The sequence below is a fragment of the Canis lupus genome, chromosome 32 (assembly GCF_011100685.1).
Source record: "Canis lupus familiaris isolate Mischka breed German Shepherd chromosome 32, alternate assembly UU_Cfam_GSD_1.0, whole genome shotgun sequence".
Lineage (NCBI taxonomy): Eukaryota > Metazoa > Chordata > Mammalia > Carnivora > Canidae > Canis > Canis lupus.
This window is the reverse complement of record NC_049253.1, coordinates 32,527,689-32,654,303: the sequence shown is the minus strand read 5'-3', so window position 1 is coordinate 32,654,303 and position 126,615 is coordinate 32,527,689. Positions and strand designations below refer to the sequence as shown.

Here is a 126,615-nt window from a genome sequence, read left to right as displayed (position 1 = left end):
CCCGGGATCACACCCTGAGCTGAAGGCAGATGTTGAACTGCTGAGCCACCAAGATGTCCCGGTCCACTAATCTTTGACAAAGCAGGAAAGAATATCCAATGGAGAAAAACAGTCTCCTCAACCAATGGCGTTGGGACATTTGGACAGCCACATGCAGAGAATGAAACTGGACCATTTTCTTATACCACTCACAGACATCGACTCAAACTGGATGAAAGACCTAAATATGAGACAGGAATCCATCAAAATCCATCACAGCCTTTGTGACCTTGGCCACAGCAACTTCTTATTAGACACATCTCAAAGGCAAGGGAAACAGAGGCAGAAATGAACTACCGGGACTTCATTTTGCACAGCAAGGGAAACAGTCGACCAAACCAAAAGACAATCGATAGAGTGGGAGATATTTTCAAATGTCTTATCAGATAAATGGCTAGTATCCAAGATCTATAAAGAACTTATCAAACTCAACAGCCTAAGGACAAATAATCCAATCCAGAAATGGGCAGAAGCCATGAACAGACCTTTCTCCAAGGAAGTCATACAAATGGCCAACAGAGACATGAAAAAATGCTCCACGTCACTTGGCATCAGGGGAATACAATTCAAAATCGCGATGAGCTACCACCTCATCCCAGTCAGAATGGCTAAAATGAACAAGTCAGGAAATGACAGATGTTGAGAAGGATGCAGAGAAAGCGGACCCTCCTTGCACTCTTGGTGGGAATGCAAACTGGTGTAGGCACTCTGGAAAACAGTATGGAGGTTCCTCAAAAAATTGAAAACAGGGGCACCTGGGTGGGTCAGTTAGTTAAACATCTGTCTTTGGCTCAGGTCATGGTCCCACGGTCCTGGGATTTAGCCCCACATTGGACTCCCTGCTCTGTAGGGAGCCTGCTTCTCCCTCTCTGCTGCCACTCCCCCAGTTGTGTTCTCTCTTGGGTAAATAAATAAATAAATAAATAAATACATTTTTTTTTAAAGTTGAAAACAGACCTACCCTACATTCAGCAATTGCACTACTGGGTATTTACCCCAAAATGTAGTGATCCAAAGGGGCACCTCCACCCCAGTATTTATAGTAGCAATTTCCACAATAGCCAAAGTATGAAAAGAGCCTAGATGTCCATTGACAGATGAATGGATAAAGAAGATGTGGGAGATACATATATATATAAATCACACCAGCCATCAAGAAGGGAAATCTTGCGATTTGCAATGTCGTGGATGGAAGTAGAGGATATTATGCTAAGAATATAAGCCAATCGAAGGAAGACAGTTATACGACCTCAGTCATATGTGGAATTTAAGAAACAAACAGAGGATCAGAAGGGGAGGGAAGAAAAAATAAAATGAGATGAAATCAGAGAGGGAGACAAACCATAAGAGACTCTTAAGCATAGGAAACAAACTGAGAGTTGCTGCCAGGGGAGGGCAGTGGAAGGATGGGGTAGCTGGGAGATGGGCATTAAGGAGGGCATGTGATGTAATGAGCACTGGGTGTTATAGGAGGTTGATGAATCACTGACCTCTACCTCTCAAACTAATAATACATCATATGTTGATTAATCAAATTTAAATACAAAATATTTGGGCAGCCTGGGTGGCTCAGTGTTTAGTTCCGCCTTCAGCCCAGGGTGTGATCCTGGAGAACAGGGATCGAGTCCCATGTTGGGAGCCTTCTTCTCCCTCTGCCTGTATCTCTGCCTCTCTCTCTCTCTCTCTCTCTCTCTCCCTCTCTCTCTCTGTCTCATGAATAAGTAAACAAAATCTTAAAAAAAAAAACCAAAATAATTGCCAATAAAAAAAGAAAACAAACAAACACATCAGTGCCATAATGATGGCTAAAGACCACGAGAGGGATGAAGATGGAGAGGTTTATCCTATAGGAAGCAAACTCAGTGTTGTCTGATTGTAAGATAGTCTGAAAATTTTAATTTTAGTGTGGAGATTTTAAAATGTATGCAGTCAATTCAAATTTTCTAAACAACATTGGATGGGTCCTTATAAAGACCCTCTAGTTTCTGACTGCTCACTTACATAAAATTAGTGAATAAATGGACTGGGGACAAGCGAGCTTGGGCTTTCTGATCAGAGGCTTCCCTTCTCCCTGTACGTACTCCTTGAACCTGCATTCTTGCTCTTTTGGGACATTCTGTTCCAATTTAGAAAATGTGCATTGAGTATATCACTATGTCATAACAGTTTGCTATGGCATGAAAAATTTTTTAACTACTAGCTCTCACTCCTACATTTGGAGACCAGATAGAGTAGGTTCAGCTATCAGGTCCTATGATAGTGCTTCCCAGTCAGACTGTAGATTAGAATCTGTGAGGTCATATTTTTAAAAAAGGTCTATCTATCTATCTATCTATCTATCTATCTATCTATCTATCATCTATCTATCTATCGAAAATGAGCAGCAGGGACAGAAAGAATTCCAGGCAGACTCTGTGGAGCCTGAAGTGGAGCTCAATCTCATGACCTCCAGATACTGGCCTGAGCTGAAACCAAGAGTCTGAAGCACCACCAATTGCATCATCCAGGCACCCCTATGGATCACATTCTAGATCCAAAAGTGTCAAAATCATCCTCGAAGAGCTCCCTAGGCATGCTCCATTATGGATGCCAATAGACTATCTCTTACCGTGCCAGTTTTCCTTCCAATATCGGGATAGATTCATTGCTCCTTGGACTGGGCACAACTGAAGCAAATGCTTGGCTTTTAGGGTTGAGCAGTTTGAAAATATGTACTCTAGCTTTTAATGCTAGATTCACATCTGGAAAGGGAAATGTTCACACTTTGAGAAACCCCTTCTTACCCCAGAAACTGACACCTTGACAAGGAAGAGAAGATTTATGTTCCTCATCTCAAAATGCTACCTGAGTGGAATGACCACTATTTCATTTTTGCTCTTTTCATTTTTTAGTCATACGATTTAATTCATATAAGTTAAAAATGAGGTATGAGGCATGAGGTATTAGACAACTCCGTCATAAATAATGTGCCTCCATGCACTATTATTTTTTTTGTTGGCGAAATGCTTTTATTTAGGTCAGTGGTTTTCAAAATACAGCCAGGGACTCTTGGAGGTCCCTGAGACATTTTGAAGGTTCATGAAGTCACAAATATTCTTATAGTAATACTTTATTTTTAATATTTAATATTAAATAGTTAGATGTAATTTTAATTAATAGTTAGATGTAATTTTCTCTTTTTGCCCTCATTCTCACACATGTGTGATTGATGGTATTTAAATTTTCTTTTTAGATTTTTAAAAAATGTATTTATTCATCACACACACACACACACACACACACACACAGAAGCAGAGACACAGGCAGAAGGAAAAGCAGGCTCCATGCAGGGAACCCGATGTGGGACTCGATCCCGGGACTCCAGGATCATGCCCTAGGCCAGAGGCAGGTGCTAAATCACTGAGCCACCCAGGGATCCCCTAAATTTTTTTTTTTTTTTGAGTAGAGTTGACACACAATGTCAAATTAGTGGGATCCCTGGGTGGCGCAACGGTTTAGCTCCTGCCTTTGGCCCAGGGCGTGATCCTGGAGACCCAGGATCGAGTCCCACATCGGGCTCCTGGTGCATGGAGCCTGCTTCTCCCTCTGCTTGTGTCTCTGCCTCTCTCTCTCTCTCTCTGTGTGACTATCATAAATAAATAAAATTAAAAAAAAAACAATGTCAAATTAGTTTCAGATGTACAACATAGTGATTTGACAAGTTTATACATTATGCTATGTTCACCACAAGTATAGATATCATCTGTCACCATACAAGGTTATTAAAATATCAATGACTATATTCCTATGTTGTGCCTCTTATTCCCATGACTTATGCATTCAGAATCTAAAGGATGAGTTTTCCAGAGTTGTCTTTTTAATCTGATTCGATTTAAATGCGACAATGCCTCTATTTTCAGTGATAAGGACGGCACTAGTAGTCCACAGCATGATTTGGTAAGAGACATGCGAAATATGGCCATTGGATATCCCTAATCAATATTAATAGAAGGCAAGATTCTAGTTAACCATATATTTGCTACTTTAGATCATTTTAGTTAAACAAGGGAATATAATGAAATTGGCTATTTGTTCCTAACTACACTCCATTAGTAGGGAAAAAAAAAGGATGAACTCAAGGTTACAAATTCTTGGGTTGCACTCCAAATGAATGATCTGAAAGCTTCTGTATATATCCTGAAAAAAACCCTAATCTTCTGTAGTCATGGGCCAATATTTCTGATAAGCATACCTAGAGTCTCACCCTGGAGTGACTGGATTACAACACAAAAGTGATGGTGTTGATTGGAAAGAAACTGGATCCTGAAAACTGACAAGAGGAATCTGAGTAAATCTTGACAGAACAAGGGGTTATCCAACCCTTAAATTCTGCTGAGTCATCTTTGCCAGTGGAAGCAGCTTTCTGTCTCTGCCTGAAGAACTTAGTCCTCCTTTGCCTGAAGAACTTGTAATGGCCTCCCCTGAGGCACTTGCTTGAAAGACTATGATGATTCTTTTCTGGACTTGCCTCCACCACTCATAGCTTCTGGACCTGTAACTAAAGTCAAGCAGGCCCTGAAAGGTGAAATACAAAGTATAATCCATGGGGAGGTGTACTATACTCCAGAAGAACTGCATGATTTAAAAAATTCATACAGGCAGAAATCTGCAGAATTTCTGTGGAAATGGATATTAAGGGTGTGAGAGCATGGTGGAAGGAATATAGCATTAGATCAGGTGAAATCTATTGAGATGGGCCCACTAAACAGAAATTCCAGATTTGGTGTTCAGCTCCAGGGGTTACAAAGGACTCTAACGGTACGACTTGTGGTCTGAAACCAAAGGTGGTCTACATGAAAGAAGTTGAGAAGGCAACACTACCTTGGTATACGGTAGAGGAAAGTATCCAAAGGCTTAGAGAGATTGGAATGTTGAAGTGGATTTATCATGTAAGGCCTGATCACTCATTTTAGGAAGATCCAAAGACATACCTCTTACTTCATCTGTGAGAAAGAAATTTGTGAAAGGGAGCTCTGGCATCCTTGAAGAGCTCTACGGTTGCTTTTCTATGAAGGTCAGAATTCACAATGGGAACTGCTAACCATTGAATTGGGGTCCTTAAATGTTAATGGGAATAATGGGACTGTAGGAAGGGGTTGAGTGGCTGCACTTAACTGCCACAGACAAGGTGAGTATGATGACTGTAATGGAGAGCAGAGTGAGAGTAGTAACCAGAATAGTTTGACTCCAAGAAACTTCTGGCATTGACCAGTTGATCAAAAGAAATAGACGGGCTGTGTACTATATTCTCACATATATAAATGGAAAACTTCTAGGTTTAGTCAACAGAAGTCTATTTTGAATCACAACACAGATAGTCTTGGTCCTTCAATCAATTTCCAAACTTGAAATAGTTTACAGACCCAGGACCACTTAAAAGAAGGGGAAGCTGGGTCCCCTTGAGACTTCCTCAAGTATTATACTGTTAATCTTTTGGTCTTCCACCAAAAGACTTAAGGCCATTTATCAGAGTGACTGTGCATTGAAGAAAGGGAAATAATCAGACTTTCAGGGAATACTGGAGGCTATTTCTGCACTGACACTGACTTCTAAAGACCCAAAATATCACTTCGGTTTATCAGTAAAAATAGGAGCATATGGAGGTCAGGCGAATGATGGAGTTTTAGCTCGGGTCCATTGAGTGGTGAGCCCAATAAATTCTCAAATCCATCCTGTGGCTATTTCCCCAGTTCTGCAATGCATAATCGCAATAGACATACTCAGCAACTGGCAGGATCCTCATGTTGGATCCCTACCCTGTGGAGTGAGAGATTTTTGGATGAGAGATCAGGAGAGGGATGTGGGGTATTGGAGGGGATGTTGAGGGGAATGTGTGGAGGGGGAACTGGGATGTGATCAAAGACCTCAGAGAAGAAGAAACTGCAGGAACTGGAAAAAGATGAGAAAGGCTTTGTTGGAAGGTGATGGGACTTAAAGTTGGAGTGCTTCAAGAACTAGCCTAAGATATTTGGACTTTACTTTGTGACCATTAGGGTCACATTGCTGACCTTGAATAACAGTGTGGAGTGAAGTAAAATTCTGTGCAGGTGAAGGAGTGGATAATGGGCAGGGAGTTACAGATGAATGAAAAGATTTCTGATAGTAAGCAGTTTACAGTGATTTTTGTCAAAAAATGTAATATTTTAGACTCATACATTATATACATAGAAGAGAATCATGTGATCTACCGTTCAAACCAGGATATTTTCGACAGTGAAAGGAAGCATTATTGAAATAGGCAGTAGGAGAAAAGGTGAAAAACAGGATTGTCCTGAACAACGTCATTATTGAGCACTTTACCATCAGCTAAATTTGTAAAATATAATCTCAAAATCCCAATAACCATCTCACCAAGTGGGTTATTATCCCAGTTAACAGAGATGATCAGTGTAGTGAATTAAATTGCAGCCTTCCAAAAGCCATACCCAAATCCTAACCTGTGAATGTGACTTTATTTGGAAAAAAGGTCTTTACAGATTTAGGATAGTTAAGTGAAGGATTTTGAGATGAGATCACCCCGATGAGTGTGGGTCCTCAGTCTGGGATGACGAGTGTCTTTATCAGAGGAGAGAAGAGAAGAAGAGACGGAGGAAGGCTGAGACAATGAGTGGAGTGATGCTGCCACCAGCCAGCGGATGCTGGGAGCCACTGGGAGCCACTAGGAGTGAGAGGAAGCAAGGAGAGCTTGTTCCCTGCCCTGGCCCCCTCCTGGAGCTTTTGGAAGGAGCTTGGCCCTGCAGACACCTCAACTTCAGACTTCTGGCTGCAAGAATTGAGAAAATAAATATTTGTTGTTTTAAGTCACTAAGTCTGTGGTCATTTGTAAGGCAGCCCTAGGAAGCTAGCGGAGTAAGTGAAGGGAATCTTAACTGCATGAAAGGAAACCTAAGGATCCTACTTGGGTTTAATTGAAAGAACCTCAAGGGCTGCAGGAGGGGGAGAGGTGATGTGAGTGCAGGGAACATTGGGATCACCCACCCTTTCACTCCTTCCCTCCCTCACCCTCATCATCTGCAAAGGTGCACCTATCTTGGCTCTTCTGCATTTTAGGCAAGAAAAAGAGGGAGAGCTTTTGCACTTGCACCAACTCGCCTTCTGATCTCTGTGCAGAGCTTTGTTGTTAACAAAGGAGTTTCAGACTCACAACCACATCTGACTGCAAAAGGAATCCATTTTACTGATGAGAAAGCTCAGACTTTTACTTTTCCATGCTGCAGTGAACCTGAGACCACAAATTCCTGGTTATTACCATTCTACTTTTCTAGTGTGGAACAATAATTCTTCCACAATAGTGAAAAAAAAAAAAAAAAACCAGCAAACCAAAACCAGTTCATGGAGTTCGGTCATGAGCATCAGAAATTACTAGGGATTGTGGGCACCCAGCACCTGTGTCTGGCTGGGTAGAAAAAACCATCCTTATAACTGAGTGGCCTGCACTGGGTGTCTGTTGGGTAAACTTTGGTACAATCATTTAGCTTTCCTCAGTCACCTTCCTTTGAGGAAAGATAAGGACAGTAAGAATTTTGTCCGAAGTGTTAAATGATTCAATATAATCTTTGAGGTTTTATGCTGAATGTGTTTGTTTTCAGCAAGGACTTTGGACAGATTTTGGCAATTGCGTCCTCCTTCTTTTTGTAAACTGGCAGAGAGAGGCACAGAGCAACCAAAGCCCTGAAACGTCTTCATCCCATGACTTGGTTCTTATGACCAAGTCATAATTATTTTCTTTCCTGGCGGCTGCGGAGGTTTGTGATACACACCTGGCAAGAGTGTGCGGAGCACAAACATTTACATTCTTTGCCCTGGGGCTTCTCTCCTCCTTCCTGCGCCCCATTTCCTCCACACCCTGGGCATGGGCAGCTTTCTACGTAGTGTTTGCTCTCAACACTGCTTCAATTCATTTTGCTGGCCCTCCCAGTTTTTCCAGCTTGAAATAGCACCCGAAGGAGAGCCGCGTGTGTGAGATTTTGCTCTCATTCTGTAATGGGTTTGGAAGCTCTGGGCAGCCTGTTTCCAGCTCCTAGGGTCCCGACATCCCTTCTTAGGTTCATTCTAGGACAGAGCAGGTCTCCCAGAGACACGAACTGCAGCGAAGCAAATAGCCAGAGAGGGTTTTGCCCTTCATCTTCTAGGAAGAGCTGGCAAGGCTGCAGGGCCGGGGGTGGGGCGGGGCGGGGCGCGGGGTGGCAGGCGGGTGCGGGGAGCGGTGCTGCACGCCCGGGAGGAGCGCGGCGCCGGTGGAGCCTGGAGCCCGCCCGGCATCTCCCGGCAGCTTCTGTGCGCGCAGGGTGTTGGGTGGACGGCAGGGCGACCGTGGCTGGAATCTTTCCCCAGGACGAGAGCGGGTCGCAGCCGGAGGACTCCGGTGCAGGTGCGGTAGGCGCTGGAGCCCCGGGAGACCGCCCGAGCCGACCGCGTGAGGGGAGGCGTGGGGGACCCGGGAGCGGCGCCGACGGCAGCTCGGCCTTTCCCTCTGCCTGAAAGCCCCTCTGAAGAGGCTGCTTGGCACCCCCACAAACGCGACCTTCTCAAACGTCCCGGATGCGTCAACAGTTCGCTTTGGGGGTGCGAACATTTTGCAGAAAGCGCTGCTCCCCGCAGGACCTCGGTTGGGCGAGTTGGGGAGGCGGGGCCGGGGGAGGCAGGGCCGGCGCGGCTGGGGCGCGGGCAGGGCGCATCCAGCCTGCGCGCCCCGGGTTGGGTGGCGGGGGACGGGGGGCAAGGGCCAGCGCAGGAAGCAGCGCGGAGACTGGGCGCCGGGTCCGCCCGCGGCGGGTGTGCGGTGTGCGGGGCGGTGAGTCAGCCGTTGGGTCGTCGCGGTCGCCACCCAGAGGAAGTCAGGCACCGGGGTGGGGCGCGCTCCCGGCCGCGGTGTCACCCCAGCTGCGGGCGCGCCTAGGTCTGCGCCCGCTGCGGGGTTTGGCGAGGCTTGGGCTCCGGCGGCGAAGGAGTTAACCGGCCGGGCCGGGAGGAGCCCGAAGGGGAGGGAAGGAAGGAAATTGCCACCGTCCCGAAAGCTTTTTCCTCCCTCCCTTCTTTCCCTGCAGAGGCGAGTGGCCGGCGGCGGCGGCGCGGACTCCCCGGAGCCCGGCTCCGCGCCTCTGCTCCGGAGCTGCTGCCCCACCGGCTGCGGGGGCAGGGACAGCTGTCGCGCCCGGACCCCGCCCGCGGACCCCCCCACCCCCACCCCACCCACCCAGAGGCTGCGCCCAGCCATGGAGGGCGCGGAGCTGGCCGGGAAGATCCTTTCCACCTGGCTGACGCTGGTGCTCGGCCTCATCCTCCTGCCCTCGGCCTTCGGGGTGTCTTTGGGCATCTCCGAGATCTACATGAAGATCTTGGTGAAAACTTTAGAGGTGAGTGCCCGGTGGGATGCGGCGCCCCAGCACCTTTGAGGGCTTTAGGGAGAGAGAACCCAGCGCGGTGGTGGGTGGTGGCGGCGAGTGGAACTGTTGAGAGCCGAGTGGAGGCGAGGGGACCAGCTTGGAAGGTCAGCGCTCTCCAAGGGGGTGCGTTTCAGTTCATCCCCCGCAGCGGCGCGGAGACCGCCTCTTGGCTACTCCCGCAGGTGGAGAGATCCGGGCTGAGACCGAGGGACCTTGTGGTTCCTCTACTTGAATGCAGAGCCACCCCCACCCACAGCTTTATTATTATTATTATTATTATTATTATTATTAATCATCATCATTATTATTACTGATTAGAACAACACATACGTCTTTTATATTATAGATTTCTTTTTTTTATTTTTTATTATTTTTTTATATAGATTTCTTTATATCCATCATGTAGTGCAGCTGTCCCTTCACTCTCCTTAGTTTTTTTATAGCCGCAGGTTTCAGAGGTCCTTTCGTGTACTAAGGCATGCTGTCCAGAAAGGCATCATGTTCTACTTTATGCTCAAGATAAGAAACCCAATTGCTGGGCGGTAGACAGAAATCCGATTATATTTTAATGGAGTCATGGAAATTTTATCTAGTCCAAAGCACTTGAAATGTCATTGAAATGTATATTCTTTGACCTCTGTTCTCCCTACACTCCTGCTTCCAAATTCTACAAAGAAAGGCGTTAGATAGAAGTGAGCCTGGTGGGGCACAACAGCAGCTCACTCTTCTGCAAAGCCTAATTAAATTACAGAGGGCTTTCCCTTTTGCTCCTTCAGCAGATGCTCCCTCCCCAAAGCCTGAGAAGGTAAGGGAGGGCCAGCCTTATCCTCGTGTGCCAGGCAAGGATACAGAGACTTGGAGAAGATCAGTGGTTTGCTTGAGTTAAATGGAGACAGGAGTCTTACTTGAGGAGAGGACTAGGACTAGTGACTAGGAGTACAGAGTCTGGATACAGATGTGCTTCGATTTGGTTCTGAAATCAGCTCTGCTTCTCACTGTGTGAGCTTAGGGAAGTCACCTACTATCTTCTTCTTCTTCTTCTTCTTCTTCTTCTTCTTCTTCTTCTTCTTCTTCTTCTTCTTCTTCTTCTTCTTCAAGTCTCCTACTTCTTATGCTTCATTTTCCTCACTTTATAAAATAGGAATAACAATATAACACCAGTTCCCATAGGGTTGTTTACATGAGTTAACATCTCAAGCATTTTAAAAGGGTGCCTGTAGGTGGTAGGTGCTATATCAGTGTTTGCGGCTATTAATTAAATGAATAATATTATTATTACTTAGACTCTAGCACCCAGGTTTCTCTAACTTCGTATAGGATCTTCTAGTATGGGTTCACATTTTTCTGCCCTTATCTTTGGTCTACCCCTGGGACTTGGATTTCTTCTCCCTCAGGGAGGGGGGTGGCTCCCAGATACACATCTCAAACTCCTAATCTCCCACGTGGAGATTACCTGCTAATCTCTCACCTACTGACCTCTTGCAACTCTCTTCTATTTGCTAATCTCCTGTTTTGCCCCAGATTTTTGTTGCACTTTCTTTTTGTGGCTATTTTTCTGTCTAGTTTTTGAAGTTATATTTGTTTCTTCATCTTCAGCTGTCATGTTTTCAAAGTTATGTTGTTTCTGCCCGGAGATACTGTACAGTTTTGAACTTTTTGGGTTGACTTCACACGGTGAACTTGGCCATTCCGTGCTGTGGATATTTTAGGCTGCTTCTTACGGCTAGGTCTTCTTCAAATACTCTCCCCATAGCAGATGATCCTCTTTGGCTGGGGTTCAGAACTCTTTCTCAGAATTCTGAAACGATTGAGTTGTTCTCCTGGACGGCTGTGTCTTTTGGAATTTATACCCTATGTGAGATTGGAGTGAAGGTAGTTTGTACACACTGACTTCCAGTGGCTGACTCCCGTCTTGCTTCAATAATTCAAGGTGCAACCAAAGAGATGTTAAGGAGAGAGACCAGCTTGTTGCTGTCAGCCTGGCAAATAATCACCATACTTGGAAGGTATATATCCAGTTCAGGATCTGGTCTTCAATTAGATAGGGCCTGAAGTATTCATTTTTGTCCCACTAGCGTTGCAGAGACTTTCAGAGATGCGCTGCCTGTTAGTGGGAGACAGGCCTCTTAGCTTGGCAACCCGGTAGATGGCAGCCTGAGTAAGGAACTACCCTCTTAGCTTAGAGTAAGTAATGGGGTCAGAGTGATGCTTGGCATATATGCAATTAGAATTGGGATTCATTTTGTGGGCCAACTCTTACTTGTAGTTTGGGAGCAGCTGGGCTCCTTAGGAGGGAGCTGTGATCCCATAGTGATGTCTGCTTTAGGCGCAGGAGAGGGAAATGATGACCTAGGGTTTCTTTTCCTTCAGCTAGAGGAGCTTTAGATGTTTCACAGATATTTCTGTTAGGCGGTGGGTAGTAGAGTGGATTGCTTTTTCTGACTATAGGGACAATTCCCTTAAAAATCGTGCTGTTTGTTTAGTGTTAGGACATCTTTAGTTCTGGACAAATATCCTGCCTTTTTGTCGATTCTATGCAAGGCGCAGTTCTTCTGTTACTCATCATTCTTTCGCACTTAGTTCTCAATGGATTTGGTTGTTTCTTTCTCTAAACTGGTGATTTTCCAGGGGGTATCATCATTTCTGAGGAGTATATACAGCATTATTACAACTTTATATTGGGAAAGTTTTAGGAATTCAAAGTATGAAAAGTAACTAACACTCTGGGGTGGGGATAAGTAGAGGATACTGTGTTTGGGTATTGGAGTATATGTATCGGAATCTCTGGGAGGGGGTGTGTACATGTGAATTTTTCATGTTAATCAAATAGGAGCATGGATTTAAGATTTTAAAATGCCGTTTTCAACTGCGCAGAAGTTGATGGGGGTGAGGGTGGTGAAGGATTGCTATGTGTTGGCCTAAGGCTCATGATTAGAGGCAAGGAGATGAAGAATGGGAAGAGAATATAGGGTTGGTGGAGAAGGTATGGCAGTGGTACGTAAATTATCTAACCTAACCAGATAATAAAGGCAATGGACAGATCATGAATGTTAATGGACTAATTTTTCCCTTAGCTCTCGAGAAATAAGCTGGGAGCATGAACAGTTTCCTCTGAATTTCTAGCCCTGTGACCTTGGGCAGGTCACTTAAGTTTTGACATGGGTATAGAGGAGTATGCCTCAGAGACTTATTGCACAGGTCAATGAGAAGTCAATGAAAGCACTAATACATAGGAGGTGCTCCAGTCTCATTGGAGCTCGAATTGGAACACTCTTTGGTCTTGTTTTTTGTTGTTTTGCTTTTGCTCCTATGTGGCTATGATTTAACCTACCTTCAGATCTTTAATGAGTTAGCATACATACACACATACTCAGAGCAGACAGTTCTTGTCTTTAATTTAATTTATTAAAGATTTTTATTTATTTATTTGAGAGAGAGAGGGAGAGTGCAAGCATAGGGAGGGCAGAGGAAGAGAAGCAGGCTCCCCACTGAGCAGGGAGCCTGACTTGGGGACGTGATCCCAGGACCCCGCATCACGACCTGAGCTGAAGGCAGATGCTTAACAGACTGAACCACCCAGGCACCCGATCTTGTCTTTTATTTCAACTATTATTATTTCCCTTTGCACTTTTCTCCATCCACCAATTAGTTTTTCATCTTTTTTAAAAGGCACATCACTAAGTGTCATATTATAACCAGTGGTTATAACATCTCTGTTAAGATAGTCTTCAGGTATTATTTCTGGTATTGGAAATACAATAAACGTGCTAGAAGGCCATGGCTGTTTATAACAGAAAGTAATAATAAAGAGAAGCTACCCAGGGAGAGTGCTTAATTGCACAACTCTCTGACAGAGGCTATCTATTCCCACTGGTGGGTTGGGGAATGGAGATTGAGAGAGGTAATCTGCCTAGATAGTGACTTACAGCTGTTAGTGGTAAAATTGGGATTTTTAATTTGAATCTAGAACCTGAGGACTTCTTATTCTGCCAACATGACAGGTCTGTCAAGAAACTGTTTTATTATGCTACTGATGGTGGCCTGCTTTTATTTGGATGAATCTAATATTTGAATTTTTATATAATTTTATACTTTTTCATCCTTTCCTTTTCTCTTTTTAGTTAATTTTTAAATGTCTTTTTAGCATAAAACTGAATGTTGTAATTGTCTAGGTGACCGTGTCAATTTTTGTAAGCTTTTGATCTAAACTTTAAAACTCAGACTGAGGGACACCTAGGTGGCTCAGTTAGTTAATAAGCCTTTGAATCTTGATCGCAGCTCAGGTCTTGATCTCAGCTCGGGTCTTGATCTCAGGGTCATGATTTCAAGCCACGATTTGGGCTCCACACTGGGTGTGCAGCCCATTTAAAGAATAAATAAATGAATAAAAGGAAGATACTTGAAACTCAGACTTAACCCCTTTTTTTGTGAATTAGAAACAGCTGCTTTTTGCTTCTCAAGAGGATTTTTAAAATAGAGTGAGAACCTGATGGGAAGTATCTTTCAACTTTTCTTTGTAGGGGAAGTGAGATGAGAGTAACAATGGGGATTGTTAGAAGCCACTGTCCTACTTCAAGATCATCTTGTGGACAGAACTGCATTTTTTGTGGTTCCTGGAGGCAGATGTTTTCTGAGATAACCTCTAGAAGAGGTTTAGAACTTCTGAAGAGATATTCCCCATCTCTGTCTTGGGGGTTCCCTAATCCGCTGGTGTGGTAGAAGAGAAATAGCTATGTATTGGAAGTTTCACTGGTGGCCTGGAAAAAAGTGATCATTTTGGAAGCTAAATAAATAGTGGGGTGTGAGGGAGGAGGAAGCCAATATTTTCTACTTTGTAACCTATTGTGTGGCAGTCATTGGATAGATTATCTTCTTTAATCTTTTATCTTGGTATTGTCCTTGGTTTAGCGATGATGAAACTCTGATCCCAAGGGGTGAAGCATCCTTTGTCTCAGATGAGCTCAGCCAGAAGTGAGGAGCTGCAATTCATATGCATATGAATCAGGCTTCAAAGCACAGGTGCTTTTCACTTTCCCTGGAAAGAAGAAACCACAGAAGAAAATGGTTTCCTAGTTCAAATTTCCTTTGGCATTAAATGACTTCTCCTCCAACCTGAAACTTTGCTAGTCTTGAGCACTGTCACTGTATTTTGTAGGACAGATCTCTGGAGTTACCATTTCAGGAGGTTATGCATTCTGACACTCGTCTGGTGACAGAACATGGAGCTCTTTGTAGCATATCGTGCCATATGAGCATGCCCTTGTGTTAGCTTGGTAGGGCTGCCATAACAAAATGCCACAGACTGGGTGGCTTAGACAACAGAAATTTATTTTCTCACAGCTCTGGAGGTGAGAAGTCTCAAATGAAAAATGTTGGCAGGTTTGGTTTCTTCTGAGGCCTCTCTCCTTGGCTTGCAGATGGCTGCTTCCTTGTCGTGTCCTCATCTGGTCTTTTCCTCTTTGTGCAAATACCTGGTGTTTCTGTGTGTTAAATTTCCTCTTCTTAGAAGTCATATTGGATTAGAGCCCACTCTAAAAGCCTCATTTTAACTTTGTCACCCTTTAAAAAAAGGCCCTATCTCCAAATACGGTCATATTACGAAATACTGGGGAGCTAGAGCTTCAACATATGAATTTTGGGGGAAACCCAATTCAGCCCATAGCAGCCTCAAAATATCAGTATTTTCCATCGTATGAGCATGGGATAATTGTGCCTAATCTCAGGTAATTGCCATTTATATAAAATATAAGGTCACATGGCCACAAGAAAAGAAGTGAACTCTAAGATAGCAAATGTTCAGTTATTTACAAAATTTTATCTTAATTATATCTTTGGTCTAATGATAATAGGTACTAATGCTTTAAAGAGAAAAACTATGTAAATAAGCCTTGACTTCTATTGAGAAGAGATGAGAGGTATGTCTAGAGTTTGAGAATTCCTGCATTAAATCAGTAAGGAAGGAAAAAGCCTCAATCAGATTAAGATTGAATCTTATTATCATTTGTGACTTGCCTCTTGGAGCCAGGAAGATTAAGTCTCTATTTATAGGCTGTTCTCTAAGCACAAACAGCATGTTCCTACTTGGCTCTTTGGGATGTTGTGCAGGGGTCCTGATGTAGTCAGATCATGTCCTGATCCTTGACCTTCAGGTATAGGATCATTTATCCTTCATTGTCTTACTTATTTGAATTTTTAAAAATTGTTTTAATTCCTTGTGAGCCTAGCAATACCTGTTTTTGGCCACTACATTTTCGATAATTTTTTTGTTTCTTCAAGGGTGCTTAAATCATAATTATAATAATCACAATGCCTTTTTCCTCTAGTATCTCACTTCTCCAATCAGTTTATTTTATTTTATTTTTTTAAGATTTTATTTATTTATTCATGAGAGACACAGAGAGAGAGAGGCAGAGACACAGGCAGAGGGAGAAGCAGGCTCCATGCAGGGAGCCTGATGTGGGACTCGATCCTGGGACTTGAGGATCACGCCCTGGGCCGAAGACAGGCACTAAACCCCTGAGCCACCCAAGGATCCCCAATCAGTCAGTTTAGACAATGTTAGCTTCTGGGATTGTAATCATATAAATAATATTTTCATTTTTCCTTTTCTAAACTGGAAAAATAGTCATTGGGATTTTTCCGGGGTGCTGTCAACAAAGTTCACTTGTGGTTTTTTGAACTCCGATTTTTAATGGTAAATAATTTTGGAAATGCATGAAGAAAACATAAAGAAGAAAATAACAAATTACATCTTGGTATATTTCTTTATGCTCCTATGTCCTTTATAAACAAGAATGGGAATTGATTTTTCCTGTTCTTAAATTCTCGCAAACCTGTGGTTTCTCATAATCATAGTATTTTCCCTCTGCATCTCAATAGAGGCAAGTGACCAGGTGGCCAGTGGTTTCCTTAGGTAGCGATTTCAACAGTGTAGACTGCCTCCTTCTGCAAGCCTATTTCTGATGCAGGCAATTAGGTCTTCTTGAGTGTATCTGGCCCCTGAATGCCTAATCTGTTATGAAAACAATAGTTATTCTTCGGGTTCTGTGTTTAGGTCTTTATATATGTTGATCTCATTTAATCCTCATAGTGACCCTAGGGGACAGGAACTATTATCCTCATTTTACAGATAAGGAAACTGAGGCCTGGAAGGGTTAAGTAAGTGACTCAGTCTTGATGTCATAACCTGTGCTTTTGCGTGACCTGCTTCATGACCTTTTCAAGGAGTCTTTTATGGGGCTACCAGGTGAACATGAGGGGTTTAAAAAAGGTGAATGCTCTCTTGTCCTCATTTATTAGGGCACGATAAGTGACTAATGTTAAGAGTGTATTTGAGCCTTGGAATGAATACTGCTATCTCAAAGATTTACTAGGGGCATCTCTTTAATTTGAAGAATGCCAGGGCTTAATGTTTAATTTCACTTTCGTATAAGTAAGGTTTGAGTATTTTTACATCGTGTCTGTGGAACAGTTTACTTTAACAACACTACTTGTTTTTGAACAGTGGGCCACAATACGAATTGAAAAAGGAGTCCCAAAGGAGTCGGTTCTTAAAAACTCCGCTTCTGTTGGTAAGTCTTCTTTTTCATTTATGATGGTTAAGATACCCAAATTGGATAAATCTACATCTACCCAGTTTGAACTTGAAATATGCAGAAGCAGTGCATTCTATAGGCATTGGATCATTCATAATTTTGTTCTTTATGCAAAATAGCAGCTGCCTGAGTTTTGAATGAGTTTTCACTGGAGAGGTGGTAGTAATAACGCTAGCTCATCCATGCGTTCTTACAGGGTGTTTCCAAAGGCATACATTTAAAAGTGGTTGCCTCTAGTTTTAAAGATGTAGTTAATGGCTTAAGAAAATAATGCTAATTGGACTACCTTGGAGTTAAACCTATTTTTGAGATTTTATTAGTACCTTATTCTAATTTGCAGGTCTGAAAGATGTTCCTCAAAGTAACCCTTTCCTACTAAAGGCTGATTGGTAATACATGAAATAAGTAATAACTCCTGTATGAAAGAGCTTAGGAATCATCACATGCCACACCTTGCTTTTGGAAAGTAGTATTATATAGTAACAAAGGCTCAGAAAAGTTGTGCAGTAAAGATGCCTGTTAATTTTTGTTAGAAGTGAGTTAAGTCAAACTGAGCTCACTAGTGCCTGTGTCTGTTAGTGCTTTATTGTTCCAATAAACTCTTTGACTTGGGGTAAGAATTTTAAGAATTGTTTAAGATGCTGGCTTCATAGGAGAGTAGAATTCTATAGAATTCTATGGAATTTACTCCCTATGAAATTAGGGAGTTAATAAGTCGCTTGACTTAATGAAAAGACTAAGCCATTGTGTGTTTTTTTTTAAAATAATGTACAATTTTGTGCTTATCGAATTTAAGATTAAAAATAATCAAAATGTCAAGCATTTCACTAAGAGGAATTAATCTTCTGGAGGCTTGTGGAAGAGGAATTATAGAGATTGTATCCCACGGTGCATTCTGGAAATAAAGTATTTGAGTGAAAACATCTGCTCATTTTGTGTAGTTGGATTGTTACATCCAAAAGATTGAAAAAATACGTAGATCTTTATGGTATATCCTTAAACATCAAGTGTTATCACCAGTAACATTTTACCAAGATTGGAGATTTCTGGCTATCCACAATCCTATTTTTATTGTCAGATACCTTCTCTTCGACAGAGCAGATCTACTGTTTTTTAATTTTCTGGGTACATCTTAAAATGTGTATCCTTATGATATAAGGAGACAACAAACTTTATTCCTGGTTTTCTGTTGTACTTAGACTTTGGGACTGTCACTGATTTTGAGTAAAATTCTATGGAGCCTTGTAGTTTGGGGTGGTGGCAGTGCATGTCTTGGGACACAAAATGTTTCAATTTGGTAGGTTAGGGATTAAGAATCACTATGTGAGGATGTCCTTAGCACTAGTTTAGATTTTTTTAGTCTATACTGAAGTGAATATTGTCACTTGTTGGTTTTTTTTTTTTTTTTGGCCATGCATTTGTCTTTTCCATGGTACCTCCGGGAAAGAGTGGAAATGAACAAGAGGAGAAAAATATAAATCATGATGGTTTAGAATAAGGCTAAAGCCTACCAAGTTTGTCTTCTTTCATTCAGAGTAGCTGTCTTTCCATTTATTTATTTATTTATTTATTTATTTATTTATTTATTTATTTATGATTTTATTTATTCACGAGAGACACACAGAGAAAGGCAGAGACGTAGACAGAGGGAGAAGCAGGCTCCTTGCGGGGAGCCCGATGCAGGACTTGATCCCAGGACGCCAGGATCACGACCTGAGCCAAAGGCAGGTACTCAACCACTGAGACATCCAGATATCCCACTGTCTTTCCTTTTAGCCATGAGATTGGCAATGACTGTTGCAATTACTGAGCATTTGCTACCTGTAAAGTTGTTGAGGGATCCAGGGAAGATTAAGATATGGTTCCTGTGAGGCGACAGGTATTGGACAGGTCACTGTGATAAATGCTAGACTAGGTGCATAAGCAAAGGACAGCGTGAGATCTAATTTAGTATCTGATATATGCTGCTTTCACCTCTGTTAATCCCACAACTGTGTGTGGTATGCACCTCCACTCCCATCCTGATTTCCATCCTTCTTGGGTAGCCCTGGGACGGGGTGTGTTCCCTGTTGGTACTATCCTGGTGTTTGGAGTCAGCGGAGAAGGAGGATCTTCCTCCTACACAGACTGGCCAAGGGTGACGAGACACCGAAACACACTGAGGGTATGTGCGCAGCCACTGCAATCATCTGCCTCCAGAACCTCAGGTCTCTATGCCACAGCCAACAACGGCTCCAGTTAGCACTGAGCCCATCAAAGTTGAGGCAAGGGTCACAGGCAGGCCAAGGGCCCTGGGGGTACGGGTGTGATCTGGGTATGCCTGAGTGGTATAGCGCTGATGATAGGTTCAGGAAATGGACAGGGAGAGATTGGCTAAACAGGGGAAATAGTTATGTCTATTTTCCGCACCAAAAATTTCTTCTGCTGCTTTTCCTTGATGAAGCATATTTTTGGAAACACTTTTGAGTCTCTCTTTTGCCAGTTCAATCCCTCTTGCATTATATTTCTCCTGTGCTTTCATTAATAAGCCAAATGAAAGCTGAACCTAGGGAGATATTATCTTTGTGGTTAAATCGTTCTCTCCTGTCTTTAATAAACCATCTCATTTATTGACTGAGCTTCAGATATAATCACAAACAAGATCTCTCTCTCTCTTTAAGGTTTTATGATAAACACACTAAGAGAGAGGCAGAGACATAGGTAAAGGGGCTCCCTGAGGGGAGCTTGATGTGGGACTATCTCAGGACCCTGGGATCATGACCTGAGCCAAAGGCGGATGCTCAAACACTGAGCCACTCAGGTGCCCCAAGCAAGATCTCTTTAAGAAGCTCTGTTATTTCACCTTCTTCCAATTTTTGAGGACGTTTCCTCATTGTCACTAAATCATTGAAGACAAATCTTTCTCCCCTTCTTCAAGTAACTATGTTATTATACTCAACATTCAACATAGTTACTCTCTTTCCTAGTTTTTGTTTCCTGAAGGCTGATGGGTTCACCACTCCAGCCATTGGACAAGTGCACCTCCAGACCCAGGAACATGGTCTGATTAAGATTTTATCAACTTTTATCTTACTCTGTTGTCAACAGTGCAAGGGACCATTAAGAGCCGTGAACCTCTTCCTTGGGTACCTGACTGATTTTGAGGATTTATTGTGCGATAAACTTCAGTTAGTTTGTAATTAGGATTGTATTCATAATGAATATAATTCATTATGCCATTTTCATAACTTGAGATTAATTCCACTAGAAATTGCATTATATTACTAGGACATTGTGAATGATTACCAATCAAAAGTCAACAGGCAGGAAGAAAGGCCCAACTTTGCCCTTGTTCTGGAGGTGTCACAAACAATACAAATAAATAGAAACCATGGCTCAGTCATTTTGGCACTGTCCTCTAGAATGTGCTGCTTGCCTGACACAGCATTATCTGCATGGGCAATGCATACCACCTCCTCAGGTCCTCCCCTTTGCCACACTTCAGTAGGCACTGCACATAGGGATTTGGGGTCATGTGGCCTATGGCTAATTAAGTGCCCCCCACCTCTCCCCTGCTAAACTTCTCTTCTGCACTGTATGTGTTACCCCTAGCCCCCAGCGATTCCTCCACCCAAACTCGCACAAAGGATAAAATACTACAGTGAAACTTCTGATGTCATACCTATTCAGAGAGAATTTAGGCTGCTTAACATTTCCTTCTGATTTTACTTTTGAAATTCATTGTGAGACTTGAGTGACCATGTTGATACTGGTACAACATTGGTTGCATCAATATTAAATCTCTTGCATTTATATAAAATGTGGGATAGTATTTTGTGACAGAAGTTTGCATATCATTTTCTATACTTGTTTTGTTTGAGGCAGGCTGGTTTTTTTAAAAAAAGATTTTTATTTATTTATTTGAGAAAGAAAGAAAGCAAGGGGAGAGGCAGAGGGAGAAGCAGACTCCCCACTGAGCAGGAGCCCAATGCAGGGCATCATGATCTGAGCTTCAGGCAGCCATAAGGCAGATCCTTAAGGGACTGAGGCACCCAGGCACCCCACTGGGCAGGCCAGGGTTGGGGAGAGGTTGTTTGATAGTCTGCCTAAATCAACTAAGATGATTTATTGTCTTGGTGTAAACTCCCTGAATACAAGTCAGTATCGCTATCCACTTGGATATGGAGTATAATGAATCTAATGGGGTTATCTTGCTGATAAAATGTTGGAACTTGTCTAGCTGCTTGCAGAGAGAAAAATAATACAGTTATGAGATATGGAAGGATTATAGAGTGAGAGTTTCCTTATCATTGCCAAATGTCTACTTGCTTTTATTAGTCTGCTTCTGATTATAAATCTTGTGCTTGATGGTGGTGATGATGATGATGACAATTTTCAAACATACACAAAGTAGAGAAGTAGTATAATGAGCCTGATATGGGCGATATTTGTCAAGATTTTGCCACACTTGATTCATCTGTGCCTTCTTATTTTTTGCTGAAATAGTTGATGCAATATAAGATTTCATATCTTTTCATGCATTTTTTAAAGAAAAGGATTTTAAAAAAATAACCACAGTACTATACTCAAACTTAATTTTTTTTAATATCATCTAATATATAGTCCATATGTAAATTCCCCTAACAGTTTAAAAAGGTTTTGTAATTGATTTGTTTGAATCAAGATTCAGTCATGGCTCACAGATATGTTTATTTACTTTTTGATACTGCTTTATTGGACATATGGAGTACTGGTTTTGTTCCTGGAACAAAAATTGCTTAAATGGCAGGTGATTCTGAAAATTCACTAGTGTACCATACATTTTTATCTTCACAGTTTAATATAGCTCTGTGCCAGACAAAATTTTGATTATTTTGCTTTTGTTTGTTTTTAAACCATAAGATTAGTAATCTGTATTTCTAATATTATGATATTTATTACATGAACTTTTCATATTATATAAAATTTAGTCCATAGCCCCTCAATTCCACTTCTAAGTAAGATATCAAACCTACCAACCAAACTCTCAGCATGTATGTATTAGGAGACACGCTACAAGTGGATAAATAGTGAAAATGTGCAGACAATGCAGTCACTCGTCAGGAGGAAAATAAATATGTGAACTGGTTCAAATGAATTAACTGGATTTACATGAAGAGAACAAAGTACGCAAATCTTAATGTTGAGTGAAAAGGAAATGTATCGTATAACAACATTTATTTAAAATTACTACTAAGGGATCCCTGGTTAGCTCAGCAGTTTAGTGCCTGCCTTCAGCCCAGGGCGTGATCCTGGAGTCCCAGGATTGAGTCCCACATCGGGCTCCTTGCATGGAGCCTGCTTCTCCCTCTGCCTGTGTCTCTGCCTCTCTCTCTCTCTCTTTCTCTCGTGTCTCTCATGAATAAATAAATAAGATCTTAAAAAAATTACTACTATAAACAGAACTATATAATTATGTAGATAAGCATAAAATATATGTGGAAATGATATATACCACAGGTTAGTGGTTATCTTCTAGGAAGGAGGAGAAAGGATGGGAAGATGGCCTTTAACTGTATCTCTAATTTTTTTCTCTCTTTTTTAAGATTTTATTTATTTATTCATGAGAGACACACAGAGAGAGGTAGAAACATAGGCAGAGGGAGAGGCATGCTCCCTGTGGGGAGCCTGATTCAGGACTCGATCCCAGGACGTTGGGATCACAACCTGAACCAAAGGTGTCTAGACACTCAACCACTGAACCACCTAGGTGTTCCTCTAATTTTTTCTTTAAAGAGTATCTATAGTAAATATGACAATGGTTATCTTTTTTCTTTGTTGAACTCATTTTTTGGGTTAAACGTGTATTTTAAGCATAAAAAAAGAACCCTCCAACTAAGTAAAATATAAAGAATTGCCCAGCTAGAGTCTTTAGTCTGATGCATAGAACTTGTTTTATATGAATAGAAAATACGTACTTGTCTCAGGAGTGTGATTGATGGTTACCTGCTCCAAAACACATCTCTGTTGAGTCTGACCAGTGCCTGGAATTGAAACTTAAATTTATGGAACAAAAGAGTTATTAATCTAAGTCTATTACCTCTTAGAGGCAGGATTCTCAATTTCAGTGCTACTGACATTTTGGGTTGAATAATCTTTTTTTGTCATGGAGAGTGGTGCTATATGTTGTAAGATGTTTAGCAATATCCCACTAGATGATAGTAGCACACTCTTAATATGACAACCAATGGTGTCTCCACACATTGCCAAATGTTCCCTGGGGGCAAAATTTTTTCTCTTCTCCTCACTTCTGTCCACTCCTTTGTGAACCACCACTCTTAGAGAATAACATGTTAACCTTTGGTACCCAATATTGTTAGCATAATTTTTTGTAGTTTTCTAATAAATAGGCCCTTGGAAGAGTAGAATTTGATTTTCAGTCTTTGGTGCTGGTGTGGGGAAGGATGGAATATGAGGTGAGGCTTGTGAACAACAGTTAGTAGACAACTCTGTATGGTAGGAGAGAAGGCATGTTCTTTAAGAAAAGGAGGAGTGAGACAAGGGAATCTTCCTTCAAACTTTGCCTCATAATCTGAGGAAAATATACTGTTTTGGAGGGAGCTTTACTTAAGACTGGACTGGAGACTCGTGTATAACTATGTACTCTAACCTCTGAAAGGAGATGACTCAGTATTTAATTCCGGCCAGCAATGAGTAAGCAGGAAGGAGTGGTTCTGGCAGGGAAGAAGGTAAAAGGTCAGATCAGACTAATGGTATTTGCTGCGTTGTGAAGTGATTGTAGAAGGAGAGTGATGTAAGCCCTAAATCACAGAAAGGAAGGCTCCCATCTTAAAAAAGCAGTTAGGGGGCTCATAAAGCATACTGTTATCTTTCAGATCATTTTTCTTGTCACATAGCAGCAACAAAATAGGTGACATGACTTGTCCCTTATCCCCATTTCCCAAGAAATTCATTTTGCTTTCAAATGTAAGTGATAAAAGCAGGTTTTAGATCATTCTGTCCCCAGTACTATGTAGTTGTTGGAGATCTTGATGGTGCTTTAGCTCTCTTAGTCTTAAACTCCTCAGCACATTAGGAGAGTACTGGCATCACAGAATTGTGGAGGTTGAAAAAGCCAGATGAGAACAGAGACTCAGGGATTCTTTGAGAGTGAGAAGATAACTGGATCAGGTGATAGGATAGTCAACTTGAGAATACATTCTCTTTTAGAAAAGTGTTCTGTACCCGCCATTGGGAGGAATAGACCTTTCAGCAGATACCCATCAAATCCAAAATCCATCTTGTCATTCATTTTTTAAAAAGATTTTATTTATTTATTTGATATAGAGAGAGCGAGAAAGAGAGAACAAGCAGGGGGAGCAGCAGAGGGAGAGGGAGAAGCAGACTCCCTGAGGAACCAGGGAATCCGATGCAGGGCTCCATCCCAGGAGCTGAAGGCAGGCGCTTAACTGACTGAGCCACCCAGGTTCCCTACTTTGTAATTTTAGAAGTGTTCCCCAAACCAGTCTCCTCACCTAACACACCCCTCTAGCTATTCTACCCCTCAGAGAAAACCCCAGTCAAAAGTACAAAGCTTCTCCATTTTGTTTCTACCTTATAGACAAAAACCTATCAATAATAACAATAATCACTGCCACCTGTTAAACAATGGCTCCCTTGTGCAAAATTTATTTACATGAGGAAGGTCTTGTGAATTCTCACATAACTGATGAGAAAACTATAGGTGAAGGAGATCAGGTAACTTGCTTCAGATTCAATATGAAGTGGAAGGCAGACTGAAAAGAAATCCCAATCCAATTTGTCTTTCCTATTCCAAATCCCTTTGTTGCCACCCCCTTCCTATACTATACCTTACCTGCTCCTATGGTCAATCTGTGCCTTCTCAATTCTCCCTTTGAAGGTTGAGGTAACTCTTCCACAAATGGAAACTCCTCTGCTGAATGTTGGCTTTGTCACATACTAGGGAACTTGTAACATCTCTATCTCAAATCATCAATGCAACTTTTCAAGAAATGAATCTACTGAGAATATTTAATATTTAGGATGATACTAAAAGAGATTAAATATCAATGCCAAACATTAAGGTTGACATTTATAGTTAATTTGAGGCTTCTCTGTTGTGGGGTTTCTTGTTTAATCAAATTAGGCATGTCTGGTTCAACAAAGTTAATGTGGGCTGTCAGCCAAGAAATGGGTCCACAGTGTGGCGAATGGGATGTTAAAATGAAATGCTGCCTGTTAATTCCAAATGCCTATTAGTTTCTCTGCAGTGTTGACTGACAACTGATGACACTGTCCATACTTCTGCTCCGTTTATGCTTCAAAATAGGTATAAACACATGGTTAATATTATGATTAGTATTCATATCCGGGGTTAAAATCTTCCTCTTCTATAATCAGCATTGCTTATTTTGTAAGTTTTGGGGGAATATTTAATGATTAAAGGGGGAGTTGATTTTCTCATCTGCTTTTCTCAGGAGAACAAGTGCACCTCCAGGGCTGCTAGTTCAGTACTTCTAGTCTTGATAACTGAGAGACACTAACAGAAAATTACTCAAAATTTAAAAAGGGGCAAATTACTCTATTACAGGTATATTAACCATATAGAAAACAGGAAAATAGAATGTAGCTTTATTTCAGTAAGGCTTGACTGTATCCTATTCCAAATAGCAGGTGGACAAGTGTCCACTCTGTTACCCCTCCCACAACCCTGGCAGCCATCACTGGTTGATGAGTCCTTGCCACCCAACCACAATGTAGCATCCTTAACACAAACCTGCAGACAGCTTCTCACTACTGCTTTGAAATCTTGTCACCACTCTTGATCAGGAGAATAGAATTTCTCACACTGTGTGCCAAAGGATCACTAACTAAAACGAGGAGAATCTTTTGAGTAATTGGATTTTGGCATAGATTTGGTTGTATTGTTTGAGATTGTACTGATGACTGATGCAATTGGAAGTGCAGTATCACTGAATGAATGGTCTTAGCTGGGTTTTTAATAACCTGGGAATTGGAATAGAATTTAAGGTAATCTCGATTGTTTTGATGAATGAACCATCAGAGAGAGAAGTGACATTCGAGATCCTTTACTCAAGGAGGATGCTCTGAAATGGATAGAAAAGCCAGCCTTGGTTACGTGGTAGGAAAAGGCTTGCCACCTCAGAAGGCAGAGTTTTAGGCCATCAGGCCGGGAAAGCCAGGGAAAACACAGAACCTAAAATGATGCCGCAGTTTGTGGCAGAACCAGCATGTTTAACTACACAGTGACAAGCTGCTCTGCATCACTAACCCTGATCTCTGCGTGAATGACACTTACCAAGCATTTTCTGTGTACCTAGGTTATATTCTGAACTATGCCCCCAGGCAACCCTTAGCCTACTTTAGGAGATATCACCAATCTCTGCATATCTATATGACAATCAGAAGCCAGCTAGTGCTGATGGTATTGAACTTCACAAAAATAAATATAATTAACTTGAGCAGGAAAATTCATAACCATAACACAAAAAGAGATTATTTTGGATGGGGGACGTCAAAGAGGGTGTTTTGGTGGACGTGTTAGTGTTGAACCAGTCATGTAGAGGTGGTTTGGGATTAACTGAGGTGACAGGGCTTTCTAAACTCGAGGAATGAGGGAATAGCTTGGATAGCAGTGAGAGTGAGCTTAGTTCATAGAAGGCAACAGACATAGAAGTATGATTGGCTAAGAGGGTAAGGTTGTGAAGGACTCGAATGCAAAGTGGTTTAGATGTGATGTAAAGACAGAGAATCTCAGGTTTCCTGTTTATATTAGGGATTATAAGAGGAAATTCTGAAGCCCTCAAAAAGGATGACTATGGTGGCCACCCAGACCTGTGGAGGTTGATGATTGAATTTGAAAAAAAAAAAAAAAGTGCAAGATGATTCATATGACAGTTGGTTAATTATTAGAAGGAAGAAGCCATCTCTCTTTCCCTCTGGATCTCTACAAGATGGAACAAAAAGGCTGGCTTAAAGTGTTGCATGTAAGAAAGAGCTTCTTAGCAAAAAATGATTGTAAACCTGGACCAGACTACTAGGTAGATTACACAGAGAAGTTTTAGAAATGGAGGACAGTTGAGAATCTGGGGAAAGGTCCGAATTATATAACACAGCTTTTTTTTTTTTTTCAGTTTTTAGCAGGGCCTTGTTATCTTGGTTGTAATAAATTCCGTATAAGTTTTAGATTAAAAATTTTTTAATGTCTTCATGTAATATTTGTCTCTGTAATATTGGTATCTGTTTGTGGGTCATTGGCTCCATAAGCAGAGAAAGCAAAAAAGCTCTTCATCACTTTTTTATTCTGTCAGCAAGTAGCAGCAACCCTTGAAGCCCTCTTCACCTTTTCTCCTCTCTAGGAGGTTTTATAATGGCATTTCCCAATTTTCTCTGTTTTCTTACTGAAGCTCCTGGGGCAGCATAAGTTTGTGAATGAAGAAAAGGTGAGGGGCCAGGGTGCCAAAGCATGCTTGGTGCCAAGACCCCTGGGGAGATGAGGAGCAGATAGTGGTGGTTCTGTGTTTGTTGAGGATTAGCTCTTGGGGCTCAGGGGAAGGGAGACAGCCTGTTGGACTTGTGATTAGAAAGAGTCCTTTTCTTGGATTGGAGTAGGAGGAAACTATTGATGTTTGGATGCCCTGGGAATGCACAAAACTCTTAGGGACCTTCTCTTTGAGTGCCAGCGTCAGTGTTTTGTTATAAAGATTTTATTTATTCGTTAATGAGAGACACATGGAGAGAGGGAGAGACACATGGAGAGAGGCAGAGACATAGGCAGACTCGATCCCAGGATGCCAGAGTCATGACCTGAGCCAAAGGCAAATGCTCAACCACTGAGCCACCCAGGTGCCCCAACCTCAAGTGTTTTGAAAGGTCTTCCCTGAACCTCCTTCACTGACTTTTCTAGGTCAGATGCCTGGTTTTCCTGCATCACTTCCTCAGAGTGCTGTTTCTCTCAAAGCTCAGGCTGGCTAGGGAAGGACATTCATTCCCTGGAGTCCTATTTCGTTTTTTGAATATTCCTTAGAGAGTAAAACCCACAGAGCCCTTACGTCTCCTATAACTTCTGGGGACCCTGGGTGGAACAAAGGAAAAGAGTGGGGCATGATCTGCTTTTCTGTTAGGGTCCCAGAGCCTTCACCCTGTCTTGCCTCACTGTTTCTGGAATTGATGGGCTTGCCTCTGTGCTTCTCTGGTGTTGCGTACTGGGTAGCCTGCACTTGCTCCTTTCACCTGGGGAATGGAGTGGACCTAAAAGCCCAAGCAGGTAGGAGAGACACCATGGACACACCTTGTGGGTAGGATAATTTGCCCTTTTACCTTTGAATATCTGGAAAAATGCACTGTATACAGAGGACAGTGACTTGAAGGAACATTGACTTTGGCCTTCACAAAAAGTTAAAAGTACTTAGGAGACTGTGCATATACACACCAAGGGACACTCTTCTTCACGTTATTAGAGAAAACAGCATTGTGATTTCTGGTATTCCTTTGTAAATTCTCTTGGCTCACACAGAGAGGAAATTGATAATGAATTCCAGAGGCCATTTCTTTAGAAAAAGAAATAAGAAAAAAGGAGATTAAGACTGGACAGGGAGTATGAGTTTTGGCTATGAGTAGGTGATAACATTCTCAAACACCTGCTTGGTAGACTAGGTAGTGGATGTAAAGTCTTTGCAAAGAGTAAGTGTATATTCCTTTTTCCCAAGCGTGGTAAGCTTTTTGTTTAAGTTGGTATCTGTTAGTGTATATCACATATATGTCACTTCCTCTTCTGCCTCTGCAATGACGTTGATACAAATCTACTCAGATAAATGAACATCCTCATTTTCAATGACTCATATGTTCATGTCGGTGACTTTACTTGCCAGTCACTGGCTAATGCATGTGACCTATTTGCAACAGATCTCAAGTATGTGATGCCAGCAGGTGTTATGAAATCCCAGCGTGTGATGGTGTTCAGCCTTTGGTGCTCATCTGACATTCTATACAACGAGCACATGCCTAAGATTGCTAGTCAGTAGAGAAGCTTGCGTACTGGGGTATATATGCAAGGAGAGAGAAAGACAGTCATTTTGTAATCAGCAAAAAGAACTAACATCCTTTTTTTTCTTAAGAGAAGCCATGTCTTGCCATTGTACCCTTACTCCCATGCCTTATGTCCTTTAGTACAAATTTGTTTTAGAAATTTAGAAATAACGTTTCATCAGTTTGATGTAACTTGGGTCTTTTTTGGGTCTTTGCTTATAATCAGTTAGCACAATGTCTGCATCATGTAACGGATGGAGTTGGTGGTTCATGGGCTCAAAGAAAACAAAAACATGGAGAAAATTGGGTTCTGCTGATGTGAAGAGTTTTGAATGATTTTAGGAATAGGGGTATTAGGTGGAAGAAATTGTGAGCGAAAGCAGGAAGGTAAGAGAGGAAACATTAGGGGCCCAAGGACCAATTTAGTTTGGCTGGAGCTAGAATGGGTGAAAATTAGTTGGAAGTAGAGTTAAGATTGGATAAATATTTAGGTTTAAGTCCTAAAAGGCCTTAACTGCTAGGCTAAGACATTACTTCCTTAGATGAGAGGATCTCAAAGTTTTGGAAAGATGAATCTGGTAGCTTTGCAAAAGTGGGATTAGATGGGAAGAGGGAGAGGAAAATGGAGAAAGGAGAGATAGTAGATGGCAAGCCCTCCTAGAAAGTAATGGGACTGTGATTGCAAATATTGAACTACCCTTGCATCCCAGGCATAAATCCTACTTGATCCTGGTGAATGATTTTTTAAAAAATGTATTATTGGATTTGGTTTGCTACTGTTTTGTTGAGGATTTTTGTATCTATGTTCATCAGAGATACTGGCCTGTAGTTCTCTATTTTTGTGGTGACTTTCTCTGGTTTTGGTAACAGGCTGATGTTGGCCTCCTAGAATGAATTCAGTATTTTTTCTTCCTCTTCTATGTTTTGGAATAGTTTGAGAAGAATAGGTATTAACTCTTCTTTAAATGTTTGGTAGAATTCACCTATGAAGCTGTCTGGTCCTCAACTTCTCTTTATTGGGAGATTTTTGAATACTGGTTCAATTTCATTGTTGGTAATCTGTTCAAGCTTTCTATTTCTTCCTGTTTCACTTTTAGTAGTTTATATGTTTCTAGGAATTTATCTATTTCTTCTAGGTTGTCCTATTTGTTGGCATATAATTCTTCATAATATTGTCTTGCCATCTTTTGTATTTTTCTGTGGTGTTGGTTTTATTTTTCCTCTTTCATTTGTGACTTTAAGTCTTTTTTTTTTTTTTGGATGAATTTGGCTAGAAGTTTATCAATTTTTAAAAACATTTATTTATTTATTTTTGAGTAGAGAGAGAAAGAGCAAGCATGATTGAGGCTGGGGCAAAGGGAGAGGAAGAGAGAGAATCTTAAGCAGGCTCCACATCTAGTGCAGATCATGACCTGAGCCGAAATCAAGAATTGGACACTTAACCTACTCAGCCACACAGGCGCCCCTAGACACTTATCAATTTTGTTGATCCTTTGAAAGAAACAGCTCCTGGTTTCATTAATCTGTTCTACTGTTTGTTTGTTTTTTTTTTTAAGTTTCCCTTTCATTTTGTTTAAATGAAAATAATCTTTATTATTTTCTTCCTTCTGCTGGTTTTGGGTTTTGTTTGTTCTTTTTCTAGCTCCTTTAGGTACAAGGTTAGATTGTTTGAGATTTTTCTTGCTTCTTGAGGTAGGCTCTTATTGCTATATACTTCCCTCTTAGAACCACTTTGCTGTATTCTAAAGGTTTTGAACCATTGTGTTTTCATTTTCATTTGTTTCCATGTACTTTTTTATTTCCTTTTTAAATTTCCTGTTGACCCATTAATTGTTTAGTAGCATGTTATTTAACCTCCATGTATTTGTGGTCTTTCCAGATTTTTTTCTTGTGGTTGACTCCTGGTTTCATAGCTTTGTGGTCAGAAAGGATGCATCATATGACTTTGATCTTTTTATATTTATTGAGGCTTGTTTTATGGCATAATATGTGATGTATTCTGGAGAATGTTCCAAGTACACTTGAAAAGAATATGCATTCTGCTGTATTAGGATGGAATGTTCTGAATATATCTGTTAAATCCATCCAAATGTGTCATTCAAAGCCACTTTATTCCTTGTTGATTTTCTATTTGGATGATCTGACCATTGACATAAGTGGAGTATTAAAGTACCCTACTATTATTGTATAACTGATTAGTTCTTTTTTTGTTTTTTTTTTATATTAACTGTTTTATGTATTTGGGTGCTTCCATGTTGAGTGCATAAATATTCACAATTCTTCATCTTCTTGTTGGATTGTCTCATTTATTATCCTGTAGTGTCCTTCTTTGTCTCTTGTTACAGCCTTTCTTTTAAAATCTATTTCATCTGATATAAATATTGCTATCTATGCTTTGTTTTGACATCCATTTGCTTGATAAATCTTTCTCCAGGTCATGGGGCCTTGAACCAGAGCAGTGGGTTGGTGGAGAAATGGAATGTCTTGGCAACCATATAGTGTGAGCCTTGGGGAAGAAATCAGGCTATAGGTTCACGTTTGGGAGTTATTTAGAGAGGGCAAAAGCTGAAATGGTGGACTTAGTGAACTTACAGAGTGAAAAACATTTGCAAATTCTAGAGAAAAATTTATAGAAAAGGGATAAGTAAACATAAATGAATGAAACAGGATCAACCAGGGAAGAAGAGAGCAGAGGAATGGAAACTAAGTGAATGGTGAATTCTAACTTTATATTTTCTCTCTCCTTGTTCCTTTGCCCATTGATACTCCTTTGTGCTATATTTTTCTCCTAAGAATAATAGATGTTCACCAACTCCTTTTCAGAAATAAAACCTTTTAATGCTTTACCTATAAACTGTGCTTTTCCATGAGTGTATACACATGTGAGGTCAGGGATTATCAGGAACTTCTAAAGCCAGCATAGAAATGAAGTCTTTTTAGGTAAGTTTTGAAATGTAAGGGTGACACTGGTTATTTGGAAAGTGGTCATAGTCAAGTTTCACTTTATCTGTACAATTTGGAGGACATGCTGAGCCATCAGGCTGATGTGATTCTGAGATAGCAGATGAACACACGGGATATGTGTATGCAAGTTCTTGTGTGAATGTTTTGAATTTGGATTTATACATCTTTTAAAAATATTTTTATTTTTTGTGTAATACACTCACATGGTACAAAAATCATAGTTATTTAAAAATATGTGCTTTGGTAAGTAGAGCCCAAGCACTTAAGCATCTGTCTGCGGCTCAGGTCATGATCCCAGAGATGGAGTCCCAGCTGGGTGAAGCCTCTAGTCAGTTCTGACGCTTAACTGATTGAGCCACCCATGAGCCCCATGTTTCTCCTAGATTTCTGTTTCACTTTGACTTCTAGGACCCTCTCATATATTTAAGGTGATAAACTTTTGTCTGTGAGGAGATAAAAATATTTCTTTCAGTTTGTGATTGTATTTTTTTCTTTGCTTATCATACTTTTTACTATGCAGATATTTTTCATTTTTATGTCATCAAATTTATGAATATTTTCTTTTTATAGTGTCTGGATTTTGAGGTTTTTAATAGTTAGATTCTTCTTCTGCCAAGTTTTAGGGAATTCTCCAATGTTCTCTTTGATTAGTTTTATGTTTAAAAAAAATATTTAAATCTTTGTTTCTTTTATTCTCGTGTCTTTGTCCAGATGACTATCCAGCTGTGGAAAAACTGAGTTAAAAAGTTCAGCTCTATGTAACTGATTTGTAGTGCATCCTTAATTTCCTGTGTTTGTTTGGATCTGTTTCTGTACTTTCAATTTTGGGCTCTTTCCATAGTTTGGCAATTGTTGATAATGCTGCTATAAACATTGGGGTGCGTGTACCCATTCGAATCTGTATTTTTATATCCTTTGGGTAAATATCTAGATCATAGGGTAGGTCTATTTTTAACTTTTTGAGGAAACTCCATACTGTTTTCCGGAGTAGTTGTACAGTTTGCATTCCCACCAAGTGCAAAACGGTTCCCCTTTCTCCATATGCTCACCAACATTTGTTGTTTGTTGTGTTGTTAACTTTAGCCATTCTGATAGGGGTGAGGTGATATCTCATTGTGGTTTTGATTTGTATTTGCCTGATGATGAGTGATGTTGAGCATCTTTTCATGTGTCTGTTGGCCATCTGGATGTCTTTGGAAAAATATTTATGTCTTCTGCCCATTTTTTAACTGGATTATTTGTTTTTTGGGTGCTGAGTTTGATAAGTTTTGTATAGATTTTGGAGATTAATCCTTTACCAGATATGTCATTTGCAAATATCTTCTCCCATTCCTGAGGCTACCTTTTAGTTTTGTTGATTGTTTCTTTTGCTGTGCAGAAGCTTTTTATCTTGATGAAGTCTCAATAGTTCATTTTTGTATTTCTGTGGTATCTGTTGTTATTTCTCTCTCTTGTTTGTGGTTTTATTTATTTAGATCTTTTCTCTTTTCTGTTTGATTAGTCTGGCTAGGGGTTTATCAATTTTATTAATTTTTTCAAAGAACCAGCTCCTGGTTTCATCGATCTGTTCTATTGCTTTTTATGCTTTAATCTTTATTACTTCCCTACTTCTGTTGGCTTTAGACTTCATTTGTTGTTCTTTTTCTAGCTCCTATATGTGTAAGGTAAGGTTGTGTATTTGAGATTTTTCTTGCTTCTTGAGGAATGCCTGAATTGCTATATACTTCCCTCTTAGGACCGCCCTTGCTGCATCCCAATGGTTCTGAACTGTCATGTTTTCATTTTCATTTGCTTCCATGAATTTTTAATTTCTTCTTTAATTTTCTGGTTGACGCATTCATTCTTTAGTAGGATGTTCTTTAACCTCCATGTATTTAGGGTCTTTCCAAATTTTTTCTTGCATTGACTTCTAGTTTCATAGTGCTGTGGTTAGAAAATATGCAAGGTATGATCTCAGTCTTCTGGTACTTGTTGAGACCTGATTTGTGACCCGGTATGTGATTGTTCTGGAGAATGTTCCATGTGCATTTGATTTTTTAAAAAAATTTTTATTTATTTATGATAGTCACACACACACACACACACACACAGAGAGAGGCAGAGACACAGGCAGAGGGAGAAGCAGGCTCCATGCACCGGGAGCCCGACGTGGGATTCGATCCCGGGTCTCCAGGATCGCACCCTGGGCCAAAGGCAGGCGCCAAACCGCGCCACCCAGGAATCCCTCCATGTGCATTTGAAAAGAATGTGTATTCTGCTGATTTAAGATGAAATGTTCTATGTCTGTTAAGACCATCTGGTCCAGTGTGTTATTCAGTGCTGGAGAGTTTTTGATTTTAGTAGGGACAAAGGTTATAAAAGTAAGAATTTTCACAGTGTATGTAGGTTTTCAGATTTCTTATTTCTTTTTTTTCCCCCCCAGGGAAGTAATTATTTTAACTTCAAATATTGATGGTTTAATAATTTCTTAGCCAACTTTATGTTTTATTTCTTTTCCAGTTTATACTTTATTTCTTTCACTTGTCTAATTGTGTTGGCTGCTACTCTGGTCCAGTGCAGAATAGCAGTGATGCTAGTTGCCATTCTGGTTGGCGACAGGCTGTAGTGCCTTCAGGGTCTTTCCAGTAAACACCATGCTGGTTTTGATCCGGCTCTCCATCTTAGGTTAAGTACTTGTTGATTCTTGTTATTTTAAATCAAGAATGAAAGTAGAAATTTTCATGCTGCTTTCTGCAGCATCTTTGGTGATGAATATATTTTTTCTCCTTAGGTGTGTTATGGTGAATTTCATTAATAGCTTCATATTTGAGTCACCTTTGCATTTATGCACTAAACATTACCTGGTCATAATGTGGTGCTGAAAACTGCCAAAGTTGAGGTTAGGCTTCTTGCAATTGATCCTTGAGATCAGTGTATTAGCTACCTACTTACTTCCTCCTTCCCTTCCTCCCTTCCTCCCTTCCTTCTTAGATTTAAATATTTGGTAGAATTTCTAGTAAAACAGTATGGGTCTGGTGCTTATTGGGGGGGTAGGTAAAGTTTTTTTTACTCCCCACACATTATTTCATTTGTACAAATGATTCTTTTTAGAGCATTCATCTCTTGGTGTATTAGCAAGGGTTTGGGTTTTGTTGTTGTTGTTATTGTTTAGAAAACTATTCATTTTGCCCAGGTTTTTATTAAAGTCATTTGTGTAGAACTTTGTGCAAAGTTGTTTCTTATGATTTTTTTTGTTTCTTATGATTTTTATAATTTTCTGTTTATGTTATTCTCCTTTGTAAATTATTATTTTATATTACATGTGGGTTTCTCCTCTGCCCCTATTTTACTTTTCTTAATTGGATTAATTGGTGGGATATATAGGTGCTTAAAATAAACTTTATCCTTTTTATGAAAAAAATTAAAATGAAATAAAAAGTTGAATGTCACTCTTAAATGTGCCAACTGGGGAAACATTACCAGGGGAGAGCATGAGTAGTTTCATAACGAATGCTTTTTTTCGAAATGAGGCCATCATGATGGAGTACCTCTTAGGAAACCAAAGGAAATGCTAAGACAGCATTTATTTTGAGCACATTTCAGATATGCTCAGGTCATGATAGATGTGCTAATATTGCTCCCTTTTCTTTGTCTGGACCTGTTACATGGCATATAATAATCTAAAGTTTTTCTAAAACAGTTTTGCTGCTACAGGGACACATAAGAAATTTTTATGTAGTGAGGTATTTTTATTTTTTTCATTTTGCTTGTATTCGCATTTTTTTGGTTCGTTTTTCTCTTCAATGTCTCCACTTTCAAAATAAGAGAAACTTCAGACCTTAAAACAACAACCAAATGACGACCTAGCCAACAGCAACCCCTCTAAGAAGTATATTGCTGATTTGATCATCATATAGATAATATGCTATCAATAATAGGTGGAAGTATGCAGAAAGGTGTTAATGTGTGTCTGAATTCTCGATGTTCTAATATTTATTAGTAATAACTGAGTTCTCTCATCTTAAGTATTTCTCCTTCTAAATCAATTTACTTGGCAAGGTGAATGGTTTACCACAGATCTTGCTGCTTGTAGCAACAAAATGACAATACGACTAAGAGGTCAGGGCACAGGCAAGTTTCGTGGGCACCTGAAGCTTATACTATTTGGAGATCCTCTTTAGGTAATACCTAAAGAATGTACAAAATTAGGTGTGGGACCTTAAAAAGAGCCGTGCAAGGTGAGGAGATTGAAGATGAACCTTATTGGCTTCTTGGTCAATCTATCTTTGGCTCAGCGACCTTGAAGTCAAACCTAGAGTCATGGGTGAGGGTATAACTGGCTATTGGGACTGTTAGTTATAGAAGTCACAGAGTCATAATCAGATAGGACAGGCTCCTCCAACAACTTGGACCTGGCTGAACTACAGAACTGGGGGAGGAGCATCGAGTGGGCCACTGCCCAGGGGCTGTTTTTTGTTCGGCTTATCATGGGAAGGCACAGAGACCTCATCAGATGTGTTCCTGGCTCTGAAAGAGTCCTGCCCTGGTTTTTTTTTTTTTTTTAAAGGTGGCTTGCTTTACAATTATCTGGGAAGGATGAATAAGTGTGAGTCAATTAGCGACAACTGCATATCCAGATTAATGGAGGCCTGCATCAAAATTCCATTCCTTCCCTCAAAGGCAGGAGAGACACTAGTAAGGATTGTTACTCAGGGCTTTCTACTTAGCAAGGTGAACTGGGGGTGACATGGAGTCGATGGGAAAGGTCTTACATATTTGGGGCTTGTCAAAAAAGCAGGTGTTGGACAGAGGATGTGCAAATTGAAGCTTTAGGATCTGAGGAAGCAATTAGTTTTGGAGTCACAGAGTTGGCTTCAAATCCTGGTTCTCTTCCTTGTTGTCTTGTGGCCTCAGGCAAGTACCTCACCCTCACCAAGCCTTGGTTTCATCATCTGTAAAATATGGGTGATAAACATCATAGGATTATGGGGATTGTGTAAGTGTAGGTGTCAAAGGTTCAGCCATAGTCTGCCATCAGAAGACATTCAATAAATGTCTGTTGTCTTCTAGTTTAGAATGGGAAATTTAAAAATATTTATGGAAAAAGGTATGATTTCCTAGAGCCTCTAACTGGGATTATAGCTACAAATTGTGGAAACTTCTTACATTTTTAAACAACGGAGGCACAATTAACATATATTAAAAGGCACAAATATCAAGTGTTCCGCTAGATGAAGTTTTGGGTATTTATAGACCTATCGAAGAACCTGTGATAGTCCCTCTATAAAGCATACCCCACATCTCAAAAGCTCTCTCAAGCCCCTGCCCGTATGTAGTGCTTACCCCTCAATCCCTATTGTAACCTCTTTTCTGATTTCTGTCATCCATTAATTTTTCCTATTTTTGAAACTCACATGAATGGAATCATATAGTATGTGCTCTTTTGTACCTATTTTTCTACAAAGTATTGTATTTATGAGATTTTTCCATGTTGTTGCATGACTCAGTGAATTTTTTTAATTGCTTAATTGCTTTGGAATTTCCTTATTCAAATACATAATTTGTTTATTCACAGTTATGTTTTTTAAATGATTTTATTTATTTATTCATGAGAGACACAGAGAGAAAGGCAGAGACATAGGCAGAGGGAGAAGCAGGCTCCTGTGAGGAACCCAATGCAGGACTTGATCCCAGGACCCTGGGATCACTACCTGAGCCAAAGGCAGATGCTTAACCACTGAGCCACCCAGGAGTCCTTATTTGTTATTATGTTGATTGACATTTGGGTTGTTTTCAGTTTTAGCCATTAGGAATAAAGCTGCTTTGAACATTTTTGTGAACCTATTTGCTTATTTTGCTAGAGTACATACCTCAAGAGGAATTGAAAGTCATAGGGTAAGTGAGTGTCTACTTACCTGTGTTAGAAACTGCTGACTGGTATTCCAGGATGGTTGTACACTCAGCGTGATGTGTGAGTTCCATCCAGCTGCTCCATAGTTTCTTCAACATTTGGCATTTTGGGCCTTTCCCATTATGGTCATTTTGGTGGATATGTAGTAGTATCTCATTTCGGTTTTTAAAAAATGGCACCTTGAAGTGCTTTTCTTTCACTATGTAAAATAATACATGTACTTGACTGAAAAATTAGACATTCTACATGTATAAATAAGAACATTAAAACTCACCCCATGAAATCTTGTTACACAGAAAAGACCTATTTTTTTTTTCTGAGTGTCTTTAGGTTAAAAGTGTTTTTGAAATTACGTGTATAACTACAGGGAAAAAGCATTGTGCTTATCTTCTTGAAACTACTCTATGCTTAAGAACTAATATTTTGATGTATTTCCTTATAGTTTTTTTTATCCATTCGTGTATATTTTTAAAAATGTAGTTGACATTTTAGCTTAGTGGGTCTGGGATTGGACCCTGACATCTGTATTTTTGTAGGTTCCAAAGATACTTTTGATGTGCAGCCGTGCTTAAGAGCTGTTGAGTCAGTTTAGCTCCTTTTCCTTTTCCTTTATATTTAGTGTCTGGCCCTCTCTCTATAGTGGCTGACTGACCCACTAAATGAATGAATATTTTTGATTTAGATGAGGAAATTGACTTCCAGTTAAATCAACTTTTTTTTTTTAAAGATTTTATTTGTTTGAGAGAGAGAAAGAAAATGAGTGAGTGAGAGCACAAGAGCAGGGGGAGGGAGAAGCAGACTCCTCACTAAGCAAGGAGCCCAAGGTGGGGCTTGATCCCCAGGACCTTGGGATCATGACCTAAGTTGAAGGCAGATGCTTAACTGATTGAGTCACCCAGGTGCCCTTAAATTTACTTTTCTTTTTTTAAAAAAATTATTTATTCATGAGACACACAGAAAGAGAAGCAGAAACATAGGCAGAGGGAGAAGCAGGATCCTCTAGGGGAGCCTGATGTGGGACTCAATCCCCAGACTCTGGGACTTCCCCCTGAGCCGACAGCAGATGCTCAACCACTGAGCTACCCAGGCATCCCTACTTTTCAAATAAGTTTCTAAAATAGATTTTTTAAAAATACAGCATTCATTTTAAAGATGTAAATAGTACAATTAATCTCTTTATACCCTTCACCCAAATTCAACAAGAATTTACATCATCTCTTTTTCTTTTTCCGTTTTTCCTTTGTGGAAGTAGTTTTGTTTTGTTTTGTTTTTTTAAAGATTTTATTTATTTACTCATGAGAGACACACAGAGAGAGAGGCAGAAACACAGGCAGAGGGAGAAGCAGGATCCACGCAGGGAGCCCAACGCGGGACCCTATCCGGGGTCTCCAGGATCACACTCTGGATCAAAGGCAGCCCCAAACTGCTGAGCCACCCGGGCTGCCCTGTGGAAGTAGTTTCTAATTAACATTTTAATTACAGATGGAGTATGTGAGCAATGTAGTAAATGAGAGATTAGAGATGAGTGATCAGAAACACCATATTCTCACCTTAATGTGTGTCTTTTTACAGAAGCTTTGAAAGACTAATCCTTGATAGTATGCCATTTTACCATCAAGTGCCTCAGTGTATACATCTCAAAAAATTGACTTTTTAAAAAACATAACCCTGACATCATTGTTACATTTAACTAATAACAATAAATTGGATTTTTAAAAAGTACTTAGGAAGGAAAGTAGTGTTAATCAGGAACACACACAGAAAACCTCTGTGAAATAAGCATAGTCAGATCAGCTAATTTATGTGCTAGAAATTATGACTTGACTAATGGCCCAGGAATTTTTTTTCACATAGTATATCTAGAGCTTAGCCTTGTGGTGTTACAGCTAAATTTTTGTGAAAAAAGGTGATAAACTGAGGACTGGAAGCCTGTGCAGTTAAGTGACTGTGTAGTTGATGCGTTGTTGAAAAAAAGGTGATAAAAAGAGGACTGGAAGCCTGTGCAGTTAGGTGACTGTGTATTAATATGTGTGATGATTGATGGAGAAGAATGAGGACAGAGTCTGGTGGTCTGAGGGATCTGCCCTATGCCCTTAGTTGTGAGAACAGTAAAGACTTTTCAGTCTTTAATTACATCTAAGTGATTGCTTGAATATGGGTCTTGTTTCCCACAAACTTGACATGAATATTTCTGTTCTTTAAAACCGGCATCAGTGGTTCCCACTCCCACCTCAACCAAGTGCAGTTAATATTTACAATTACTTGGCCTTGGCCTCTTTAATCACATTGATGGGCCAAGAAGGATATTGGGGCATGGTAGGGGTAGAATGTAGGCCTGGCTTTTTTGCCAAGGACGAGAGCCCCTCAGAGGAGCTCCTCATACCAGGAAAAGAACTTCGCTTCCAGTGGTTGGTGCCCAGACAGGTAAACTCCTCCCAGCCCACTTGTTTAAGGGGATATGAACTTTCTTTTTTTTTGATAATGAAGGTAGGATTAATTTAATCTTGTAGTGGATTAATCACTGAAACTGGATTCACAGATACTGCCTCTGGTTCTTTTTTTTTTTTTTTTTAATTGTGGTAAGAACACTGAACATGAGATTTATCCTTTTAACAAATTTTTAAGTGGTTAATACAATGTTAACTATAAACAATGTTGGACAACAGATCACAAGTAAATTTTTTAAAAAATTGAAATGTAACACACACAGGCAAGAGCGTAAAATTAAAAATGTACAACTTAATGATTTTCCCGAAGTGAACTTAACTAATGTATCTCTCATTTAGATCAAGAAATAGAATGTTACCAGTACCCCCTGAAAATTCCTGTATCTCCTCTAAGTCACTACAGGGCAAAGGAGTGTATATTTGTTAATTCCAAACCAGATTTAATTTAAAAATTTCTGGTAGAAACAGTGCTAATGGAGATTTCTATTTCATGTGCTACTACTGTATGATCACCTATGTTTTTGGGTTAGTTGGGCTTATGACTGGATAGGATTCTAGCTGAAACAGATAATTCTAAAAGAATTATCACCCAGAGTTTCCAAGAGAGAGTGTGTTTGAACTCTGAGCTTCTAACTTTTGGATTATAGCCCATTGGCAGATTAAGGATCAGCTCCTCTTTATAAAGCCTATTGTATACGCTTTGGTCTGTAGTGGACTCTAATTTTCCCTAACTGCTGACCTAGAAAACATGCTTTACATCTGGAGGATGGCAAAACTACTGTGATTTATAAATGGGCAGTCATTCCAAGAGTTCACTTAGCTAATTTAGAGTTAATTATAATTGAAATGGTTTTAACTTCAGGTCCATTTCTTTTAACAGGCTTTTCATAGCTGGTATTATTTATGTACCATGCCTTGCTAACGGCATAGGGCACAGGGCAGCTTGTGCAATTAATCTCTCATATTAGAAAGAGATAGTTTTTCTTATTTTATCTTCATCCAAGCATCGGCCTTGTCAGGTTTGCCAGAGCATTTGGTATGAGGACAAAGTTCAAATGTTTATGGCTTTACTATTTTGAAGCTGACTTATGAAACAAAAGGAAGTCAGGGTTTTATCAATTTAAGAAATGTAGGTTGCTCTAAAGGAACAGTACTGACTTGTTAGTTATAAAACTAGGTTTCCATAATGACAATAAAAACTAATATCAAAATTGTGTCTGTGCTAGTTAAATCTGATATGTCTATATCTAGATTTGGAAGACTTTAGTCTACTTATGAACATTTCTTGATGCCAAAAGAAGTATTTCCTCTTTTTCCTTCTAATCTGTACTTTGATGCCTGATACATAGTGTGCCCTGTATGTAGACTGAATTAAATTTGTCTTTCTTTTAGAAGGTATGCTTAGGGTAAATTGAATCAGTAATTCTGACCCTCAATAGTCAGTATAATTTAGGAAGGAAGTAATATGTTAAATTCAGTACTTCTTTTGACATCTAATTTTATAATAATACCCATATTTAGATTTTGTTTGCCTTATTAAAGAGCTTCTAAGCTGGTACTTGCTCTTTTACAATATAGATTTTCATCTTAGGAACAATTGTTAGTTCCATGTAACTTTTTTGTTGCTGTTGTTATAGCACATGTGTAGCTACTACTTAGTTTAATAAATAAAACTTTATAGAAACAGTCAAATTCTACTGTGTATGCCTTCCTGATCCCATTACCCTGTCAACCCCTGATACTACTACTTTGATTTTCATGTTTATTATTTTTATGCATATTTTCATACTCTCCCTATACATATGTGTATTTTTAAACAATACGTGGTATTTACTGTTTTGCATTATATAAACTCTATGAAAATATCACCTTCCACCTATCATTCTGAGTTGTTTGTTCATGTTGATGTTTTAAATTATCTAAGTTGGTAATTAATTCTTTTAATTGATAATTTCTTTTAGCTCTTATACAGTATACACTGTATGTACCCACCTTTTTTTATATGAGCTTCCTTTTATTATTTTATTATTTTATATGAGTTTTCCTCTATTATTTGTTTTACTGATATAATTAATACAAAATATTAGTTTTAAGTTTACAACATAAAGCTTTGATATTTGTATATATTGCTATATATCCATCTATCTAATGCATATTTATTTATTTATTTATTTATTTATTTATTTATTTAAAAAAAGATTTTATGGGCGGCCCGGGTGGCTCAGCGGTTTAGCGCCACCTTCAGCCCAGGGCCTTATCCTGGAGACACGGGATCAAGTCCCATGTCAGGCTCCCTGCATGGAGCCTGCTTCTCCCTCTGCCTGTGTTTCTGCTTCTCTCTCTCTCTGTCTGTCTCTCATGAATAAATAAATAAATAAAATCTTAAAAAAATATTTTATTTATTTATATTTGACAGAAGGATAGAGAGAACCAAAGAACACAAGAGAGAGCAGCAGAGAGAGAGGGAGAAACAGGCTCCCCACTGAGCAGGGAGCCCAACGCAGGGCTCAATCCCAGGGCCCTGAGATCATGACTTGAGCCAAAGGCAAGCTCTCCACCAACTGAGCCACCCAGGAGCCCTCTAATGTACCTTTAGATTGCTATTGCAAACAATGTGGCAAAATGTGTTTATATATGTCTACTTCTGCACAATTTTATAGGAATCTGTAGAGTATAATTGAAAAGTTCTTTTTTTTTTTTAAGGTGAAATGGAAATAATAAATGTGGAAGAAGTGAGAAAATACCATTTTAAAAGATACATAGTGAGGGGCCTGGCTGGCTCAGTCAGTTAAGTGTCTGCTTTCGGCTCAGGTCATGATCTGGGGATCCTGGGATCCAGCCCCACATCCAATTCTCTGCTGAGTGGGGAACCTGCTTCTTCCTCTGCCTCTGCTGCTCTCCCTTGCTCCTACTCTCTCTATCTCAAATAAATAAATAAATAAATAAATAAATAAATACATACATACATACATAAAATCTTAAAGAAAAAAAAGACACATACTGCCTATTTATTCAGGCAAGAACCATCAAAGCTGTTAATACCGGGCAGCCCGGGTGGCTCAGTGGTTTATCACCGCCTTAGGCTCGGGGCCTGATCCTGGAGACCGGAGATCGAGTCCCACGTCGGGTTCCCTGCATGGAGCCTGCTTCTCCCTCTGCCTGTGTCTCTCCCTCTCTCTGTCTGTCATGAATAAATAAATAAAATCTTAAAAAAAAAAAAAAAAGCTGTTAATACCACTGGGTGAAGGTTTGAGGAGCAGGATATTTCTGTAGTTTCAACGTATCTCTCCTTTATAGATACTTATAGATAATAATTCTCCACTTACTAATCAAAAAGAGAAAAAAAGTAACTTTGCAGTGTAAATTTGGTAATAACTGACTACCCTAAACCAAGCGATCAAAGTTAAATGTCACCAATCATGGAACAAACAGATCACATGTTCCCAATGTGATGCACTGAAAAGGATACATCATTTACGTAGTATTCCTGCCCAAAGTGTACAACCTGCATCTAATCATGAGGAGACATCAGATTAACCCAAATTAAGAGCCATCCTATAAAATAGATGGCTTGTACTCTTAAAAAATGCCAATGTCGGGATCCCTGGGTGGCGCAGCGGTTTAGCGCCTGCCTTTGGCCCAGGGCGCGATCCTGGAGACCTGGGATCGAATCCCACATCGGGCTCCTGGTGCATGGAGCCTGCTTCTCCCTCTGCCTGTGTCTGCCTCTCTCTCTCTCTCTCTCTCTCTGTGACTATCATAAATAAATAAAAATTAAAAAAATGCCAATGTCTTAAAAAACAAAGAAAGGCTGAGAAACTTTTTCATATAATAAGGGGATTATAGAGATGACATATAAATATAATGATCCTTGGTTGGATCCTGGGCCAGAAAAAAAGGATGTGAAGCAAAAAATGATATGAAGAATGATTGTGAAAATTTGAATAAGGTCTGTACATTCGATACTAGTTTTGCAGTAAGGTCCACTTTCATGATTTTGACAATTTTATTGTTATTTAATAAATAAAACTTCGTGTCTTGAGGAAATCAATGCTGAAATATTTAGAGGTAAAGGGCATGATGTCTGCAATTTATTCTCAAGTGGTTCAGAAAAAAAGTACATTTCATACATGTAGGGATAGAACAATAAAGCAAATGTGACAAAGTGTTGGCAATTCATGAATCTGGGTAAAGTGAACTATTATTGCGACTTTTCTGCATATTTGAAATTATTAAACGAAAGTCTTCCTGAGTTATACCTGGAAGTAGAATTGCTGGGTCTCTGGCTATGAATATCTTTAAATTTACTAGTTGGTACCGAATTGTTTCCCAGTATGGTTATACTAATTACATTCCAATTGTCCAAATTTTCACCAACACTTGATTCTACTCGATTTATTATTATTTTTATTTTTTTTATTCTACTCGATTTAAAATTTGCATCAGTCTTTATGTGTATAAGACAGTATTTCATTGTTTTTCTTTGTGTTTTTCTGCTTATGGTGAAGTTGAACATCTTTTAAAATGTGTAATCATTAAAGCTTACTCTTTTTATGAATTGTTTACCATATATATGTATTTATATATATATATATTTATATTTACCTTTTCTTCTTGTCTTTTTTGTATGTCTTAATATATTCTGGAAATTAATCCTTTGTCAATTAGGTGTATTGCAGTCACCCACGTATCTTTGAAAGAGGCTTAACAAAAATATAAAATTGAATTATTTTTAGGTGAGTTACACAGAATTAAGTAGGTCAGGGAGCATAGAGAATATTGCACATCAAGTGGGTAGGGGCTGAGGCCTGGCCCCTGTTTACAGATCTCTTCTCTTTGGCTCAGTTAAATAATGAGGCAACTTGAACTTGCATTCTTATCTCTTACCCCTCCGCAAAAGGTTATTTTTAGAAGGGCTATCCTCTGTCTCCAATGTGTTTCATTCTGAGATTGGCTGAATAACTTGTTCTTCCCTCCCCTTCTAGACTTAAAAAACCCCACAAAACCCTACACATTGCTAAATAATGAAACTCTTGCACTGCTGAGTATTGGCAAGTACTTGGATTGAGTAACCTGCTCTGAGATATTGCAGCATCCACAGAGCAAGAGGGTAATTCAGTAGTGACACTGTCTTGGTTCATCCTCTCATAGGAATCAAATACTTTTCAGAGAGGGTGAGAAAAGGTTAAACCACTTAGACTTGATGATGGGAAAAGATAATCTAATCACCCAGGAGCTTATTTTACTGCTCTAATTCTTAAGGTGATAAGATATTGGATTTGCATGTTGGTAAAAACAAACAAACAAAAACTACCCACAAAACCCAAAAGTAAAATCATGAAACTTTAGCCTGATAAAAAAACTAAAACTTTTTTCACCTCCTATTTCATAAAGGAGGACACCAAGTTAGGTGACTTATCTAGTGGTAAGTGATAGAGCTGGCGTTTATCCTTTTTTTTTTTTTTTTAAGATTTTATTTATTTATTTATTTGAGAGAAAGGGAACATAAGTGAGGGGAGATGGAGAAGCAGACTTGCTGAGCATAGAGCCCAATGTGGGGCTTGGAAGGCAGACAATTAACCGACTGAGCCAACCTGGAGCCCCACAGCTGGTGGTTTTCCTAAGCAGAACTTGACTTTGAATTCCAGGTCCTCTTTACTTTCTACTCCAGTGCATTCATTATGCTGCCATTCCTTTTTAAAGCTTCTATGGATGCACGTACATGTATGTTCTCCAGAGGATGGGTAACATAGCCCTCTCCATTCTCATTGATTTCCAAGTAAACTGGCAAGTGAAAAATCAAAGGGGATCTTCTTTTAGGGAATTTAATATCTTAATCTCCCAAAAGAAAAGACTTTTCTAATTTAGGAAGTAAATTCCTTTGCGACACACCCCAGGGGGACAATTGGATAGTTATGTCATTGTGTATGCAGCTACTCTTTATTTGAAGATCTTCTCATCTGTGATCCTTATTTAGTAGTCAGAACTGGGTGGCAGTGGCCATTTTTTTCAATTTATAAAATTTATGCTATGTTAAAAATCCTTGAATTATTTTCTTTATAGGAAAGACAGTAACAGCATAAAGAGGAACATCTAATTGTATTGCCCAGAGATAACCACTTAATGTGGCCTTCTTGACATTTTTTCTATGTATATATATTTCATAAAGTTAAAACTATAGTTTTAAATCCTGCCTTTTTTCACTTAACAGTAAGGTATTTATTAATTACAGTATCTATTAGATGCATTGTATCTTGTTATCTGGATTCATTATAATGGGAAATGCTACAGTGAACACTCTTGCCTACATTTCTGATTATTTTCTTATGATAGATTCCTAAAATTGGAATTATTGAATAATCAGCAAACCGATTCTTAGCCTCTTCATGCCAAAGGGATTTTGACAAACTTTGACTACTAGTTTTAGTTCCACACTCATACATATTGAGTATGAAAATAACTTATTTCTGTCATTGAACTTTATCATTAAAAATGTTGCTGATTTGATGATGTAAACTGGCCAATCTTTGTCTAATTCACATTTCTTTGATTACTAGTGAAAGGTTTTGGTATATTAACTATTAGTGTTTCTATGAATTCAGTTCATGACCTTGAGACTGATTTTCTCATTAAATCATTTTTACATATTAAAAATATCAGCCTTTTGCCATTTGCAGTAAATACCTTTTGCCATTTTGCTTGCTTTTGGCTTTATGGTTTTTGTCAGGGAAAAACAGAAGGTTTTATTTTCACACAGTCTAGATCTATACTTGCAGAGAGTTTGTTCTGTAACTTCTTTTTCACTAATGGTGTGAAGAGAGGAAATGCAACAAGAAAAGGGTCAGGACCGCATTTCTTTCTAATGAATTAAAGTCATTGGATAGAAGCCATTTTATGCAGACTGAGTGATTTCACCTCTTTTCCCACTGCAATTGTTTGTCTTTTATTTTTGAAGTCGGCTTCATATAACCCATTAAATTTGTTGACTTGTCTTCTGCACAAAATTGCCCCATTGGTCAGTTCTTGTGTCCTATAGCATTTTCTCATGTCCTGATGCTTTCTTTTAAGGTATTATCCAAAGAGATGAGTCACCCATGGAGAAAGGGCTCTCTGGTCTGCGAGGAAGGGACTTTGAGCTCTCTGATGTGTTTTATTTCTCCAAGAAGGGCTTGGAAGCCATTGTAGAAGATGAAGTGACCCAGAGGTTCTCCTCAGAGGAGCTAGTGTCATGGAATCTCCTCACAAGAACCAATATAAATTTCCAGTACATCAGTCTGCGGCTCACCATGGTGTGGGTACTGGGCGTCATAGTACGCTACTGTGTCCTTCTGCCCCTGAGGTATGTCTCCTGCCTAGTAATTGATGGTATAATTGGTTCAGCTTTCTTTTTAAGTCATGTATGTAATGTTCTCATGAGAGTATTATGGCACTAGTCTCACTCTTTCCAACCACCTGCAAAATACCACCAAATGTGACCTCCACAGGAACATGTGAAGTATCTATTCTTCTTTCATATTTTCCCCAAATGAAGATGTGTATTAAGAGTCTAATATATATCAATCTGGATCCATGTTGTTCTTTCAGTCATAAATAATTTAGGGATAAGGGCACCTGTGTGGCTTAGTCATTTGGGCACCTGCCTTCCACTCAGGTCCTGGGATCGAGCTCTGCATTAGATTCCCTGCCTAGTCGGTGCTTCTCCCTCTCCCTCTGCCCCTCCCCCTGCCCATGCTTGCTTGCTCTGTATCAAATAAATAAATAACATCTTTAAAAAAGATAATTTGAGGATAGTAGAAAAGGTAAGTTAGGAAAAAGAAGAGAGGATTTATAGTTTTGCATTCACCAAAGTGTCAGCCAAGCTGTAACTGCCATTCTTTGCTGGTCTGTAGCAGTTCATAGTTGCACAGGAGAGAAAAAATTCCTGAGAATGGTTACCACATGGCAGGGAGCCATTCACGGGACTGAATTTGTTCCATCTAGTTCCATTATGATGAACTTTTCTTATTTAAAGTTTGCCATCTGTGTCCTCTTCTGATTCTGCCTAATGAGGAGGTACTTTCAAGTCCAGTTTATTAGAAACATAGTGGGGAACATAAGAGTAGCAGAGGTGACGCTGGGCAATGGGATGAAGCATGAGGGAGCAAGGTGTGCCTAGCATGGTAATAGCAGGTAGTAGGCATGTGTATCAGTCACAATATTGCCATTGATTATCTTGTTTATTTCCCTTGGCAGAACCTTGGCATCCCCTCAGTAGAGCTTTCTGGGCAGTTGCTATCAGCCACCTTAAATTGGCACATGACTTGAAACCGCTCAACCATCCCTAGGGTGACCTATACTTGCCTCATTTAGGTTTATTACAAGTGAAGAGATTGCTTAAGTAGAGGCAAAGGCACATTTCTAAACTGTGTGTGTGTGTGTGTGTGTGTGTGTGTTTTGACCCATATTGCTGATTTGCCAGTTGGGGCATGGGATGTCTTTTGGGAATCATTTCAACTGTGATATCAAAGTGAAATTCAGTGTTTCGCATATAATTTTGCTTGAACCCTAAACCAGTGTTCTCAACTGGGGGTTCATGTACTCTGAGCATGTGCAAAAGTATCCACTAGTATGCACGAAGGAAATATTTGAGCTTTTATTTATTAGACATGTCTAGTCTCTTTATTTTTTTTGTCTATTTATAATTAGGGCTTCCATTTATTCTATTTTTATTCTTAAAAAGAAATGAACCTTCAATAAGATTGACTATAGAGATTATACACGTGCACTTGTCCACGAGTCAGGCACTGTATTCAAAGCCACCTCAAACTAGAGTATTTTGCAGGTCCAGGTATTTGAGATGCCCTCATTTGTTGGTTAGCTTTCTTCCACTGTGGGGGCCAGTAAGTGGTGTTAGGATTCCATTATCTACTTAGACTAAACTAATGCTCACAGACTCAAGAAGTAACAGAAGATTCTTACAAAGAAACCACAGATGTAGGATAATCCAGTAGCGTAAGCACCCAAGAAGAATAAGGAAATGTCAGAATTGAGACTCCTATACTTAGTACATCCTCTTCACTGTGAAAGAATTACTGTGTAAATGCTTTAGAAGATGAGCTGTTGCTCCAAAGTGAACACTCAAAAAGCAGATCATGCTAAAATCAATGGTATTGATGGTAGCACAACTCTGTGAATATGCAGAAAACCATTGACTACTTTATAAATGGGTAAATTGCATGAAAGGTAAATTGTATCTCAGTAAAACTCTTAAAAAACACAGATTGTGGCTGAAAACTTGTGACATCTATGAAAATTCTCATGTTGTCTCACTAAACTGGAAACCAGAATTTTTTGCCTATTAATCTTGTAAATAAAACCTTTCAAGAATTTTGAACCTAGTTGTTAAACATGTTCAAATGTAACCCCTTCTGGTTTCATGTGTAGGAACAAATGATTCCCAGTAGGGCAAGATAGCAAAATGTTATTTTAAAACTTTTGCATAACTGATGATTTATCTATCGCATCAGTGGTTGGTATGAAAATATGGCACCGAAAGAAAACTAAATCTAGCCTTCAATTGTTCTTTCAAAAGGTCTTATACCAAGACTTCAACAAGTTTTTTTTAAGGACTTTAATGAGGTTTAACACCTTAACAATGCATTTAGAAGGAAGCCCCATTTATTCTGAAAGACTTTAAATCTCAATTTTATCTTATTGTGTGATTCTACTTACATTTCTGAAAATGACTATATTCTTTTTGAAGTGATTAGAAAGAATGTTATAAGCACCTTTCAAAAATGAGAAAGTGTCTATGTGGAGATTAAAGGTATTGTCAGTGACCTTGTTACTAACTTGTGAGTTACTGTGAATATACTAAGGGGACAACAGATTTGCATGTAGAAAGGATTTCTATATGGTGGTATAACTTGGTGTTCTTATTATGCAAGAGCCTTTCTTGCTATTTGCTATAAATTTTAAATTCCTTTGAGAAAAGTTTGAATTGTACCTCTCTCCCATCATTAAAAAACTCAGAAAAACAAGTAATTTTTAGACCTTTGGAAGATATTTACAATCATACAATGCCCACCAATGTATACTGAAGAAAATAAGATATTTTCAACCTGACATGACTCCTTTATAGAACATAAAGGAGTTTCTTATATTATACAAGAAGCTAATATGAGTATATTTAATATATACTCATTAAAAATAATTCAAAAGAGCAAAAGGGCAAGACTTTTGATTTATTCTTTTCACTAGCTCGCTTAATCCTTTGACAATTACATAGATTGAATTTGGTAGTTTCGTGAATAAATTCCCAGACCTTCTTTAAGCATCTATAAACTAGTTATATGCTTGATGTTCAACTAATATATGCTTACTGTTATTTTGAAAATGGTATCATACTCTACATATTATTTTGAAACTTATTTTGCTTTTTTTCTCACAAAATACCAAAGACCATTCTTCTGTGTCAGAATCTATAGATTTACCTAATTCTTTTAATGGCAGCACCATATTCCATATTTAGACATTCCATGACTTACTTATAGTTTGATTATTTCTGAACTTTTAGATGATATATCTTGCCTTTTACTATGCAATTAACTTTTGCATTACGTTTTCTTTTCTTTTTCAGGGTTACTTTGGCTTTCATTGGGATCAGTTTGTTGGTTATAGGAACTACACTGGTCGGACAGCTGCCAGATGGCAGGTGGGAAATGTTTCCTTCTACTCAGCCAAAAATAGGATTGTCCCTTTCCTTAGCTGTGTCTACAAGAAGAATATTTGATTCAAATTTATGGCCTCCACACACTTGTTAACATTTTGCTTACTTTGTATTCATAGTCTTTATTTGATTTGCCATCACACTTTGATATAAATGGTGAGAAATCGTTTTTCAAAGAGGAAATGAAGAGGAGAAAGGAAATGGACTGAGGGACTCATGGAAAACAACAGTCTTACCATATGGTCAAGCTTACCAGGCTGAGACCAAAAAAGCTCCAGCTTATCTTGGTCAGGGATTTATCATGACAGTCTTGTAGGGTGAGATCTATTTTTCATGAAAGTTTTGTCCTAAATGCCTCAATGAGACTTTAAGAGTTGAAACTGTGCTTGTGTTTCAGAACACAGTATGCTGCTGTGAAGGAGCACATGGAAGCTCTTACTGTATTGTTTCTTAGGAGTGCCCAGAACCGCACCATGAAATGTTTTCTCTTTCTTGCAGCCTCAAAAACTGGCTGAGTGAACTGGTCCACCTGACATGCTGTCGGATCTGTGTGCGAGCCCTCTCTGGCACCATTCATTATCATAACAAGTGAGTGTCCACTGGCTTCCACCTGGCTTTCTGTGCATAAATCCAGGCTCTAACTGACAGTAGTGGGTGGAGAAAGCAGGTGAAGTCAGAGTACTGCCAGTATGTTCATCCCTGCTGCTTAGAATGGTTTTGTATGAAAAACTTGCAAAAAGCCATCCACTTGCAGAAGGAATGTAAAAATAGTGTAATGACACTTAGTAATTGAGCATTTATGGTGTGCAGGCCACGTCATATATGCTTCTTATAGGTCATCCTACGAGAGAGGTGTCGTTGTCCTGTTTTACAGGTGAAGAGGGGAATCTCTGGGATTTGTCTAGGGTCCCGTAGATAGTTTGTGGCAGAGCCTGATGTGGGACTTGATCCCGGGACCCCGGGACCCTGGGATCATGACCTGAGCCAAAGGCAGATGCTCAATCACTGAGCCACCCAGGCGCCCTGAGGTCTGGTTTCTAATCTCAGTCCTGCCGCTTCGAAGTTTCATAACTGACCCTTCAGACAGAACACACTTTGCTTCCCTCCCTGCAACCATAGAGGATAATGGTACCTAACTGAAGTTATTAGCTGATAGAAGTAATTTTGATTACTTTTGAATTACTTTTCTTTTAACTCAATTTTATTATTATTGTTTTTTTTACATTTAACTTCATTGGTTTAAAAGTTCTAGAAAGCCTCTCTTTTTTGTTGACTGGATCTTTCTGTCTCATTTGTAGAAGGGAGACATTATCTCCTGTGGCTTTACCATGTGTTACCAACATAAAATGCCCCTTAAGTTTCTAAAATTAGGGATACCTGGGTGGCTCACTAGTTGAGCATCTGCCTTCAGCTTGGGGTGTGATCCTGGGGTTCTAGGATCGAGTCCTGCATCTGGCTCTCTGCTTCTCCCTCTGCCTGTATTTCTGCCTCTCTCTTTGTGTCTCTCATAAATAAATAAATAAAATCTTGGGATGCCTGGATGGCTCAGTGGTTTGGCGCGTGCCTTTGGCCCAAGGCGTGACACTGGGGTCTCAGGATCGAGTCCCATGTCAGGCTCTCTGCATGGAGCTTGCCCTCTTCCTCTGCCTGTGTCTTTGCCTCTCTCTCTCTCTCTCTCTCTCTCTGTGTCTCAAATAAATAAATAAATAAATAAATAAATAAATAAAATCTTAAAAAAGTTTCTAAAATTACAAGATTTTGTCTTTGAGCTGTGAGTTTTGGGATGAGGAGTAGAAGAAATGCTTTGGTAGAACTGTGATCAGAAGAAATACTATCTACAGAAAAGGTGCTTTAATTACATAGAGAGTTCACAACCTAGTATATATAGAATTGCTTCTAATTTTAAGGAACGCATGCTAAAGTTGTTATGCATTTGGTTCTTCTTCTCTGTATTGGGCCAATGAAAACTACTTTGTTTCATTAGTTTCAAATACTGGTTGAACTCTAGGAAAAGGTTGGCAAACTAAATTATGGGTCTAGAGGCCAAATACAGCCTGCCATCTTTTTTTTGTAAATAAAGTTTTATTAGAACACAGCCATGCTCATGCATTTATGTTTTGTCTGTGACTGCCTTTGTGACAAAATAGCAGAGTCCAGTAGTTTTGATAGGAATTGGCTGGCTTGCAAAATCTAAAATATTTATTTTCTGGACCTCAATAGGAAAAGTTTGCCAACCTCTGCTTTAAGGGGATAAAAGGCAGGAAACTATAGTAAATTTACTCTGTGGTCACTGTGAAACTACTAAAAAGGGATGCTTATGAAGATTGAAATAATAGGAAAATAGTTAAGTGAAATTTGAATATTATAATATTAAAGTTATGGAATCTTTGTAACTCAGTCTAAGATTTTTAAATTTCCTTTTTCATTATAAAAGGAAAATATGACCATTACCAAAAAACAATGTAAATAGATATAAAGGGCAAGTTATTGGCCCCTTCCCCTATACTCTTACCCTACTTCTATCATACTGCCTACCTTTTTAAAATGGGACCAGATATTTTGAAACTCGATTTTTAAATGTACTTTTTAGAGCAAAATAGGGTGAATACATGCTGTTCTGCAAATTAGTAACAATTTTCCAGGTTTACTATTTACCATTGTTTGTGATTGCAGGCAGTACAGACCCCAGAAGGGAGGCATTTGTGTTGCCAATCATACTTCCCCAATAGATGTTTTGATCTTGACAACGGATGGATGCTATGCTATGGTAAGAGCAGCTCAGTGACAGTTCAAGTAAATGCATGTTTTATGGATTATTCAATAAACTTTTAATTTATTTTGGCACAAATTAGAGAGTTTTATATTAGAAAATGATGGGGTTATACTACTGTAGCTATATAAATGAACACTACTACATAGTGCAAGAAAAAGAAAGAAAATAGCTATTATATTTAAGGTTGTAAAAAATTGTAAGCTCCTGCCTGGCTGAGTCAGTGGAACATGTAACTCTTGATCTTGGCATTGTGAGTTTGAGCCCCATGTTGGGGGTAGAGATGACTTAAAAAAAAATCTTCAAAAAAGTAAAAATAAATTAATGGATCAATCTTTTCTTTAAAAAGGTAGTAAAAATGTTAACTCACTGAAATGTAGACATACTTGAGCTTGATAGGACTTTACAAGGTTGATTCTGTCTTGCTTCTAAAATCCCTGCAGTGTTTAATAACACTTTGAGATGTTAAAGTCTTCCTCCTTAGAACTGTGCAAATCCCTTACCAGCCAATTAGTTGTGTCTTCCTTCAGGGAGCCATATACAATTAAAAAAAATCAGACTTTTTAATGAAGATCAAGCAAGAAAGACAAACATATATGCCACATTGGAATAGAGGGGAAGGGAGAAGAAATGGGTAGGAAATATTAGAAAGGGAGACAGAACATGGAAGACTCCTAACTCTGGGAAACGAACTAGGGGTGGTGGATGGGGAGGAGGGCCGGGGGGGTGGTGACTGGGTCGCGGGCACTGAGGGGGACACTTGATGGGATGAGCACTGGGTGTTATTCTGCTGTTTGTTGGCAAATTGAACACCAATAAAAAATAAATTTATTATTAAAAAAAATCATTGAGGGGGTTGAAGGGCTTTGTAAAAACTCCTAATTTATTGCCAGATATTTAATCTGTCTAAAATATGAGTTCAGATATATACAACTCTTGGGCAACCACATTTTACTACTTTATTTTGTCTAAGTCATGGAGCCCATTTGGAATCCAAGGAAGCTTTAACTATTTCTAGGAGAAGACTTATGGGAATTGCTAGTTCTTCACCTTGTTTAGGTTAGGCATCAGTTAATAGTTATGCAGCCTTTCTTAAGAAAAACAGGACAGGGCACTTGGGTGCCTCAGTGGTTGAGCCATCTACCTTTGGCTCAGTTGTGATCCCAGGGTCCTGGGATCAAGTGCCACATCGAGCCTGCTTCCCCCTCTGCCTCTCTCTGTGTGTCTCTCATAAATATATAAATTAAATAAATAAATAAATAAATAAATAAATAAATAAAATCTTAAAAAAAAAGAAAAAAGAAAAACAATGACATACATATGCATCATGCAAGCATGTCATGATTTTGTTTAAAAGCCCACTCAAGGACCCTTCTGTTAATAATCCTGGGTAGGCCCCAGCACCATTCTGGTCGTAGTAATAATTCTTTGCATTATGTGGACAAGCACTTTCACATCCATTGTATGTGAACTCACAGTAATACAGTGAGATTCAGGCTGATATTTTATTATAGAAGAGAAAGCAAAGGTTTGGGCATTTTAACCAACTTGGCTAATCACGATTTTGTGTCTCTGGGACCATATTCATTCTGTGTCCTGATCAGCAAAAAGTTAAATACAACTCATTGGTGACTGAGTCATCAGAATTTTTTTGGAATTTTTTATGCTTTTTGATTATGTGTGACTGCAATTATAATATTAGGCACATTTTAGAAAAGCAGAGCTACTGCTAAGTTTCCAGTGGGATAGACATTGGAAGCCAATTGGATTTAAGTCAGAGGCAGTAGAGGGCAGAAATGGGAGGAAACTTTATTGCTGACCTCCAAAGGTCACATGTGGCCTCTTCTGGCTAAACATAAACTATATATATATGTGAAGAATATTCAAGAACCCGTCTCAGTGGCTTTTCAAAGTCTTTTTCCCCTCCTAAACAAAGACTTGAACTTTTAAAAAAATTTTAGAAATATTTTCGAGGTCATAGAGAGATTGCAATATAAATATCCATATACCCTTTATTCATATTTACCTGTTAATAGCGTTTTGCTCCATTTGTTTTATCATTTGCATTCTTGTGTGCTGTCTTTCTATCTACATAAAAATGTGTGTAAATTATTTATATGTTAATATGTTGATATTTAGTATTTATTTCTAATATTAATATAATATTCAAAATTTGGGTCTGTACCAATTCATGCAGTTCATAGGGTTTTTCTTTTTTCATTTGTATTTAGGTATTTTTATTAATTTGATGCCTCATAGTTTACTGTTTTTAGAAAATATTGAAGTCATTTGTTTTTAAATTTTTAAAAATTAATGTATAATTGAAATTAGTTTTAGGTGTACAAAAATTCAGTATTTGTATACATTGTAAAATCACAGTAAGTCTAGTTAACATCCATCACCACACATAAAATTTTTTTCTTGTGATGAGAACTTTTAAGATCTACTCTCTAGCAACTTTCAAATGTGCAATACAATAGTATTAACCATAGTCCATATACTGTATACCGCATTCCCATGATATAACTAGAAGTTGTACCTTTTGACCCCTTTCATCCATTTTGCCCGCTCCTTGGCATCTCCTCTCCCAACCTCACAACTGCCTTCAATGTATGGGTTTTTTGTTGTTTTTTGGTGGTGGTTTTTGTTTGTTTTAGATTCCACATGTAAGATCATATAGTATTTGTTTTCCCTCTATCTGGCCTATTAGCATAACGTCTCAAGGCCTAACCATATTGTTTGTGATGGCAGGATTCCATTCTTTTTTAATGGCTGATAAAGTGTGTACACACGTATATCATGTTTTCTTTATCCACTCACTCATCAACAGACACTTAGGTCATTTCCATACTTGGCTATTGTAAATAATGCTGCAGTGGGCATGGGGGTACATACATCTTTTCAGTTAGTGTTTTCTTTTTTCCTTGGATAAATAACTCAAAGATGGAATTGCTGGATCATAAGGTAGTTCTGTTTTTATTATTGGAGAAACATAAGGTTCTTTCTTGCTTTCCCCCAATCCATATTTGCATCTCCCCTTTTTCATAGTGAATACCCTGGCTCCCAACGTATCTACCTATTTTCTCAATCCTATGATACATCTAAAATTGTTTCAGAATTGCCTCACTGTTTTGCTACACAAATGACTGTTGTAAAAAAAAAAAAAAATCCAGGTATTTTGCAGTTCTCTTCAAAGAGAGATAGAGGGTGTGTAGCCAAATACCATCTTTGTACATTTGTTAGGGTTTCCCCTTCTTTCTTCAGTGTTGTTCTTTTATTAGCTTGAAATGCAGTTGGGTTTATTTGTTTCCGTTTGCTTTCGGTTTGCTAGTTCCACCCTTGTTGATTTATTATTGGAAGCTTCTAAATATCAAAACTAAACAATAAAGGTAAATTCTTAATAATGTCACTTCCTCTCTTCATTCTGCTCCATTCCTTCCTACATTTTAGTTTTCCAACTTCACTGCTTTGGATTTTTTTTCTTTTTGTAGAAATAGATATATGTATATATTACTCCTTCTATTTTACACAAGGGGTAGCATACTATATTTGCTCTTTTGCAATTTGCCTTGTTACTTAAGATTGCCTGAGTTGTGAGCATAGCTTGATGTATAGGGATGTTCAATTGCTATGTTATACACCTGAAACTAGGGTGACGTTGTGTCAACTATACTAAAAAAAAAAAAAAAGATTTTTTTTAAAGCCCCAAACCAGGAAAAAACCCCACCCCAGGATCTCTGGGAAGTTATTCCTTACAGAGTAGATCAACTTTACTCTTTTCCCAGCTGCCTGGCACTCTACTGTGTGTATGTAGCATAGTTTATTCATTTGATTTCTTGTGTTTGCATTTAGGTAGTTCCAATATCTCGAAATTACAAGTAATATATAATTAAAACCTTGTGCATATGTATTTTTGTTTTGTTGGAGGTATGTCCTCAGGATAAATTCCTAGAAGTGGAATTATTGAGTTGAAGGATAAATGTCTATGTAGTTTTGATAGATGTTGCCAAATTTCCTTCTACAGGTGTTATAACCTCCCCCTTCCCAAGCAATGTCAGAGTGCCATTTTCTTTCTTCCTAACTTTTTATTTTTTTTGGAGAGAGATATAGAGTGTCAGCAGGGTGGGGGAGCTGGGCAGAGAGAGGGGGAGAGAGAGAATCTTAAGCAGGCTCCCCATCCAGCTCCATCCCATGACCCTGAGATCGTGACCTGAGCCGAAATCAAGAGTCAGACGCTTAACCTATAAAGGTACCGAGGAACCCCTGAGTGCTGTTTTCTTCAGCCTTGGCTCAGAGTGCATTGTTAAGCTTTTGAGTCTTTTCAGTCTGATGAGTGAGAAATTTCAGTGTAGTTTTAATTTGCATTTCTCTTATCTTGACTAAATTGACATACTTATACTTTTTAGAGTATAACTAGTGTAGCAATATTTTCAGCTTAAAATCCAAAGATGCTACTAAAGAATACTTTTTCTTATATTTGGCCATTCATGTCCTTTGATTAGACAAAGAACTTAAATCAGTAGAAGGCCGATCTATTCTCTTGTTGGGGAAAAGGAACTTACTGGTTCCTTAAAATAAATAAATAAATAAATAAATAAATAAATAAATAAATAAATAAAATAAAAGCTCTCTTTGCCTAGCTGTGCCTTTACATTTTTCCTTTTTTTCTCATGATACTTTAGGTTGGCCAGGTTCATGGTGGGTTGATGGGAATTATTCAGAGAGCTATGGTCAAGGCTTGTCCACATGTCTGGTTTGAACGCTCAGAAATGAAGGATCGACACTTGGTCACTAAGAGGTAAGCAGTGACATTACCCAGTGTCCTTTGGAGTAGCATAAAATCTACTAGTAGCATAAATCTTGGCCCTCCTGCCAAAGAGGGCAGAGCAGTACTCAGGATTAAACCTAAAATATATGGAGCTTTATTTGTGGTTAGCCTTTTCTGCTGAATCACTTGTCTTAGGTAATCTTTTTAAAAATTTAATTTTGTAGTCATAGTGGGATATATGATGAATTTAGAAGGCCCATGTGTTTGTATTGTTGTGGCCTAGGGATAGTCCAGTCACTGAGTTTTCAGAATTAAAAATTACTACCTTGAAAGTTAAATAAGGGGATCCCTGGGTGGCTCAGCGTTTTGGCCCCTGCCTTTGGCCCAGGACGCAATCCTGGAGTCCCGGTATCGAGTCCCACGTCGGGCTCCTGGCATGGAGCCTGCTTCTCCCTCTGCCTGTGTCTCTGACTCTCTGTCTCTCTCTATGTCTATCATGAATAAATAAATAAATAAATAAATAAATAAATAAATAAATAAATCTTTTTAAAAAAAGAAAGTTAAATAATTGGTAACTATTTGCTGAGTCAATAGATAGCTGATTGTTTGCTGGGTGTCCATTATCACTTAAATCCATCTAGAGACAGATAGAGCTAATGTTCTTCATGGAACAGAAGGAACCCTTGGGGCTTGGGTTAGAGATGTGCTACCAGAAGCCTTTGTTGGGAACAGCTTTTTGCCCGAGCCCTTTAACTGAAGGCCCTCTGTTGGTTATTGCTTTTAGAAACATGAAGGTGGGCCATGCTTTTAGTAGTAAAATGAAAAGTGCTTGTTGAAATCTGTTTAAAGTTAGTAAAACTGTGCCCCAGTTTGAGATTATTTAGCATTGGGACACTGGCTGCTGTGAGGTCTCTATCTGAGCCTTACCAGCTTCTGGTAAGCAGTTGGAAATACAGCGCGGGCTGCAGGGAAGGCGGAACCTAAGCCCAGAAGAACTTCTGTCATTCTCAGCTTTATGGTGTCTGTGTCACAGGACAGCTGAGCCCTACTCATTTAAGGAGTTTTTTTATACTTAACAGCCGTGAGGCAGACGGGTCCAGTAGTCAGTATTCCCATTTTTCAGATGACAAAATAATAGGGCCGTGGAGAAGGGCACAGACCTGAGGTGAGGGCATCAGAGCCTTGTCTCATGACTACATAGCATTCTTTCTATGAAAGAATTTTAGAAAATTTATTTATTTGAGAGAGAGAGAGAGAGAGAAAGAGAGCACAAGCGGCATCAGGGGCAAAGGGAGAAGCGACTCCCTGCTGAGGAGAGAGCCCAATGCAGGGCTCCATCCCAGGACCTGGCATCATGACTTGAGCCGGAGGCAGACGCCCAACCGACTGAGCCACCCAGCCGCCCCTAGCATTCTTTCTTCAGAGTAGGCTGAAATCGCTTGCTTTGAAATGAGAGAAATTGAACTAGTACAGATAACTGTATGCTTTTTAGAAAAGGCCCAACCTGAGCGTATTTCCTTTACTTATTTTCCCCTCCTTATTGCTGTACCATTATATTTGTGCTAGTAGAGTGTCAGGAAGACCAAGGAGGATTCCCACCTCTACCTTTATAAAGGTAGCATTTTGACCTTTTATTTTACTTTACAGACTAAAAGAACACATTGCTGATAAGAAAAAACTACCCATACTAATCTTTCCTGAAGGTAAGAAGGGTGACTGCCTACCAAGCCTTCGTGGATAACAAGTGTGTGAGGCATTGGATTGTTCTAGAATTGGCATTCGTAGTCCAGATCTCTGCTGTTCTGTAGGAAAGAGATGTTCTTCTTTGAGCCAGTAATCCCTTGCTTTTGACATTTGATGGAAGTCGTGATGCCTTTTTCTTCTTCTTTTTTTTTTTTTTTTTTTTTTGGAAGTCATGGTGACTTTTGATCTTAAATGTCATTTCTGGGTAATGAACTTGGACAAGTATTGTTCATAAATTTTTAAAGGTCGTTATTTTAAAATATTGAAATTGTCACCTGTTGTGCTCAAGTTATATTCTCTAGAGTATTTAGTAACAAAGTTAAAGTTTGTTATCAAACTTGCTTAGAGCTCTTGAATGACTTACTTAAGCAGGGATGGAACTGTTTCACAAAATGATATTCAACTATAATTTTGCTATGATTTGAATATTTTATATCAAAATAATTCCTTTTAAAAATTTTGTTTAAAAAAAGACTGCCTTCATAAATATTCACCACCTCTTTTCCACCCCGTTTCAGGGACTTGCATCAACAACACTTCAGTCATGATGTTTAAAAAGGGAAGCTTTGAAATTGGAGGGACCATACATCCAGTTGCAATTAAGGTAAAACAAATGATCTCCTGGCCCCCCAAAAGGGCAATGACTTGGTAACTTTGTTTTGATATAACTTCAACCTTAAAATCTCTTAAGAATACAACAAGCACTGTGTACGCTTCCCCTTGCTCCAGATTTATTGCAATATAATTGACATATATCAGGTAAATTTAACTTATACCATATGTTGACTTGATATACTTACATATTGCAAAATGATTACTACTGTAGTTTTAGCAAACACCTCCATCACATCACACAATTCCTATTTCATTTTTATGATGAGAACATTTCAGATCTATTCTTTTAGCAGCTTTCAAGTATATAATACAGTATTACTATCTATAGTCACCATGCTGTGCATTAGGTCCCCAGAACTTATTTATCTCAGAACTGAAAGTTTGTAGTCTTTGACCAGCATCTCCCCAATTCCTCCACTGTGCCCTCTCTCCTCCTCAGCCCCTGGAAACCATAATCCTAGTCTCTGTTTCTATCAGTTCAGCTTTTTTTAGATTCTGTGTATAAGTAGTACTATCTAGTACTTATCTTTCTCTGTCTGACTTACGCTACTTAGCAAAATGCTTTCAAGGTCCATCTATGTTGTCACAGGTGTTAGGATTCCTTCTTTCTCACGGCTAAATAATATTCCACTCTCAATATATACCACATCTCTTTTTGCCTGTTCATCTGTTGAGAGGCACTTAGGTTGTTTCCAAATCTTGGCTCTTGTGAATAATATGCTGCAATGAACTTGAGGGTACAGTTATCTATTTAAGATCTTGTTTTCATTTCCATTGGGTATATTCCTGAAAGCGGGATTACTGGATCATAGGGTAGTTCCATTTTTTATTTTTTTGAAGACTCTCTCATACTATTTTCTCTAGTAACTGTATTGATATATATCCGTACCAATAGTGCATCAGGGCATATGTTTTTTTCCTTTTTAAAATCTGTTCTACATACTGGGATTCTGCATTAGATGTGACTTAAAGAAAATGATTTGTAATTTGTTGCTAAACCAGAATGTTTAGAAACCACAACTTTAGTTAAACTTGCTCAGTTTGTAAACTGAATCTTGGAGATGTTATGTAATTTGCCTTATAGTCACACAGTTAGTTGGTGGAAAAATTGTGATGTCATTATATTAAAGTTATTTAGCCAACCAACATATTCAAGAGACCTATTGTGTAATAGGATCTTCCTCAAGGCATTTGTGTACTCTTTACTCAGATTCACCGACTGTTTACATTTTTGCCCTATTTGCTTGATCATTCTCTCTCTCTGGATATGTTTACAGATAGGAACCAGGGGACTGTCTGCCAGGCATTGTATTAAGTGCCAAGGACACAGTAATAGGCAAAATAGTTACTGTGACTACTTTCACTCACCTTCAAGGGAGACAGATATTTAAGACCCATGTGGATAACTCTCTAACTATAGCACTCTGGGACTCAGGTCAGAGAAGTTAGTGGGCCTGGTTTACTTTATTTATTTATTTATTTTTAACTCATCTCTATCAAGCAAAGTCGTTTCTCTTTCTCTTGGGGTCTGATAAAGATGTTTAGCTTGTCACCTTGGAAACACTGACATGGATAAAAGAAGCCACCACTTAGTTCATAACTGGGATGTATTTTCTTTTCTTTTTCTCAGTATAATCCTCAGTTTGGGGATGCATTTTGGAACAGTAGTAAATACAACATGGTGAGCTACCTGCTTCGAATGATGACCAGCTGGGCAATCGTCTGTGACGTGTGGTACATGCCCCCCATGAGCAGAGAGGTATTCATAGATAACAACTAGTCTTTGGTGCTTTATCCAGTCAGATCAAGGCAAGGAAACTTTTACCTGAAATCCTGGGTGCCTTCCTTCTTCACATTAGCTAGAGCTGGACTTGCTTTCTTAGCAAATGAGTCATTAAAAAATAGTATTTAACTTTTTAAAATCAGGCTATTTTATATTCAGGGACTCTTTTCCATAATAGTTTTTAATATTGCTGTTGGTTTAGTGAATCTACAGATATTACGGAATGTGATGTGTTGGATAAGACTAATAAAGATCATAAATATATACACAAGATACAAAATCAAACAATACAGCACTTCATTTTCTTGATAGAACAAATGATATTTGCTATGATTGAGAATAGAACTGAGCTAAAATATGAATCTTATTTTCTTTTTTTAAGAGAGAGACAGAAAGAGCAAGAAGGCATGCACATGTTGTGGGGAGCAGAGGGAGAGGGAGAGAGAATCGTAAGCAGGCTTCACACCCAGTGCAGAGCCCCACGTATGGCTCAATCTCAAAGCCCTGAGATCTTGACCTGAGCTGAAATCAAGATTTGGATGCTTAACCGACTGAGTCACCCAGGCGCCCCGAATCTTACATTCTAAAGCAAATCTAAATGACTCTGAGAGCTTTTTTTTTTTTTTTTTTTTTTTGACTCTGAGAGCTTTTAAGAGTTATTTGAAAGCTCTGTTCTCAGGAAGTACTTGTAATTTCCTTTTTCCCCAGGAAGGAGAAGATGCCGTCCAGTTTGCCAACAGGGTTAAGTCTGCTATTGCTGTGCAAGGAGGATTGACTGAGCTTCCCTGGTAAGGCAGTTTGCAGAAGTACTATCTTTTTTTTTTTTTTTTTTAGTGAAAAAAATCTATTTTAATAATGTCATTGATTGTGGTAGTCAACCAGAGGTGTAGCTGAAAACGACAGTGGTTTACATAGAATAACAACAGCTTAAATCTGGTCGAAGTTTAGCCCTCTTCCTTAAACGTGGGTGGTGAAGGCTGGTATAACAGGTCATTCCATATGCTTCCATCCTCAGTGTGCTTCCACTCGAGGGTTCAGGATGGTGGCTTCAGTGCTGCTCCACACCTATAGAAAATGGCCAGCAGGAAAGAATTAAAACAAGGACACACCTTTGTGTGTGAGCACAAGGTAGAAGTTGGGCATGCCACTTCCATGTCTACCCACCAGCTAGACCTCAAGTTATACGATAACAGCTGCACAGAAGGCTGGCGAATGCTGTCTTTGCTCTGGATAGCCATATATCTAGCTAAAACTCAGATACTAAAGAAGAAAATGAGAAAAGATTTGGTGGTGGGGAATGGAGCCTAGGAGCAAGGGGCAACTTATAGGCTTGTTCATATTTTATGCTAGCTGTAACTATATGTATATATACATAAGTTACAGCTAGCATATATATATATATATATATATATATAAGATTTTATTTATTTTTTTATGAGAGACACACAGCAGAGAGAGGCAGAGACAAAGGCACAGGGAGAAGCAGGCTCCCTGCAGGGGGTCTGATGCAAGACTCTATCCCAGAATCCTGGGATCACCATCTGAGCTGGAAGGCAGATGCTCAACCACTGGGCCACCCAGGTGCCCCTAGCTGTAAATATATTAAAGGAAACTTAAAAAAAAAAAAAAGGAAATAAGTGAGATATTTTAGTGATGGAAACTTTGGATTTAATTTTTTGTTTGTTTGAGGGTGGTGGAATGTAGGGGAGTGTCTTAGTCTGCTTGGGCTACCATAACAAACTACCATAGATTGGGTGGCTTATACAATGGAAATCCGCTCATGGTTCTGAAGCCTGGAAGTCTGAGATCAGGGTACCAGCAAGGTCGGTTTCTGGTCAGAGCTCTCTATCCCTTTTGGCTGGCAAATGGCCACCTTCTTGCCTTTGTGTGAGCATGGAGAGAGAGGGAGAGAAGAGAGCAGGCTCACAGGTGTCTCTTCTTTTAGGGGCACTAATTCTACCTTGAGGATTAGTGACCACCTTTATGACCTCATCGAAACCTAATTACTTCCTAAGGTCCCATCACCAGATACCATCATATTGGGGGTTAGGGCTTTAATATATGAATTTGAGGAGGAGATGCACAAACATTTAGCCTTTATCAGTGAGGGTAAACTGTACCTACATTATCATGGGAGATTAAGTTTTCACACACACAGACATTATGCTAGCAAGTTTACATAAAACAGTTCATACTTCAAATCCTTTAAGTTAATAAAGTCCCTCTGTTTATCTTTTTTTGGTGTTTGAAAATGCTTTGCATGACAATTATAACAGTGTTCTAGGAGGAGGATTTGGCTGAGTCAGGCTGTCAGCCCGTTAAACCAAGAACTTTTGAACCTGCAGTGGGACCTTGGACCTCTCAGCAATGAAGCCTCTGGAATAAGGACTGGTTGGCTTTTTATACTCCTTTATGCAAGGGTGGAGAATGGAGAATGCCTCTAGAATATTTTATCCATCCATATATCTTTTTTTAAAAAAAAGATTTTATTTATTTGAGAGAGAGAGAGAGACAGCAAGAACACAAGCAGGTTGAGGAGCAAAGGGAGAAGCAGATTCCCCACAGAGCAGGGAGCCCAATGCAGGACTCGATTCCAGGACCCCGGGAGCATGACCTGAGCCAAAGACAGACACTTAACTGACTGAGCCACCCAGGCGCCCCTATCCATTCATATATCTTGAGTACAACCAATTTCACCCAAGAAAGTTTTCTGGCATCTGTTATGCTAATTAGGAAGCCACTAATTTCTCTAGTGAAAACCCATTTCTAAAATTAATTATATGAGTTAGCAAAGTTTGGGAAGTTGATGGAAGGCAGACACAGCTGAAGCCTTAGAGTGTCACCTTTAGATGGTGGCCTTCTAATTAAATGCCTGGCTGACCATCCCTGGAGTATGAGTTCTTGACTTAGGGCCACTTGACTGGCCCTTAGGTCAGGAGTAAGGTCAGGATAGGTTAAAACTAACATTTGTATCACACTTCCTAACTTGAAATATGTGAAGCTAAATTATAGACATCATAGCATCGTGATATGACAGGTATACACGAGTCCCAGTTTATAAATGCCCTAGTGATCCAAGTTCATTCTGGATCTGGCTCCTGCTTTCTTGCTCATTGTTTTAATTTCTTTACCTTGCTTTCTCTCACCTGATATCTCAGCTGTGCTCCTGAGCCAAAGCCATATGAAAATCTTGGAGCTTTGGATCAGTAGCCTCAGACACCAAAGAAAGGAAGAAATCCTTGAAAGATAACAGAGAAGTCAGCCACAGGACAGATCCCAATCATGATTGGCTTAAACAGAATCTCAGAAATGATCCTTAGGGGGCAGCTGGGTGGCTCAGTCGGTTGAGCAGTTGAGTGCCTCCCATTAGCTCAGATCATGAACCCAGAGTACTGGCACTGGGCTCCCTGCTCTGCAGGAACTCTGCTTCCCCTTAGCTCTCCCCTCACCCCCTGCCTCTGCCTGCTTGTGCTCTTTTCTCTCTCTTAAATAAATAAATAAATAAATAAATAAATAAATAAAGTCCTTTAAAAAAAAGAAATGATCCTCAGAATTTTTCAATTCCCTTTTATAGGGCCATAAGCAATTTTTTAAATAAACGATTAGTTTTAATTACCCAGCCTCTTCTAAAAAAAAAAAAAAGGACTCACTGTCTTCTTTCCAGGTCTAGCTGTCATTCACACACTGGGTATGAATGAACTGGTTTTTTCCTAGATTAAATGGGAACTCAATTGTATCATAAACAGGCTTTTATATATGGCTGCTGGCCTCCTTAGGAACTCAGATCTCTGCCATTGCAAAGGGGAATTGGTTAAAACTTTAAAGTCTCTAGAGGGGACAAATCACAGTTGGGGTGCTCAGAGCAGTCCGAGAGTTTTCTGAGTGCTTAGGAGAGCTGCATCAAAATAATGTCAGGATGCTCAAGGGCAAATGTCGCTAACTTTTTTTGTCAGTTTTGCCCTGCACCTTAGGAAAGAATGGCCTTTCTTCTGCCTCTCCCTCCCCCACTTAGTTCTTATTAATCAGAATTCACACAAATGCTGTGAAGAGTTAGTGGCAGCTCATTTGGATAAAGGAGGCTTTGGGGGACACTGCTGGGGAGCTAACAACAATTTATAGCCTTGTTTCAAGGAAATTTCCTACAGCTGAGCCTCTGGAAGACGTGTGGACCACAGGCTATTTTAAGTTGAGGGCTTACTGATGGGCTCTGTCTTGGACTTGCCTCCAGAGGCCAGAACTTTGCAGTGGTTCAGACAGGCGTCTGTTTGTAGGTCAAGTTCTGTCTGCCTTCATGGCATTGAGTTCACGGGCTAACCTATGATCCATTCATCATCATCAGAGAGCACTTGGTAAACATGTGTGCTTCACTGGGTTAAAATTAAACAGGCACAGTATAAAGTAAGCAAGTTCACTGTTCATGCTCTCCCAGGAGTTAAAATAAAAAACGATAGATTAGGAAAGAAATTGTGGCTCCTTAGAATCTAGTCTCCTCCCAGAGCTTCCAATTTGTTATTTCTTCATGTTGTCCAAAGAAGGAAAGGCATGAAGAGTCTTTATAGCCCAGGCAGCTCTGTGTTTTCACCACCCTGGAGAGAGTTCAAAGATTCCCAGGCTCTGAATGAAGGAATGCTGCTGACATAGGCACTAACTACTGGTTAATTGCAATTTACGATTTTGTTGTTTGTTTTAATTCTGAGTCTGTTTTGGGATATGGAAGATTATAATTACTTGAAATATATAGTGCTTTGAATGAAAATACAACTTAGTGGACATAGGATTAAATTTGAATAATGATTACCCATACGTGTACAGTACCCTCAGCATTACTTGTGTGTATGTATTTTAAATGTTCTGGATTGTTTCCTAGTAAGACATAGGTTGATTAGATGAAAGAAAATAATACTTTGCTTTCCCTGGGGAAAAGGATAGGCAAACAATTCTAGTTTTAATATAAAGTCCATTGAATATTGAACATTGAATATAGTAATCCTAACTTCTAAAAAGAAACTGAGTGGAAGGAGATATTATGCTATATTTTATTTTATTAACTAATTAATTAATTTAACTTTTTTTTTTTTTTTTTTTTTTTTTTGAGAGAGAAAGACAGAGAGCATGAGCCGAGGGGTGGGGGTAGGGGCAGAGTGAGAGAGATAATCTCAAGCAGACTCCATGCCCAGTGCAGAGCTTGAAGCCGGGTTCGATCATGACCTGAGCCAAAATAGAGTCACTTGCTTAACCAACTGAGCCATCCAGATGCCCCTGATTTTTTTATTCCATATTTTAATCAGAGATCAGAGAGATTGTTCCTTCCCCAAAGTAATACACATTTGGTGAGTGGTAGAACAGAGACGGAAATCTTGGTCTTTCTGCTTTTATTTATTTATTTATTTATTTATTTATTTATTTATTTTTAATTTATTTTTTATTGGTGTTCAATTTACTAACATACAGGTCTTTCTGCTTTTAAATGCAATGTTCTTTGCCCAGTTGCTGACCAGCCACTTGAGTGTTGTGGCACCCCTGCAGGGTGTGTTAACAGCAAATGCTTTTAAATCCTTGTTGGGAAAATCTTTTATTTATTTGCCTTCTTATTCCCAGGGATGGAGGGCTGAAGAGAGCAAAGGTGAAGGATACCTTTAAAGAAGAGCAGCAGAAGAATTACAGCAAGATGATTGTAGGCAATGGATCTCTTTGAATTGGACTGAAAGCTACCCTGGTGATAAAATCTGGCTTCCTGGAACTAGCCCCTAGAAATGGAATGTGTTGGGGTTTTTTGGTGGGGGAGTAGACTATTGTTTTGTAAACTGTTTTGTTGTTGTCGTTGTTGTTGATCTTTTCTACAGGATGGATCTCTCTATGTCTTTATGCCAGAGGCAGAACCCATCACAGGCCTTTTTTTGGCTTTTGTTGTTATAGCCTTAGCTTCCTGAATTGTAAGGTAGTTTACTGAGTTTAAACAGATTCTGCCTTTTGTAAAATGATGATGTCATTGTTGATTGAATGAAATACTTATGAGGGGGTGGAAAGTTCTTCTACAACACATTTGGAACTCACTGTGTTTAGGACTTTGTTGATATGGTAATTCTCAAAAAAACCCCAAGCTCTTTTCATGATTAACTTTCTCACTGCTCCCTCTCCCCCTTCAATCACTTAAACAGCAGGATTAAACATCTGTTCAAGGTTACCACTGCACTTATGTTCTACTGCAAGGTCTGGGGGGGGGGGGGGGGGGGGGAAACATGAAGGATGGTATTTAGGAGAAAAGAAGGAATTTGTGGCCACTTGATCTGAAAGTTGAAAGCAAGTATAAATATATTTTTTTTACTAGTATGTTTGAAGAGAACTACTATTTGGTAAGCTTTACCAAAGAAAAGTGAGTGCAGGTTTCTGTGTGTGTGCACTTTTATGTAGGCGAATTTTGAATGAACACTCTAGCTGGCAATTGGTGATAAAGTTTTAAGTTTTCCTTGTTTGTACACTAAAGATTTATATCCAGTGCCTCTCCTATCTACTGATTTGATTTTGTACTGAAATGTATTTTCAAACAGGAGAGCCTTTAACAACAACAACAAAAAATCACAGTGTCTTCAGCGGGAGTATGAATGAGCCAGGTGTGTGTGCTGCCCCTCACCCTCCACCCCTTTGAGGTTTATTTCAGAATGTTCCCAGTTTTTAAACAGAAAAATAAGTGGTAAAATTACCCTTTGGAAACTGAGCCTTAAATTTTTTAAAGGGAGAAATAAGTGTTTCCCAACTCACACAGCATAAGCAATGTTTGATAGCAATATAATGCCATGTTAAGCTCTGAGAGTGTTATATCTCTTCTGGTAACCATGTACAAAATGTGAAACTGTCTTACCATGAATATAAATAAATTCTATATTTCTAAATATGTGTTACATTATTTCCCTCTCCTCTCCCCTGTTCTAGTTTGGGATAAGTTAAATTCGTTCTTTTTATAAACAAGGATTGTTTGTTTTTCATATCAATGGCATAGTTAGATTTTATTGGACTGGAATGTGTGGGAAATGAGAACATGAACGGCTAGTTTTGTTTTTTGTTTTTTGTTTTTTTTCTCTTTTTTTCAGCCTAATTATCTATCTGGACTCTGACCCTGGGACTCTACCCTGAGCAAGTCATAGACTTCACTTAATTTGTAGGTGAACTCAAGCAACTATCTTTTAATTGACTATGGTATGTCCAGCATAGCGCTATCAGTTATATTCTTATCGAACTGGATGGGTTTGGTTCCAAAGGAACATTTGCAAACAGGTTACCCTAATAGTCAGCTACTCTTCTGTTCTTATCCTCCCCCCATCCTTTTTCCCTTTGTTCTTACCATTTGAGTCTTTACTTTGATTTTTTTTTTTTTTAAGATTTTATTTTTAAGTAATTTCTACACTCAAGGCGGGTGAACCTACCACCCTGAGATCAAGAATCACATGCTCTACTGACAGGCAGCCTGGGGGCCCTGATTTTTCCCTTTGATCTTGACTGAAAATCACCTAATCCATATATGTATGTTGGGGTGACTCTTTGTCTTGTTTTTTTTTTTTCTCAGAGCAGTCCTTTTTCCCTTTTACTTTCCATGTCCAATATAATTTAAATTAATGAAGCCATTCTATTAATTAGCCCAGCTCTCAAAAAACCTGATAGAACAATTAACAGCTGTTTTGTTTGGACACCAATAAGATGTATCTTTCTAAGAGCACTGTTAAAACAATAATGCTACCACGTATTCATTAGAAAATCTAATTCTATCTCAATAAGAACTTTTGTAGGTCTTTGATTTATACAACTAGCTTTTAAGTTGTTTGGGGAATTGCCATGCTGCGGCAAACTTGTTTTTAGAAAGCAAATATTGCTCAGATTTAGCATATGTTCCCTAGAATTCCTGTTTTTGCATTTGCCTTCCCTAATATTGTTTTAATTCTTTTATTGTTATTTTTTAAAGATTTGATTTATTTATTCATGAGTGACACAGAAAAAGAGAGGCAGACATAGGCAGAGTGAGAAGCAGGCTATCTGCAGAGAGCCCAATGTGGGACTCGATCCCAGGACCCCGGGGTCATGACCTGAGTCAAAAGCATACCCTTAACCACTGTGTTGTGCCCAAGATCACGAATCCGAGAAACCACCGAGGAGCCACACCGATGCAAACACACGAGGGTGTATTTACAAGCCCGAGCTTGGGTCCAAGTATACCCGACACAGCGGAGCAGGGACTTGGACCCCGAGACTAAGAAGCACAGCAGTGTTATAGGGGCCAGTGGCCAATGAGATTGTAACATACGCAGAAAGTTGCACAATCGTGTCGGTCCACACGCAGGTGGCCAATTGAATTACGATTCACCTTATAGTGACCATTTGAACTAGCCCATTATTCTGGTTAGAATTGGCGTGCAGGTTGGGCGGGCAAAAGAGGCGTTTTCATTCCTTGGTGGTTAAAGGTCAGAGGTCCCGCATTCCTATGTGTGCTGGTTTCTGATAAGGGTGTGCTTCATAGCTCAACTAGGGTGAGGGAGAGCCTTAAACAATAGGCAGGTCCTGTGGGGGGTTTTACATGAGATGGCGGGTGTAGCACAAAATGGAGCTACAAGCTCTGCTTGTCCAGGGGTAGAGGATTTTTGTTAGATTTCCTGGGTCCCACACACTGAACCACCCGGTGTCCCCCTAATATTGTTTTACAATGACTTTAGAAATACTCTGTCCAGAGTTTAGTCTTCTAAACTTCTGAGTCTTCTGTAATTATAATGGGATACCAAGGATTGGCAGAATTTTGGTAGAAAATCCCTTTAGATAAGACCTTTCATCTAGCCCTTGCACAGATTCATTCATTGAGCCTCAAGGTTGCCTTTCTAAATTCCAACTCTTCCTGGCCATATTTACAGACACAGGGTTCTAGGAATGCCAAGATTTTCTGAAATGTCCTGGCACATCTTAGGATTGGATGAGCAACTGTGGTAAGAAGCAGTAAATATACTCAAAGCATGGGAAGTAGTCCTGGATGATAGTCCGGTGCAAAAAACAGCCTTGAGGGAAATTTTCCTGGATTAGCAGACTTTCTAAGGCATATTTATCTTTGCGTTGGTGGTTTGCCATCATCCCTTCCATGCTTATGTTGCACTTTTGGCATTCTGTTGCTAACTTAAGAGCTCTTCATTTGTCATGACTACAGATAATGTTCTGTGGGCACGAGGACTGCCTTTTGGCCAGAGTTGCTCTCAGCTGTTGTCTCTGAGATGTGGCTTTCTGCCAGGCCCGAGGAGGATGTGATGGGAGGTGGGCTGAAGCTGGCATTTTGGGTTGGTACGAAAAACTAGGGCCTGCTAAAAATCTTGACAAAAGTTGTGGGCTTGCTTTATTTAATACTAGTTTCTAATGGATTAATGCTAGTAGTATTTGATGTTATTTTTTGGAATACTGGTTAAGATTGATGAGATAGAGAGTCACAAAGATGTTTTCTAATTGTGGCTCTAGCACTCACAGGCTTTATAGCCTTTGACAATTCTCTGATTCTCAGTTATCTTCTTCTTCTTCTTTTTTTTTTTTTTAATTTATTTATTCATGAGAGACACAGAGAAAGAGAGAGAGGCAGAGACACAGGCAGAGGGAGAAGCAGGCTCCATGCAGGGAGCCCGATGTGGGATTCAATCCTGGGACTCCAGGATCACGCCCTGGGCCTAAGGCAGATGCTCAACCGCTGAGCCAAAAGGCATCCCGACTTTTAAATTTTTTAAAAAAAGATTTTATTTATTTATTTGAGACAGAAAAAGTAAAATGGGTGAGAGACAGAACATGAGCTGGGGGGAGAGGCAGAGGGAGAAGCAGATTACCTGCTGAGCAGGGATCCTGATGCAGGACTCCATCCCAGGACCCTAAGATCATGACCTGAGTGGAAGGCAGAAACTTAACTGTTGTGCCCAAAATTATGTATCCGAGAAACCACCAAGGAGCCGACACCGATGCAAACACAGGAGGGTTTATTTACAAGCTTGAGCTTGGGTCCAAGTATACCCGACATAGCGGATCAGGGACTTGGACCCCGAGGTGGGTTCCAGCTTAGTTTTATGGGCTGGTCTAGGGGACCTCCAGAAGGGGTGGAGGAATTTCTCAAGTTCTGTTCTCTTTCTGATATGGGACTTTCTGCAGCTTGCTTGAGCTCTGTTCTCATTCTAATATGGGGCTTTCTAGGGCGTTAAGCTGTAAACTGTTTTTTTTCCTGTAACTGAAGCAAGGTAAATTTCCGCTCTTATTCGCAGGGGTCCTGGGATGGCTGTACTTGTGCTAATGCTGAACTTAAAGTGGAATGGCCTTAATTTTCTCGGCCTCCGCATAACCAACTGAACCACCCAAGTGCTTGTTTTTTTTATTTTAATTTTTAAATTTCTCATTTCTATGAGTTATATTTGGCTTTTTCAAATGTACTTACTCTTGAATAACTTTTAAAGCATCTGATGCTTATTGATTTTATATTTTTTCCAATAATTCCAAAATCTTACATCTTTTGAGGGTATAAGGTCCCCCCACCCCCGTTGCTTCTCATTAATGGAGCTTTATTTCTTTGTGTGTTTAGAGATATTTCACGATGATCTGTCATTTTCTATGGATTTTTTTTATCTTCCATTAGGCCTTTAGAACAGGAATCAGCCAATTGTAGCCTATAGGCTAAATCCTGCCCTCTGCCTGTTTTTGTAAATAAGATTTTATTGTAAGCCAGCCACACCTATTTATTTATACATTGTCTGTGTTTGTTTCTGCATTATAACAGCAGGGTCAAGTAGTCGCAATAGTGATTGAAAGGCCCACAAAGCTTAAAATATTTGCTCTCTGGTCCTTCACCCAAAATAGTTTGCCTACCCCTGCTCTAGGGTATTATCAATCTGGGACCACTTTATTTTTATTTTTATTTTTTTTAATTTTTTATTTATTTATGATAGGCACACAGTGAGAGAGAGAGAGGCAGAGACACAGGCAGAGGGAGAAGCAGGCTCCATGCACCGGGAGCCTGACGTGGGATTCGATCCCGGGTCTCCAGGATCGCGCCCTGGGCCAAAGGCAGGCGCCAAACCGCTGCGCCACCCAGGGATCCCTGGGACCACTTTAAACTAAATTATTGGCTTGAGGTTTATTGAACCATGTAAACAGTCAGAATTTAGCCTGTAAACCCAAATGAGAACCATTTTGTGGTTTTTGAATTCTCTGTATAATGTTTTTGAAACATCTATATTGTTGTGTTTATAAGCAGTTCATTCCTGTTAATTGCCAAGTCGTTTAAAATCCTTTAGGGAAAATTATTTTTCCCTTTCACTTAGCACTAAGGATTGACAAAGACAGTCTCCCTGGCTGGCATCTGGAAGTGGGGGATGGGTGATTTCTACTTTCTTCTTCCTTAAAGGATGTACCCCTTTGAGATCAAGCTTCAAGGGAAGGGTCTCTGGTTGGAGGTTAGTGGTCTCACCTTGAGCAGGCCTTCAATTTTGTCTCTTGTTCCTTAGGCCCCTGATGCTATGGAAACCACTGCTCCAGTTTGTTTGTTTTAGCCAATGCCCACAATGTGGAAGCCAGCAGGGGCCTCTGTGCTCTGCTGCTGTCTCTGGTTAACTCATCTGCTCTCTGTCTTTGTTTGGCCTGAGTAGTCATAACCTTCTTGCTAGTTTCAGAAAGCATTCAAAATAATTTTCTTTTATCAGATAAAAAGAGGGTGGGTTATATGCTCATAGACATAAAAACTTAAGAAAGCAACAACTCTAAAAAAAAGTTTCTCTGAGCCATTATTTTATTTTTTAAAGATTTTATTTATTTGAGAGAGAGTGAGAGAGAGCACGAATAGGGGGAGGGGCAGAGGGAGAAGCAGACTCGCTGCTGAGCAGAGAGCCCTTTGTGGGGCTTGATCCCAGGACCCTGGGATCATAACCTGAGCCAAAGGCACAGGTTATGACTGAGCCACCCAGGCACCCCTGAGCCATTATTTTAATATAAAGAGCTAAACTTTTTCTTCAGAATTATAACTTTTAATTTGTAAATTAAATACTATGATGAAGGTACACAGGAAGATACTGACCAACACTGGAAAAGCTGTTCAATTTTTGGTGTCTGGAGAGAGTAAGTAACCTAATGGCATGCAAGCAGCTGAAGGCTCAGGGGCATTCTCTGCTTTGTGATAAGTGGCAAATTCTCTTGATGCCCAGGTTATACCCTGGGTGGAGGTCCTGTCAAGGCCTTTTATGGCACATCATGGGGGTCAAACATCCCTGTGATGGGTGCTCCTTTGCTGTTAATAGGAAGCATAGAGCAATTTTGGCTACTTGTTGGCCTCTTGGCTCTATATCTGGAAAAGATGCCCAGGATAGCTTTGAAAATAGAGCATGTATCCTATCTTGGTGAACTAACATATTTTAGATCCCTTTGAGACCCCCACACTATGATTAAAGAGTGAGAGGTGTCAGGAAGAGTGGGACCAAAGAGTCAGTCTCCTCTCAAGGTTGAATATGATATGTATTTCTTTTGAAAATAAATGAATTTAATTTTTTTTGGAAAAGCTTTGAAAATCCTGTCCTTGACTTGGTTAAGATACATCCTTGCCAGTTACAAAAATCAACTGGGAATCAGGTTAGAGTTGGGAAAGCTCTCAATTACCGTTTCTCTGGCTTTATAAAGTAAAATGCAGATATTTGGTGCCTGCAGGGTCCATCACTATTCTGGGCCAGGGGACACAGCAATGACAGAGAAAGACAAATCGCTGGGTTCATAGAAATCTACTGAAGCAGATGGAAAATTTTAAAAAATCAAGAAACAAACGATGGACGAAACCATCACAATGAATTCATAGTGGCCTTTACTTTTTTTCAGATGAGCCTGGGATAGTAAATGCCTAAACATTCCTTAGAGTTTACAGAAAGTACACTACAGTTACACAGTGTCGATGGAATCATGCTCTGTGATTGGAAGAAGGTAGTGAACCTAAGCTCTGTGGAACACATACCTACAATGCTTATGGCTGAATCGACTGAGCATTTGACCTTGGTTAAGGCTTGTTTATCACAGCCACCTTTTGATGCAGCAGGCCTGACGTCTAGCTGTTGCTAAATCAGGCACAAGTGAAAGAGTACCAAGTTACCTAACTGGAAGGAATTTTCATTGCTAGTTGTTTATGAGGCGGGTTCTCAAACTTCCTGAAGAGCCAGAATTTTGTTCAGGATGAGGCAGGGGAATGGCTTCGAAACCCTGTTTTATCCAGTAGGTTCTACAGTAATTTAGTTCACCAAAGGAGTGACAAATGAGATACCATAGCTTCAGCTGATACATTCCTTGGTTTAATACCTCTTTTTGGAAAATGCTTCTAATAGTGATTTTGCATAGATATTTGACACATATTTGATGAAATGCAAATAATGGCGGATTCTGTTAGTCCTGAGGCTCTACACTGTCCAAGACAGGAATCTGCATTACAGGAGCTTAGAACCCCGAGGTAGAGACAGGACCACTAAGCAAAAGAGGAAGCACAAGGCCTATGGGGTTTGTTTTGTTTTGTCTTTTTGTCTGTCCCAGGAGGAATGTGCTGTGGGAGTCTGGAGAAGTGATTGATGCTGGGGATGGAGATGTGTGGGAGGGAAGACATTGAGCAAGCTGTGGAGGATGAATAAGTGCTTTCTGGGGAAATTAGGGAAAACGCAGGTGAATGGATTCCTTGTTCTGTACCTAGACCATACCTCCCCCGTCCTGGCCCAAACAAAACAAAAACCTGAATAGGAGAGGGATGCTTATAATCACAGAACTGTTTGCCTCTGAAATGTCCCCCTTTTGTATTTGCAGAGCCATTTATTTGCTCTTTTTCTACCTCTACTACGCGAACCTAAGCCAACATTGTCCCTCACCTGGGCCACAGTAAGAATCTTGCAACTGATCTCCCTGCCTCTGTTCTTGGCTCCAAAATTGTCTCTTTGGTCAAAAGCCACTAGTGTGAGCATTTTCAGTTGTAACTGAATCATGTCACTCCCACATTCAAAACTCTCTGATGGTTTCCCATCACACTGAGAATAAAATCTAGAATCCTCTTCTGACCTCCAAGGCCTTGCTATGGAAGATCTGGTCACTGGTCACCCCCTCAGCCCGATTTCTGACATTCTTTCCTTTGTTCAACTTCTTCCCACACTCTGGCCTTTTTGTTCTTTTTTGAAGCCAACAAGAATATTCATGCCTCAGGGTCTGGACACTTCTTATTTAAACTTAGGATGTTCTTCTCCCAGAAGTCTGCAAATCTCCTTTCTATTTCATTTATCTGCTCAAATATCCCCTCCCGGCATGGCCATCCTACTGGGTGTGTAGCAGCCCTTACCACTCCCCATCCTCTGACCCTGCTTTTCTTTCTTTCTTTTTTTTCTTTCCGTTAGCACTTATTTCCAAACATTATGTATTCATTTTATGCATTCTCCACTACACAGTAAGTCTAATATTTGCTAAAAGAGTGGGTAAATCAGTGATCATTTCTCAATCTCTCCCTGACTTTCATGACCTTGGCGACTTTGAAAACTACAGGTTGGTTATTTTTAGTATATCCTCTAATGTGGGTGGGTTTTTCATGACTAGATCCATGTTATGCATCTTTGGCAGGAGTAACAAGAAGTGATATGCTGTAGCCTTTTCGTGGCATCCTATCAGGTCGTTCACTCACTGCTCTGCATCACCCTGCATGGACTCTGACACCTGCTCTGGTCCACCCTGGCTTTCCGACTACCGTGCTGAGGCCCACCTGACTCTGCCCTGCTTCTAGCTTTAGGCCTGAATTGTTCAGGAGAAAAAGAGAAAGGAGAAGGGTGTTTACTTGTTTGTTTTGATTCATGGTTGCAGAGTGTATCTTTTTCCAACCCTTGTTTTCAGTCTTACATGTTTCTTTACACATAGACAAGTATTTAAGACAGTTTTAAGACATTGACTCTTCTAGTAACGAGGTCACTTTCCTGGATGGATTTTAATTTGGCTTTAATAAACAAAGAATATGAAAATGCTTTAGGCTTGTGCTTTCAAGTTTCATTTTGAAAGCTGAGGTGTGATATTACTGTTGTAGGATTTCTCTGCCTCCAAAGGCCATGGTTCTTGTCATAACACTTTGAAGAATGAAGGGGTAGGCCAAAGAGTGGTGGGCAAAGTTTATTGAGTGATAGTATAAAGCTGCCAGAGAGGGAGGGGCCCCAAGAAGGTTGCCCTCAGAGTTCCTAAGTTTAGTGCTTTTTGTGAGCTCTTTTGTGGAACGGTCTTCTCCAACTAGGGTGGGCTGAGTCACGTTAGTCAGGACTTCAGTAGCTGTCTACCTATTAGGTTAATGTCAACATGCTGATGGTCTTTTTCCTGACATCTGGGGGCTTATGTCTTAACTGCCCCTTGCCTGTGATAGTGACAAAAGCTTTGTGGTTATTTGCCTTGTTTTGGGACTTTTTACAGAAGTCATTTCTGCAAAGGCTGAGAAGCAAAATGCTAGTGCAGTCTTATCTAAGCTGCAAAGCAGTATATTAGTGTGGTTTTATTTTATCTGTCTTGACTCCGTATTTTCTTGTTGGGGACCCTGGTCATGATTACCTGATTGTCCAACTAACTCCTAACATTACTATGAACCCAATTGAAGTCTGGCATTACTTGGATGCAGTGGGTAAATGTTATCCTTCTCTTTCCCATAGTCTTCCCTGCCACTTTCCCTGCCACGGAAGTTGGCATGTGCCCCCCAGGCTGGTGAGTTAGAGGATTTCTTCTGGTCTGAGGGTGGACGTATGACACAAGAGTGTCAAGCAGACACTTTTTGAAAGAGAGACAGGTTCTTTTCTTCTGAGATTGTAGGTGGAAAGAACTACCCAGATCTAGAGATCCTGAGGGTCATCTTTGTTGTCACATGGAAAGTATCTCCCGAGAATGAAGTCGACACAGAGGAAGGCAGACAGAAAAAGAGAGATCCATTCAGATGATATAGTTTGATACCTTTCATCTAACAATGCCTGAAGTTAGAAAACTGATTTTCCAGATACAAAAGTTGATAAGATCTCCTCCTCCGTTTAAGCTAGAGTAGGTTCGCATTTAGTCACTTAAGTTTATAGCTTTAGTGTGTTGCAAATGAAACAACTCTAAAACAAATGGTTTTATAAATAGACACATGTAATACATATCTGTATACATACACATGTGTATACACACGCGCGCATCACACACACACGCACTTTTCCTTTTTTAGCTAAGGAATCCCCCTTTGAATTCTAAAATATAGTCCATAAAACATAATATTGAATCAGGGATGGGTTTCCAAAGACCAGAGCCTCATTCACTTGGTTGCCCTTTGCCTTCATCAATGCTTTCCACCCCATGAAACCCTAAGGCTCTCCTGGACAAAAATTAAAGCACAGCTATAATGCGACGAACATGCAATTTTAAGGAATTTTCTTCCCTCAATTGTGGACCTAATTTTAATGATTTAAAAACAAAATATGTACAAGAGACCTTGTTGAACATTTACAGCATCTAAATGTCTCCCTCAGAGTAGTTTTTCAGACAGCATCAATTACTAAACTAAATTAAATATTAACGTAATTAAACTTGAGTCTAACTGAGACGGGTCATTGTGCGTAGGGGTTTCTGGAAGCTTCCTGCTCAGTGCAGAATTCCCATCTGAGGCAGAGAAGCCGGTGTGGGCTGTTTCTGCAGACAATGGAGCTTGCAGAGTTACAGATTCTTCCAGCAGCTGTAGAGCACAGAATCTCTGCTCAGTGCTAGGGCAAATAGCCAGGCAGTCTGAAGCAAGGCCCAGTTACTGCAAACTCCTAGGAACTGGAGGAATAGTTTCCAGAAGTCTCCGTCCACCATTTTAGTGTGAGATGGGGGAAAAAAGCATTTGAAGTCCTGAGTATTTCTCATTGTTAATCTATACCTGATTCTACTCTCTGTAGTCAGAGAGAAGTCCCTACATTCAAAACTAGACACTTCTTTGTGTCAAGAGTTGTAGGGAGGTAAATTTCATCAGCCAACACACCACTCCAACAGCTGAACATAAAAGGGATAATTTAACAGACTCTCCAAGGGATTTATCAATATTGGGAATTCGAGGTCCTACAATGCTTTCTTCTACTTTTAGGGGGAGCATGAGAAGGCAGGTCACCGGTGTGTTTTTCTGAAGACACACACCTACTGTAGGAGAGAAAACTGCTTTACAGAAAAACAACTCTCACAATCTCCGAATGTATAAACCATGGCAGCATTTGAGAAAAAAAAACAAAAACAAAAATCAATATAAGAAGTAACCCATCTTCTCATCATGGCTGGGAACCTTAGCATTTTGGTTGTTTCTTTGACCTGTTTTCTATCTTCTCTTTTCTTCTATTTATAGTGTGACTCCTTTAGCGCTTGTCTGGCTTTGGTTGCCTATGCCCGGTTCATTTTTGGTTTGCTATTTTTAATATGCTGTTGAGGTAGTTTTGGATCAAAATCATGTATCTTGGCAGCACAAATCATTCAGCTAACAAAGGCATAGTAATCACTGAAGTGATGACCAAATCAGGTTTTTTTTTTTTTTTTTATGTGTCCAATTTTTTTTAAAGCATTTCCAAGTGGATATATGAATTTGTATGAGATTTGCTTCGGAGAAAAAAGCATATATTTCCTAGTACTGACCTCATTTCCTTCTAAAGTGGTCTCATCAAATAATTGCTTACATCATTAGAAGAAAATTCATAGACATAAGCCAAAGTCTGAGGCCAGAAGTTTAACTTCATCTTCTATTAAGAAAGTAAATAATGTCATATTAGCAGTCTTTTTTTCTTTTTTTTCATAATGGGAAATTGCTACATGGCCATAGGTTTTAAATTTCTTCCTTTTCTCTACTTTTCCTAATAAATTCCAATTCAGGGGATTTTGTTCTGCTATTGTCATGTCATATTTATGGATGAAATTAAGAAAGTGGTTCTTCTGGCAACAGTTCAAAATCCTTTGAAAATGAATCATTTGTACAGTAGCTCAACTTTCTGAGCAAAAACTTTAGGGACGTTCATTCATTCATTCATTCATTCATTCTTCCATTCATTCCATGGTCACTGAAGTAGAATCTTTCCTGACATCCCTCTGACTGGGCAAGAATGTTATCTTTCCATGTTGGGTGCCTCACCTGGCTGGTTGTCTGTTTCTGTGACCCTGGGGCAAGAGCTAAGGTTGTCTGCAGATCTTTTGGGTCTCTGGCTCCGTGTCTCCAGGCTCTTGAGGTGGGAGGGGCCATGACAGGTGGGAAGAGTCCTGACAGTGAGTCGGGCTTTTGAGCCCTGACTCCTGAGATTGCTACAGGTATCCCTCATAGAGGGACTGCATGTGGTCCCTGCTGTGTGGGCAGATCTGTAGCTGCCCAGTGGTTGGTGTTTTAAGAATTCTGATTTCAAATAAGGGTGAGGGGGATTGTGGTTCTCTGGATATTCCCCAGTGTTGGGATTTTTACACATAATTAAATTGTTCCTTTAAAATATCTCTCTTAATTCTTCTTTGTCATCATCATTCAAGCAGCATTCAGACCTTTCCAATCTCTTGCTAGATTACAGAAGTTTTAGAACTAAACTTCTCCAAGTCTGAAGCCACCCTCACATTGAGCTTCCTCCAAGCTCCCTTTCATCATGCCATAGTTCCTTTTTAGATACCAAATGAAGTCCAAATCTTAAGCCTGAAATTCTAGGCTCTCCACAATCTAATTCCAAGTTGCTAAAACTCTTATTATTCCCTTTCCTCTAGGCATGTGTGCATACTTGATGTTTCCAAAACACCCTGTGGCAGAGACTATTTATTATCTCCAAATTCATTCTCTTCCTTATTCTTAGTCATGAACCCCACTTTTATTTAAGATATCAGCATATCCAGTGGAAAACTGTGTTCTCTACGCTCTGTTGCAACCATGCATAGTTATGGGACTAGTTTCTTGTCAGAAGAACATGAATCCAAGTACTTCTGGGAGGTATCTGTACAAAATATTTTTTCTTTCTAGCTGGTTGGTTTGGGGTGCAATGAGTGAAGCTCCGGTAGCCATTTTGGACCTTGAGGACAATGACCATACTCCAGGCAGGCAGATCAGAGATCTGAAAGGAGTCTAGGTCCCAGTGACTTTGTGGATCTATCTCATCAGCTCTACCTCCAATGTTATTTGAGTCATTATTTTGTTCTCTTAGTACATGAAGCTGAAACTAATCCCAACTGATACACATACTTCATGGAGGAGGTTATATCGAGGTGGTCCTTGAGGGAAGAATAGGATTTAGACAGGCAAGAAACATCACAGGCAAGAGAAACATAACATAAATGCCTATTAAATTCACATTGTACTTTACAGCTTATAAAGTGCATTCATATCCACTATTTTGTGTTCATTATAACAACTGGGTATGTTATAGGCAAATATTATCCCCATTTTACAGATAAAACTATGGAATCAAAAGTTGAACAAATGATTAAATGGAAAGAACATTGGATATGTAATCAGAAAATCTGGGTTTAAGTTTCTTTTTGTGATGGACAGACTTTAGGGTGGACCCACGATTCTTTTCCTGGTGTTCCTGTTTTTGTAATTTCCTCCTTTTGGGTGTACGTGGACTTGTGACTTCCTTCTAACGAGTAGAATGTAACAAAGATGATGAGATGTTACATCCCATTACATTATATATCACTTGGTCTTGCTGGCTTACTCACTCTGGAGTCTTTCTCTCTTTACTGCTGACCTTGAAGTAGGAAGTTGTCATGAATCCTATAGCTACAAGGGACCACATGCTGCCAAGAACCATGTGAGTGGGAAAGAGGATCCTTCTCTAGTTAAGCCTCCAGATGAGACCTCAGCCTAGGCTCATACCTTGACTGCACAGCCTGGTAAGACTGTAGTAGCTTGCGAGGCCAGCTAACCCACGTCCAGACTCCTGACTCATAGTAACTGTCAGAAAACAAACTGTGTTGCTTTAAACTGCTGAGTTTATGGTAGTGTGTCATGCAGAAATAGATAGCTAATATACTTATCTACTAGTTGTGCAGCCTTCAGGTGATTATGTAACCACTCAGTCATGGCAGAGATGATTAACTGTTCATTGTTAAGTTATACTTTCTCTTCCACAGAATAACACTGTCACTGAGAAGTGGCTGGTCAGTAGGGACTACATTTCTCAGGCCCCCTTGCATATAGGTAGAACCAAAAACTGGTTCTCACCAATACAATGCAAATGGAAGTCATTGATCACTGCCAGGCTGAGGTTGTTAGAAGTGGATGTGCTTTCTCCACTCTTTCTTTGCCTGCCAGCTGGAGGCAAACAACTGTGAGGCCCTAGGGCTTGGTGAAGCCACAGTCAGAAGGAGCCTGGGCTCTTCAAGCACCTCAGGCAAGAAAGTTACTCAGTGGCCAGGAATACCTGCATCACCTTGTTATGTGAATGCAAAATAAACCTTACTGTGTTAAGCCACTGACTTTTCCCAATTTATTTATTGTAGCACTACTTTCCCCCAAGTACAGTTTCAATGTTCTTCTCTGTAAAATGGAGATACAGTTGTGACTGAATGAAATAATCTATTTGAAACACTTACTAAATTGTAAAATATATTTTTAAAAGATTTTATTTATTTATTTGAGAGAGAGAGAGGATGTGTGTGTGTTTGAGAGAGAGAGAGAGAGAGAGCAGGAGCAGGGGAGAGATGTAGAGGGAGAAGCAGACTCCCCCCTGAGCAGGGGACCTGATGTGGGACTCGATCCCAGGACCCCAGGATCATGACCTGAGCCAAAGGCAGATGCTTAACTGAGCCACCCTGGCCCCCTAAACTGTAAAATATTATGTTAACACAAGGTGTTCATAGTATCTTTACAAAAGCCCTAATATGTAAATAAGGAGGGAATTAGTTCCTTATTTATTTTAGAGGGGATAAAATGAAAATGTGGCAATAAGACCTGTTTGAGGTCACTCTGTGAATTAGTGATGGGGTGGAGGGTGAGGACTAGAACTTTCAATCTTCTGTCTAAAAGTCTTCTGTAACTTCACATCAAGTGTTCAGAGGTTTGGAAGGTGTGCAAATCCGGGGAGGTTGCAGGAAGACATATTTCTTTAAACATGAGCAGAGTAAGTGCAGTGATTTCAAGGCTGTCCCTGTGGGGTTGAATCCAATGCAATCCCCTCTGCAGAGGTTGCATATTTGGGTGTCAGTACCTTGAAAAGAAACATAGCTATACCTTACGTATGTTTTAGTTAAATTAAAATATTAATGTGTATTTATTTTGAGGTGATGGTTGAAATACCTTCCTTGTGTGTAATGGAATTTTCATCTTTTGGCAACGGTGAAGACAGCTCATTTAGCTACATATGTTGTCAGTGAAATTTCCCACATGCTTACACGAAACATTTGTCTTCTCCAGATGGCCTGTGTAAAGCCCAGTTGTTCTTTCAAATAAATTTATAGTTATGACAAATGTGTTATCTTTCTAGACTCGATGAGAGTTCTTTCTTGGAAGATGAAATAACCTCCTACCATTCAAAAGGGAAGGGTGAGCACCGAACTGTTCTCAGGCTGAAATATGGTGGGATCTGAGTTTAAAGAAGTCAGTAGGTCAGATATGTGCTTTTGCTCCCCTCCCCCTATAGAATCTGTGTGGCCTCAGGTTCCCCACTCACTAAACACACTAAAGAACCCCAAACACAAAAGTTCCTCTGAAGAGAGTCCACATAGTTCTAACCTCTTTTCAGCCTTTTTTTTTTTTCCAGTAACACCTTACTTTCTTTGGTTAAAAATCTAAACATTGGGGGATCCCTGGGTGGCACAGCGGTTTAGCACCTGCCTTTGGCCCAGGGCGCGATCCTGGAGACCTGGGATCGAGTCCCACGTCGGGCTCCCAGTTCATGGAGCCTGCTTCTCCTTCTGCCTGGGTCTCTGCTCTCTCTGTGTGTCTCTCATGAATAAATAAATAAAATCTTTAAATAAAAAAATCTAAACATTTATTATTCAGTATTTGGTATATAAAAATGAATGTCTGTACCACATGCATATGTTAAGAAGCACGTCATAAATGGAATACCTGTGGAACCACTGACTGACTTCAGAGTCAGAACATGACCAGTGCTATGGTATTGACCTGTGGTTCCTTTCTTTTCCCATCCTTCCCCTCCATCACTGAACCAATGTTGTGTCTTACTTTTTTAGACTTTTCATGAACAGATTACAATTGCTTATAAAAATGCTCAGAAACCTTTGTGGGAGAATATACAATGGGACTTCAGCTGGGTGTTTACAATCATTCTTAACCTTTTGCTGAGGGCTTTCAGGTCTATGATGTTTGAAATTTACAGTAGTCCTGTGAGCTGGCCAGGATGGACATCTTATACTTGTACAGATAGAAAACAGAGGCCAGCACGTGACTTACACTTGACGCACAGGCAGCAGAGTTGAGACTAGAACCAAAGTTTTCAGACCCTAAGTCCTTGATCTTGGCATATTGCCTGTGAGTGGGTAGCTGCTATTGAGTAGATTTCAATGGAGAGATCCTAGTTTCTAACCCGACAGAAATATTACTGCAGGCTCGAGCAGCAGAGAAATGGTAGCATGTATCATCATGATCAGATGCAGCACCTCGGGGCCTGGTGTTGTATCTTATTTTCTTGTGTGTTCTCAGCCCTCAGCACGGTGTGTGACGCACAGTAGGCCTAGGTTAGGAGCCTGAACTCTAGCATTGGACATCATGGGATTGAAAACTGGCCCTTTGTTTAGTAGCATTATGACATTTGGCAAGGTAATTAACCTCCTTAAGCCCCAGTTACTCCTTTGTAAAATGAGCCTAATCACAGCAATGCTGGGGGCTGCTGGGAGGAGTAAATGAGACAGTGATGGTGACGGCAGCGTGCTTGGCACAGAGCATGCACCCACTAGATGGTAGCTAAAAATAAAAAATGTCTTTGGGTGAGTCATGGAGTTCCACCTGTTTGTCCTCCAGAAAGCTCCAGTGCCTCATCTTTGAAGTGAGAGGGGGTAGACAAAAATGACTTCTCCAAGTCTTTCTGACTCTAACTTTCAATGATGCTAGATTTAGTTCTCAAGATTTCTGTTGGCTTAGTTTAACTCAGAAAATCATGTCTGAGTACCTTTATTGTTCATTTCCAAGTCCTCACATAACACACAGACTAGTGTGGCAAGATAAAATTGCAAATGCTTTTCTTCCTGCAAATTTCTTGTTGTCCCCTTGGCCTTCTGCCTATTGGCAGCATTCATTGCTTTGGCCCTGAAAAATGTAAAAAATGAGCTTCTGAATTGATTAAAAAACACTGCAGCATTCACTATTATATTGGGAACCAGGATTCCCTTTGAAGAGTAAGATTTTTGAGAAAGCAAAGGAATCCTTAAGCACTGACTTCATTTTCGAACTGTGGTCTAGAGATGGATCTAGATTTAATGCCTGTTGGATTGGATGGATATTCTCCATCCAACAGGCATTAAAGCCTAAGTGACTAATGGGAAGCCAATTTTCAGAGGGAATATGACTGAGGCTTTGAGGCTGGTTAATGCTCCTATACTGAGCCATGTGAAGGAGGTGGAGGATCAGAAGGTGAGACACTTCCAATAAGTTTGGAATATATCAGGGTATCGAGCACCTACCTCTCATTTCCCAGAGGAGGTCTGGAAGCAGCAGGCCTTGAAGAGAAGTCCTTCTGTCCCAACCCTCCTGCTAACATGGCCCAGCTTAAGAAGAGTAGAATCAGTGGTGTGGGATGTGTGGAAAGAATCTCTCCCTGTTTACCCACATGCACACATGAGATCGTACAGAACAGGTACCCGTGGGGGGATAAAATTGATTGGGAGCCAACAAGGAACTTGCAGAGGCCTTGGTGTGAAGATGAGAAGGACCTAGGATGACTTTCATGGGCATAGTGGCCAGAAGGAAGGGGAGAGACACTTCTGTATGCAGAGGGGACCAAGGTCTTTGAAGCAAAGAAAGAGAACGAATTGTATAAGCAACAAAACCAGAGGGTGGCAAGACGGATCAAAAGGGCCGGCCAACTGCACACCTGCAGATACTAGGACAATAGATGCTGCTGTTTAGTCTGGGAGACAGGCAGACATGATCACTATGAATGCCACCTGTTACGCACTGTGCTAACTTATGTCCAAGGTGCCGTAGCTATGGGAACATGATAGGATAGCTCCAAAGACAGGGTGATGTGAACTGGGCTGTGAAGAATGTGTAGGTGCTCATGATGTGGAAGAGAGTATGTCAGGCATTCAGAGGAGAGAGAACAACATGTGCAGAGTCTTAGAGAAGTAGTGATCGTGAAATGTCTGGGAGATAGCGAGAAGACCAGGTGTCCACATATATCTGTGGGAGAAAGGCAGGACAATGGCAGGGCAGGGATATTTAATGCCACATTGTACAGGACTTTGTGTGTGACAGGCTAATTTCTCTTAACCCTAGATCACTCTGTAAGGTTTACCAGAGTTTTCTTTATGAAAGAAATCTGATCATGTCATTTGGCTTAAAGTCTTATATTGGCTCCCCTTAGAAGAGGGATGATTAACTTTTATTATGCCATGGAATCATATGTTAGTCTGATAAAGCTCAGAAAAATACTTTTCAATGCTTAAGAAAAATAAGTAGGATAACAAAGGAAACCAATCGGCAGCCCCGGTGGCGCAGTGGTTTGGCACCGCCTGCAGCCTGGGGTGTGATCCTGGGGACCCGGGATCGAGTCCCACATCAGGCTCCCTGCATGGAGCCTGCTTCTCCCTCTGCCTGTGTCTCTGCCTCTCTCTCTCTCTCTCTCTGTGTCTATGAATAAATAAATAAATATAAAACCTTTTAAAAAAACAAAGGAAACCAATCATATTGAAATATAGTTATTACAATGGCTTAAAATTCATAACGTATGTACATCTTCAGTAGGTCTGTAAGTAGGTCTAATGACTACTGTAACTTGAAAGTAACAATGTAATAATTCAAGTAACAAGTAATAATTCATGATATCTGCAACAACTGTAAAGTGTGCAAATAGTTGTGATATTGATTGGTTAAGTCACGGACACTTGCTAATACTACATGGTTTGTTGTTCATATCTTTAACCAAAGGAAATACTAAATCTAGTTAGAGGTTAGTAAATAGAGATGCCAAGTGTGTGACAGACATGCTTCTGGATGGGTGGGAGGTAGCCCTCTAAGAGTCCTGAAAACAAGGCTTGGTCCTTTGCCCTTTTCTGCCCAGGCAATGACCTACATGCGTGAGTCTGCTCACTTTCCCTCAGGTAAGCTTTGGAGATCAAGGTGAGGCTGAGAAAGTCTGTCAGACTCTCAGGACAGGCATTGTTCTCCAACCCAGCCTTTATGAACAGAGTCGGTAAGTTGCTTCTCTGCATGCTGACTCATTTATCTCACTCCTGGCTCGGGTCAGGCAGAGGAGAGGGGTGCTGTTTACAAGACTTCCTTAATGGTTCAGCAATGGCAAGGAAACTCATTGGGAGGCTAGGCTTCCAACACCTGAGCAAAGTGTAACATATTAAATGTAGCTTCCTCCTGGGATTTGGGTTACCAGGCTCTTTGTTCCATGATCAACTCCCTGCCCCAACCTGGTAGTCATCAGGCTGCTGGATTCGAGGAAGCAGGAGTGGAAAGAGGGGAGAGGGCCATGACAGGGGCAGGGGGGCAGTCCAGAAGTAATACTTAGCAATAAAACAATAAATATTGTTTATTTATTATTTCTCATGCCTTTAAATTCAGAAAAATCAGGAACATATTCCTAGCCCCCAAAATGATACCTGACAAATATTAGGAATCAAACCAGCATTTATTTGAATGAATAAATAAAGGGATGTCTCTGAAGTGTTTGACTTACAAAAATAAGCAAAAATGCTCTCTATGCATGTAGCAACTTACTAAGCCCCTTTACATATAAATATTAATTGAGTTAGGCTGTTAAAGATCAAAAAGAAGAGACTCAGATTTCTAGATTGAAGCTCTTTCCACTACCATTCTAAGCAGGAAAATATAGTGCCTAGAGATGGGTCTGTGTGTGTGTGTGTGTGTGTGTGTGTGTGTGTGTGTACTGGGAGAAAGGCAGATCTTATCCTGACAAATAATTGTATCTGTTTTATAGTAACTCTCTGTATTCAGAAGTTGGCTTAGAATTGTGATGCTCTCATTTGTTTATTCATTCAATAAATATTTATTAAGTGCCAGTCATTGTTATAGGTGCTGAGTACAGAGTAGTACAAAACAGTTCCTCCACTCATGGAGATAGTAACTGTAGAGAAAGGGAGGAAAATATTAAGCAAACAGTTAAATTGAAGTGTATAATTACAAATTGGGCCAAATGCTAAAAGAAAAATCATAGGTTATGATCCGGACAGTGTTTTACTATCAAAGGAGGGGCAGCAGAGAAGGGCTTTTCCCCATAAAGAGAGTTCACACACACTTATTCTGGTGGTGGGGATCTTTGTTGTGTTTTTTTCCAAGAGGCTTTGCCCTTCCATTTTAACGAACCCACATTAAAACATCATCCAAAGATATAATCTCTAAGCTCTAGTATATTTTTGTGTTGACCCTATGTGTGTAGGTTGTGGAGGCAAATTCTAAGAAGACGTTTTGGACCAGTTCGTAGACACTAAATCTGGTTTATAAACAGGGACATACGCTGGTGACTGAGTTTTCAACAGGAAACAGTTTAAAAATAATCCATGTGTGGCCACAAAAAGGGACAGATAATCAGGCTAATGTCACGGGTGTGTAGTAAGGGCTTGGTGATTTCGGCTATCATACTACAGCATGGTCATATGACTAAATTTTCTGAACACATCACAGGTAGACCTATTATCCTGAGAGAAATGACCAAAACTTACCTTTTTACATTTGTTCTCCATTTTGGTGATTTGACTGTCTGCTGAAGACCATTAAGTGCAAGATGCCTGTGAGGCGCGTTAACTACCAGAATGCATATGGAATCCTCTAGAATGGAACAATATTGCAACCTAATAGGATCTATGTGGGGCATAAATAAGACATGACAATTTGGCCATCATCCCGTGTCTGGTTAAGCTTTTGAAAGAATGCTTTAGGTGCCATCTTGTGGTCAGCATTATAAATATATTGAATTCAACTCCTCAACTTGCCAGAAAGATTGTATTTAAAAAGTTTATGAGGGGGAGAAAATAAACAAAAAATTTAAAAGGCTTCTAAAATAGAAAAAAAAAGTTTGTGAAGGCTTTTGGGTGTTTGGGACTTAGAAATCTCCCTATGGAAACCAATGTCATAAAGGAAGTTTCCATTACCAGGCTATGGCAAAACCTTGGTATATTAATCAGATCTCTTTCAGCCTTCAGGGGATAGAAATTTATTTCAAACTAGCTTAGGGAAGAAAATGGGTTAGCTTCACAGAACTGAGCTGTTCTGAGCTCACAGAACATCAGGAGTTGCTGTAGGAACCAAGGTCTTGGAGGCTAGATTCAGGACCCAAGGTCATCAGGACCTGACCCCTCTGCTTCTTATTTCTGTTTGGTTCCATTTTCTTCAAAGAAGATTGTTGCCAGATGTGCAGATTTCAAACGGTTTCTGCATTATGACTCAGGAACAAATAGAAGGATCTCAAGGAAGGACTCTGGCCTGATTTGGGTCACATGCCAATCATGCAGTGATGGGAATGAGGCACCATGAACAGCCAGCTTGAGTCTGGAGATCATCCCCTGTGGTGGTGGTGGGGGGGCCACGGGGGACAAAGGAGGAGGGATCTTAATGACATGAGCATGTTACCTTAGAGACAGAATATGTAGGAATGCTTCCTGGGAAACTGAACAAACTAAACTTGAAGAGTAACACAACCCACTACTACATTCCACTACTTGGACACCAGTGCATATCTGTTCCCTTCCCCCATGCATGCAATTTTAAAAGTGCCAAAATACTTTGTTTCCTGAGAACAATACAACAACAGAAACTCACCTCTTCCTCAGGAGGAGAAAACTCAAAAGATACATTGAGTTGATGAATTGAAGCCAAGTTTAGGATTTCTGGATAACATGTATTCCTCTTAGATCCGGATATGTGGCTTCTCTTGGTCCAACTATCTATTTCCACTGAAAAAAAAAAAAAGAAAATAAAACACACAACAACTTGACCACGAAGTCAATTCACTTGAATTGATCTACTTTGGGTTCACTTAATATACCTTTAAAAATTTCCAAAGGAGAAAAATCCCATGAAAACCTTATTTTTGAACAAAAAAAAAAAAAAAAGGAAACCTTATTTTTGTAAGTCAAACACTTCAGAGACATCCATTTATTTATTTATTCAAATAAATGCTGATTTGATTCCTAATATTTGTCAGGTATCATTTTGGGGGCTAGGAATACGTCCCTGATTTCTCTGAATTTAAAGGCATGAGAAATAATGATAATACTAAGTAACAAAGGGCTACAATTGGAATATGCATTGTGTATATATGTTCTCTATATATGTTCTATTTGCAACATTTTCCAGAATCGTATATATTTTACAAGTGGTGCTTATGGAAAATTGAAACTACCAAAATAAAAGAATCTCATTGACATAGAGGATGGGGATAAATAGAACCTCAAAGAGTTAGAGATATTACTAAGATTATTTCAGATTGGAAGACACTTGGCAATGGTTTGCCTAAAACAATGGATGCATTTTCTTCCCCGTTTTAGTTTTCTTAGTCTTTGTTCCGAATAGAGTTTGGTTTGTGCACTTGAGGGGATAATTAATCATGAAATGATATTGGAATCAATTTACATTATTTAGTAATTAGTTTCAGAAGAGCTCATTGTCCTGTTAGCATTTCTAATTTAAAGTAAATTGACTTATTTTAAGACATATATTTAGCTTAATGATTACAGGGGAACGATAGGGTAGTGCTTAAAAGCATAGGTTTCGGTGTAAGATTGATCAAAGTTTGAATCCTGGCTCTACTTCTCTATTAGTTGTGTGACCTTCCACAAATTTTCTAACCTGTCCGTATCTCAGTTTCCTGATCTGGGTACAGTGCCTGTCACTTGTCCCATCTGTAGTTTTGCCTTCTGCAGTTTGGGTTACACACCACTAAGAGGAGAAGCAGATGATTCTGACGAATCATCAGAAGGCGGAGAGCAGGCTAACTGCGTCAGGATGCTACATCATTCCTCTCACTTCATCTCATCACATAGGTGTGTTATCATCTCACATCAGCACAAAAAGAAGGGTGAGTCTGAGAAGGTATTTTGAGGGAGAGAACACATTCATAACTTTTATTTCAGTATATCGTTATAATTGCTCTACTATTAATTAGTCATTAATCTCTTACTGTGCCTAATTTATAAATGAAACTTTATCATAGGTATGTATTAATAGAAAAAACCATGATATATTTAAGGTTCAGTACTATCTGTGGTTTCAGGCATCCTCTAGGAGTCTTGGAATGTATTTCCTATGGGTAAGGGGAGATACTTTAGTGGAAATAATACCAGGACTAAGTTCCTAAGGTTATTCTGAGGATTAAATAAATATCTGATGGTATTAGCACATCAAGGTACAAAAATGTTTAAAGAAAAATTAGAAAAAAGCAAAGCTTTTCTTAAATGCCTTCTATAGGCAGGCACTACATGGTTAAAATTCATTTATTATTGCCATAGAGACCGTTGATTTAATGATCATCTATTCATAGAATTGATTAATTGGGGCCAATAGCACTTGGAAAGGGAATTGAGAATATAGACATGAAAAGATTTTGTTTTTATTTACTCTATTGAATGGTGTTGTCGGGGAATCACTGGACTAGCAAAATTATGTTAAGGTGTTGCTGACTAGATAGAGTGTTGTTGGTATTGGGGACACTTTTTCCCATCGTTGATGTTTTATTCTATGTGAAGGAAGCTCTCCTAGTGTAGTACTTTGGGTTCCCCCCCCCCCTTCTTTGGTTCTTTCTGGAGGGGGAAGTCCCTTATCTTTCTTGGTGAATGCAGAAGGAGTAAACATGACAGTATAGCCCAGACTCTCCTCTTTTTCTTTTGGGAGTGAGCCTGTCGGCAGGAAACTTACATTCTACTCTGACTCTCTTTGCCATAAATATACCAGGGACAGGCCCTGTATCTCTGAGGCTTGCCCTCTTTCAGTGGTGCTTGTGACTCAGAAGGTAAGTGTGATTCTTAGGTGGAATATAGTGGAACTCACTTGTCTAAAGATATGGGCCACTTTTGCCAATACTAATGTAATATCCAATTTTCATCTGGCTTACTCTTTGGTCTTATTATTATTATTTTTTAATCGTCTCACAACATTTGTGGAGGAAGATGGATGTTACTTATTGAAGTCCTAAGAGTCCTGTTGACATACTAATTGACATACTAATTGTATATATTCTGCTAGGGACTTTGTAGGCACCTGACTGGAATGCATTTCAGGAGTCTCTACTGAGGGGCAAGGAAGTGCTTGTGTAGGAAACCATTGGTGTGACTAGAACTGTCTACTGAAGTTACCAGGGACTTTCAGTGTGGGTTGAGGGGATTTGGGTGAAGTGCCAGCAGTATTGGCGGTAAAGTTGTCCTTGAATCTCCCTTGATTGTGTTAGATGCCCTTACTCTATGGTCCCACAACCCCTTATTTCCTCCACTATAAAACTTCTGACATTGTACAGGTTCTTTTTTTCTTCTAGGCTATGTGAGCAGGGACAAGATCTGTGTTGTTCGCTGTGGTATCCTCAAGCCTGGGTGATCAATAAATATTTGTTGGATGAATGTTTTGTTTAGGAATAAATAAATGTTCACAGTGGAAAAGCCAACTGTGATTATTATTAAAGCTAGTTTTGCTGTTTTGTAAGGATTAAATTTACAACATGTGGAATAGTACTGCTGAGCTAAATTAAAATGAAATGCTTGGCTTGAATCCATCTGATACTGGTGTCAAACCTGAAGGAAACTTTTGTCTTTTACAACTTATGGCCCAAGAAAAAAGGTAGAGATGAAATATTTTCCTTTTTATTTATTTAATTTATTTTAAAAATATATATATTTTTTTATTTATTTGACAGAGAGAGAGAGAGAGAGAGAGTGAGCACACAAGCAGGGGGAGCGGCAGGCAGAGAGAGAGGGAGAGGGAGAAGCGGGCTCCTCAACTAGCTGGGAGCCCAATGTGGGCTTGATCCCAGGACCGGGGGCCATGACCTGAGCTGAAAGCAGATGCTTAACACTTAACTGACTGAGCCACCCAAGTCCCCGAGAAATTTTCCTTTTTTTATTTTATTTTTTTTTATTATTATTATTTTTTTTAATTTTCCTTTTTTTTTAAAAAAAAACTATATTGTGATCAAGGAGTAGTTTCCATGAAGATAAGTTAGAGTAAGAAGAAATTCATTATACTTGAAGCCTTTCTAATTGCTTCTGTTTGTGAAGTTACTTGTCAAAGTTTCCCAAAGGGAGAAAATCCAGCGTTTTAGATTTCAGAGCCAAAAAAAAAAAAAAAAAAAAAAAGCATGAAATTCAACAATCATGCCAGTAGGTGGTGCTGTTTCATGTAGCAATTGAGGCTTTTGGACTTGAGACTGATGGAGATCACAGCGTAAATCTCAAAATGAATTAGATTGGTTTCTGAACGCTTGAAAGGATTTTTAACAACAAACAAGCAATAAGGGGAAAAAAACCAGCCACCCCCTATCATAAGCAAAAGAATCAGAGGGAAATACAGTCTTTGCAATTCATATAATGGCAGCCAATTGTACGGGGAAGAAGAAATACAGAAAACCAAGGCTAATTCCAAATTGATTATATGCCCTGGCATGGACGGAATAATTTCAATTTTGAAAAAACCTATCTGGATGGGCATATATGCTTGGAAAAATTCGAGTAGAGTGGCTTGTTTTTGTTCCAGGGTCAAGGGTTGCTTGAATATATGGCTTTAAGATGAACTGGGAAGTACTGAACTTGGCTTAGAGAATAGCCATGTATGAAATATATTTGTGCTTGCAAATTACTACATTTAAAAACAACTCACAAAGTAATTCTTAATACTTTGATACATATTACTTGACAAACTGCTGAGCTGTCTTAATATTTCAATTGAATTTAATAAACACTTATTGGGGGTCTACTATGTACCAGGCAGTCTGCCAAGCACTGGGAATCCACAAATTAATAAAACAGAGCCCGTCCTTCTATGTTAGCCTCGAGCCCAGCTGTTTTCAGGCCTTAAGGAGACCCTGCTTCTTCTCTATCATAGCTCAAGTTCTTGGTCCAAGGGCTGTGGTGCAAGGAAGGAAGTCAATACTCCCTAAATGCATCGTCTTTTCTTCCCTTTAGGACTTCCCTAAATCCCAGGTGCCTGCTCACCTCTCTTATGGAGACCTTGTCTCCTATTCTGGAGGCTACAGAGGAATAAGAAATGCTGGGCCTCTGATTATGCCTCTTGTGCTAACACCCTTCAAGCAGAAGAAAGCACTATTGTCATTTTAGATGTTTTTTAAAATCCAGTGAGAAGCTAAAAAAAATCACTTGTCATACCTGAATTTTATAATCATATTCTTTTTCCAGGATGCTTGCAGAAAGTCCAAAGACACAGTAAAATGGTCAATGTCATACTCAGGAGAAGGCTCTAAAATGATACTTTTTGGGCCAAGGCACAAGCAAGATTGCCCCCAGATTTACCTTCTTTTCATTATCCAGAAAGATTCAAGTTGGTGAAAGTTGCCCCATGCAGTGTCTATTTAAAAACAACTTGCAAGGTAATTCTTAATACCCTGTTATTATGTATAACTTGACCAACTGTTGAGCTGCTCAGTTAACCTTCTGCAAGAGTGGAAGTTTTAGAAGAAATGAGTAGCGAAATATTTTGAAGTGGGGTCAGAGAAAAAGGACGCCTTTGGAAACACACGGTCCCGGTTTCGGATCCCAACTTAACCATCTATCAGCTCTGTGATTTGGGGCAATTTATTCAATTACTCTCTAAGGCTTGGTTTTCTCACTCAAAAACAGGAATTATAATTCCTAGTTCATAAGGTTTTGCAATGCTTGAAATAGGATAACATATGGAAAAAGCACCTATTACTCTAGCACCTATACTTGGCATATTAGGCATCCTAGAAAATGTTAAGACTGTCCCTTCCCTCTTTGGAGAGGGTATTGGTAGTCAGTCGCATGGCCACTAAACCACATATAAGGATGTTTGGTATCAAAATTATGTCATCCACATCGACCCATCATCTCCTCTTGGCTTGCTACTAATGCTCCTTATTTTGATAGCAAAGTCAATAGGCAATTTCACAGTAAAGTCAATGAGCAGATCATCTCAAGAGCTAATTCTGAAGGCATTCATAGGCAAATCCAGAGTAGAGAGAGGCCATTTATATTTCTCATATGTTTTCTTGTAACTGGTGGACCAGAAAGCTGGCATCCTGAAAGAAACTGATTAAATGACATATTATGTCCGCGCATCCCCGAGCCTTCTCCTCATTTGCTGTCTGATTCTCAGCCCACTGGCTTAAGTGAAGTGTGGAAGAGTTCCACTTCCCATGCCACGGACAATATGGGAGCACGGCTGCTTTTGTTGCCGATGAAAATATTATGGCCTCAGTTCCCTGTAATCAATTTACTGCTTTATGGACCCAAAGTCCTCCAGAGAATTTAATAAATTCACATAATGTTTCTAAGTGCTGCATTGTGCATTTGGAGCGCTGATTTAGCTGACAAATGTGAAAAATTCGTGTAGCTAGACAACTCCCTAGTGATTAGACATGTGTAGAAGCTAAAGAGAGCACATTGCTCTAGAGAAGGTCAGCATTAACATACAGCAGAGACTTCTCTCGTGATTGGCTTTGTGTCCCTCCAGCTCTGATAGATGATAGCATCTGACCAAACGTGGGGGGCTTTACGCATTTCCAGTGGAGCTGTACTTTTGGTTCTCTAACAATGTGCAGTTTCTGACCTGGGCAGAGCAAACAACGACAAAAATATAGGCAATGGTGGAATGTATGATTAGGATGGCACCCACTGGATTCAGATGATGAAATGGCCACTGAGTTATGGACACTGGACCCTGAGAAGGTTACAGGTTTCTGAGGGAGCTTTTTATGGGCTAGGATTACAGGGTCACTTGTTTCAAACTGGTTCCACTGAAGTTGTAGTGAATCTTTCTGCACATACCTTTTTCCATTCTAATTTCCTCTAGACATAAACACGTTTGTTTTTTTTAAAGATTTTTTAAAATTTATTTATTCATGAGACACACAGACAGAGAGAGAAAGGCAGAGACACAGGCAGAGGGAGAAGCAGGCTCCATGCAGGGAGCCTGATGTGGGACTCGATCCCGGGTCTCCAGGATCACACCCTGAGCCAAAGGCAGGCACTCAACCACTGAGCCACCCAGGTGTCCCCATAAACACGTTTTTACCAAAAATAATAAATATTAAACAATTTTTGTTATTCAAAATAATCTGTCTTTACTAATGTCCATATAAGCATTCTGCATAGTTATAATCAATCAATCTATTACTTTGTCTAAAAAATACCATTTTATATTCCATTTTTCCTCCTTAATGTTATTTCATACAAGCAGTAATGTTATTTTATATCTATCAAGATGAGCCACAGAGCTGTGGTTTCAAATAGGTTTTTAGTATTGAATTTCTGAAGCTTATCTTCAAATTAAAGTGGACAACTATGCTGCTTCAAAGACCACCATTGTTCAGAATTACTGCAGATTTTATTGTTAAGTTTAGGTTAATTTTGATTTTTAGCTGGAGCTAAGATTTAGGATTCAACCTGAGTTCTCAAATTAGGGGAAATCAGCAATACATATACGAGCCTAGAGATTTCGTGATAGCTAGTTGAGAAAACAAGCCAACACCTGTCCCCCTCCCATTCCCGCCCCCCCCCCCCCCCCCCCCAGTGTGGCCCAGCTTTTCCTTTTACACTAGCAGGCCGAAGGTACTGAATGACTATTGGTTCTTTCTTGATGGACACATAAGGTTCAGGGCTGCCTCCATGGCTCTAGATCTGGGTGATACAGACACCTCAATGGCTTGCTGATTCAAAGGGAATACCACCTCTTGTGTTTAGATGCTATACTCAATGTCATCTGACAGGTAAGCTTTCTAGTGCTCCCATAGCAACTGAAGAGTTGAGAACGACAATGTGGTCAAGTATTGACATTTAGGGATAGACTTGGAATGAATAACCCTAATCAGTGGAAATTGGTTTTCATAATTATGATTTCAGGTGTTTATGGTACTTGAGAAATGAGTATTGCTAATTTGGTATCTGGGGTAATGGTTTTTAGCAATGGAGCAGGCAGCTGGATAAGTCATAACTATTTCCCTTGAAGGGTATTTTTATACTTTCTAATGAACTTCTCTTCACCATCCTCAGTTTTCTGAAGAGATGAAGGCACAGAGAAGACACATAAGTTGCTCAGGCTCCAAAAGCTAGTCAGTGCTTGAGATAGGATAAAAATACAGCTTTTGTTTCCAACTCATGTTTTCCCCACTAGACTGGTGGTTTCCAAACTTTTTGAGTATGAGGACACTGTTTTTGTGTTAAAAGGATTAAAACCCATATATGATAGTAGCTACATGTATTTTTCTTCAATATTTTATTTGCAGTAAAATACACATTACATACAATTTGCCATCTTAAGCATTTTTAAGTATACAGTGCAGTGGTATCAAATACATTCATACATTCATAATATTGTGTAAGCATCACCACCGTTCATCTCCAGAACTCTTCTCATCTTGTAAAACAGAAACTGTATACCCATTAAGCAATAACTCCCATTCCTATGTCCCCCCCAGACCTTGATAATCAATCACCACTCTCTTTCTTGTCTCTATGAATTTGACTACTCTGTGAATGTGTTTTTGTGTTTTTGTGACTAGTTTATTTGTGTTTGGTGTTTGTGTTTTTGTGACTAGTTTATTTCACTTAGCATGTCTTCAAGGTCCATGCATGTTGCAGCATATGTCAGAATTGTTTTTTTTTTTTTTTAAGATTTTATTTATTCATGAGAGACACAGAGGGAAGGCAAAGACATAGGCAGAGGGAGAAGCAGGTTCCCCACGGGGAGCCTGATGTATGACTTGATCCCTAGACCCAGAATCACATCCTGAGCTGAAGGCAGATGCTCAACCACTGGGCCACCCAGGCATCCCAGAATTTTTTTTTTAACAAACTTAACAATATTCCATTATATATATATACCACATTTTCCTTATCCATTCATTTGTTGATGGACACTTGGGTTGCTTCCAGTAGCTGTATTTTTAGTATGTATTGATTGGGAAAATCCAAAATAGAGTCATGGACGCTCTGCAGTAACTCTGTAGCCCCTTGGGGGTACACAGGTTGGGAAATATTGCATAATAGATTTTAATTTTAAAAGGCTTTTTAGTGAACTCTGACCTGGATGGCAGCACAATGCAATGATATTATAAACAAGATGTTTAAATGTGAAGCTTCCTACCACCCAATGGATGATGAGAAATGGAAAGATTGGGGGTTTAGTGAAGGTCCGTTTCAAGGGCAGGAGACTTGCTAATGAACATATTTTCAAGGGGTCAACTTTCTGCACAGGGAATGGTACCACACACCAAATTTAACTATATTATATCCCCACCACCCATCCTGAAATGGTAGAAATGTAATGCCTGTCCCAGGCAGACAGGATGCTGCATTATTACTCAAATGATAAACCAATGAGACGAACCTGCTTGTGAGGTTGTGATTTTACTTTTACCACTATTTTGTTGCTGTCATTCCTGATAAGTATGTCTCCATTCTTGTCTGGCTGAATTTACTGTCAATTGGAATACATAAAATGCATATGTCCATATGTATACTCTTTTCATTTTCTAAAAATGAACATCATAAAAAAGACAGAAATGTGACCTCAAAAGACAGGATACAGACTCAAAATATTGTACAGAAGCTTCATCTTTTTATTAGATTTTCTGTGTTTTTTTCCCCCCTAGTTGCTGGATAAAATCCATACAAATGAAATACTGGCTCACTCAGTAAATAATAATGAAAAGGTAAATTCATTTTACAGAGAAGCCAGTACATGTAAGACATCATCTTGAATGACTGTGATTTTCTTGAACTGATCACCAGGCTATTATAGTCTCTCAAAAATAATATCTGGCTTTTAGGCTCTCCAATTGTGCCTGCGACCTCTCCTTAACCCTTTGGCTCTAAAGAAAAATTGATTTTTTTTAAACATGTGCATAGTATGCTGCTAAAATTACACAGGTACAGTTTAGCTCATATTGCATTGGTATTCCAAGAGATGACAGTACATGTTGAGGGTCTGGCTTCTTTCTGCCATCATTTTACCCTTCCAATTGTATCTTCAGTAGTTATGATGTGATCATGAAGTTCTTTAAAAGAAATAGAAAAGAAATATCTTCAGGGCTAAATCCTGTTTGCTTTTAGAATTTATCTTGTAGCTGATTATGTCTCTACACCTAGACTTTTCCCACTGTTTTCTAGCTGTGTAACCTAGGGCAATCTATGTGACCTCTGCAAACATCCATTTTCTTAAGTGTAAACAGGGCCACAATTTCTTCACTGTACTTTGGTTATCAGGGTTAGTGAGCTAATGCAAGCAATTGAGAACAATTCCTGGTACGTAGCTGGTACCTAGTAAATAGTAGCTGTGCATATTATCATTATTAATAATAGGAGAAACATTTCATTCATTCACTACGATGAATAACACTGGGTAGTTCTCTCTCTGCTCAGTTTATGCAATCATTTTTTCCTCCTGAACTAAAACCATCCTTTTATTGATGTGTACTGTAGTTATGCAAACCGTTTTCTAGCTGCTACACAGATTTAAAATGTAAAGTATCCATTTGATAAATACCTTAGGATTAAAATCTGACCTATGTCAAAAAATGATTGATCCAAGATCTTTGGAACTAAAAAGTTTCTTCCCGGGATTCCTCTGGGATATAGTTTCTTCTTCCCTCCAAGTGCTATCTGCTCTCCTTAGCTGAAAAGCATGGCCGGCTCACTCCACTGGGGAAGAGACACCACGGACAGCTGTCAGCACAGAATGAAGGTGTGATCGACAGTGGGCACAGCCGAAAGGGTCAGCCAATCCTATATACACAAACCCACATCGTCCGGTTTGTTTTGCTTTCCTCCCCATGTGGCACTTCCACTGACTTTCTACACTAGGGAAAGTCATCCTGGAGTTGAGGATTAATCAACTCCAGTGCTCTGACATAGCTGAGAGCAGGAAGCAGACACAACTAAAGGCCAGGTTTGTGCTCAAGGAGAAGAAAGACATGCTTGAAGTACTTGCCCTGGGCACCAAAGCAAATTTATGGCTGATCTTCCTTACTGGACAGCTGGAAACTGTATACATACCAGATAGTAAATGAATGCTGAATGCATCCTCCCAGGGGTAAATTTTGCTGCTAAGACAATTCTTTTGGTTTCAAAGGAACTAGGAATTGTTCAGTCTTTTTAAAATTTTAGCTACAGAGTGGGCTGAATTGGACTATTCTCTGCTTAGAAGGTGAATATTTATGCTCTCCAACCACCAGAAAACAACATGTTGTAGTTAATGGTGAATCCTATGGACCAGACAAGGCCCATGAGCATTAGCTGTGTTGGTAGCTTGGGTCCAGCCAGCCTGACAGAAATCTATATGTATAAAGAGGACTCACCCCAAGTGAGGTAGGAGCCAGGCTTCAGGAGCCCAATCCCTAAATGAGCCCAGAGTAAGGCTTTGGGAGGAACATCATTTGAACATGTCTACCTTAGGCTGAAGAAAGGTGGGGAAAAACTGTTAAGGAAGAAGCTGATAGAGTCATGGTACTAAAATCCTGATATCAGTTTATAAGCAGTCTGCTTTGAAAATCCTTTAACAGAGCATCCTTAAGAGGGACAGAACTCCTGAGGCATATACTGTTGAAGCTGCAGAGGTACCCTCTGTTTTGGGCTGAGAATGGCATCTGTAAAGACAGAAGTTTTGACATGTAGCAGCCTTGGAGTTTACAGAATGGATATTGTAGGTTGGATTTCTGGGAAGTGGAGTCTAAATCAGATAGTAAGTAGCATGCAAGGAGTTTATTGGGCAGGCTCTTGGGATTGACACCTGCTGGGGAGGAGCTGGCCGTGATGTGGCTGACCCCATGGAAAGCCCTGCCTCTGTAATTGTCCTTTGGATTTGTCCCCAGTTTGGGCTCTCAGCATGGATTTTTATGTCCCCACATTGACCCTGGGAAGAGGGTAAGACTTTGGTTGTGGCAGTTGCATTCAGCCAGCAGAGGGCAATTTCCAAGAGCTGGGAGCTGACAATGTTTGGAGGGAGCAGGGCCAGCAGTTGGAAGAATAAATCCCTCAGTTTTGAATTTGGGTAATATAACACAGTCTATTATAAAGGGACTTAACTTTTGAGAGACCAATGGAATGCACTGAAATACTTCTGATGCTGGGAGATAGAAATTGGTGAGGACTATCAAAACAAATTATAGTAACTCTTGAATTTGGAAATCAGGAGCTGACTTATGTCTTTAAGCTAAACTTTAAAAGAAGTTTAAAGTGAATGAATTCCAATCTGTTTCTGTGGACTTCTTACTCTGAGAAGATACCCTAAGATTTTCTCATAGTTCAGTAAACTGTGAATACTCTGCGTACTTTTAATGTCGTGTGGTGCTAACAGCAGGAATGATAGCAACAACCATATATATATATATATATATGGTTGTATTATATATAATATAATATATTATATTGAGTGTTAATGCCTGCCAGCCCTCTTCTGAGTGCCCTATTTACAATCTTATGTTTAATTTTTAGAATGAGCCCTGTGATATAGGCAGTTTTATTATGATCACTTTAAGGATGAAAAAACTGAAGCTCAGAGAGTTTATTTTTTTTCTTTTTTAAAGATTTTATTTATTTAGAGCTAGGGGATGAGAAGTGCAGAGAGAGAGGGAGAGAGGATCTCAAGGAGACTCCGTGCTGTGTGAAGAGCCTGACACAGGGCATGACTCCACTACCCTGAGATCATGACCTGAGCTGAAATCAAGACTTGGATGCTTTACCAACAGAGCTCCCCAGGTATCCTTCAAAGAGTTTAAATAACATGCCCAAGGATACATAGCACATAAATAGCAGTGCTGTGTTGCAAACTCAGGCATGAAAAGCGAAAATGAAAAAGTCAGAACCAAATCCTTAAAAGGACGGTTCCTCATGCCTTGAAAGTTGTTCACATGAGATATCTTGAGCAATGACACTGGCTATCTTGTTTCAAGAAGCAAGTATGTTGTAGAACTGCATCCAGTCTATTGAAAGCTCCGTCTCCTATGTTAGCTCATGGAAGGTGTGGCACCCTGGGAAGCACAACCTCTTTGAGGTGTTCAAAAAAAGATTTATTCAGTGATGGATTGAATGAATGTACTGGAAGGAATATTGTTTTTAGAGTTAAACTGAGTTAAAATCTTAGGCAGTTTACTTACTTTCTTTGCGCCTTAGTTTTTTCATGTCTAGTAAGAAAATGTCTCAGGGGTGATGGGAGGTCTGGAAATAATCATTGATGTAACATATAAGTGGGAATTCTTCTTCTTCTTCTTCTTCTTCTTCTTCTTCTTCTGCTTCTGCTTCTGCTTCATGCTGGAAGGTGGTATTTGATTTAAACATTATGAAAAATAACTAATTGCCTCATTTTCTTAGCTTTGGAAGGCTAGAATGCATTATTTCTGTGTTTTGTCTAAAAATTATGTACAGAATCCTAAAAAGTTACAACATGGGGAATATAGCCAATGGTACTGCAACAGTATTGTATAGAGACAGGTGGTAGCTATACTTTTTTTTATTTTTTAAGAGTTTATTTATTTATTCATGAGTGACACAGAGAGAGGCAGAGACATAGGCAGAGGGAGAAGCAGGCTCCATGCAGGGAGACTGATGTGGGACTCGATCCTAGGACTCTAGGACTTTGCCCTGGGCTGAAGGCAGATGCTCAACTGCTGAGCCACCCACGCGTCCCAGCTGGTAGCTATACTTAACATAATATATAGATTTGACCAATTCCTATGTTGTACACCTGGAAACTAATGTAACATTGTGTGTCAACTATACTTCAAAAAAACTAAAACAAAACAATCAACGTAAGTATGGAATCCTAGATTTTGATGTTTCTCAGGTGAAGAGTTTTATTGTTTTGTTTTAAGAGAGGGAGGAGGGTAAAGCAGCAGAGGGAGAGAGAGAGAGAATCTTTGATGCGGGGCTCGATCTCATGAACCTGAGATCATGACCTGAGCCAAAATCAAGAATCAGACACTTAACCGACTGAGCCATACAAGTGCCCCTCTCAGGTGAAGAGTTTTTAAACAAAATAACTTGTACTGAAGTAAAAATAGAGTTTCTTGTTTCCAACCTGTCCCAGCCCCCTTCCAATGTTTTCAAGGCACGTCTTGTATTTATTACCCTTACATTAACAGATCCACTTCGAGGAGCTTACCATGACCAGGAAATGGCTGCTGACTAAAATTGGAGGCGGGAGGACCAGGAGACATAAAAGGGATTTTATGTTCTTTTTTAGGAGTCATGAAAGTAGTATAAAAGGAAAAAAGACCTTAAAATACCACACAAAGTAGTGTTTAGATAAGACTCAGAGAATGTTTTCTATAGACAGATGGAAAAAACAGGCTGTCCAGGCTTGCCTGAGGTAATATCTGGGAACAGTTATAGTCAGGAGATCTGTCAGTCAGGGCTCGGGTGGGTATAGAAGAAACCACTTCAGCTATTCGAAGCAGAAAGAGATGTAACATAGGGAGTAAGTGTGCTTACAGAATCGTTTGTTGCAAGGACTGCAGGAACAGGTGTAGGTTGGCTCTTCAGGAGCCGTTTCCCAAACTGGCCTGGCTAAGGAAGAATGACCTCAGCACAGTCAGGAAGCTGGGGAATCAGGAGGCCTGGGTATCCCATGACCTTAGCTGTGAGCCTGGGTCTGGAAACCGTTGCCTGTACTGTTGGTTCAGAAACACACAGCTGGCCCAGCCTGTAGGGGGCAGGAGGCTGACTCCATTATTGTTGTCTCCAGAGCCAGGGTCTTCTGTTAAATGTGTACCAGCAGAACGATCGTCTTCCTCCCTCTTTAGCTCAGGTTTGAATCCGGGTCTTGCCCCAAAAGCTTGTTCAAACGAGTCAGGGAAATGAAATTATCTTTCCGGCTTCTGCAGTTCAGGAAGGCATTCACCTATCTTGATCTTATGACTAATTTCATTGAACTCTAACACAGAATCTGAATTATTTGGAAGCCAGCACTTTGCTAATACCACATAACACTTAGAGAGAAAAGGCAATTTAAATATCGCTGGAAATAGCAGTCCCTGTTCTTGAAAACTGTTTAAAAGGCCCACACCCATTAAAATCTCATTAAGAAATAAATAACATCTTAAAATCTCACACACGGACAAGTATATCTAATAACGATCAATTTAAGGGAGTTGTTTATTTTTCAGTACACTTGGAAAACCATTGCTTCTCCATGGCCATGGTCAAATAAGTGTTCAGATCATTTCTCTTCAGACCCTTTGGTCATTCCTGATGTTTGGATCATAATCAACTCTCTTTTTAACAAGAGCACCCTGAAGCGAGCAGTAGTGCTTAGAGCCTAATTGACGAATATAATGTAATCTGTAATCTCGGTGGTCTCTGTGAGGTCAAGGACCATGTTTTTCAACCTTCTCGTCATTCTCCTCCCACTGCCATTAATGCTATTTCCCTAATACTACAGACACACTAAGTGTACAACAAATATTTATTGACCATGTCTTAACTGAATAATAGAATGCATGAATGAATAATTGCTAGATAGATCACATCTTAATTTTTAATGGTGCCGAAGCACTTGGAAACATAATAAGAATTTTCTCATTTGGAAAGAGTATTTTTGATTTCATTATTAGCCCCCCTACCCTTTTCTTTATAAGAATACTTATGAAAACAGTCATATGTATCATAGACAATATCAGAGATTATCATTTAACCATTCTGAAATTCTTTTTGAGTCCTCGCTTTATGCCACACACTGTTTTGGTTGCTGGAAATATTGCAGAGAACAAAACAGACTAAATCCCTGCCTTCACAGAACTTACATACTAGTAAGGAGACAAACTAAACAAACGTACATCTGTATCATAAATACGATGTCAGGTGGTGGTGATGGGAATGAAGAACAATAAAACAGATTAAAGTGAATGTAATCAGGGCTGACATTTGAACAGATAGAGATGTGAAGGGGAAGAATGTTCCAGCAGGGAACAATAAGTACAAAGGCCCTTATTGAGCAGGAAAGAGGATGGCCAGATGATGGAAGGAAAGAAGATGAGCAGGAAAGAGGATGGCCAGATGATGGAAGGTCTTGTAGGCCATGATAAGGAGTTTGGGTTTTATTTTTTGTGTGAAGGGAAGCCAATGGAACATGAAGAGCAAAAGATCAACATGATACAATTTATATTTTGAAAAGATCATTCTTCTGCTGTATGGAGAATAGTCTGTAGAGGGGTAAAGGCGATAGTAGGCCAACAATCCAGACTTTTGAGTTATCTAAGTAGTTTGGACTAATGCACTGGGAGTGAAAGTGTTGAGAAGTGGTCACAAAACTGTCTTAAATAATATTTGAGGCTTTTAGTAAGAATGATAGCAACCAAGTTTTCATTCTTACTGTGCTGAGGACATTATAGGAAGAAATGGGCTCAGGTGCAAGTGGAGACTTTAAGAGCAGGAAAGAGTGGATGTGTTGGATGGATATAATGTGGAATATCTTTCTCAAAGATATTGTAGAAAAGGTAAGTATGGAGGATATAAAGAAAGAAGATATTTTGAGTAAAAGTGACCATACATTCTTCAGGGTTGAATAAAATTCTAGCCATAATATGATATGTTTTGCTAAGACACTTTCTCCTTATCTGGGCTCCTTCTTTTCATCTAATTATTAAACACGAGATTAGATTTCTTAAAGTACATGATCAGAACTTTGTCAAGGCCAAGAGGAAGGATAAGTTCACATACACGTCTAAGAAAGTTGGAAAGATAGAAAAAAAGTCTAATTGACTTACTGAAGAATTACATAAGCTTCTGAAATAGAAAAGATTTTAGAGAATGCTGAACCTTTAAGGACAAATACCTGTAGAAAGGTTCATAAAAGTAAGGTCAGAATTACTAAAGCAGGAAATGAGATGCAACTTCCGAAGAAGAAATAGAACATTCATTCTTACCCCACCAGGAGCAAGAAAAGTAAAGCAGAGTGTTGTCCTTTAATTAGATAGGAAAGAAAGAGACTCAGTGATGACATCGGAAGGCCACAGGGCATTTGATATCTTTTTTTTAAAAACCTTTCTGCATGATCAAGTGAATGGGCCTCTGGAAATAGGTAATGCATACGTTAGGAGAATGAAAAGGTTTGTAAAAGAAGACTTGGAGGAAGATAATTTAAGTAAGTGAGATCTGTATCTCAATGTGCAGGCGCAGGTGATTTGCATCCACGGGTATAAAACAATTGGCTGAAGTGTTGTGGACTATAAATGAATATGAGTCAGAAGTTTGTAATGCTATTATTTAAAAGGAGAACATGATTGAGAGATGTATTACTAGGAGTATGACATGAAAAGGGCAAGGATACATTTGGCATTGACCAATCGTTATTTAAAATATAATTATCAATTTTGGATGCTGTACATTAAGAGAAAGGAGTGGGTTCAAAGAAAGAAGCACAAAATGATAGATGGACTAAGAAAGGTGGGAAAGACCAATGGTGGGAGTAGAGGGCTAAATTCTCTACTCCTACACATCTTGGGTAAGATTGTGGACTTCCAGATCACACTGACTTGGAAAACCCAGGGTTTGCATCTTAAGTCATCTGTCTCTCAGTAGCTGTATCTCCGTTAAAGGAAGTGGGTTGTTTGTTTAGAAAAGAGGCAGCTAGTTAGTGTAGAAGAAGGATTATTTGAATAATTCTTTCCGGCTAATTTTTCTTCATATTTTCCTGAGGAGGTCATGAGGGAGTTGGTATATATCGCTATTGAGAGAGTTAGACTAACATAGAACTAAAATAACAGTGATTAAATACCAAAAGGGAGGGCTTGTTTTCCCACAAATCAGCACAGTAATCCAGAGTCTTTAGGTATATACTGCCTTCCTGTGTTGTCATAGAACCTTCTGTTCCTTAATTCAGCGAAGGAGTGATGTTCTGACAACAGTAAATGATAAACAGAGACCCATTTCAATGGGAATTCTGGTACTGATGCCAAAATTACTAAATTGGCAAGATTAATTTCTTATTCCTCCTAATAACACTTTGTCTCCTTTTTCCATGGACACATCCCAGAATATCTCTTCCCCAGAAGCCCAGGCATTTATGTTGCTTCTCACTGGCAGTTCAGTGCCCCCTGGCCCACTTTTGATATTTTCCCTTGAATGGCTTTCTCTGTAATGGCTCTTCATGTCTTGGGATGTCCTCCCTGCCATAACTGTCAAAATGTACCTTTCCTCTGTCCCATTACCTAGGATCTTTTTCTTGGCTTTCCTAATCGACAGTTTATTAATTCTGATAAACTCTTTCTTTTTTTTTTTTTTTTAAGATTTTATTTACCTATTCCTGAGACACAGAGAGAGAGAGAGAGAAAGAGAGAGAGGCAGAGACATAGGCAGAGGGAGAGGCAGGCTCCCTGCTGGGAACCTGATGTGGAACTTGATCCCAGGACCCTAGGATCACACCCTGAGCCTAAGGCAGATGCTCAACCACTGAGCCATCCAGGCATCCCTGATAAATTCTTTCTAAAGGAGTTAATGATGGTTCTTCATTGTCTCTTGGTGAGCAGCACCACACTAACAGTATGAGGGAGAACATTTTAGGTGGTATATGAATGTGGCATTACATGACTTGAATCATGTAATCATGTCTGGAAATGATTCCCTTTTCAAATCTGACTCAGTGGAGGAGAAAGTTTCATTTTGGTGCGAGTGTGTTTTTAATCCTTTAACAGCTGTCACTCTCCTTTTTTAACAAAGTAAGTGTAGGCTCAAAGCCTTGGGAGCTAGAATTATTTCCTAGACTTTTTGTATAGAAGTATAGTATATATACAAAAAGAAGCATAAATAAAAATGTACTCTTTGATTAATCATATTAGCTAGAATTATTTTAAAAAATATTCCCATTGCATTTATTTATGCAGTTCTCTTTCGTTTACACCCATGATACTGGTTTTCAAACACAGTGGGGAAAAAAAGCTTTAAAAATTTTTTTTAAGTGAAAAAATGAATTGACTTCAAGAAAAAACATATTATTCTATTTCTTAGATTCTAAGTATTCACATTTTCTCCCAATATTTTAATAACTCTAAATTCATGGGTCATCGTGCAATTGGTGCCATTTATGAAGTCCATGGCCTAGTGGTATAAACCTTCAGTTTGACCTTTTACTGTGGTCAAATGAAGGAAGATCAACTCAGAACGTTTTAAATTTAATGAAATATGGTAAATAAACTGTTATACTTTAAGTATTACTCTGATATGGAGAAAGTGGAGATATGATGTGCAAATACCTGAAGTTTGGGAAACAGTAGTTTGGTGATGTATTCTTTCCCTCTGATGCCTTTGTATAAGATGTATTTTTACATTTCTAGAGGTGAAAAGACTTAGTCTCAAAGAATGATAGCAGTGGTAGAAATTTCAGCCTTGTGAGTGGGTTGTAATAGATGTCAGGGAATCCTGAAGATGAGCTTTATTTTATATCTCCTCATTGTTTTATGCTTATCAACCCTGTGTCTGCCCCCGAGGCTTGCTTGGCTCTTTGTGTTATCCTTGCTCAGAAATCTCTAGGGACTACATAATTAGGCTGCAGACTTATGAATGATAAAGGATCCAGTTTTCAGATGCACAATATCTTTATACTAGAAATAGATACTCCTGAACCTCAAGTATCTGCCCTTAGACTTACCCCCAGTGATGACCCAACATGATGCCTTCTGCATAGGAGTCTTTAAATAGATATTTGTTAAAAGAATGAAGGAAGGAAGCTTATGCTTGGCCTCCCATATGCAGACTCTAAATATGGCCCATATTGTGTAGCCTAAGCAGCTAGGGGCCAGCAGCAGCCCACAGTTGGCTCCCCAGTCTTTTCTGAGTCTCTAGAGGCAATGACTGAGCATTTGTATGGCACACCATTTGCATACTCTAACGAGATGGGCTATAATTGGCCTTCATTGATTTTGTTTTCATTGAGCTAAAATAGAGTCAGAGCTTCTTAGGCTAGAAGAACTGATTGATTTGTGGTAGAATTCAGGACTATTCAGTTGAAGAAATAATTAATTATGTTCTTAGTTAGTAATCATCAGGGTTCAGCCTGTTTTTTAGCAGGAGAATGTGCTCAGTGGAATTGGACTTTTCTAAGGCAGGGATGTTTTCATATAGGTACTTAAGCTGGGCAAATGGATATTACAATAACAACCACCACAACAACATCAACAATAATAATAATTTTTGAAGAAAGCTTTGTGCAGATTGGAGATAATGGTGTATATACATGTATGTAGAGAACAAGAGACATGCATCATATCTTCCTGTTCCTCTTTTTTTTTTTTTTAAAGATTTTTATTTATTTATTTATGAGAGAGACAGAGAGAGAGAGAGAGGAGAGAGGCAGAGACATAGGCAGAGGGAGAAGCAGGCTCCATGCAGGGAGCCCGACATAGGACTCGATCCTGGGACTCCAGGGTCAAGCCCTCGGCTAAAGTTGGCACTAAACCGCTGAGCCACCTGGGCTGCCCCTCATTTTCTTTCTTACATGAGCATATTGTCTATTAGTCTCTCTCTCTCTCCATTTATCCATGCATTTATCTATCCTTTTATCTGTCCACACATCCTTGAATCCATCCACTCATCTTTTGATGTTTTATATATTCCGCATGAGTCCATACAGTCTAAGTGAAGGATGCTTCCACTTTTATCTTCCACTTCTCAGGCTTGGGAGTTGGTCCAGATAGGCCCCAACCCTAAAGTAACAGACAATAATTTCAGCCTAATTTGATTACTCTAAAGTTTGGGCTGCTCAAGTTAAGTAGAGGTGTTTGACAGGCCATTCTGTGTAGATAGAGTAGCTTAGAATTTTGAACTGATTATGACTAAAATCTTTCTAAATGGTTTAGTCCCATGTCAAACTCTCCTCTTCAAAAATTTCTTTTGAAATTATTGTGTACAATTTTTGGGGATTAGCCCTTATTAGAATAAGTTCTACTCTCTAAATTGAGACCTTAAGTCCTTTGAAGAACAGGGTGTAAATATAAATAAATAACCACCATCTTCTTACATTGACCAGATATTTATTGAGAGGTTCAATATGTAAGATATTATGATAAGTATTGTAAGAGATACAAGGATAAATAAAACACTATACCTGCTTTGAATCATCTTACTAATATAGAAATATTTGTCAGAAATTCTTTTGTAAGTTCCAGTTATTTAGAACTATGTAGATAACATTATATATGGTCCACAGCCTAGACTACAAGAATCTATTAAGGTATTAGGTTGAACCATCTGAAATTACCAATATTTCACCATTTTTACGGTACAAAAACAGGAATTTCTTGTGGTTTAACCTAATATACACATAAAGTAATGTATCTCACTAAGATATAAAACCAGGAGTAACTGCTTACTATGAGTTGTAATGATTATGTGGGGAAAATATGTCTAGGAACCTATCTCCTTCTGTTGAAGGCCTAGAAATGAAACATTCATGAATATTCCCATGAATTTTTTGGGGGGGTAGTTGAAATAGCAGTATGCTTGCTACTTGCCTCGGGTAAGAATCCTAACAAAGTTGGTGAAATTGTGGGAACACTAAAGGGCATAGGGAAGAGGCAAGGAAATTGGTTCAGTGAGGGAGGGTGGGATCTCCTGCAGGTTCAGCTGGTGATAAAGCACAGTAATTGGGTCATCCTTAGTATTATCTCATATACCAGAACAATGTTGTGTCTGCTATGATTCACATGGCAAAATGGTTGCCCATTCCTTTCCTCTTAAGTCCCACAAAGCTAGTGACAAGACCTCTGCTAATACAGCTATGGAAAAGTCAAATCCAATGACACCAGCCCACAATAATGTAAATACATACAACATGATTGGCTGCCATCCTCCACCCAGCCCTATTTGAGAATGAGAGTGGGCTAAAGTCCTCAATTCTCTCTTGGGCAGGTGGGAATGAGAAGAGGGTATGGCCAGGTAGAAAAATCCAGGCAGTTCTATTTTGAGCTGGTGGGAGGATCCCTGAATCTTTAGTGTTCTTCCCAACCCAATCTCTCTGGATGGAGCTAACAAAGATGAATACAAACTAATTGGGAAATTCCCGGAATTGCTGTCACTGTCTTGGAATTATCATTGATATTAAAGATAGAGAAAAAATTGCCACTGTTGAGATCAAGCCTGAGCTTGGACAGAGTCAATTTTAGTTGTGTGACTGGAACCTCAGAACTTCCTGGCTGGTTAGCTGTGTGGGCTTGATCCAGTCATTACATTAATCTCATAATAATAGCAGCCTGAATTTTCTATGATTAAAAATTTTGGATCTATTTTTCACAGTGTAGGGCATTTTGTTGAACCTCCTTGATGTGCATATCTGCAGAAAGAATGGAAATATTAGGAGAGAGCAGTAGCATGGCCTCCATCACGTCCACTCTCCAGAAGAACACGAATTCATTGAATGGGTTAAACCAAAATTGCATCTAGAACTCTAGTTGTTTGTCAACTGTGCTTTTGTAGTTTTTCAGGCTATGTAGTACAGGAAGACATACCAGGAGGAGGGTGGAATGGATATTGGGTGCCTATCCATCATGTCTACCACAGAGCTGTTTCAATTTTATAAAGATTTTTAATCTCAGGAACAAAGAAATAGACGGAGAGCACCAACCTCTTATCCATGACTCTGACACTTATCAGTCCTTTCATTGTTCATTTCCAATAAGAAAAGGCAGCAAACATAGGAGCTGATGATGAATTTTCAGATAACATAAAACAACTGAAGATTTATTTATACCTCAGCAAAAAATCCGGATACAGTGAGTCTCCTAAGCACTTTGTCCCTCCACTTGGGACAAGGTGGTGACTCTGGGAAATGATATGGGAAAGGGATAGGGACTGTGTATGCAGTCCAGAGCTGTGCAGAGCTAGGGAGACGTCTTGATTTAGATTTTTCCTTTCTCTCTTCTTCCTCTGGCCATACCAATCTGTAGTTAGGCCCACCATGATGTGAGGAGGAGGATTCAGGCTGGGATGAGCCAGAGTTTGTCTCCTATTTGTTATGTAGCACTGGAAAGTTTTGTGTATCTCCTAAGAATAAGAATTATAAACAGAGTAACTATATGATGAGGATGACACTTCAGCCATGCTGTTTTGGCTATGTGGGTGTCTCTATTTTTCTTCTTCATGGCTTGTTTGTTCATTGCACACCTTTGTATCACCTGGCAGACAAATATTTTAATCTTCTTCAGTTTTTGACTATGGTAGCTAATTATTTTAGGAGAATGAAAAAAAAGCTCCTTTATTTTCCCATCGCAATTTCTTGGTAACTATGCCTCATCATGTCTACCTTTCACTGGCTACTTTGGATTATGGAGAAGAACCCAGAATATAATTATAAGCCATTGGTCACTCCTGAGTCCTTTCTTCAACTTGGAGTCATACTGATTTGGAATCTTTTTTTTTTTTTTTTTTTTTTATGATAGTTACAGAGAGAGAGAGAGAGGCAGAGACACAGGCAGAGGGAGAAGCAGGCTCCATGCACCGGGAGCCCGACGTGGGATTCGATCCCGGGTCTCCAGGATCGCGCCCTGGGCCAAAGGCAGGCGCCAAACCGCTGCGCCACCCAGGGATCCCTGATTTGGAATCTTTTTTTTTTTTTTTTTTTATTGGTGTTCAATTTACTAACATACAGAATAACGCCCAGTGCCCGTCACCCATTCACTCCCACCCCCCGCCCTCCTCCCCTTCTACCACCCCTAGTTCGTTTCCCAGAGTTAGCAGTCTTTACGTTCTGTCTCCCTTTCTGATATTTCCCACACATTTCTTCTCCCTTCCCTTGTTTTCCCTTTCACTATTATTTATATTCCCCAAATGAATGAGAACATATAATGTTTGTCCTTCTCCGACTGACTTACTTCACTCAGCATAATACCCTCCAGTTCCATCCACGTTGAAGCAAATGGTGGGTATTTGTCATTTCTAATAGTTGAGTAATATTCCATTGTATACATAAACCACATCTTCTTTATCCATTCATCTTTCGTTGGACACCGAGGCTCCTTCCACAGTTTGGCTATCGTGGCCATTGCTGCTAGAAACATCGGGGTGCAGGTGTCCCGGCGTTTCATTGCATTTGTATCTTTGGGGTAAATCCCCAACAGTGCAATTGCTGGGTCGTAGGGCAGGTATATTTTTAACTGTTTGAGGAACCTCCACACAGTTTTCCAGAGTGGCTGCACCAGTTCACATTCCCACCAACAGTGTAGGAGGGTTCCCTTTTCTCCGCATCCTCTCCAACATTTGTTGTTTCCTGCCTTGTTAATTTTCCCCATTCTCACTGGTGTGAGGTGGTATCTCATTGTAGTTTTGATTTGTATTTCCCTGATGGCAAGTGATGCAGAGCATTTTCTCATATGCATGTTGGCCATGTCTATGTCTTCCTCTGTGAGATTTCTGTTCATGTCTTTTGCCCATTTCATGATTGGATTGTTTGTTTCTTTGGTGTTGAGTTTAATAAGTTCTTTATAGATCTTGGAAACTAGCCCTTTATCTGATATGTCATTTGCAAATATCTTCTCCCATTCTGTAGGTTGTCTTTGAGTTTTGTTGACTGTATCCTTTGCTGTGCAAAAGCTTCTTATCTTGATGAAGTCCCAATAGTTCATTTTTGCTTTTGTTTCTTTTGCCTTTGTGGATGTATCTTGCAAGAAGTTACTGTGGCCGAGTTCAAAAAGGGTGTTGCCTGTGTTCTTCTCTAGGATTTTGATGGAATCTTGTCTCACATTTAGATCTTTCATCCATTTTGAGTTTATCTTTGTGTATGGTGAAAGGGAGTGGTCTAGTTTCATTCTTCTGCATGTGGATGTCCAATTTTCCCAGCACCATTTATTGAAGAGACTGTCTTTCTTCCAATGGATAGTCTTTCCTCCTTTATCGAATATTAGTTGCCCATAAAGTTCAGGGTCCACTTCTGGATTCTCTATTCTGTTCCACTGATCTATGTGTCTGTTTTTGTGCCAGTACCACACTGTCTTGATGACCACAGCTTTGTAGTACAACCTGAAATCTGGCATTGTGATGCCCCCAGATATGGTTTTCTTTTTTAAAATTCCCCTGGCTATTCGGGGTCTTTTCTGATTCCACACAAATCTTAAAATAATTTGTTCTAACTCTCTGAAGAAAGTCCATGGTATTTTGATAGGGATTGCATTAAACGTGTATATTGCCCTGGGTAACATTGACATTTTCACAATATTAATTCTGCCAATCCATGAGCATGGAATATTTTTCCATCTCTTTGTGTCTTCCTCAATTTCTTTCAGAAGTGTTCTATAGTTTTGAGGGTATAGATCCTTTACATCTTTGGTGAGGTTTATTCCTAGGTATCTTATGCTTTTGGGTGCAATTGTAAATGGGATTGACTCCTTAATTTCTCTTTCTTCTGTCTCATTGTTAGTGTATAGAAATGCCACTGACTTCTGGGCATTGATTTTGTACCTGATTTGGAATCTTAACTGATTCTTAGGTCCAAGTTATTCTATAGACCCTTCAGATGAAATATAGCCTATTCACAGAATAGGTTAATTTATAAAAACTGGGAGAATGCAGATGGTGGACAGATGTAGGTTTTGTTCTGTTATGAAAGTTCATAGCTTCTATGAAGCTTCTCTTACCCTCTTCTCCCAGATAGGTTGACCTCCTTTTTCTGCATCCTTGTCCCCATTAAGCCTAGTACATTTTTCTCTTGGGCATCAATTGGACACATTATTGATCTTATTGTCTTCTAAGTCTATCTCCTACTACTATCCTTTGGCTGGCTCAGTGGTTTTATCTTATTATCTTTGTTAGATATGGAATGTCTAACAAAGTTCCTTGCACATAGTAGGTGCTCAGGAATGATTTTTTTGAATGATTGAATACATGATAACCTTGTTAGGAAGATATTAAACATAATGGATTTATTGTTTTTGTAAAAATGTTTATCAATGAATTCCAGAAAAAATAGAAATATGCAAAACAAAAGCAATAGATAATATGAATTTCATCACCCAGAAGTAATTATTGTTAAAATTGGTGAAGTCTACATTTCTAGATTTCAGGAAGAAAGAATTATTGACTTATGTAATAACAATGCCAAGATTAGGTAGGAGTAAATAAAATTATAGGTTTACTACAGACTCAAAAATACTTAGAATATTTAAGCATAATACTGTATAAAACTCTCATATTTCTGTAATATGAAATGTTTATTAAAAAATCAGTGAATGCCTGTGTTCTCCTCTAGGATTTTGATGGAATCTTGTCTCACATTTAGATCTTTCATCCATTTTGAGTTTATCTTTGTGTATGGTGAAAGAGAGTGGTCTAGTTTCATTCTTCTGCATGTGGATGTCCAATTTTCCCAGCACCATTTATTGAAGAGACTGTCCTTCTTCCAATGGATAGTCTTTCCTCCTTTATCGAATATTAGTTGACCATAAAGTTCGTCCACTTCTGGGTTCTCTATTCTGTTCCATTGATCTATGTGTCTGTTTTTGTGCCAGTACCACACTGTCTTGATGACCACAGCTTTGTAGTACAACCTGAAATCTGGCATTGTGATGCCCCCAGATATGGTTTTCTTTTCTTTCTTTTTTTTTTTTTTGGTTTTCTTTTTTAAAATTCCCCTGGCTATCCGGGGTCTTTTCTGATTCCACACAGCCACAGTAACTTCTTGCAAGATACATCCATGAAGGCAAAAGAAACAAAAGCAAAAATGAACTATTGGGACTTCATCAAGATAAGCTTTTGTACAGCAAAGGATACAGTCAACAAAACTCAAAGACAACCTACAGAATGGGAGAAGATATTTGCAAATGACATATCAGATAAAGGGCTAGTTTCCAAGATCTATAAAGAACTTATTAAACTCAACACCAAAGAAACAAACAATCCAATCATGAAATGGCCAAAAGCCATGAAGAGAAATCTTACAGAGGAAGACATAGACATGGCCAACACGCACATGAGAAAATGCTCTGCATCACTTGCCATCAGGGAAATACAAATCAAAACCACAATGAGATACCACCTCACCCCAGTGAGAATGGGGAACATTAACAAGGCAGGAAACCACAAATGTTGGAGAGGATGCGGAGAAAAGGGAACCCTCTTACACTGTTGGTGGGAATGTGAACTGGTGCAGCCACTCTGGGAAACTGTGTGGAGGTTCCTCAAAGAGTTAAAAATAGACCTGCCCTACGACCCAGCAATTGCACTGTTGGGGATTTACCCCAAAGATACAGATGCAATGAAATGCCGCGACACCTGCACCCCGATGTTTCTAGCAGCAATGTCCACAAGAGCCAAACTGTGGAAGGAGCCTCGGTGTCCATCGAAAGATGACTGGATAAAGAAGATGTGGTCTATGTATACAATGGAATATTCCTCAGCCATTAGAAACAACAAATACCCACCATTTGCTTCAATGTGGATGGAACTGGAGGGTATTATGCTGAGTGAAGTAAGTCAGTCGGAGAAGGACAAACATTATATGTTCTCATTCATTTGGGGAATATAAATAATAGTGAAAGGGAATATAAGGGAAGGGAGAAGAAATGTCTGGGAAATATCAGAAGAGACAAAACATAAAGACTCCTAACTGGGAAACAAACTAGGGGTGGTGGAAGGGGAGGAGGGTGGGGGGTGGGGGTGAATGGGTGACAGGGCACTGAGGGGGGCACTTGACGGGTGAGCACTCGGTGTTGTTCTGTATGTTGGCAAATTGAACACCAATAAAAAATAAATTTATTATATATAAAAAAAAGAAACTGTGAATCAAAAATTCATCTACCATATTTTTCTTTAAGTTGCTCCATTAGTTAATTTCAATGAATGTTTAGAGAATCACTGGTTATGCATTTGCTGAACATGAAAATCATCTGATTAATTATAGCATTTTTGGAGTACTATTTGAAATAAAGATTTCAGTATTTAAAAAAAAATCAGTGAATGAACCCAAAATAAGGATAATATATTTTTCTTAAATGTTGGAAGTGTTCATATGTTTATAGTAATTCTGCACTGACAACCATTTGTTTGAGCTCGTTTAGAAGCTGTTTCTTAATATTAAAGAGTTAAAAAAATCAATTTGCCCTTTAAAGAAACATATATATTTTAAAGATTTTATTTATTTATTCATGAGAGAGAGAGAGAAAGAGAGAGAAAGGCAGACACACAGGCAGAGGGAGAAGCAGGCTCCCTGTGGGCAGTGGGAGCTGAAGCAGGACTTGATTCCAGGGTCCTGGGATCACAACCTGAGCTGAAGGTAGATGCTCAGCCACTGAGCTACCCAGTTGTCTTGCCCTTTAAAAATCTTGATCATCTTCCATTCAAGAAGCAATACCAGTAGGGGGTTATAAAGAATGGTAGTTTTGTCTGATTTATTCATTCATGCGAATTCATTCATTCAACTCAACTTATACTAGACATTGCTCTAGGTGATACACTTGCAAATAAATTTTAGACTATTTAAATTATTTTCTCTCATTCTAAGATCTATAGGAAGCCTACATGCTTTTACTTTGGAGTATTTTATTGAGAAGAGAAATTATAAAGCTTATAACGCTGACCACCTCTTAACATTGAGGTGACAAGATATCTCAGATTGCCAGGAACAAGACATCACATTGCCACCAGAGGTTGATTCTGACTTGTTATGTTTGTGAAGATGCACTAGACCACATGGAAATTTATGCCTTATAGTTTTGGCCAAGTTTGGCCTAAGATTTCATTTAAGGTCATTATATTCTAATTTAGTAATTTGTCCAGCCATGTTGATAACTATTTCTTGGAACCTTAGAACCCCACCTACCCCCAAGATGAGATGTAGCACAGTGTCAGGTAAAGAGTCTGGTCAGGAATCAGAAGATGTGGTTCCACAAGAGCAGATCCCAGTAAAGTATCATAATATCACATGCCAGGCAAGGAGTTCAGCCCTTCTACATTTACTACTTTTAAAAAATCCTTATGGTAACCCAGCCATGTAGGTTTCATCTTACCATTTTACTGATGGGCTTAGTGGTAAGTGTATGGTTTCTGAGTTTGAATCCCAGTTCTCTCATTTATTAGCTTTGTGACTGTGAGGAAGTTTCTTTTTCTTAGTTCCTTGCTTAGACAACAGTATGACCTATCTTACAGGGTTTAGAAGACTAGACAAATTAAGTGCGTGAAAATGCCTAGAGTTGTATCTGATACACGGTAAGCACTCAGTAAATATGAGCTATTTTTATGTGTAAGTAGCTATTTTCAGGTGGTACTTGCTAGCTCTGTGATCTTGGGCAAATTATTAGTCTTTCTGGATCTATAGCATCATATCTAACGAGACTCATATCATTGTTGGAAGACTGAAAGAGATAATCAGTGTGAAATTGGACAGTGATGCATTCATTATATAAGTATATAAGATTAATTCTAAATCATTCATTATACAGTATATCATTGTAATTAATCCTGTTTCCAGTTTTCTTGAAAATTTTATCCAAACTTCCTAGCAAAGGAGATAAGCATTCAAGGACTCACTAAATTGTTTCTATTTTAAAATCTACTAAATTTCTTTTTGCTAAGGTCTCCAAAAAGTAAAATTTCAGTCTTATTTTTGACCTGTCATACAGGTTATAGATTTTGGTCAAGGAATAGGAAAGCCTTCATGAACAGATAAGATACGCAGTAACTATTTTCTATAACAAATTCAAGTTCAGTAGTTCCTTAGGATGTGTTATAATAACAATCCACATCTGACCGTGAGCGTACTTTTAAAATAGGTTCAATTTCTTTTACGACAGTCTTTCAAGGCATGTTGGGCATGGGTTGTCATCCTCATTTTACAGATAAGAAAAGTGGGGCTTTTAAACTTTGGGAAACTGCCTAATGTTTCATCTGGGAAAATAACTTCAGAATTGTTTTCTTATCTCATAATCCATAACACCACATATATCATTGCTTAGGTTAAGAATCTCAATGTATTGTGCTGACATCCTTGTCACTGGAGAATGCAGTTGAGCAGCTGTTCATAGTTGATCCTAAGCTGGAACCCAAGGCATGCTATAGGCCTACAGGACTTCATGTTGCTGTGCTTGGAGTGGCCCCTACCATGCCCAACGTGGTTCTTCAGGAGTCAGTTAATAGGCTATATGCTGGCCTTTAATATCTCATGAGATAAAATTTTATGAGATCATTTTTGTCTTTTCTACCTAGAAGAGGGTACTTGAAAGTAAAAACCTCAGTTCTAGAATTTCCCCTAGAATTCTAATACACCAGTTCTTCTGCAGGATACATCCACCCACTGAGCCATCTATACACACACACACACACACACACACACACACGCACACACACACACACACAGAAGAATGCTGGAATTGCAGCCTTTAGCCAAATCATGGGATGTTGGATGTACTTGGAGTGTCTTCCCAGTGCCCCTGTTCCCCTACTAGTGATGGTGCCAGTGGGCAGAGGCATTCTTCTACCAGAGGGAGCCTTCCTACTACTTTGTAATATAACTAATTGATAACCAAGGACTATTTCTATCCTGGGTTTTTACTGGTGATAAATGGAGAGTATGTTAAGTTCTTTAAGTCTATTTCTCAAAGTGTACCTTTGAGTGCTCTTTAGAAATTTCCCTTGGGGTCATGAATTTTGGTGAATAGCTAAAATAATACTTGCAATACTGCAATGCAGTTCTAATGCTAACCATCAGAGTTAGTGCAGACTCTGGAGGTTAAGGGCACAGTACCCAACAATACTGTACCAACAATACTTCAGGTGGCAGCCACAAGTTTGGGGGTCTCCAGACCACATGCACTTCTGACCAACTGGCTATAATTTGGAGGTTTCCATGACCCCTTCAGCTTTGATAATTCACTATAATGACTCACAAAACTCAGGAAAGTGCTATACTTATGATTATGGTTTTATTATAAAGGATACAGATAGTGTTGGGTCTGTGAGGTTTCCAAAGACAGAACTTTCATATCCTTGACATGTAGAATCAGGACACATCACTCTTTTAGCACACTAATGTGTTCACTAACCAGGAAGTTCACCTAAGCTTTAGTGATCAGATATTTTTATTGGAGGTCATTGATTGAATTATTGGCCCTGTGATTGAACTCAATCTCCAGCCCTACTTTCCTCTGTGGAAGTTGGGCTGATTTTCACTTAGCTCAAAGACCTAAACCTCTAGTCACATGCTTGGTTTTTCTGGCATGACCAGCCCATATCCTAATCATTTCCTTAGTACCAATGCAGGAGTGGCCCAAGAACCCAACATGAATGACGAAGACGTTTATATCATTCAGGAAATTCTGAGGGTTTAAAGAGCTCTCTCCTAGAAACCTGGGACCAAGACTAATTATTTATTATAATAATACTTCTTACATGTCAAGAATTAGTAAATGCTTGATAAATGAAAGCATGGAGGAATAAGTGAGGAAATGAATGAATTTGATGGGATTTCTGAGGGATTTGAATTAAGCCATCTAAGGTCTTTTCTAGGGTAATGAACTTGGGAACCTCTGAAAGTAGTCCATTCCTTGAAGTGTTCTGAATCTACCAGTCCAAATCCACATACTACGGAGGACATACATCTTGGATTCAGAGTCTTAGTGGGCCCGCCAACTGGGTATGGTAGTGATGCAGGCTGTCTGGGTCTGAGGACCCAGAGGCAAGTTCTATAAGACCAGCCAAGAGGGTCCTAGGCTTTGTGCAGGATAGAAAGCAAGTAAGAGGAAGTGAGAGCAGAGTTTATTGAAGACATGGAGAGAGTACAGACACAGAGAGAACTTCCAGGACACTCATAAATGAATAAAGACCTCATCTTTGCTTGAGGTCTGGGGTTTTTATTGAAGATGGTGGTCTGGGGTATGTCCTCTTATGCATTCAGGAACTACTCAAAACAGGTGAATGCTCAGTTGTCCTCCATAAGTCACTTCCTGGAGCCAGGGATGTTGGTGAGTCAGTAGTCTTGGAAAATGTTCATGACAATGCTGTCAGGTCAGTCCTTAGATGTTAATCTGTTGTGCTAGAAGACTCCAAAGAAATCATCAACTCCTTGACCTTTGCAAGGAGGACATATATTATCTGTTCTATAAGACTTGGTTAAGGCAGGGATGTAGGTCTTACTTAGCAAGTATAGAAACAGGAAATGGAGCAAAAAAAAAAAAAAGTAGTTTTTCATGGGTTTGCTTTAGTTTCCTTGTCTCAGTGGTGGCAATGGTATTCTTCCAGAGTGTGGCATACCTTGCATGTGCCATACCACACCACAGGATGTTAACCGATTTAACAAATATTTAATGCATTTCTACCATATTCTAGGCTTTGTTCTAGGTGTCGGGGGTTGCAGTGGTGAGCAAAACACAAAGTCCCTGCCTTTTTGGAACTTTCATTCTAGTGATGAGAGACAGACAGTAAGTAGGCACATAAAGATATGCTAATCAGGTTGTGAGAAATGCTTTGGAAGAAAATAAATTGAATGCTCAGAATCTGTCTCTGCTCCTCTGCAGGCTGGGCAGGTGAGGGCTGGACAGGCATCCAACTATAGTGCAAAGTTTGTAATTTGTTGTTGCTGCCGCATGCCCTCTGGGTTAGAAAAAAATCTGTCCCTGAATGTTTAGCAAGTCTGCTTGGCCTTTTGATTCTGCAGTGATTAAATGCCAGGCTATTGGGAATTAGTTTTATTCTAATTCAAGGTTAAATGTAGAAAAGACCTCCCTCTTCTCCATCTATCAAAACTCAACTATGGATCTTTTAAGGGTGTCAGCCCCTCTTTGAAGCCTCCTCTGACCTCCCACCACCAAATTGCATTTAATACCTCCTTTTTCTTCTCTCATGGCATTTAATTTATAGCTCTGTTGTATCACATTTCATTCTGTCTTATATGGAATTACATGCTTATAGGCTCTGTTTTTCCAATAAAATTTGTAATTTTTTTGAAGGAGAGGAAGTTCTTTTCCCCTCTATTCTTCACTGTATTCATCTCTTTCCTCCATCTCAAGGAACTTTAGAATGCTTGATACCCAGTAGCTGTTCAATTCACTACTGATTAAAAGAAAGATGCCTTAAAGCATGCTTATTGGTGCTGATCTCTGCTTTGCAAATATGTGCAAATATGTGTTTCTTATCTAATTTCCATTGAGTTTCTGAATGAATAGTTTTCTCTAGTTTCTTAGGACATTAGTTGTCACTGTTTCTCAGGAAAGCAGTTAGAATTATGACTGTCTAGTTACATGCAAAGCAGTGGGAATATAACAGTAAACAAGATAGGCCAACTGCTGCTTTCAGAAATTCACAAGAGAGAGAATTAAACAGAGCATTGTAACTTACACAGTTAATTAATGAATTATAATTTTTATAATTCTTACACATGAAATTGTTAATGCTTACATTTTAGTGTATATTTATCAAATCTATTTATAAAATCAATGTATTCGTAAAATTAAAAATGAGATAATACTAGGATACTGTTTTCTAACTTACCTTTTTTTAACCTAATATATTCTGTGAATATTTAAGGATTGAACATTATTTTACAATGTTATTTCAAATATCCCCTAATGTCTTTTTTAAACACTTGCTGTATTTAAAAAAATATATTTTATTTATTTATTCATGAGAGACACACACACACAGAGGCAGAGACATAGATAGAGAGAGAAGTAGGCTCCCTGTGGAGAGCCCGATGTGAGGCTCAATCCCGGGACCCTGGGATCATGCCCTGAGCCAAAGGCAGATACTTAACCACTGAGCCACCCAGGCATCCCAACCCCTAATTTTTTTAAAAAAAGATTTTATTTATTTATTTGAGAATAAGAGTGAGAGCGAGAGAGAGACAGAGGAACCACGAGATGGCGTACAGAGGGAGAGGGAGAAGCAGGCTTTCTTCTGAGCAGGGAGCCCCACTTGGGGCTTGATCCCAGGACCCTGAGATCATCACCTGAGAACCAAAGGCAGATGCTTAATCCAAGAGCCACCCAGGCACCCCACCCCTAATTTTTTAAAAATAGTGTTTCAAACTTTCAAGCTGTGAAACATTATTTACTTAGAAGAAATTACTGGAACTGAACTTTTTCTATCAAAGCATCAGCCAAAATCTAAACCTTTTTTTTTCAAAAAAAGATTTTATTTATTTATTCATGAGCGACACAGAGAGAGACGCATCGGAGACACAGGCAGAGGGAGAAGCAGGCTCCATGTGGGGAGCCTGATTGGAACTCGATCCCAGGTCTCCAGGATCACGCCCTGAGCCAAAGGCAGGCGCTCACCCACTGAGCTACCCAGGCATCCCAAAATCTAAAGCTTTTGATGAGTATGACAGTGTTGCCTTCTCACTCTGCCTGCCAACTGCCAGTTTATACTCTTAGTAGCAGTGTATGAAAGGACTGGTATCAGCACTTTTTTTTTCATTTAAAAAGGAATTAACCTTGTCTGTGTGTTTTTGTTTGTGAATGTGTGATCATTCCTTGTGCATTGATCGCTGAGATTGGCTCCAAAGCAGATAACGAATGAAATTTGTAATTAGCATTAGGGCAGAGAAGCATTTTGCCAAGGTGGATGTCAGGGCTATTGGATAGTTTCAGCCCTTAAACCATAAAGCGGGGGAATGACTAATAGGTCCTATTCTTTATATTTATGTTAATTGATTCTTTAGTTTGGTCATCATCTTGCTGTCACATGGAGAAGTTAAGAAATATCCTGGGCTAGAATGTCAGGAACACAGGGAGAAAGCCAGGGCATATGGTGCCAGTGTCACTAATGAGATTGTGCAAGAGAAGCAGAGCTCATACCCAGGAGAAGGACGGTACAGAGCCAATAGTCAGTAAAGAAAAGCAACCTCCACCCCCCCACCCCCTGGGCAGGAAATCCAATGTTCTGGGGGTAGGGGGAGGCAACACTCTCACTTGAAACTTGGAGTGTTGTCTTCTGTGAGGGGACAAGAGAGACGCAGTGGAAAGGTTTTGGCCTCTTTCTGAGAGTATCATTATGGCACTTGGCTTGTAAAATGCTATGAGATCTTGTCTTCCTATTACTACCATGGTCTAGGCTCTGAAGAGATTCTACTTTTCTTTCTAACACACGTTATTTTTCAGATCAAACAGTCTCGAATAGGGAGAGTTTTCTGTGACATGGAGGTGAATGCAAGATCAGATGGGAAATGGAGCTGGAATGCCCAGCAGAGAGCTGATGTTGCAGTCTCGATTCTATTGCCATCTAATTCTACCAGCTTGAGCAAGTCCCTTAACCTCTGTGGCCCCAGCCTCCTCGTGTCTAAAGCACGGGATTTGAGGAGAACAGCTTTAGTGCTTCTTCTGGCTTTAAGGGTTCTCTGATGCTTTGTCACCTTAACCAAAGCTTGTGCATATGTGGAGGCTCCTGTTAGGCCCTCTGCTCAAATGTGTGGGGGGATATGTGATTGCAAGAGTTTTTAGACTATCATCTCTCCTGTGAGCTTTTCTTTGGAATTATGTTAGTAAGAGAGGATTTGGGGATTTGCAGCATCATTTACACCCACAGATAACAATTTCTTCTTTATGTTTCTGTCTTAGTTTTTGTGGTTACCACTGCCGTCTGACTTCAGGTTCATAACAATAACAGAAGAGGAATCCTTTCCATCCCTCATTACTTTTTTTTCCACTCTGCAATTAATTTTCCTAACTTCCTATCTCACCTCATAAAACGATGAACACTTTCCAATTTACTGAGACAGTTGTTCTGTAGAAGACCAACACACTCCAGTGACTCTCAGTATTGTTACATCTTCATCAACCCTGGAAAGAAGAGTGTGCTCGTGTGTGTATGTGTGCGCCTGTGTGCGCGTGCATCCATGCAGAGTTGAGAAACATGGGTTAGGCAGAGGAATGATTAGGTGGTTGGGCTTCAAAGAGAACATTTGTAGATTCTATCTGGAGTGCATTTTATTAAAATTGCAACAAACTTAGTAAAATCAGATGTATGGTTCATTAAGGGAACATTACCTTACAATTATGATTAATTAGATTAAACTTATGAAAATGTGTTATTTGTTCAAATCAAAAGGGTGGGGGAAGATGATGGATGATGAAAGAGTGTGATAAATGAAGAAAGCAGCTGAACTAAATTGAATGTGTATTCATCCGTTTTCACTTCATAACTAATGATAAATTGAGCATGTCACATTTAACAATACATGTCTGGGCTTAAGCACACTGTTTCAGCTCCTGCTTGCTAATGCCTTGTGATAGGTAGTCGAGACCAAAGAATTGAAATTTAACTCCTGGACTTTTGTCTATTTGCATCTCCCTGTGGAAAACACAGCAGATACTTAGTAACTGGATGAAAAGAATTTATGGAATTAATTTTTTTTCATAATAAACAATTGTATTTCCTCAGGTCAGGTAGTTATGGTGTTTAAACCTCAGAGATTTATCTACTTTTCCAAAAATAGGTGTTACCCCATTCTGAGGCCTAATCAGGTGGCAGAGTTGGAAAGCACTCTGAATTATAGAAAAATCTTTCTCCTCGTGCCCTCCCTCAAATAGAAGCCATATTTACCTTTGCAATCAATTGGAAGAAACACCCTGAAAAGCTC

General features: G+C 39.4%; 1 protein-coding gene across 1 annotated transcript; it reads left to right on the top strand.

The window, feature by feature from the left end:
• Positions 1-9,264: 9,264 nt before the first annotated feature.
• GPAT3 (glycerol-3-phosphate acyltransferase 3) lies at positions 9,265-69,664 on the top strand. Its single transcript, XM_038582240.1, has 12 exons — positions 9,265-9,434; positions 16,969-17,035; positions 47,456-47,726; positions 51,006-51,080; positions 51,594-51,683; positions 53,769-53,862; positions 58,548-58,663; positions 60,281-60,336; positions 60,895-60,980; positions 62,622-62,750; positions 63,483-63,562; positions 68,373-69,664. Exons 1-12 carry the CDS (start codon positions 9,294-9,296, stop codon positions 68,467-68,469), a joined length of 1,302 nt encoding a protein of 433 aa, XP_038438168.1. The 5' UTR covers positions 9,265-9,293; the 3' UTR covers positions 68,470-69,664.
• The last annotated feature ends 56,951 nt before the right edge of the window (positions 69,665-126,615 follow it).

Excerpts from the sequence above, each read along its gene's own strand:
- GPAT3 (XM_038582240.1), top strand. The coding sequence starts at position 9,294 with ATGGAGGGCGCGGAGCTGGCCGGGAAGATCCTTTCCACCTGGCTGACG. Across the intron at positions 60,981-62,621 it reads TACATCCAGTTGCAATTAAG|TATAATCCTCAGTTTGGGGA; the intron begins GTAAAACAAATG and ends TCTTTTTCTCAG. Across the intron at positions 62,751-63,482 it reads TGCCCCCCATGAGCAGAGAG|GAAGGAGAAGATGCCGTCCA; the intron begins GTATTCATAGAT and ends CTTTTTCCCCAG.